The following is a 143,766-nucleotide window of genomic DNA, read 5'->3' on the forward strand; positions in this document are numbered from 1 at the left end:
TTAAGAGTTTGAGAATAACTTAACTTTCTCACTTCTAATAGGATTAACTGTGGTAAACAAGTAGGTGACAATCTCACATTCTCATCATCATCATTAGAGTTGTAATGGGTTTGGAAGATGTTTAAAAATTACAGTGATTTGTATGTGTCTGTGTGTGTTAGACTTAACTAGGAAAAGCATAGTATGCTTCTGGAAGATACTATTACACAATACTTAGTACATAATAATGTAACAACCATGATCCTCTAAGAATGTAAGTGAAGAAAGGCAGTTGACTTGAGACACTTTCTGTAGGTGTATGTGGCCTGTGGCTCCATACCTCAGAGCTCTTCCCTTTAGGCATTGCCTTCCTACATGCTAACCCACTCACATGCGCACCCAATACCATTTCAGTTCCTCTTAGTTGTATTATTGAGACTGTTCTCTTCCTGCACAGTTTTTCCAGTTCCATAGCATGTTATTTCCTGTTCATTTTCACCTCTTAATGGCTGTCTTCTCTGAAAGGTAACCTGCCCTGTATGGCTTTTCTTCATTGATGCCATAATGTCTAACTGAATTACAAAATGGGCAGCAATGTAGTCAGTTTTTCTCTTATCAGCAGAGCTCAGGATGTCTGCTCTGTTTCTATTGCTTTTAGAGTCTGTGCCGTACACTACTGATACATAGACTCAGAACAAGTGTGTTTTCCCTTTTGATGTGGCACTACACTTCAATAACTGTCAGCCTCCACATCTATACATCAGCACCAGGAACATTAAGACATAATTTTGTAAAGTTTGTCTGTTTTTAAACATCACATGCTCTTTATTTTCACCCTCATCAGAAGGCAAATCTCATGTTGAAGTGGAAAAAAAAGTTGCTTCTTAGTGATGCTTGTCTTCTTTACATTACAGCTTACCGCTTCTCAATATCGTAGGATCTAGAATAATTCAGGTAGGAAGGGGACTGTCCTTGGGAGGATATTTAGTGCCAGCACAAGGTTGTCTTCCCCTTTTACAGCTTCATCAGGCTGGTCCCTGGTGGTCCTGTGTAAAATCATCTGAGTAAATAGATTCTGCTCTAGGAGTTGAGAAGTAAAGCCAGAGTCTGACTTGTAGATGCCCTATGACAGTCTCTGACTACTTCCTCTTACACAAGGGAGAGGTTTGGTCTTGTATTCTGTGAGGACTACTACCCCTTCCCAGTGGTTACAGACACATTTAATCTGTGTAGTGCACAGGGGGAACTGTGATTGCTCCCGTATTTTCTTCCATTTGTATTGAATAGCACTGCTCTTCATTAGAGGCTAATCTGGAGCTAATCAGTTTGCTCCAGCTTTTCCTCTTTGCAAGTCTCATATTTCTTGCTCTTCCTTTTAAAATCAGATCCCCCCAACAAAACTGTATTGTCTTTTTCATCCTAACCTCTCACCCTAGTGTATATTCCTACATCAAAAGGAACAAAATACTTTAAATTCAAAAGACAAACAGTTTGACACTGGGAAATTCTGCCTCACCTTGTCTGCCTAAGCTCAGTTAATAAAACTCTTGGACACGATATCTTCTTCCCTACTCCCTGATCAGCTTCCTGTCCCTACTGGGGACCATGTCCTTTTAGGCCTTGCCATATGGTACCCAGAAAACTTTGCAAGCTGTTTTGGGCATGGTGTGTGCCAGCCTCTCAGGTTATGGCCCCTGCTGTTCTCTTTAGGGTCATCTGTGGCTCCACAATCCTTAGCTGCTCAAGCCAGAGCTCTTTGATGGTTGGTTGCCTTTATGATGATTTGTCTTCCTATTCTTGTCCTAATGAGGCCTTGCATGCCTGCAAAGAATCATGGGCTATCTTACTCTCATCTTGGACTTTGAAAAGTCTACTCTGTACATTTTTATTAGGCTTTAATTAATTCCCTCACAGAAGTCTGTACTGAGCAGCCTAAACATAGATAGATGTTTCATTGCCATGGTACATCTACATGCTAATGACTTGAGCATTGAATCAAATACTTCGAAATTGCAACTATGCTCTTCACTCTATTCAGAACACCAGGCCTGGCACACCTTCAGGTTAGTGCTGCATAACACTAAATGCCTGGCAAGGGGGCAGTCAGCAACGGCTAAACAAAATGCTTTGCCTCCTTGCTGCCCTCCAGCTTCCCATCTGCATCTCTTGCAAGCTTCAGCTCTAAGATAGCTGTCTTAGGTACCTAGTTTGGATTGACTTCCTCAGGGATTACTGGAGTACAGCCTCTATTTTTCCAACTGGACTTAGCAATTCTGTTTCTTACAGTGAGATTCTCATCTTTTGCTACAGCTGCTGTTTATTCTCTATCATAAACAGGCATTACATTTGTCTAGCGCTGACCCTGAAAACAGGCAGGAATAAGGAGGGGTGCTCTCATGAGTTTCATTTGGCAAAACTAACAAGCTCTTCATCAACTTGCTTGAGAAAGAAGTGGGCAGCCTAAACCTCTCTGCCATCCCAGAAACTGTCACAAAGATACACAGAAGGAAAAATATTTGAACCAGGAATTTGTGTTGTTTCAAGGCTATTCTGATTTCTTAAGCCTGGGGACCTCAGAAGATTAGTGTCAGAGACCATGTGATTTGAAAAAAAATCCCAATCACAGTACTTGACTCCATATCCTTGTAACACCATAAGCATTGCTCTGCAGTTTCTTGTAGGCTACTTCTAATCCTCTTACCTTACCCCAAACATGCAATGATCAGCAGTACACTGCAGATCTGTTTGCTTATTATCAAAAACCTCCACTGAACAGCAGTTTGAGATTCAGACTTGAAGATATAAGACTCTGAGAGTGTCCATGGCCTTCACTACTGTTCTCTTCAATCTGTCATCTTACTGAACTAGAATTTCAAGAAGCAGCTATTGTTTACCATAAAGGAACAGGAAAATATTCACCCCTTTTGAGGAGGAAAGAGGGGGAAAGAAGAAAGTGTTCTTTGGTTATACTGTGTTTTTAAATTATTGTTTATAAATGCCTCTAATAAGTCCCTTTCTCAGTTACACTTTCTGGCTTTCTATCCCAGGAATTTAGAAACTGGGGTCCTCTCCTACTAATCAGCTAGAGCTATTTTCAATCTGCAACAATCTTTTCTTTTTTTAAGTTGCTCTTAGCTGCTGACCTCTGCATTTCTAAAGAATGTACAGTCTTTGGTGGGTAGTCTCCCATTGGCAAAAGCTAATTTAGTTCATACATAGATGAGTTGTTTCATTCTGCTGAAGGTTTGACCAACTGAAGGAGCTATTTTTAGAGTCTGCTATGAGCAAAGTGGTATATTTGCTTCTTTAAGATTACTCTTCTAAAACATCTTCCTAAGTTAAATGTAGTTTAGTAGTTCTTTTTAAGGACTGAATGTTCTGGTATCAAAGTGCTAAAGAAAATCTCTTACAGACTCAGCAGAGAAGCAAAAGTATACTCTTCTCTAATGAAGCAACCAACTATCAACTCTTTTTAGGGTCAAGCTGAAGATTCTTATCAGAATTGACAGTGTTTGAAGTGACATAGTAACACCAAGGTTCACCAAGGCCAAGAACCAATGCTGGGAAATATACCCTTATTCCCATTCAGTGCTTTGTTCATAGGAGCAGAACATAGGCACATGTAGAGCTCTTCAACCACTGGACCGTTTCTGGACACTAATAAGGTTTAGTGCACATGGACTCCCATCCTACTGCCACAGCAAGGACTTGCTTTACTCTGGCCTGTAGAGCAGCCTACGTTTTTGCCTTCTGGCACAACAGGTCACAAACACAAGCTGTGTAGGATTAGAACACTTCTCCAGCATTTAACTACACACATGTTAGTGTAAACCTGAGAAGCCCATTTTTTTGCTGGTGCCACCCCAAGAACAGGAAAAAAAAGTTACAAAAGAGAAAGAGAGCTCCAGCATTAACTCCAGCTGAAGTCACTATGTCTGATCAACACCACCTCCTGAATGCCAGCAGGTTCCCTCCCCTTCAGTAGAACACTGCTTTTTGATTTCCTATTCACCACCTTTTGCTACTGCAGACTGTGCAATCACATAGTAAAAGATAACCCACTAATATGTAAAGTATTGAGTAAATTAAAATTTTAAGGAGCAGCTTGTGCACATGTGTTTTCTGCTCCAAGTTTCCCACATGACAAAGTCACAGATACTGCAGCACTGCAGCAGAGCAAATTTAGAGGCTGACTGGCAGAAGATTGCAAGCATCTTCAGCTCTAAAATAGGAGCCAAAGTTTGGAAACAGCTGGACAGACCACACCAGGGCTACAAAGAGTTGTGCACCAGAGGGAATGAGTTTGTGTAAGGGTCTTGAAACGTATGAGTCTCACTCGAATGAACAGAGCGTGTCAACACTGTTGGCTTTAGGAAGGTAGTTCAGCAGGGACTGACCCCACAAAATGTGTTTCCTCTCAAACTCTCCAATAACAGTAAGGCTGTTTGGAACAGTGGGGAAGAGCCTACCTAAGGAAGAGCAATGCATGTGGCACTTGGTCATGGTTGTCTGTCAGCCAAGAGGCTGAGAAAAGGACCAAAGAGTTTGAAGATAAAATATTGGGATTAAGGGGTGAAAATCAGCACTGAACATTGATTAAACAGAATTGAACAGAAAATTCTTAAGTTTGGTAGGCAAAAGGTGTAGCCGATATAATGAAACCCATGACTCTGAGGAGGTGAATACAGAAGGAGAAGGAAGTGCTACACAGCTATTTTAAGGAGCAACAGACTAGTAGGGAGAAGCTGAATCAAATAGGCTGGGGTTGCTGTGAGAACAGACATGTCATTCAGGGATCATCACACACAGTGTGAGAGACAGACAGTGGCCTGGAAAACACAATTACAAAGTAGAGAAGGGACCACTGCAGCTCTCATGGAGATCCCTGATTCAGAGGATTGGGATGGAAACACATGAGAAGAGCCAGACCCACACAAGTCTGTAACAGTAATAATAATGGTGCTAGGACGGGCCTGTTCCCCTCTGCCATATGCCCCACTGCAAGAAGAGCTGCATAATATAGGGAGCTGGCCAGAGAAACAAATGACATCTCCAGTTACCAGGACCACTGTAAAAATAGCCAAAGCTAAAGATGGAGCCCAGCAAAGAACAGAGCAAGTCGCTGTCACAGCAGGCTTCATTCCATAACAGATTAAAGCTACAGCAGATGATGGGTGCCCTAAAAATGGATACTCAGATTGAGTAGCTGGTTAAACTGGAGGGATGTCCTTGGCTAACAGAGTGGGATCTAACTCAAGCAGCAGCCTCAGTGTCAGATTGGGAGTAATCTCAGCCACATTAGCTAAAGATTCCCTGGTTAGTTAATGACACAGACTGATGGATGTGATGGATCATTAGGGCATTAAGAGGTCTTACTCTGACAGAGGCCAGATGAAAGTCCTGAAGTTTATCTATCCTAAAAGATTCCTAGGAGTAGCTTCAGGATTGGTCCTGTCTGGGAATGAGCAAGCTGGCTTTAACAAAGAGGTATCAATGACAAATGGAAGGGAGTTTCTTGGTAGTATGGGCCAAATTTAAGTTGTCTTGCAGAAAAGTACTGATAGTAGGGCCAGATTTGAAGCCACAATGTCAGCCTAAGTTCCTCCAGGAGGCCAAAGAAGAACTAAGCCCCATGATGCAGACTATGTCTAAGCAAGGGGTAACAGCCTAGCGTGGGTTATCACCCTACATGGCTGGTGTTAAAGGCAGATGGGAAAAAATACAACAGACCTTACAGGCCCGAACCTTACAGACCAGTAATTGACTTGCAAGCTCGAATTCTTGCAATGCCACTGTTCCTATGGTAGCCACAATGCCCAGAGAGGCAGGAGCTAAATAGTTCAATGCCTTCTGGCCAGAGATAACTGGTACAAATTTAAGCTTAGTTTTAAAAGTCTGTTCCAGCTAATGAGTGTGGCTAAGGAGAAAGAGTGCTTAAATGGTTTCATCTGTCCCAGCCGAAGCTGCAGAAACCCATGTACACAAATCTCACTACTCAGTTATGTCAGTGCAGATGCTGGCAACAGCTGCAATCGGTAGATACACTGGCAAAAAAGGAGTCACCTCCCAAGCAGGATGGTGAGTATAACCAAAATAGAACTGTTAGTAAGACTAGCGCAAAAAGGAGAGAGCAGTGTAAAAAAGTTACCCAGTGGCAAGGAGAGACTAAAATAATAAGGAAAGCCAAATCCAGTAGACTTTAAGAGGATTTCTCCTTCCCAGACTGCTAGATGTGAGGCTACTGCTACAAGTAGCCTGATACAAGATTTGACAAGACACTTCCAAAAAAACCCAAATAAACATGAATATAAGCAATGGGAGACACAATGTGGAGACTGAACTGCATCCTCATGCTCAGCTACAGGTGGACTAAGTAATGCTATAAGCCAACAGGTCACTGTTCAAATAACACGACATGTCACAGAAGCAGGTACCACAGTTGTTAGCAAAATCTACCCAGAGGGCATCATGACAGGCCCGCATATACAATCTTAGCATGCATCCACCTTTGCTACCCTGCAATGGGAAGCACACTGGTCAAAGCACAGGCTGCACACCTTACCATTAAAAAGGTATAAGTAATGGAAAGTTAGGAACTGCAGTAAAAGGGGTCAAATAAGGCATACAGGGGAAAGTGGTGTTCCATGTATAACTTCACAGGCATGACAGGAACAAGGAACTGGACCACTGAACACCCTTTAGGACACCAAATTAGGTGTCAACCTACAACTACTGACAACACCTCTACTGAAATTTTCAGAAGCCACAGAACAATTTATTTTAAAAATAATTAAGCTGGCTGCTGAAATAGCCCAAACCAAACAAGAAGATACTGAAATACCATCTACAGTCACAGAAAACACACCATACAAACACTTGCTAGCTATTGCACACATGCAAATGCACAGGTGGAGAAACAAAAATATAGCAAGACACATGGGACATGTTGCAGAACAAAAGCTCAAAGGACACACAGGGAGGATGCTGGTAAAGCAGCTGGATGACCTCAAAAGTCCAAATAAGCATTAAGAGAAGGCGTTAAGAGTCCAGGAAACAGAAGTCAAAATACATATCATTTTAATCAGGAATTGGGCTTCAACTTACCCAGTTGTACCTTCATGAAAAACAGTGAGAAAGATGACACTGGTACCCTTTATTATGGTAACAAGCATGGAATGTTAACCACTGGGACCTGTCCAGCTAGAACACTGTTAACACAAAAGGAAACCATCACAGATAAAACTTAAACAACACAAACTATTGAGCTATGCATTGATCAATCACTATGCTGTGACTGTCCATACAGTGTATCCTGAGCTGTATAACCATGCTTTTCAGTAGAGCTAGATCACCATTGTTTATGCTTGTGTACACTGTATGATAATGTATTAGTATCAAAACACAGTATGCTCAACGTAGATATACAGTGTCAGCGATATATACATGCATGCAACCAAATATACAGTCACACCTATAATGTAAAGCAAATAGATACTGACAGCTGAAATACACAATGCAGCAAAACTATCAGACTGGTAGACCTTGGGGCAGATCACCTTCAAAAGCTAGCAACACCCACATATCAAACAAACAGCTGTACAGGTGAAAAGACAAGCCAGCAAGATGGTATTAATTCTTAAGAAAAATAAAGCAGACTTAAGCAAGCTAGGCCAACTCCCCCCTCCTCTTCTCCCTAAACCAGCAGTGTGAACACACATGTGGAGGGACAATTACCTCAGACGCTCTTCCACTTCAGCATCCCATTGTTGCTTTTTTCGTAAGACAAATTGTAATACTGTTTTCCCCTGTAGTTGCATTCATGTATGTTAGCACTGTACAAAAAGATCAAATAAATGAAACTTCAGCAACATGACAAGGAGCTCAAGAGGACCCTGCAAGCTTATCCTTGCCCAAATGCCACCATAAGGCAAGTCCACAACCAGAGCGAGCCTTGCTGAAAGGAGGAGAACTAGAACCTCTGTGGTAACAACCAGCCTTGTGCCTGCCCAGAGAGCAAAACCTGTCAGTTAACCAAAAAGAGGTGAGAGGGATAGAAGTCTGTGGATCCCATAGTCACCATCAAGGGGCAACTGTAGTAGGGGTCCACCAGAGCACCTGTATAGGACAGGCAAAGCAGGCCCTCTAAGAGACCACAAACCACAAACGGTCAGTGATGGTCACTACCGGAGAGCCACCCTGAGAGCTGGGCTAAACTGAGTTTAAGCTGATACACAAAGAGAACAAAGAACATGTTTTGAGCACAGGTAAACATTCCACAGAGGGTGAAAAGGCAAAGAGGGTGCAATGCAGAATAAGAAGAAGGTATAAAAGACAGTCACAGAGCCTACAGGAGCAAAGGAAGCACAGAAAGAAAAGAATTACACCAGCACTGCCTCCCTCCAAGCAGCTGAGCAGCTCTACTTCTTAACCATCAGCAAGTACCTCTTCTTCTTCAGGAGGGAAAGAGCAAAGCTTTTTGATTTGTCATTCACCACCTTTTGCTATTCCAGACTTCAGAAATAAAAGAACTCTTACTACATAATTGTGTACTAAATTAGAACTTAAGTGCAGTGTGTGTGCTTTCTGCTCCAGTCTTCCCAATTTTGCTTCTCATACTCAAGCAATACTTTCAACTGACAACAGATACTGTTATCACAGAATTACCATGTTCCAATTCCAGGAAAGTGGGTGATGTGAGATCCCTCAGTGAGCCAGACAATCAGTTAATCACTGCAATCACTGCATAAGCTATTGGAGTCATTGACTTCATTCTTTGAAAAAGAACCAAATGAGAGAAATGCAGTTCACAAATGAACATATGGGACATTAGAGGCCCTAGAACAGATTCCTGTTCTAGGTGCTGGTGACCTCTCTCCAACGTGAAAATTACTGACCTGTCTTTACCGTTTATTTCCTACCTTCCAGCCATTCTTTAACAGCATGAGGACATTCCCTCTCATGTCATGGCTGCTTAACTTTCTGGAGCCTTTGGCAAATAAGATTTCTGAATGTCCTTTGAAATTCCAGCTATATATTATCAACCAGACTGCCTTGTCTACATATTTGTTCTCAAATCTATTAGCAACATTTGATGGAGTGAAGAACACCTTCCCCTTACAAAAATAATCTTGATTCTTCCACTATATGACAGTTATAAATGTTTCCACTAAATCCATTTTTCATTATGGAGTTAGTCAACTCATGCAGCAGAGTCCTCAAGACATCCCCAAGATCTCCTTTAGGATCCTTGGTGTCATGTTACATATTTTCAAGTCCTATGATATTAAAACAGTCTTGCATGGTATAGTTAACTGTTCAGCCACTGAGTTCCTTTAAACTCCCTGGTAAATACCATCTCATCACAGAGACTTACTAATTGTTCATTTTTTTCTTCTCTCTTTATTCAACAACATCATCTGCAGTACTTCAACTTGAGACAGATCATGCTGTGTGCAAAGTTTTGACACAGTACCCTCCTCAAGTTCCTCCTGTAATTTTCTCACCATTGCCACTATTGTCCTAAGTGTTCCTTCTATACTTTTATATAACATCATTTGCATTATAGACTGCCTGGCAGGTTTCCCACTTCTGATGTTTGAAAAAGTATATCTATTATTCTTTTAGCTTCTGAAAGTTGTTCAAACTTTTCTGACTTTATTAGTTTATTTTTTCCTTTTTTTGATTGAACATAACTTCAAGTTTCTGAAGACTCCTTACTAACAGTCTCACTTCGCATGAGAGGTTCCTTTTTGGCCTTTTCAAAAGGAGCTTTAGAAAGAGATACACATTTACAGTACACCTGTAAAGCTGTGTCTTTAAATAGCCATTACTGAAGCTTAACCTAATATAAACCCAACTGTGTTAAATCAACTAAATGGAGGGACAAGTACATCTTATATGCTTCAAGTAAAGTATAACATCTTATTTCCTCTCACTTCACTCTCAGATTGTAAAAATGGCATTTTATTTTTATCACTGCACTATAATCATCTATTCTAAAGGTAACTTCCTTTCACAAAAGCTGGTGATAGAGCAGGATCTGATTAGTTCTCCCTTGAAGGATAAATTTGTTGAGGAGAACTGTGACTTAATTATTCATTCAGGTCTGGGCTCCCCAGTACAAGAATGACACAGACATACTGCAGCAAGTCCAACAAAGAGCCACAAAGATCATTAAGGGATTGGAGTATCTGATACACAAAGAGATGCTGAGGAAGCTGGGATTGTTCAGCCTCGAGAAGGAAATGCTCAGGGAGATCTTATCAAAATGTATAAGTACCTGATGTAAAGAAGAGAGACCCAAATTCTTCTCAGTGGTATCAAGTGACAGAACAAGATGCAGTGGGCACAAATTAAAATACATGAAATTCCAATTAAACTAAGAAAAAAGTTTTCACTGTGACGGCGGTCAAACACTGGAACAAGTCACCCAGAGAGGCTGTGGAGTCTCCATTTTTGGAGATATTCAAAACCCAACTGGACAAGGTCCTGAGCAACTGGCTCTAGTTGACCCTGCTTTGAGCAGGGGGGTTGGATTGGAGACTTCCAGAGATTCTTTCCAGCATCAGCTATTCTATGATTCTGTTATTCTATTCTTTTCCTTATTCAGCCTCCTAAAAATCAACTTATCCCACTTCCCATGACACTTCATTTCCCCTCTCCCTCCCGGATTGTCTCCCCAGCCCAGTGGTAGGAACACTGAAAAACAGTGTGGTGCTTATGAAAAGAAATAGGAATAAAAAGACCCCCTTAACCTGGTCACAGCAGTTCTCTCTCCTCACACCAAAAATGTGGTTGTTGCCACCAAGAAGGCATCAGCAAGAGGCACAGGTAAGGACCTACTTTGGAACTTACCACCAGTTGGCAGAAAGGGTCCCAGAAAACAATGAATAAGAGCCCTCCTCAGAAATTCGGCCTACAGCAGCATCTGCAACCCAACCAACTGCCATGAGCAGCTGATACATCTGCTGATACAGACAACTTCTGTCCCCTTGCCCAAGTCTGCAGTGTCTGTGCAACCTCTCCATTACAGCACTGCTGAGGTCCCTCAAAGCCTTCTTGTGTTATCACTCTCCCTGCTTTGGGGGTGCCCATCTGGTGCCTATCTGTGTCTGTGGCATGAAGGCAGTGCTGAATTAGGAGTGACACAGAAATGCCTCAGTCTGAAAGCTATAAAGGAGCCAAGGAGCAGACACCTCAGGCATAATGATGAACAGGGATGAGCTGTTTTGCTCCCTGTAAGAGATCTGTTGCTTTAAAAGGAAGGTACAGCCAGTCTTCGATGAGCAGGAGGATGCAGACCTCACCCTGAGGCCTTTGTGGGCCTGACTTAAGGAAGGGAAGGTATACACTGCCCTGTCTCAGCATGGCCACAGTTTCTACACCTCTACCCCTGCCATCGGAACTATTTGCTGTGTAGCACCTCCTGTATCAGGGGCAGCACTGTCCCTGGTCACAGGGCCACTAACTTCTCCTTTCACCTATTGAAAAACCTAAAAAACAGCCTTTTCCACACTGGGAGCTGTCAGGTGAGTCCTCATAAGAGCTAGGTACTCTCCAGTCTTTGGGAAAGGGAGAACCCTATCATGTTTCTGCAGGAGATTCACAGCAATCTAGCCAGGAAGCCTAACTAGAAGACAGTCACCTCACCTCACTAACATATCTGGTGGACTGCTGACTCTGTCCTGCCTAGACCTTTGCTCAGAGGTGCTGGGTTTGGATTTGCTGAACTTGTGCCACATGGCCTGCTACCCATCTCTGTCCATGTGGAGGGAGCAGTTGTTGATCTTATTGACACCTACAGCCCACTGGGTCAGAAGTGCAGCTTTAATAGCAGATGTGTTTTGGCAGTCAGAGTCCCAGAGTCTCTTTGCTGTGAGATCTTTGCATGGGAGGGATCAGTATGATAGAGTAGCTGGAGCAGAAGAGTTGGAGGTGGAGAGAATCTTGGTGATCCATCCCTCTGCAGCATGTTTTGAGAGAACTATGATGAACTCCAGCTCCTGGAAGACCGCTGGGCTCAGGGCACCTTTTTGTCACATATCCAGCTGCTTCAGGAGATGGATTGTGGCATGCAGCATTTGCCCTTCCCCACAAAGTTATCCCTTTTCCCCTTTCCAGCCAACCTTGTTATGGTTCATATAGAAGCTGTTCCATACTTTTGGTCTCTGAGCCTTTTCTAACTCTAGTACATCCTTTCTGAGATGCAGAGACCAGAACTGTACAACTGCACTCAAGGTGTGGGCAAACCATGAATTTATGCCATGGCATAATGATCTCCTCTTGCTGTTCTCTATTAAGAACATTATATTGTTCTTCCCTAATCATTCCTAACACTTGACTTGCTTTAATGGCTGCTGCTGAGCAAAAAGCTGATTTTTTCATGGAACTATTATAACCTTATGGTCTCAATTGTGAGTGGTACTAGTCACCTCAGAGCCCATAATTTTATATATGAAGCTAAGAATGTATTTCACCTCTATGCCACATTTGACATTTATCAGCATTCAATTTCAACTGTCACGTAATTGCTCAGTCATTCAGTCTTATAATGTTCTTCTGCAATTTTATACTCTGCTTGTGTCCTTGCTACTTTGGATAACTTCACCCATCAGCAAATTTTGCTACTTACTGATTACTTGCAGTACTGCTGGGTCACTTATGAAAGTTATACAGTGCAAACTAATGTGGAACTCTTGTGGTGGTCGTCCTCATTGAAAGAACTATTTATTCCTACCTCTGTTTCTTATCTTTCAACCAATAATATGTCCATACTATCGCACTCCTTTTTAATTTTTCCATTTATAACATTTCCTTACAAAGGTTTTTGGAAATTCAAGTAGAATATATCAACTATATCATCATAATCTTCATGTCTTCTCAATGATCCATAGAACCCCAGGAGGTTTTTAAGGCAGAACTTCTTTTTGCAGAAGCCACGTTGACAGCTTGTATTTCTCCCAGCATCTACTAATTTTATCTTCTGTTATTATTTCAACTAATTTGCCTGAAATAAACATCAGCTTTAGAGGCCTGTAGTTCCCCAGAACTCCATTCAGCTCTTTTTAAAGTCTGGCATCAAGTTTGCCACCATGCAGCCTTCAGGTGCCAAGGAAATTTTTGAGTAAGAACAACACTACTCACTACTGTGAGTGATTTGGCTGCTTCATTCCCTAATTCGGTGAGAACCAGTCAGTTGGTTACTTGTTAGGTTTTACTCTGCTCATCTGCACCATAACCTCTTCTACACTTACTTAATTTCAGACAGATCCTCTACTGAGTCTCCATCCTAAAAGGGGTTCTGAGATGGGGATCTTCCTGACTTCTTCCATGGGAAACCTACCTTAGTAAATTAGCAAGACTCACTCAAAACTTTCTTCAGCACCTTTCTTGACAGTATTTCAGGCCATCCCAGGCAACCTGGAAATGCACAGCATGAATCACCCACCAAAGAGACACCACAAAGCTGTCTGAAAATATAAGCTTAAATGTCTGGTCAAAAGTCATGCCACAAGTTTGAGGTAATTGGTGCTAGTTCTCCACCTCACAACACCCCTTTAACCACCGGCCCTTGCTTCCCCCTGCTCCCATGCAAAGTCTCACACAGCACAGGGAGAGTGCCTTTCTGCACCCATCTCTGCTTCTTTGGAAACTGCACGAGTCTTTGAGGACAATCACGGCGTGAAAGCATCCCCCCGTCGCGCTGACTTGCCCCTTCTGCGCACTCGCCCCTTCTTGTGGCTCACTCCCAGTCCCCAGAGGTGCCTTGACCCCCTCACCCCAGCCCGGCTCCCTCGGCTCACTAGACGGCGCTGGCGGAGGTGAGGAGCCGTGGGGCTGGACAGCGGCCTCCCGGCCCGGCCCGGCCCGGCCCGGCCCGCCTCGCCTCGCCTCGCCCGCCGCCCACCACCTCTGCGCAGCCTCGGAGGCCGCGCGGCACCTGGCCGCAGCAGCTGTGAGGCGGTTTTTCTTTTTTTTAAGTAATGCTTTTTTAAAAAGAGGCAGCAGCCCCTTACAGCTTCCTGCAGTGCTTCAGCCGTCGGCTGAGGAGCGTAAAGGCGGCGGGGGGGGAGGCGGCGGGGGGGGAGGCGCGGGGCCGCCTCAGGTGGCGGCGTGCTCCGTCTGCACAACATGGCGGGCGTCGGGCCGTTCGCGGCAGCGCTGGCCGCGCTGCGGGGCTGCTACGCCGAGGCCGCTCCGCTGGAGACCTTCATCCAGCGGCTGCGGGAGAGCGGCGCCGGCGAGGCCGAGGTGCTGCGGGCCGACGACGCCCCGTGCTACCGGACCTTCGTGGCGCAGTGCGTGGTGTGCGTCCCCCGCGGAGCCCGCTCCATCCCCCGGCCCTTCACCTTCCAGCAGGTAGGAGGGCGCGGGGGGTGCCCAAGCGTTGCCCGCTTGCTCTGCGGCACCTGCATTGCAGCGCTCCCCGCCGAGGAGCGGCAGCCCGCGCGCGCGCGTGTGGGTGTTAGTGCGGCGCGCGCGAGCAGCCTCGCCGCACTAATAGTCACTGCTGGCACCTGGTGGCGGTTGCCCCCCGCTTGCTCTCTCCCCGCTCCTCCCCTCCGCGCCTCGCTGCCATGCGGCCCCGGAGAGGGCTCCTGGGGCTGCCGCCCTCCGCGGTCGTAATGCTCTTCCTGTCCTCCATGTGTGTGCAGCGGGAGGCTACGCTCGTCTCCTCGTGGCTGTGCCTTCTCGCTTTGTCGTCTCCCTCGGCCCCCTTGCTCTTCTTCGTCCCGGAATTGTTTGATTTATGGAAGTTAAATTTTTCTCTAGCCTGCGTGGGGGTTCTCCCCCTTTCCCCTCCCTTCTAGGGGGTGAACGAACAAATTCTTAGCACCTACTGGCCCGTGGTTGGATAAGCTAAAAGATTTGCATGTCTGGGACTCTCTGACTTTGTGCTTGTTCTGTGGGGTGGAATTTAACCAAAAAAACCCCAAACACCCACCATGGCTGGGGAGCAATTAGAAATGAAAAAATACGACTTTCCTTCTGTGAGAGGATAGAGAAGAGGAGAAAAAGAATTGCTTTCCAGTTAGTGTTTAAGCAGAAAAAATTCTTCAGAGAGGAGTAAAATGGAGCTTCTCTCAGAGCTATTGTGTGCATGAGTGAAGTTGTGCTACTGCACGAAACGAATGTTGCAAGCTTATTGAGTGCTTTTTTAAATTGTGAGCTGAAATATTTATTAGAATTTGTTTACTTTACATTAGCACCTGGAGGTCCCCAGAAAGGCCATGTTAGATCCCTGTTGTGGTAGGGCCCGCACATGTGCATAGCTAGGAGCAGAGTGACCTGAAAACCTTGGAGTCTGCGCTGCTGAGAAAGTTGAGTAGCATAGGGTCTTCCCTTGTCATGAAAACCAGGATCAAAGGGGCAGAAGTTAAAAAGACTTCCCTAAAGTCATAATCTGTGGTCGCTGAATGTAAAAAATAAATAAAAATAAATTTAAAAGTCTTGTGCTGTGTTTGAAAAATCTTTTTTTAATAGGGCATTCATGAATAATATTGCTTTGAAAAGGTTTAATCTAAAACTCAAGGCTAGGATTGTGTATCTTGCGTGTCTGTTTATTTAAAGGATATGGTGTGGCATTTGGAAGAGTCCATAAAAACTAATTTTCCTTTTTTCTTTCTTTCTTCAGTTATCTAGTCAGAGTGAAGTCATCACAAGAGTTATTCAGAAACTATGTGAAAAAAGAAAAAAGAATATCCTTGCGTATGGATATTCCTTACTGGATGAAAACAGTTCTCACTTCCGAATCATGCCATCTTCAAATATATGCAGCTACCTACCCAATACTGCAACAGAAACTCTTCGTATCAGTGGCCTCTGGGAAACATTACTGAGCAGGATAGGGGATGATGTGATGATGTATTTATTGGAACACTGCGCAATCTTTATGTTAGTTCCCCCTAGTAGTTGTTATCAAGTTTGTGGGCAACCCATTTATGAACTTATTTCAAATAATGTAGAATCATCTCCAGTGTTTGTTAAACGAAGATATTCAAAGCACAGACGTAATGCCTTGTTTGATTATATGCAAAAAAGGCTTATGTTTCATAAAAAGCATCTTTCAAAATCTCAATGGTGGAAATGCAAACAAAGACCTGAAGTTCAAGTCTCCAGCAGGGGAAATCAAAAAAATAACAAAATACAGTGCTTAGTGTCCAGTTTGGCATATTCTGCTAAAGATAATTTTAAAGCAAGTGAACAGATCGGAATGGTAACTGAACATCTGGAAAATCAGATTAGCCCAGGTTTATCTTCGTCGACTACAGCCCTGTCTTTGAAAAGGAAGCTTGTTAGGGAACAACTTAAAATCACAGCTAAGAGAGCAAAAGTAGAGGAGAAAGCACTAGAGAAAGAGGCTTGGAATCACAGTCCTGGCATAAACCAAAGTAGTTCAAAGAGATATGGAACTGGGTATGTAGCATCACATTCTGTAAATCTTACTAAAGAAAAGTACATTTCTAAAAGAAGTGACAGTGATATGTCTGGTCCTTCTTTAGCTCACAAATCTTATGATGGGAAGGAGAAATTTGTTGCAGATGAAAAAACATTTCTGCGAGGAGTTCAGAGTAACAAACCTTTTAAGTCCAGCATTGAAATGCAAGCAGAATCTAATAGAAAGGGAGTAGAGATGCATATGTACAAATCTCAGGTGGATTCTGTACAACTTAAACCAATGGAAGGTATTTCTTCAAAATACAGAAGGCCGGAAAGTCGCCTAGTTCATCTGGGAAAGAAATTACCAAATACGATCTTGCATTCTGGAGTGTACATTGAGAGGAAGTCTCTTCTGTATTCTCGCTGGAGTTTCAAAGAATGTTTTCCTAAATGGTTTTTACTGAATCGCTTGAAGGGTTGTCAGACAAGTGGAAGACAGCTTGTAGAAACTATATTCTTAAGCCAAAATCTGTTGGAGCAAAAACGCAATCAAAGTCTGCCACATCACAACTGGAGAAAGAAAAGGTTGCCCAAACGCTACTGGCAGATGAGAAATATATTTCAGAAATTGGTAAAGAACCATGGAAAGTGTCCTTATTCATTTCTCCTGAAAAAAAATTGCCCTGTTGGGATTTCTGAAACCAGTGCGGGAAAAGCTGAGTTGCCTTGTCAGTCAGCATCACCTGGGGGAGCAGAGGTTCGCAAGCAAGTAGAACAGTTTGGGAAAGAGTCTACTAAGCGCATGACAAGCAGCAGCCAGAAGGGTGGTCTCACTGATGTGCCGAATGACTTATGTGTTCCTCTTCCAAAATTTCTGTGTGGGAAGTCAAAGAGCGAGGAGCCAAATCCTGGAGAGGTGTGTGATTCGGCCATCAGGGAGCTTCTCAGGCAGCACAGCAGCCACTGGCAGGTGTATGTCTTTGTGCGGCAGTGCCTGGAGCGAGTGATCCCTGCAGAGCTGTGGGGTTCAAACCTTAACAAATGCCGGTTCTTAAAAAATGTGAAAGCCTTCATTTCCATGGGAAAGTTTGCTAAGCTTTCATTGCGGGAGTTGATGTGGAAGATGAGAGTGAATGACTGCATGTGGCTTCGTCTAGTCAAAGGTACTCCTTACATTAAAATAAGGAACTAAGTAGTGGGATCAGATGACTGGTATTTGGGTTTAAGCTGGGGAGGGGGAGCTGAAGCTGGGATTCAGAGTTTGTAGGGTTCACTGGTGCTAGCTACAGCTTAGAGAGCAAGCGTGGTAGTGTTTGTCATAATTGATATGGAAGAATACCCTTAAGTCCATCTTCCTATGTGCTCGAAACTTAAGTTTTTCATCATTTTCATGAATGCTTTTTTGTTTAATGGGATGAACTTTTCATAAACATGAATTCAGACCTGGGGCTTTAAACAAAACTCCTTCCTCTTTCTTTCCGACCCCTGCCCCCCCTCCCCCCAAATTGCAAGTAACCAAGAAATCTCATTCAAGTAACACTTAAGCATGTAAGGAACAAATGCAGACTGCCTTAAGTGGCAGTGGTTACTTGAAGCCTTCAGAAAGAGTGAAAGGCAAAGTGAGACACTCAGAGACATCAGTCCTTCTGCTATGAGAGTAAACCTTCATCCTGCAGCTTGGGGGGGGGGGGGGGGTTGTGTTTTTTTTTTTTTTTCTTCACCCCCACCTCTACCTTAGCAAAGAGACTTGTGTGCCCTGGGATGTATGAAGTAGAGGGGGTTGCCCACCATCTCCTTCCCTGAGAATGGGAGACCCTTGCTAATGGGAACTACTTCAGGCCAAATAGTTGTTGATGTGGAGTGGTCTGGAGTACTCAGGGGCTGAAAGCTGGCTTTAAGGAAGACAGGAACATCAGCTGGTTGCTCCAAGCTCCATGTAAATCCCTTCTGTTTAAGGATCACTTTAAGAAAACTTAATTTTAGGCTGAAGCTGTTCTGTGCTTGATTGCTGTGGGATCTAATGCAAATAGTAATTTTTGTGTGCTTCCATTTGCCATCTATAAAACTTCTTTCCATGGTATATTTGCAGTATTTATTCGCACCTGGTAATATACTTGGATCCCACAATAATGTGAGCTGAAACTTGCATTCCTTTTTAAAAGGTGTGGTGGGGTTCTAAAATTACTTCATGTTCTGTGTAACATAGGAGGAAAATAAAAAGCCTGAGATCTGAGAACTGATGTCAAAAATAGGGGAGATGCACCTGCATAAGAAACTGTTAATTCTAGCAAAGATAGTGCCTCTTTATTCAGAAACTTTGGCTGAAAAAATATACTTAAATACTCAGTGTTTTGAAAAGCATTTTTAAATATAATTTGGTTCACAGTAATTTGAAATGTAAGTATTATTTTACTCTCTGGACTTATTCCAAGAAAACTGAAACATAGGCTTAATTTTAATTTTCATAAAACCACTCTTTTGTGCTTGAATTCTAAAATGTGTTTAAATGCTTTAATGTATTGTAGGGTGTTGTTTGTTTGTTTGTTTGTTTGTTTTTCTCCAAGAGTAGCAGTTGCTTTGTGTGCATCCCCTGAACTCTAGGCAGGATTCATTCCATTACAATGTTATTTACATCTTTTGTCAAGAAAATAGAAAAATAATGACAGTGTTCAAGGACAGCTGTTTAATATGCTGTTTTGTGTATTTTACTGCCAGTGTATTATGACTGTTCACTTGCAGAATTTTCTAATAGTCACTGGATTTTGCATCGGTGGTTTCCGCTGACATGGTTTCCACTGACATGAAAACTGTTTCTGTATGGTAGTTGCTTTCAAGAACAACCCTGCTCCTCCCCCCCCACCTTTTTTCTTTGGTGCTGTGCATACATGAAAGTGTCTGCCTCGAAGAGCACAAAAACCAAACAGCAGAGACCTGGAAACCAATTTTCATTTTATAAGTTTCAGTCTTTTTCAGCCTCAATTCTCATGTGTCAAAATTGAGCTGTGTTTAACATGTTTGTATAATAATCTTCAATAAGATGTATTACACATCATCATTCTGTAGAATTTCTTAAATTATCCTATTATATTTTCCTGAATTCTACTTTCAGATTTAATTAGGAGAGTACTTTGAAAGGTTACAAAAATTCAGTATTGTAGGCAAAGGGGGAACAAACCCTGTCCTATCTGCCGTTTTAGACATCCCCCAAAAATATATGCAGGCTTAAATTTGACAATAGCTAGAAAAGCTCAGGGTTCATACTTATTGTGCAATCTAAATATTATAAGGGCTGATTGACTTAGAGTGATTTTTGACTGCAGCAATAAGTTTTATATAGGATGTTTGAAATAAGCAGAGTCTAACCTTGAAATTTTTTTTATGTAAATCAGGAAATCTGAATATCATTTTCCTCATCAAGTCAGTTCAGTTCTATTATTATTTTTACAATATACCTAAGAATTTTCATTCTTTGACTTTTAAATAAAGTGTTATGCTCTAATAGACTCTTATCTCCCAATTTTCTATAACCTGTGGAACATTTTACCTTTCCCTTCACAATAATCGTGCCATTGCGTATTAAAGATCTTGCACAGTCAACTTTGGAAGAAGAAAGTAAGTCTTTGGGCCAGCAATTGCATATATTGTTATCCTGTGTACCAGTTTGTCACTACAACTTTGTTTCCATCTATGTACTTTAAGCTTTGGTAAAATTAATTAATGCCAGTGAAAATTTGGAGTTGCATCTGTGCAATTGTTTGTATTTTCTTTCTTTCTATTAACATCAAGCTAAGAGAAGAGTATATGTGTGCTTTCTTGTTTGTTCTGTTTTTTTTTTTTTCCTAACACAAATAGTTGATACTTACTATAACTACATTTGAATTGTTTATTGAAGGTGATCACTTTGTTCCTGCCTATGAACATTGTTTCCGTGAAGACCTTTTGGCTAAATTCCTATACTGGCTGATGGATACCTATGTTGTTGAGTTGCTCAGATCATTTTTCTATATCACCGAGACCATGTTCCAGAAAAACATGCTTTTCTACTACCGAAAGCTTATTTGGGGCAAGTTACAGAACATTGGAATTAGGTAACAATAGAAAGCTAATCAAACATTAATGAAAATATGGAAATCTCATGTCTTGCAGTGTAAACTTATAATTCTGCTTTCATTTGTTGCCCATTCATCCTCTTTTTTCATTCACTTAATTTTCCAAAAGTAAATGTGACTGTACTATGCTAGACTTGTAAATTCAGAAATGTTTTGTGTGAGAAAACTGATTCAAATGTTGATTTCTTTGATAATAATCAACTTTTGAGATAATATTCATTATGAGGAGGATTTTGTTTTGGTGAGTCAAACTTGCACCTTTTAATAATGAATGAAACATGGTGGAAAAATCCCAACGTAACCTTGGGAAAGCTAATTTTAAAAATTACTCAGCTCTCTTTAGCAGTTCTAACTTCAAAAGTTTGAACTTTGAGTTCAGAGAGTAGGTCTGTATGGCTTTTAGTTATTTTGTTGTGTGGGTTTTTTGTGTTTGTGGGTTTTTTTTTCCTTAATAAGATTAAGGGATTTAAAAGCTGCAGCACTTTTTTTTAATGCAGCTGTGAAACTCCATGCTGCTTGTTCGTTCTTAAAAATGCTTGTATGAATTTAAGTTGGGACATTATTTAGGATAAAATTATAAGTGATTAAGTGAGAAAATAAGAAAAATCTGAAGGGAGTTTTAATGAACAATATTGCACCAACGTCTCCTTAGTTCATCCCTTTTGGGTTATCAGTATAAACTGTTGGTGTCCAGGAAACTCTTATAACTGTAAAAAAATGATCATATTTGTTTTGTTTTAATTGCCATTTTTTATATAGTGAAATTCTTGCATTTACAGTGGTCTGTTGGTCTACAATGTTGTATGTGTGAGTTGTTTTTTTCACTGCCCTGAGCTTAACATTGGTAACTTCTTCAAAGCAGCTGTTGTGCCTATGTGTTTATTAATGGGGCCTTAGTCCAGAATACGCAGTAAAAATAGTGGTGGCATATTGTCTGTCTTGTGTTTAAACTAACAGCCTTAGTGTTGTAATTAGCATTTTATGCAATGTTACTGTACTTCAAGAGCTAACATACTCTTCTTTATTTTGCCTGAAGTATCATCAAATACTAAATTTTACATATTAGAGATAATACTGCCTTTAATGGGGTGTATGCTTAAAAGAAAATAAGTATTTTTTTGTTCTCAGCCCTTTTCTCCCCTATTCCCAGTTTGTCCCCCAAAAAACATTTAAGGACAGAGTGGTCTGCACTTAAAAGGCCCTAATCTGGGCTGATCCCATGTCTTCCTGTTTCCTCCTCACTTACTTTCCCACCATACAGGAAGCACCTTCTCACCTTTGGCTCAGGAAGTCCCTGAACTGCAGATGACTGGAAACTGGGGGAGCATCCCAAAGAAGTACTGCTGAGTGCTTTCCCCAGGCATGCTAAAAGGACAGGGTGTTAGCTGTTGGCTATAGGATATGTGGCTATATGGACTTTTAGTCCGACCCCAGTAGGTGCTCTTAAACTTCATTCATGAGGTTAGGGTTTTCAGCACTTTGCTTTTTACTGTGTGCTGTGTAACATGAGGTCTCCTACTAATTCTGCTCACTACATTCATGCAGGTGGCAAGCTGCCTGTTCCACATGGTAGGAGAGAAAGTGGGGCTAGAGGTGATGGGAAACAGCTATTTAGGGCTGCCTGTGCTGCCTTGGCCACATCTAGACTCCCCAGGCACCATCCCCTCTTCATTTTCAGGCATTGGTGAATCAGTGCCCAGGCAGTTGAGCTGTTTCCAATTTCCCTGTAGGAAGAAGTCTCAGGTGTTGCCCTAATGGCTGTTCTGTGACTGCCGTGGTTCTCCTCCCTCCCTCCTCAGCTGGAGGTGTTCATAGTGATTGCTTTGAGCTGGCTCACAGGAAGGCATTTACAGCCAAGCATAGCCACTGATGCCTTTCCAGTTCTTTTGCATCTGCCTTTGGGGGTGGGAGAATGGATGAAAGAACTGGACTGGATGGATCTGGACTTTATTTATGTCTTTACACTACATTGTCCTTAGGAGTAACTGTCTATCCTAACAGGCCAGCCATATGAGCAGATCTTCCTGTGCAAAATCCCACTCATGGACCACAATTCAGAGAGGGGACTCAAATCTGTAATTTGTCATGCTGTATTTGTGAGAGTGCACTAGTCATTTTGCACACAGAAAAAACTTTCTGACTACTAATTTTTGAAGATGTATCAAACTTTATACCCCAAGTTAAAAACAGTACTTATTCTCTATTAAGAAAAATTCAGTATTTCGTGATACAGTTGCTTCAAGTGACCTGGCCCATAGAATGCAAAATTATTTTTTAAAAGCAATGTACCCAACTTCATGGTAACAGCACCTGTGTGTGTTTTTTTGTTTGCTTGCTTGTTTGTTTGTTTGTTTTACAAGGACCAAACCCTCCCTACTCTTGTTACACACAGTGGCTGCCTAGGATTGAAAATACTGCAGGAGTTATGAGTCTCCTACATTATTGATGATATTTTGTCACCCTACAATGTAGGAGATTCAAAGACAGCCCAACTATGCACTTAAATCCTCCACATTCGAGTATGCAACAGGGCTGTGAGTGTACAAATGAAAGTAGGATGGTTCAACAACTACTAGATCAGTGAATGTTCAAAGTCATCAGCCCTGCTGTAAATGACATGAAATATGCAATGATTGTTGCTGCAGGCAAAATGACATCAGATTCCACAACAGGCCTGAGGAAGTAATGATGAAGGTCTGCTGATAGTCAGCCTCTCTATTCACTTTTAGAGGAAGTCAGAGGCCCCCCCCCCGCCCCTTTCTCTCATGTCTTAAATACAAATTCCAAAGGGATGGACATTTGATCATTTAGTTGTTTCTATTGAACTGGAGTGATTTGTTTAATTTTAGGGATCCAGCTAATACTGTAGTGCATGCAGAATTTTTCTAGGTACCAGAAAGAAACCAAGTCAAATAAGTGATCTCTAGCTATGAAAAAGTCATCTTCTGTCCCTTCTGCTGTACTTTGGGCTACGTCTGTCATGGGAATATAGTGCCTAAGTTTAAATGTAAATCCTGAAAATATTTGCTCAGTAGTAGCTCAACTTGGAGAGCCTGGATGCCTAGATGCCTTCCAGTTGGCATGCCCTGTGTCACTCAGGCCTTGACAGTCCCAAGATGCTGAATCATTAGTTCAAACGTGAGTTGTATGACCTAAGATAAGTATTTATGTGCCTATTTTGTCTGTAAGCTTGACCTCTTAGATGTCTCCTAGAACATGCTTATCAGGTTTGTACCATCCATCCTTTTCCTTCTGTGATAGTGGGGCCTCCTTTTGCTAAACCAAGCCATTGGTGTGGGGGGGATCTGAAAAATCTGAATGAAAATTTGCGTTCAGATCCCTTTTTCTAAGGCAATTTGAATCATCTCATTTCTCAGGGGAGTATCCCAACCACTAGGCTGTAGGGCTTTCTGGAACAATAGCTTTTGTCCTTCTAAACAATACCAGCAGTTCAGAAGATGGGTCCAGGTCTGCCGTGTTGCAGATAGGGTGCTCTAACAATAAGGTATTAAGTAAAAGCAAAGCCTTTTTGCACCACCTCCTTCCCCCACTTCATTGAATTAATCTGGACTAGGTCAAACTGAACAGTAATCCCTGAGGGGGTGTCTGTGAGGTGGAAACGTAGCTCCTGGTAAAATAGACATAGGGAACTTGGAATCTGTGCCTTAGAAGCCATCCCTTTTCATTGTTTTCTATTGTTTACTTTAGCTGACTGCTGCTCATCAGGCTGGATCTTTTCAATCCTGTTACTGGATACCTAAATGCCCTCCTCACCTCATATACATACCCTAGTTTCTCAGTTCACTATGATTTCTAATAGGTAGCAGAGCCCCTGAATGTTTGGATGGAGGGGGAACTACCCATTAGTGTATAAATCCTTCCCTGAATCTTTCCTAATGTAGTTTTCAGAAAGTCCTATCCAACTAAGTACATATCTTGTAAGCCTCTGAAACCATGAAAAATATCTAAGTTCCCATTGTTTTGAATTAAAAATATCTACATTAACACAAATGAAAATGTAACTACAGATTAGCTAAGTACATTTGAAAATTGTGAAATACTTTATCTTAATTTGCACAGCATCAAGCAGAAATATATGCTACTTCATTATTTCATTACATTTTCATTAAGATACTGTGGAGTTTTTCTGAAATTCACAGATTTCCATTTGGTACCTTGGATTGAACATTGATATGAAGTCAATTTCTGCAGTAGCATTTGTAATTATCTTAGTAAACTATTTGGCTCCAGTTATCATAAAGAAATGAAATATTTGTAACCTTCTTCATTTTCTATTGTTTCCTCTCTATGTATTTATATTTTAGAAACCATTTCGCCAAAGTACATCTACGTGCTTTATCTTCAGAGGAGATTGAAGCTATCCATCAAAAAAAAAATGTTCCTATGGCATCAAAGCTCCGGTTCATTCCCAAACCAAATGGGTTAAGACCCATAGTAAAAGTGAGCGGTGTTGTTGAAGCAAGAGCATTCAGCAAGGAAAGCAGAGAAAAGAAGGTTTTTATTTTCTTTGTTGTTTTATGGATTTGATCTGGGCAGCTAATATGAGGATGAGTGGGTTTCTTTTTTTATATGTTATGTAGTACTGGTTAAAGTGATGAACTGGAATCTTCAAATCAGAATGAATGGACCATTGTAACTTAGCTTAGTTTCTTCCTTCTCCATGCTTAATTATCGTTAGCCTCCAATTACAGAATTGCAGTTTTGTTTGCAAGCCTGTCTTAAGAAATGAGTTTCACATGATGACACAGTCATGTTTTCTTCCGCTCCCCTTTTCATCCCCTTTCCTTGCCTTACTAACATTGTCGGAGTGTGTTTGACTCTGGCCATCCATGGGGATAGAATTTTGGAAATCTCAAAGGCATTAAGTACTCAGTATTCAGTACTAATGTGCTGTATATGTTTGGCTCACCAGAGAGTGAGGGACAGATGACTCTAGCCCATTGGGATTTACAAGAGTACTTGATCGGCTAGTTGGCTATTATGCCAGGTCAACCCAGGGTGTCCATCCCTGTTAGCAGGTCAAGCAACGGTGAGTTGGGTGTGTTACAGGAGAAGGTCTAGAAAGGACAAGGAAGCTAGGTGAAATAGAGTAGAGAGGTTGGAAGGAAGCTGGTAATTACTGCAGCATGGGAACAGACAGAACCACACAGTTCACAGAATAATCGATTTAAAAGACCAGTTAACCACAAGACATAGTGGGAACCAAATTCCAGTATTTCCCATGACTAAATTAATTTCTTTTCCTTAAGACTGCATCCCGTTCAATAGACAAGATGAAGTGTTCCCCAAATGGGTGAACATTGGTTCAATGGCTTCTTAGTACTCATAGTTCAGTGTGATCTCAGACCCTATTTACCGGACATCATCCAAAAGCTGCTCTGAAGTGTTACTTTCTTCAGTCTTTCTATGGCAATCATACTGTTGGATTTGAAAGTATGCACACAGTCATTTTGGAAATAGCTGCAGTGCTTTAAAGGTGTTTTTGCTCCTGTAATAGATCTGGCATAAAGCATGAATGCACTGAAGAAGATGAAGGTTCAAAGTCAGCAGTGTTAGTGGTTTCTGCTAACCTGCTGCACAGGAGCTGAGAGGGAATATCTGTGCCTGCTTAAAGGTGGGAGCAATGGGCTCCTGTTGGAGAGTGCTGACAAGCAACTGAGCACAGTGAAGTCTTTTATTATAGTTATTATGAAAAGACCTCATCTGTCTAAACTAGGAGAGCATCACAAAACATAGCTAATGATTTTCATAAATTCCATGAAAGACAAGGTAGTAGTGTTACATCTCTTCTCAGACAGTAGACTGAGACAGAGAAAAGTGTGTTGTGCAAAACAATCACTTTATTCATTATGGAAGTGTCGCTACTCAGCTTGTTTCTGCCATTGCCTTTTATCATCCAGCCTGTTCCAGTTTTTCATCCTGAGCCATATCTAGCTTGTCTCTGCTCTCCAGTTTCCTCCTAGCATTTAAATCATAGGAGGAAAGCTATCTTCCTGTTCTGTATGTCTGACAACATTTCAGGTTTTGGAATTTGGAAGTCAATCTGGAATTTTGGGAGTAGTCGTGGCTGGCTTCTGTAGCTCTACAGTGGAATGTATCCAGATGAACAGCCAAAGATAAATCTCCCCAGAATCCAGCTAACTGATTTATGATTCATGGGCAAGTCAAGCTTTGCTCCAAAAAAAGTGGTGGAATGAATCCAGTTCTGTGAGTTTATCTTCAAATCAGCATAGATTTTGTTGTATTTTAAAGATCTGTATATTTGTTTGGCATCCTTCTTATCTTTTCATTTGGACCAGTATTATTTCTTTCCCCCCCTCCCTTTTTTTTTTCTAGTGCAAAGTCCAAAGCACTGTGAGGGAGGTGATTTGTTTGTGCATTTATAGATTTTTACTACATTCTACAAAGATTCCAGCAGATCCTTAAATTTTGCAAAAATGTTCTTAGCCCTGTGGATTAGACCTGTTCTGAGGAACTAGTAAGAGGCTGGAGGGAATTCCTTTCACCATTCAAACAAGGAGCTATTGTGAATACTGCACATCCAGGTCTCTCTTTTTTGGCTTAGTTCAAACCAATCTTTGAGCTCTGAAGCCTCAATTGCTATGCTTTTATTGATTCCGCCTGCTAACATCCTTATGGCTATCAGCTTTTGTGAAAAGAAATAATTTGATATTAAAGGAACCATCCTGGGATATTTAAGAAGGAAAGAAGGAACTTTTCTGCTGACCATTATTTTGATTTTCCTGCTTCTTTTCATGTTCGTGAGCTACATTTTCCTTTTGGATTGTGTTTCTTAAGAACTGGGCCTATACCAGCAAGGACATCACAGGAGTAGTGGTCAGGAAAGTGTCTTAATTTTCATAAATCTTTGTTATATAAACTGGTCAAAAATGCTTTGCAATATCAACCAATCGATTAACAAAACTTCTTACCTTGTGTAAAATAGTGAAGTTGGATCATGTTGTTTTACAGGCAGTGGTACTCTAAAATTTTTGATGTGCTTGAGTTTTGCCAGCTTTTCATTGAAAGCTGTAGTTGATTTTTTAAGTGCAAAAATAAATGTCCTCAGATGAACTAGAATGCTTCCAAAGTTAGCAATTTCAGTTCATCCATATCATGATCACAATACTGCCGTTGAGAGTAAGAAATCTCTTATGTTCCATGTATACGTTTTGGAGGATTTCTTCAAAATTCTAAACTGGTTGACGCATATCTCAAGTTTGCCTTTTCATCTTTCTTTTATAGCCCCATCTGGCAGTTTTTTCCTTAAGGTATTGACAGAGCAACATCTAGCTAATCAAGCTGCAAGACTTCACTTCTGCTGTACTTTACTATCCCCATAGCTGAGAGTTAAATGTTTGCAAAAGTACCTGCATGTGATCCAGAGGCTCAGCTGACAACACGTGGTTTTAGCCTAAGAAAAGTTACCTTGTAATTGGTGATGGTTTTATTTGCTGAAGTCCATCTATTAATGTCCTTAACTATCACTCCTTGATTTCAACGAGTTAAACACAGAACAAATATTTTCTCTGGGATTTAAATATACTAAAAAATCTCTGAGGCTTTTTGTCACTTCCATGTAGTTATTGGAGCTATACTCAGGCTTTCTGAAAGCTGTAGATGACCAAAAAATATAGTAAATATACAAAGTGCATCTCAGATTTCATCCAAACGTAAAATCTCTGTATTGTGCAGAATTTAATATTTTTCAGCATACTTTGGGTGGTTCTCTTCGGTCTCTTTAGGTTCATCACTACAATACTCAACTAAAAAATCTATTTAGTGTGTTAAATTACGAACGGACTATAAACACCAGTTTCCTGGGCTCATCAGTGTTTGGGAAAGATGATATCTTCAAGATATGGAAGAAGTTTGTTACAAAGGTTCTTGAATCAGGTGGTGAAATTCCTCATTTTTATTATGTCAAGGTATGCTTGCTTGCGTGTGGGTTTTTTTGTTTGTTTTTTTGTTTGTTTGTGTTTTCTTCCCTATGTTCACAAGTTCATTTGAAGAATTAGTTTGAGGATATTTTCATAGCTGTGAGCTAAGTGCTTTTTTTTTTTTTTTTCAAAATCAGCTTTTGTGCATACCAAATTAAAAAAAAAAAGTCAGAATTCTATTATTTCTGCAATTGTACTTCCCTTACTTCATTATATTTCTCTCCTTTGTTCTCTCATGCGGTAGCTATTGTTTCTGATCATGCACTGGATTTTTGCAATTACATTTACTTTGGTATAAAGATGGGATAAAAATGTAAATTGAGGTGGGGGGGGACAATTTTCCTGAAGAAAAAACATGAAACACCTGATGTGAATTTGGATAAATACAGCAACTTTTGATAAATAGGTGGCTTCTATCTCCATACCATTCTTTTCTGTTGAAAATAGAACACCTGAGCTCTAATGTATCTTTGTCTGTCCAACAAGTTTCTTCTCCCACTTGAAAAACTTGAGTGCTTGTTACAACCCACAGTTAAAGGAGTTTCTTCTTGAGACTTATTTTTCAGTTATGTCTAGCAGGCAACCTCTAGTGTTTCAGCTCAGTTCATAGGTTTGTGTTGTGGGGCTCCCCTCCTATGCTTTGTATATCAGCTGACATCCTGTCCTGAAGTTGCTTTCAGTGATTGCTTCATTATCTTTCAAGCCAAAGAATCCTGTCACTGACATAGTTCTTGTAAAGCTATTGGTTCTTCAGATGGTTTTGAATTACAATCAGGAAGAGTAAAAGCAAAGTTAAGATTGTAATGTGAGAATTAGGAAAAGTAAAACTTTTTTTTTTTTTCAGCTTTGGAAAAACTCAGATTTCATCTTCATGATCCTATAGAGAGGAAAGTTTCTTTAAAAACAGTCAAACATACAAAAACAATAGCAATATACTTTTAAATGATTGAAATTTAAATGTTAGATTAAAGGTTGCTTGTGCAGCTTTCAGTATACCACTTTCCATGTTCACTAGTATTCATTAGTATTTAATCATGAAAATAGGTGCTATATAGTACAGATGACAGTAGGGATCACTGTACCCTCATTAATAATAAAAATTATGCTAAAACTGATAGTTTGAAGATCTCTGCTTGCAAGCGAAAACTGCTCATTGAGTGAGGAAATAGTTTTTGTGCAGATAAGCAATGAGTCTTTCTATTTTGTTAGCAAATTGGATTAGATGATGAAGTAATTTATCCTTCAGCTTTGTTTTCATACTACAAGAGTATTTACAATAATACTGATGAATACATAATGGTTGTTTCTTCTATTTCAGGCCGATGTGTCCAGGGCTTATGATACCATTCCTCACAATAAACTTGTGGAAGTGATTTCACAGATCTTAAAACCTGAGAAAAGAACAGTCTACTGCATACGACGCTATGCAGTGGTTAAGATTACTGCAAGTGGAAAAGCCAGGAAGCTCTATAAGAGACATGTATGATTGCTGATTTCTTCTACTTGCTGGTGATATTTTTCTGTCCAGGGAATATATTTGTTTATAGCTTTTTGCTTTTTTATCGTCTCAATTTGATTTCGGTAATTACTTTAAGACTTTGGCTGTTTTCTGGAGGGGACAAAGCTTCTTTTTCCTTTGCAGTGTTAGTAAGAATAAAAATTAGTCGTACTGTGGACATAAAAATACGTGAGGGAGAATTTTCATTTTAAATATAGCAAAGTTTTTGGATTAAAATAAAAGAAAACCTGACCCTTTGACCCTCACTGAATAAAAGAGTCTGGTACTGAATTTTCTATTGCTTTTGTCATTTATTTCTTTACACTTACTATACAGGTTTCTACTTTCAAGGACTTTATGCCAGACATGAAACAGTTTGTGTCCCAACTTCAGGAGAGTGACTCGTTGCAAAATGCAATAGTAGTTGAACAGGTAAATATTAGGAGACTTCTTTTCAATTGAAAAAGAAAGCTACACAGGAAGTAGAGAAGGATTGGGGTTTTTTTTGTTTGTTTTTGTTTTTTAATGAATGCACATATTATAAGGTGATGACACTTCTGTCTTAGTTACCCAACACTTTCTGTAATAAGATTTTTATCATCTCTTCTTTGGTGTTTGTAGTAGGCTTTTAATGTTCAATGCAAGGAGTGCCCCAGACAAGACTTCTGACAAAATGTCCTTCTAGATTTTTTCCAGATTTTCTCACTGGTGTCTGACTTTCATTTGAACCAGTGTTTCTTTTTGAATATTTACTAATGAGTTTTATCTGTTGCAGCAGTTCTCAGGTGAGAAGTTAACCACATAGTAAGGAACGGCTTCAATGCTTGTTATCTCCAAAATGTAAAGAAGTAAGAATGTGAAAAATACATTCTAAGCTAAGTAACTAAGGAAATAGATAAGGCATCTTGAATAGAAAACTGCACTGAATAGAAAAACTGCTTTTAAAAATCAGCTTTTTTGAATGATTACCTGCTAGGGTTGATAAGAATGAACTCCTCTAAAGAAGAGTTAAAATGCAATGCAAAACATCATTAACTCTTATGTTGTGTCTAAATTAAAGTATGACTAAAACTGATTTAAAAAAAAAAAAAAAATCCCCAAACAGCACTTTATTTCTTACAAGAAGCAACATCCTTTTGTTGTTCAAATTCTTATGCTTCAGAGAACTATATTAATTCCAAATAATGTTTGTTCTCAAGACTTCCCTCTGTACAAGGAGCATGACAGAGAAAGGTATGGAAGTAGATGATATATCCAGTCAGTTTCTTAATACGTCTTACTGATTGGCATCATGGTGATCCATGCATACCAACCTATAAGCTTCCTGAGCCGCAGATGACCAGAAACTCTCAGGTATTTTCTCACAGTGTACTTCCTCTTTCAATTTTTTTTTCCCTTCCTTCACTTGCAAGTGAAAGATTTTGAAGCAGGATAACTTGTACTTCTAACATACAAGAAAATGATCTTGTACATCTATGGACAAAGGGATAGAATATAAAGGAGGGATGGTGCACAATTCCAGGATTCTGCGAAGTGCAAAGAGCCTAATGAGTATGTGGATGAAAGTTAAAACCAGCTGATAATGTGTATGCAGGTTTTGTTTGTTTTTCTTTTCTAGTGGACATCTGATTTAGATGATTAGGCTAGGTATTATATGAACAGCAGCATTCTGTTTCACAGTATTTTTAACTTTAATTTTTAGGAATGAGTTTGAGTGTCACTTAAATGCCCATACTGACATATTATTATTATTTTTTTTTTTTTATGCTACAGGCACATCACATTAGCACTTCAGTGCACATTTTTAACCATGATCTCATGTGGCTTTATCAAAAACTAGGTGCATTTTTCTGATGTATAATCCATGTGTATAGGAAGTGATTTTGTTTCAGTGCTGGGTGTGAGGTCATTGGTAAGGGATTTAAACTACTGTAAATGAAATTTTATCATTCATTTTTAACACAAGAGCCTTGTTCATAAATATTGAGCAGGCTGTCACACAGACAATCATTGGTAATGTGGGGTAAGGATGTGGAATGTGTTTTGCAGCAGAACTGGCAGGTGAGTATCTCTATACTTGGGAATCATAAAGAACATGACAGATGCAAGAATTGTCCTATAGGGTAGAAGTGACCAAAAGGAGGAGGTATCATATATTGTATTAATCTGTCTCTCCTTTATAATTTATATATGTCATAGTCTGGTCTCTCCAACCTCTCCATCATTCTTTTGTATTTGTTGGGTGTGAGAAACTTTAGTGTGTATATTTGGGTTTTGGTTTTAAGTCCTTGTTTTGTTTCTTCCCCTAGAGATTTGAACTATTACACTTCATTACTTTCCAGAAAGGTTTCTATGTCTCTTTCAGTTTATAGTAAATTTTTGGTTTCAGTACATTTTAAAAGTACAAACCTTGTTTTGTTTTGTCCTGTTTTTAGAGCTTATCTTTTAATGAGACAAGTTCCAGCCTGTTTACTTTTTTTCTGCAAATGTTACATAACAACATCCTGGAGATTGGGCGCAGGTAAAAAAGATATTAGTTTCTATATATAGAACGGGGTTTTTTTGCTGCATTTAAGCAGAATACTTTGTCTCAGGAAACTTTTGTTAGCTGTCTTTCAAAGATTTTACTTCATGATAACTTGAAATCTGTTTATCATTTCATTTAGTTTAAGTTTTATAAAAGCATGAAGCATTTGGAGTCAAATTTATGATGTGAATAAAATTTCTATTTCCCACCTGGATGATATTAATTATATTTAAAACTGAGAATGTAGTTCAAAAGAAAGATACTTAAAAACATGGAGGTCCACTGTGGTGACGACAAGTAAGGTAACAATCGGGCAGTTATGCAAGAGCCTTATTTATCACTTCCGTGTAGTACAAAACTAACCCTTCTTTTCTGCTTGGCCATAAGGAAAAAAAAAACCTACTGAAAATCAATTTAGTAAATAAATACACTGTTAAATTATGGTTTTCAAAAATCATCATATATAGTCAACCCCAACTTGATTTGAGGGAAAAAATGCTGGGGTGTTGTTGTTGTTGTTGTGTTGTTGTTTTTTTGAGCTGGGGGACCCAGAAGGAATCTTTTAATAACAGTTTGATACCTTTATCAAAAGTCTGGAAGAAATAATATTACAGCTAGAAGAATTTGCAGATGACTCAAAACATTGATAAGACCAATTCTAGAATTTAGTCTGTGGTCCTGGTGTCCACGGTTTTCTGTAACTTTGGCTTTTATTTTATATATATATATATATATAAATTTTATTATAAAATTTTTTAATTTAATTTTAATTTTGGTTTTTAATTTCCCTAAGCCAGTAATAGTAAAATGGACTTTGTAATACAATATCTCCTCTTTGAAGGAGTATTGTGAAAATAATTCACTTGCATTTTGTGAAGCATTCTCATTCTGTTGCTACTGGCATAGAAAAATCCATGAGATAACTGGGAACCTTGTCTTCAGTAGCATGCCTAGGTGTGATCTATTAGTATGTGTGGACTCAATGGCTTTATACAACTGACAAGATGAAAGAGATACTGAGGAATGTCACTCGGGCTGTGTCTGTATTAATTCTATGCAGCTATGGGAAACAAATCAAGATTTACACTTTTGCAATGTGATGATTGGTGACTTCAGTGAACTTCTTGGGGGGGTTGAGTGTAAATACTAGTAATAAAGAGCAAGTGCCGACAGTTCAGCATTTCACAGTATGCTAGTGACTTTTCCTAATTGGAAGTAAGATTTTTCATGCCTGAGCAGTTAGATGAGGAAATAAATGTGACTCACAGTAAAGCATACAAAAAATAGCTGAGGTATATAAAATCAGATCACATACTGTATTAGACTAAGCTGTCAGGGATTTCTCGAAGTGAAGAGTAGTATTTATTTGTGAAAAAAATGAAGCAAATGTTTCCATTGGCCGGATAATGCTATACTAGTGGAAATGAAGAATAAATACTTCAAACAGCCCACTTAAATTTCATATAGTTAAACAGCTTTACTCCCACTTGTGGAACTGAAAGAACTTTTTCAGAAAAATAAGCAGGGTATGATAGTGGTGAATATTTATATTTGAATTTAATGTGAAAGTCTGCAGTTTCTGAGAAAAGTTAAAACTATTCCACTTCAAAACCTGCCTGAATTAAATCCCTGATGTAGATGTACAATATGAGCTTCCCCCTATGGATATTTTTACTGAGCACTTTCTTAGAGCATTTTAGATAATAAACAGCACTGTAGTTAGTTTTTTGTTGGTTTTTTTTTTCCTTTGCATAGTGTTTCTTTTACAAGGTGGGTTGTGGTGGTTTTGGGTTTTTTTGTTTGTTTGTTTTTGTTTTTTTTTTTTTTTTTTAACTGTGGAAGGTTGGACACAAGGAATTACGGAGCCACATATCATCTGAGCTTTGTAACTCCTCTGTGAAGGAGGAAAGGAATTGTGCTTGAAATCAGTTATAAAATTCTTTCATCTAATGATAGTTGTCTACTGGAGTTTGCTAATAGGAAAATGTAGGGTTTTATTTCATTGATGAACTTAAAACTTTTGGAAATGTATCTAGATTCTTCGAGGAAAGCAAAAACGTATTTAAGTAAAGGTTAATTAGCAAGTTTCTAAGCATATTTCTTAATGAAACATGTATGTTATGCTTGAAAAAAATTAAGTAAATATTTAATGGCTATTGGAATTTTTTTGTTGCCTGTTTTGATTTGTGGTGGGGGTTTTTTGTTTGTTTTATTCTTTACTAGGTACTACTTACAGTGCTGTGGAATTCCACAAGGCTCCATTTTGTCAACCTTACTTTGCAGCTTATGCTATGGAGACATGGAAAACAAATTGCTCTGTGGCATACAGCAGGAAGGGTAGGGTGATTTGGATGTTTTATTTTTCCTGTGCTCTGTTATATTTTGCATACTGTTTTTCAGATTGCTGCTAGACTTGTTTAGAAACAGCAACATAACAAACACTGTGGAGTGCAATCTATGAACATTCTTTTCATGATGTGGAAGGTTCATCTTTTTCCAGGTTTCTCAAAATACTTTATTCAGAGTCCTCCCTTAATGTTAGCTGCAACTGAAGGTAATAAAGGATTGCTGATTTGGGGCAAAAACTTAAATTTGCAAGGAGAAGTAGAATGTAACAGTCAAAGCATGCTTTTTAATGGACAGTATACAGCATTTCTTTGGCATTTAAATAGTTGACTGCTCAATCCTGTATTTTGGGTTTCAGTCTTGCAATACACCAAGGCCAAAGTTCTACAGAATATTTTCACATTCTTCACTTCCTGTGAAAATAAAAATGTGTGTCTAATTGTTGTACAAGTTGTACAACACTTAAACAAGGTTTCATTTTATTATATACAAACAGAGCTAGATTGTCTTGGCTGTCTTCATCATCCTTGTTTTATGGCAGAATGCAAATAATGTGGGAATCTCAAATTAGTTTCAAAGTCATAATTTTGTTGGTTTTTTTTTTCCTAACCTTAATTTTCCATTTTAAGGATTTACAACTCTCCATTAGGAGTGTGGTACACATTAAGACCTCTGAAGCTTCAGTGTCGCTGTAATCATCAATATGGGGGGAATTTCCTTAGCTGTCATAAGATTGGGATGAAAAGTGCTGAGAGAGAGCTTTCCTAGATATGTGGGTGAGAGGCTTCAATAATATATGCCTCCAGGTTTTAATTGCGCTGTTCTGTTTCCTTAGAAAGTTCACAAGCATGGAAGATTTGCCAGGCTCTTGCCAAGAGCATAATATTTAGTGATGCTGTAACATGTCTGACAGTATCTTCTTGAACACCTAACAGGTTTATGGTTCTCCCGTGTTCATTCCCACAACACTGTGGTCCTTTGTCCTCAGCCAAGACAGGATGTTCATTACAGGCTTCCTAAAACTCCAGTCTCCTGCCTGAGGGCCTTCCACTCCGCCATCTGCAAATCTTAATACTGTTATCAAGGTTGCATATTTGTTGTGTATTTCTTTACAAGACACACTGGTTCTTGTTAGAAACCCTGCATGGTTCTTGGTACAGCTTCAAAATCTTTGGGCCCTGCCTGTGCTTGTTTCTTAGGAGTTCTGCAGAAAGCTAGCCTGGTGGAAGCTCTACTTTTTCATTAGACATAGAAAATTTTGGTCCCCTTTTGCCTCCATAGGAACTGGTCCCCCACTGAATCCCAGATTAGGATCTTTAGGCATGAGCTGGACATCGGTGAGCCTCCTGAAGCTTGTCCCTTTTCATACATCTCCCTTCATTACTGTGAATTCTCTCCTAAGAAAGATAAAAGAAACTATGTGTAGGGGCACTCTAGATAAGTGCATCAGTCCAGAGTCTCATCTTCGGAGGCTCACTGGATAATGAGAATCACAATTTTAGATACCCTCCTTCTACACAAACAGTATAATCCTCATAGATCTTAGGATGCTAGAAAAGGCATCCTTTAATGTTAGGCTATTTTGGAGGGATCTTTCCCTCTTTTCCGCATCTCTTGGGGCTCTTATTAGTCCCTGTGAGTTATCCTACCCAGTGTTGCCAGGGTTGATGGATCATAGTTTGTCTTCTTGCTGCATAAATCAACTTCTGGAAAGAGTGAGCATATCCTATGGAGCATGTTGATGTCTGGACTATTTGTTCCATGATACAGGTTCTGTTAAAGATATTAGTGTCCTACCTGGAATTCGCAAGAAAACTTCCATTTTACAGCTCAGTTGCAGAGACTGTGATGATACAGGTCTAAATAGCCATCCATTTCTTTCAAGGAATGTTTTTTTTATACATACTGAAATTGCAAAACTATGATTCAGAAGAATACATTTTTTGTGTAGCAGCTGTTTTTGAGTTTAGAGCAGACTTTAGGATGTCACTTAGGTGTGTATTCCATGATTTTGGTATTTTCATTTGACCTCTTAATTCAACTATTTGACCTCCTAAGTGGCTATTGATTTGGTTGGACAAAAGTGAAGCTGATTTGGTTGTAGTGAAGGTAATAGTCCTGTTTAGAAGGGGAGGTTGGACTGGATGATCTATTAGGCAGGACTTTTCAGCCAAATATAGGCAAGCTTGGGGCATGCATTCTGTGGAAGAAGGAAATTCCAGCCTTTACAGTGGTGGACTTTAGTCTGATTGTTTTATGTTCAAGTTACAGCTTCACAAACAAGCTACTTCATGGTAATCCAAGATACAGAGTTAGAGTACATCAAGTATCTGGTATCTGCATGTGTACCTGGTGTTATACCACCTTTGCTTGCCTTGTGAACAAAGATGCCACAAATTCTCAAATGTAAAATCCTGCTTCCAAAAAGCTACTATGGAGTAGCTTGTGTGCTGTAAGTTCCTATATTGCTTCATGTAGCCAGCCCCTCTGGTTCCTTTTATTATTATTATTTTATTTATTTTTAAGGAAGAAGCAAACCTAGGAATTTCTTCATGAAACCTAAGTTTGAAGTCATGTTGGCCTCTACCTTCTTGCAAATTAAAACAAGTAGTTATGTTATTGGGCACGTTGTCACTCTTGGGGGAATAATAAAGATTTGAAAGGATTACATATCAAGCAATTTAACTTCAGTTTCTTCTTGATTCCAGAGTCCTGATACGTCTAATTGATGACTTTTTGCTGGTTACACCACACTTAACACAGGCAAGAACTTTTCTGAGGTATGCTATTAAATGCACAATCTTTAAAGTAATAAGCATTAACACCTTTTAGGATGTTCTGTTTGATCTCCTTCACACCTATACATATAGGTTTGTTTGGTTTATGGATTAATAATGGAGAGCTGGTTTTGGAGTCCTCGCTAGAAGCCTGTGACTGAGAAGAATACTAATAACTGTGTTCTTGACGACCAACCAACCATCTGTTGTATCTCAGATGGTGGGGGATTGCTGAGATTTAAAGTAGAGATCTATCTGCTGACCTTGATGGAGCTTCTGGCAGCAATTAGTAATGCAGACTAAGCCAGAGCAGCTGACAGTTGTCTTTTATGACCGTTTTCCCCTCAAAATTTTAAAATGTTTTGGTTACATTCTTAAAATGTTTTTATCAGGCAGACATGCTGCTGCCTTCTGTTCCTGGCAAAATAATGCAATTTTTCTCTGATCCAGTAATGATCAGAAAATTCTTAGCCATAGTATTCTGGGGTGAATATTTGAAGATACTGATAGCATGGCAGCATGTAACTCACAGAACTTTTCAAAGAGTAATTCTTCAGAGTGCTTCAGAATTGCTTTTTTTTTTGGGGGGGGGGGGGGGCAGGCACCGCAAGAGGTTCCTTGTTACTATGGAAATGAGCGTATGTACAGTTGGCAACTAAGAAGAAGGGTTGTGCTGATACCAAAAGCAGTTTTAAGGATCCAATGAGAGAGGTCTTGAAGAAAATCTTAGCATCTGCAATGCAGTCAGTTACATCATGCTTTTCATAGTCAGAAAGATGCAGTTCTGTTGTGACCCTGAAAGGTCATGGGAGTCAATTAAGTACAGTTTGAAGTATAAATTGTACTGAATAGTAGGATAGTGTTTCTTGAAGACCTTATTTGCCCTCAGCTTCTTAACAGAACAGGAGGCAATCTCTAAAGATATTTGGATCTACAGTTCTGAAACTGATGAATCATTTGACTTAAGTCACTGAGGACATCAATAGACTGGGGATACCTCAAAATATTTATCTCTGTAACATCTTTTCAATACAATGTCACTTGCAATTGTGTTGCAGATATTCTCCTACTTGTTGTTATCAGCATCTTCATGTTCTGTATCAACTTTGCACTAACTGTGTTGGTTTTCTGTGGACAAGTGGCCTCTTTTGTGCAGGTTATCCAGATCTGCTTAGAGGTCCTACAGACTGTCTGCTGTGAATGGAATAGTAGCAGTTTTTCTAACGTAGTGTCAGAATTGAGGGACTCACAAGATTTATTTTCAGGAAGCAACATTATGACTGTTACTCCATTACAACAAAAAAAGGCTCCCTCTTCCCCTCCCCCTTTAAAAGCCTGAAACCTGCACATAAATAAATCACCAAATAAGAAAATCTGCTGTTTGTTCAAGAGATGACACTGCTGATTCAGCATGTGGTAGGTGATTGAAAGGCATACCAGCAACAAAGAGATACTTGGGGAAAACCTTGTGGAGAAAATTCAAGGCTTTTCACAAGATAAATGAGGTTCCTGTTATCTGGAATCTCCCTGCTTTACCTCAAAACAAAAACTTTCTTCTGGTTTTGACCTCAATGGTTTCTGTGAGCATGGTTTATGCAACTTGAGTCTCAAATGTTTCATGGTTTAACCTCTCCTTTTGCCTTAATGTGTAAAAGTTTTTCTTCTTCTCACTTATGATATCCTTAAGCTTTTATTTATTTATTTATTTATTACCTCCAATATCTTCAGCTTTTGGTATTTCTAGCTGTGTACATTTACCTAAAGGGCTGGCCATGGTTTCCTTTATTCTTGGGTTTCTGTCCTTTATTTATGCAAGATCATATGTGTCTTGGGTGGGAGGGGGAGGTTTGGTTTTGAGGGGGGGGTTAGGCTAACTGTTTATATTTGTTTTAGGACTCTAGCAACAGGTATTCCTGAATATGGCTTTTTAATAAATCCTAATAAGACAGTCGTGAATTTTCCTGTTGATGATATCCCAGGATGTTCCACATTTAAACAGCTGCCAGATTGTCGTTTGATCCCGTGGTGTGGTTTATTATTAGATATACAGACACTTGAGGTTTACTGCGATTACTCCAGGTAAATAGAGTGGTATACTTCAGCATAAACTTTACAGTATGTGATGCACTATGTGAGGAGTACAAGACTGTTCTGTGAATGGTGTAGTTGAATTCACTGCAAAACAAATTTTACAGTTCTGCCTCTTATGCAGTAATTTAAACATTTTCTTCTGCTATCCAACCTGCCATTAACTTCATTCCATCCCAGTGGAACGCACATGCCATTAACCTCATGAAATGTGACATGAGTCACTAGTGACTAGAAGCCATGTACCATATGGTGACTACCTGGTTTCTGAGAAACTCGTATGATCACCTCAGTCCAATTTCCTTCACTGCTATGCACTGTATCACTGAATCTGGTACCATAATCTCAGAATGATTAATGTAGTTATACTTTATATACCTTAACAGAGGCAGCAATGATTAAATGAACTGCAGATTGGGATTAATTTTGTATAGACTAGGGGAGCTAGTAATCATGTCAATCTGAGGTGGTCCCTCTGGTACGTTTCAGATCTGAAATGTAGGGGGGAAGTAATTAGTGTTGCTAATTTAAAGAGATGTTAAGTACACAGAGCAGTCTAATTGGAGTGGTATGGATCTCAGGACAGGACAACATACCCTGCTGAGAAGTTCCATAGATCACTTGCATGGAATCCTAGCCATGGCCTTAGACATTTCTGAAAGATTAACAAAGAAGTGTTTAAACTGAATATTGCTATGATATTCAACATGCTTAGTATAAACAGCCCATGAATATGCTTAAGTAGGAAATTAGAAAGAGGTTTTCTCTCACTGAAGGGGCAAAGTTCTTCAGTAGTTTTCTAAAAGATAAAAGTTTGGTCAATTTATGAAAAACATTTTCATAACATGATTTTTCTATACTAAAATCAACAGCTAAAGAGATCTTTTCACTTGCTGTGTTTATAAAACAAACAATTTACATGTATGAGCGGATTGCTGCTACTGGTCTAGGAGACACTTACCCCCAAGGGTGTTTGTTAAAAGAGCCTCCTTGCTTTGGATAAGCTAGACTTAAGTAATTGCAATGCAAAGCTTGTTGGGCCAAGGTGAACTGAGGTGACTTCCAGTCTAAGCTCCTGTGTTGCATGGATCACTGAGTATAAGCTGGTCATTGCTGGAGTCAGTAATAGTGGTCTGGCTAGACCACGTGTTTTAAAAATGCATACAGTTTGTTTAAAGTTTTTGACAGGGTGAATTATTCAGCCCTGAGGTACTGAAGTCATTCCTGTAACTAATAGCTTCAATGCTACAATGTCCAGTTGGTTTCTAATTTGTTTTTGGTGATAGTCATCTTTTAGCTATTGACTCATAGATTTAGCAAGTAATCTCTGTAACATCAGAAGTTAAATCAGGATTAATTTACAGAATTTAATTTAGTCTATTAGCCTATGGAGTTTAACTACTTTTCTTTTCTTTCTAGTTATACTGGTACTTCTATCAGATCAAGTCTTTCCTTCAATTCAAGCAGAACAGCTGGGAAAAACATGAAATGCAAACTGATCACGGTCCTCAAACTGAAATGCCATTGTTTGTTTCTTGATTTACAGGTGGGAATATAGAAAAGGATGTTTGGGAATATCACAATTAGTGATAAAGGGCATTAAACTTTTACATTAGAGCTCAAAGCAAGTTTAATTTTGAAAGATCAAACATATCTTGGAAATACTGGCATCAACTAAAATATGGGGTATCAGCACCTTCCAGGACTGAGCTTTCAAAGTATTGTTACTTATGTGCATAATAGAAATCTTTGAAGTATAGCATAAAATAAAATTTCTCTCTTGATCATCTTATGCTTTTGGACTTGAACAAAGCACAGTTGGTGCTGGTGACAGTAAAATATTTTTATAGCTTCATTTCTGTTCTATTCTAGATCAACAGCCTTAGAACAGTTTTAATTAACATCTATAAGATATTTTTACTTCAGGCTTACAGGTAGGTCACTGTCTTTTGCAGTAACTCTGAATGTTTCAATACTGTTTCTTGACACATGCTATGGATTAGCAAACAGTATGCCATAAATATGTGCAGTGGTAAATTGTAGTCACATTACTCTTGTTTCAAGACTATTCTTACATAATATTGTACAATTCAAGATACAGCATCGTATTGCTGTTTGTATTTAAGTGACACTTCACTTAATGGACTTTTAATGTCTTTAGGTATTCACAGCTGACCTCAAGAAAAGCAGCATGTTTTGTTCCGGAAGAATGACTAGAAAGCTAATCACTTATTAACCAATGTACATTTAGAACTTTGTATCTATTAAAATCATGTAGAACTTTGACCTGGATTATTTTGCTTTAAGTGAGGTATCATTCTTCCAAGTTAGTTTCTTAACTGCTGATAATTTCTTACTTGCTTCATAGCTGGTAAAGTCTAGATTTTTTTCTGAGCTTTTTTTTGAAATGAACATTTTGAACAAGGATAAATGGAAAGGAATCAAAACTGATAAGCAAGTTGGGAAGATACTTTAATCTCTGTGCATCAAAAACTTTGTATGATTGGCAGTACCAAGTAGTATAGAAAAACCCCATGAATAAAGATTAGTATAAAGACCAGGTCTCACAGATCTAAAATTACTCTTTCAAACTTCTTCTGGTGGATGCTTGATGTTGTTACCTGACAATTGTTGTGCTCTAATAAGCCCTTTTTAGTTCCATCCAGTCTGAGTGATGACAACAGGAGATAATAGGCATGCAGTCATATTGTATTCCTAACATTTCCTATTCAGGAATCTTGTTATCAATTATTTCCAAATTCCAGAAAATAAAAAGATCACTTTCTTATTTTCTCTGATTTGTGGCTCAAATCAGAATCCATTAAGAGGGCTTTTTTTTTTTTCTTTTTTTTAACAGCAAAAAGTTTGAGGTGTTTCCCTCTTTACAAAAATCAGGTGTTGCTCTTTTGTAGTCAGATAATGCTGTTGCTGGAGGCCTGGTATAGTTTTATGTTGCAATTTACTGGCTATGTTGAACCTTTGTGTTGGCATTCAAGCTTACTTTCAAGATTTATAGAGGCCATGGAGTCTAGTATATCCTTTCTAATGTGTGATTCCATAAAAACTGCGGAGTTGCAGAAAATTCATAAAGGCAGTCAGCTTGTTCAGATGTGCGTGTAGGGTTTGGGGTTTTTTGTTGCTGTTGTTTTTTCCTCCCCCTCTCCTGTCTATAACACAGTAAGTAATTGTGGAAAATTTCATCTTTCTATATGGTTTACCGGTTGTGTTTCAGCCATAATTACTGTGTTGGTCTTTCTTGGTTTCTCTTGTCAAGGCTGGTAGGTGATTTAAGATGATGCCTACTTACATTCTGTGATATACTTTTTAGGAAGTGGAATTTTAGTTCTGTTCTTAAATTCAGCTTGGTCTGCATTCACCCCATTTGTGTATCTCATGGCTAGTACCTGATGCCTTCAAAACTCTTTTAAACCTTGTGCTGTGGGTGACTTCTGATTCTCCCTCCCTCCTCACTGCGATATGCGTGATTATTTTAAATAATTTCTGTTTGCTTTTATGATAACACTTTTCTTACTCTTCCAAAGGTCTTTATTATGTCAGAATACATATACAAAACTGTTCACTGTGCTAACAGCAGACAAACCACTAATTCAGTCAGTGTTTTATGATCCAGTGCAGTAATTATGTTTATACTTTTAATATTTTAAAGTAATCACTTCAAATTCAATTTTTGCTCTATTAATTTAGCAAGCTGTGTAAGTACATACATAGAGTAATTACAATAAAAATCATTTTTTGTAATTATTATGTTCAGCATAAGCAGGGTTGTAATGCCAGAGTCTGAAGCAAACAAAATAGCCAACAGTTTAAAAATATGTCAATAAAGAGGTGTAAGGGAGCATACGATATAAATCATTTGCATAGAATTGGCCTCCAGTTAGACAAAAGAGTGGGGATCCTGTCCTGTGGAACACTAGATGATTTGGAGGTCTGCCCACCTGAAGAACAGTGTTTGTTTCTTTCTTTCCATTGCGCTCGCTCTCATGTGTGTATTCTCTGGCTTTGTAGTCTGTGATATGGAATCAGTGAGGGACTGTAACTTTCCCAGAGCATAAAACAATTATTATCTTCAGAAGAGATTTAAAAAGAAAGTTCTTATGCATCTGAGACTCGTTGGGTTTGTATTTAGGAGAGGTGTCATATGCTAACAGTGTTGGTATAGCTAAAGGCTGTTTGGTGCTTTTAAATTTTGTGTCGTGCCTAAGGTATGAAATTGTACTTTCACTTTAAATTGCAAATGACTTATGATTAAATAAGTTCTTTTTACGAACAGGTTCCATGCATGTGTTCTCCAACTTCCATTTAACCAGCAAGTTAGAAACAATCCTTATTTCTTCCTGAGGATTATCTCTGAAACTGCATCATGTTGCTATTCTATCCTGAAAGCCAAAAATGCAGGTATAGTATATTAATGGCAATGAAATAACATAATTTATTTATCTTTTGGGGGTGTGTTTGGGTTTTTTTTGGTTTTTGTTTTTTTAAGAAAAAAACTTAAATGTCTAGTCAGATCTGTTATTCTGAGATAAAGATCCGGAATAAAAAATGTGAAGTGGATAGTAGGGATCACACTTAGTGTGCCCCCCCCCCAACTCCATTCCCTGAAAATACTAAAATGAAAATACTTCATTGACTGTGTATGTTTTAAGTTTAAAAAAAAAAAAAAAAAAAAAAAAACTTGGAGTGATTTTACAAAAAGTGGGGAGGGTACATGCATACTTCTGAATACGCATCATTTCAATAACAGCATCTTTTTGCTCTGTCTGTAGGGATTCCTCTAGGTAACAAAGGTGCAACTGGTGTATTTCCATCTGAGGCAGCAGAATGGCTTTGCTATCATGCCTTCACTGTCAAACTAGCAAACCACAAGGTTGTTTACAAATGCCTACTTAAGCCCCTAAAAGTGTGTAAGTATTCAATTACTTTTACAGTTTAAAATATGATAGGTTCTAATCAAACTTAGAATTCAAAGAATTCTTAAGTTTTCTTTTCATAAAGCATTTTTTCTTAAATGTACAGTAATACATTAATCAAATACTACTATTAGTCAAATCCACATGTGCTTAAGTAGGCAAACTAAAATGATATGTTGTTTCAGCATTACGTGTTCTATAGCCTTGTTCTACATAAGGGACAGTTATTGTTATCTGGCACTCAATAAGCTTGTACAGTTCAAAAAGCTTGATATGCTTGGGTTAATCATGTAAACATTCTCAGCAGCTTGAATTAAATGAAAAATGAATGTTCAGATTTCTGTTTAAAAAAATGGAGAGTAACTGGCAATTAAATAATTTCTTCCCACAACATAAACTCTTACAAAACAACAAAAAAAGTGACAATGAGGACGACTGTCTTTGAGACAGAAGCATTCAGTGTGCTCTGTGTGTTGTATCACAATCAAGTTAAGTATGTTGGCAAATTTATTTGGCTCTCCACTCAGTGAAAAAAGCTGTCAGTGTACCAGGCTGGCCTCTGGGGTACTCCCTGTCCTGGTCAAGATGTGTAGTATGATCCCAAACCAGCCATAGAAATTATAGAAATTTGGATTCTGAGATATCGAAAGTAGCTTTTTCATCATCAGTAGCTTTTTCTTAAGAGGTCAGTACTGTTGTTGAATTTAGTCCCAGTGAAGACCACATGCAGGAACTGCTCCAAAGTTCCTCAGCACTGACTGTATAATTAAGCACTCTGGATAAGATATTACTTGGGCTTATTCTGTAACACTGAAAAATTCTTCAGTCTGGTTCCAGAGTAACCCCTATTGGATCTGTAAAAGTATCACCAGCTTGGTACCAGTGCTAAAACACAGTGCACCAAAAAGAGAGCAGTTCTGTTTCTGAAAATAAGCATTTCCTTCCCTTATGAAAGGCCCACAGACAAAGCCAGAGTGCACACAGTCATCTTTTGGTGGTGCAGTGTGAGTGTGAACACTGGAATATTTCTTAGGGAACAAACTGATGGTTGGGATTGTAGCAAGCTCATTCCTGACAGACATGAACATGTCCTCTGAACTTTCTATACTGAGCAAAACTTCAGTGGCCTCTCCCAGAGAATTATTCAGTGATGCCAAAAACAGAGGCATATTTTCTGCTTACTGCTGCTGAGAAGCCAGTTCTGTTCAGCCTTTCTAGAAGCACAGGGAGAGAAGCAGGTCAGCCTCCTGGTGGGAAGGAAATGGCTACTTGCTAAATGCAGAGAGTTGAAACCAGAGAACTGAGAAGAGACTGCGCTAGTTAAACTCTGTAGGATAACTGCTTCGGAGAGCTGTGTCGATTCTCCAAGATCCGTATGGAATCTGCATCTGAGTTTCCATCTTTAGTGCTGAGGGTCTTGCTCTGAGGAACTTTGAGGGAGCATGATCCAAATTGAAGCTCCCCCATTCTCTGTGTGTGTCCTTTGCTGTTGTGACTGACAGTATATTCAGGGCACAAGTGTAGCCCCAGAAAGCTCTGTTGTTCAGGAGAATTTCTTTCATGTGTATGCGTATATACCTTAAAAGCAGAATCTGTGCTGTCCACACCACCATGGCTACTAGGGGGAATGGACTGGGAAGGGAGGTTGAAATCTTTCCTATTTTAAGTAATGAAATGTTTTCCCTATGTTTGAGGTTCCACTAGATTCATTCTATTGTACCAGCCCAGCCATTTGCCTAACTGCAATACTGACCACAAAACTTGCATGGTCCAGGCCTGACTCTGTATGTGCAGTTCCCTACCCAGGAGGGAAAGTTGGCCCTCTGTCAGCTGGATCCTCTAGCAAGAATGCCCCTTGCAGAAATTGAATAACCTGATTTACGAAATTTTGGGGGAGAACTGTTAGCATCCTACTTGTGTGTCATGGAGGTGGATTAGGAAAGGTCCAAAGACAAATCAAAAATGATGACCTCTTTTTATTGAAAGAATTTCTCTTTGATCTTCTGGATTTCAAAAGAGATGTCTATGCAGCTAAGAAGAGCTGGACACTGTTCTCTGGCACTACGGCCAAGTGGCACATTATGTGCATCAACTGTGTAGTGCTTGGTCTGGGTTTTCCCTTGGAGTACTTGTGATACCCAGTGGCCCTGAGACTTAACAACATTTTAGATGTGAGCCTTTTCACAGCCCTCGCATTTCACACATGCTATGCTGAGTTGCAGCCCATCCGAGTGGTCTTTTCATAGTATGAAGTTAAGTGTATGGGTTGTATGCCAAGGGTGCAGCATGGAAGGCCTGTGGGGATGTTTGATTGCTATGAAGCCTTCAGGAGTAATGCTGAAGGACTATAATATAGAGGAAGCCAAATCTTATGCAGGTTTTTCTTTATGCTTCCTGTTAAGAGTGGCCTCTGGCACATTTTAGCTCCTTAACCATACCTGCGGATGGTTTCGGAGAGTACTGGCTAGCATGATTCAGAGCTCTTCTCATTGTGTGCCCACTGTTAAGCAGTATGGATGGAAAGTGCTTGCACTTGCTCCCTTACTGTTCTAAGGAGCAGTATAGATGTAAAGGAAGGGCACTTTGGGAACCCTAACATCATCCCAGGCCACAGAGTTCTTTCGAGCAGTTCTCAGTCCTAGTGGGATTTCAGTCCAGCGCTGTGTTCTTGTGAGCCTCCCCTTTGAAATAATAGGTGCCTCTTAATTTTTTTCATCTTTCTGTGAAAGATGCTGTTTCTCTTAGTTGATGTTTTCTCTGTTAAGAGGGAGGGAAAAATCAAGCCTTTATCTTGTTAAAGACTATTTTTCAGGCCCCTGACTGTACATATTGTTTATATTTGTGTTCTCTTCCAAATGAACTTACTAAGATACTGAATAACATAGGGTGGAATCCTGCAGGAACCCACCAAAAATCCATTTAAAAATGTAATTATAGATATTTTTCTATTCAGTCTGGTTAGTTTTTTGGCCTGCATCACCTTCATTTCTGTGTAATGTTAATGTTGTAATCAGAACATCATGCTGTAGAGAAGATAACCACAGAGCTAAGCATAATGTAGAGCTACCAGACCTAATTTTAAACACTATTTTAGGCACTATTTTACTTCTGGAACTCAGGTTAGTGTATATGGATGTCAGAGTGGCCGTGACAGCAGCGTCATTGGTTCTCATGTGTGTTCCTGTAAAGTAAAGCTAGTTCAGTATCTCTATTGCATAGCAATCTGCAGCACAGAGATAACCAAGTCCGGTAAGTCAACACAGGTGCTATTAAGAACTACACTTTTTGTTGTTGTTTTGGAGATTGTATCAGCTATCATAAAACCTATTCTTCCCATATGATCATGACGTCTGACAGCAATTGATATAAACTTAATTCTTTATTTGTGTCTCTGTACATGCCTTTTCCATTACTCTCCCTTGGAATCAATATCAAGCTCACAGGTTTGGGGGAGGAGGTTCTTTCCAATATTCCAAAACTTGTTTAATATCAACATCAGTGGCTCTTCAGTACAAGTTGTCGTCATTCTTCAGAGTGGAGTATTTTCAACATAGTTACTGTTTAACATCCTTCCTATTGTGACCAGTGGGGAAGGGATCAAGAGTCTTTTCTTATCATGATAAGATATAAATACATCATCTATCTCCTTCTCAAATACAGAACAAATGTTTATTGAGCACTTCTGTCTTTCTGCATCATTGACAATTTCACCAACTCTGTTTAGGTAACCGACTTAAACTGTTGCTAGGATTTAAAATGTTCTTCCTAATCTTTAAAAAGTCCTTTTTATTGTCTTTAATTCTGTTGACCGTAGACTTCTCTGACCTCCTATATTTCAAAACTGTTACATCATGTTATAAAATTTTCACGCCTGATTTAAGAGCCTCATTTAGTCTTCAGCATTTTCTACCTTAAGGGTGGCTTTCCAATTAACTTACAGTGAGGAGAATTGCTCTTGCCCATATTTCAGCAAAACATGCATTCTTCATGTGGGCTTTTTTTTTTTTATATGCCAGTTCCAAAAATAACCTACTTTGATGCCATACTGAAAGTGGGGGGGGGGGGGGGGGGAGAAGGGCAAAAAAACAATTTGGGAATAATTTCCTGCTGTAAATAAGCATTAGCAAATAAGGACCTGTCCCTTTTCCTAAGCCTTGTTTAAAATAGGGTCTTTTAAAATAGCTATCCCTTGACAGATGGCCTTTTGGGGGTGCATATAGTTATTGAGAAAAGTATTTTAGCTTTTCCAAAAATCTTTAAAATTCTTATATACAAACAGAGAAGTGTTATAAGAATATAGTAGGAGGAATTTACTTAGTTTGTTAATGTTTTAGAATATGCTTTTAAGTCTTTTATTTACTAGCAGTTGTCTGCTTTATTTAAGGGCAGAATGAGAACAACAAATTTTGCTATAGTTTTTTGTTTTGTTTGTTTTGTTTTTAATCCTCATATTCCAGGTGTTGTTAATAACTCTTTTATTGCATTGAACTAGTATGCATTTCGTGAAAATGTGTTAAACTTTGTTAGCATTTTCCCTAATATGGAGTTGTTACTTACTTACAATTTATTGTTTGTGATATTTTTGTAGGTAAAATGCAGCTATTCAGGAAGATCCCAAAGGATACTATGGCACTACTGAAGACAGTGATAGAACCATCTCTTTGTCAAGATTTCAAAGCTATCTTGGACTAACTGATTAAGGTTTATTTTGTAATCTTTCCAGATTTAAAAACAAATGCTAGGTATTTAGATGACTATTCTCTGTAGTTTATTTTGGTAGGATGGGCTTAAAGCAACTTTATTCAGAAATTTCCCAGATTTGTTTCTCAGATATCACACAAGTAATTAAGGACAGTAGATGTTTTTGTTAATATCTTGTCTGTGTTTTCCTGCAATGTCATTGCCTGTTTGTTTGAAGTAATTGCCTCTGTTGCCTTCAGCAATTCCTATATTCTTGATGAAGACATCTTTAAATTATATCCTGTGCAACCAGATCAACTTTCACGTTTCAGTGTATTGTTTCTGCAGAACTGTTCTCTGCTGCTCTGCATTGCATGCTACTTTATAATAAATTGTCTGGATAATTGCAGTAATGCATGCTTGACTCAATACCTTTATTTTATAATAATCTTCAACATCCCTTCCAGCTGGACTTTGTCCTGAAAGACACTTACCTGCACAGAGCAAATGCACTTCATGGCTCTACCTAGCAAGATGTTCAGGTTAAAGATTATATACCTTGGATAACACAACAAATATAAGTCAAATTTTCAGCACAAAATCCGGGTATGTTTAAAGCATGTTTAACATATTTTGAGCACTTGCTGATATTCTTAATAAAAAGTGATATACAGAATGATGGTGCTCCATTTATACCTACAAAACCAAGAGGAATCAGAGTCCTTCATTAGATAAGATCCTGAGTAGATTACTCTTCTATTTGCATTTCCTGTTCTTTATTTAGGCTTATCTTTGGCCTCGTAATGTTACTGAAGTGCTGTCTTAGCCCTGGTTGGCACTGATGTAGAGGGCTGAGTTTTTGTCATATGACTGCTCTGATCAGCCTGCCCATATGTTCTCCTTCTCCAGACTTGCATGCTGAATTTGCATAGTTCTAATTATGAATTTTCTGTCTCTGTTAGAGGCTAAATAGCAGCTGCTGGGAGGTTTTCTCAAAGCAGATGGAAGACACCTTACTAGAGTGAAACACAACATAGGCAGCATTACCCAGCAGATTTTTTCGAAGAGTGACAGAACACCACCACACAGGCAGTTGTCCTGGATACCTGGGATCAGTAATACAGCTCTTAGAAGGCAATCTGCAGTATTGTAGTCTGTACATTAACATCATAGCTCAATTTAAATTGTCAAATACATACTGAGTCATTCATACAGCTTTCTTTGCTGTATAGTGACTCTGTAAAAATAAATTTAAAAAAAAAATTAAAAAAGAATAGCCACAGAACTATCATCACCCCTACTAAAGTAGAAAGCAAATGAAAAACAGTCCAATTACACCCCAGCCAGCGGCTCAGACATTTGGCAACTCCCCTCCAGAATATTTTGCAGTGACACTGGTGTGAGAAAGCACCATAACGGACAATGGGGCATGAGAGAGGCCTCGCAGGAGAGGAAGGATTCAGGCTTAGTTTACTGGAGCATGTTGTGGCAGGAAAAGGCAGCCAGATGTTCCAACAAGGCCATAGCAGGGATGAGTTTTGAGCATCTGGAAAACTTGTTACATTTCCAAGGGAACCATTCCTGCCTCTGGCTTTTCATTCTTTCCTCAGGCTTTCTTCAGCTGTTCATTCCTTCCAACCTGCTTTTTCCCTCTCCTGCTGTACTGCATAAGACTTTATGTAGACACAGGTAAAAATTTTGACTGCCACTTACAGCACAGGCCCTGTGCATATTGTAGGTCATGTTAAAGGTGGCTGTGTTGGTGGGCAGCAGTAAGGAGGAATGCATGTTTATTTTGTTGTGGTCACTGGATAAGCCTTCTGAAAAGGGGAAGGCTGAGGAGACTAACACTTTCCTGAGAGCAAACAAGCATGCCAGTTTTGAAGAACTGTCTGGAATAGAGGCTGGGGCAGCCTGAGAGATACCTCACAAGCCCATGGGCATGTGGAAAGGGTAGAGAGCTTGTCTGCAGTGAAGAGCAGTCTTGAGGCAAGCTTCCAGTATAATCAAAAGTGTCCTGAATATCTGGACTGGAAAACTGGAGCAAGAACCGTGCTGAACTTGTCGCTGTTTCAGAAGCCATTGCAAGTAGCTGGACTTGGGAGAGTTAGAAGAAAACCTCTACCCTCATCCAAGAACATGATAGTTATGGATAATTTATTTCTAAGCCTTTAATTAAGTTTGATGCAAGTTCAGACTTCTCTGTGTGTATGCTGAGACATACCTTGTTCTATTTAACATGTTTTAATAAAACATTAGTGTTACAGACTGGAAGTTTTTAATGTGTTTCAGCATGCTCCTTTCTAGAAAAGGGTGGAGCTGTTTCTACCTTAAGGAAGAACAAGGTCCCATTTCTAGCACTTCTCCTTCATCCTGCTTCCACTTTCCTATATAGCTTGCAAATCACTTTCTAAATGAAACTAGTGCTTTCCTCCACAGCTTTGAAACTAGTATGGTACATAGTTGTAGTACACTGCTGCTCTTGTGTTCTTATTGCCTATCTCTGTGATAAAGAGTCGTGTTCTAGGCAGCGGTGTATCTAATGAGGTGTCAGAATGCTGTCCTTGCTACAGATGATTTAGTTTTTATTGTTTTGGGGATTTCTTGGAGGAGAGAGATAAGTATCTTGCAGGGAGTTTCAGTTGCAGTCTTTTCCCCAAGCAAAATAGCTGATGATTTAAATAATCAGTGTTCTGAATTTTGTGTGTGGAAGGGAATTCCCTTTAAAGGAGTAGTGTGCTGGAACACAAGTTTGGAATAGAACTGGTGGTGCAAATTTGGAGTTATTTGATCAACTGTTTCCTTCTAATTTTCAAAATACTTAAATATTTGCATGCCCTGTGAGATGATGTTGAAGCAATTATGCTGCTAGAAGCAAGGAGTTGCTAGTAGTTTTGGAGTTGAACTCTGAGGTCAGTGGGCACTTTCACACTTCTTACAGCTATTGCCTCCACCGTGTCCTGGTCTAGTTTCTCTATTCCTCTGTAAAATTGCAGAGAGTAGTCTTAGGGCATCTTCTGCTTAAATTAGACCCACTGATTCTTCCTTATATGGCATTCAGGGATTCTTCATTGCAGCTCCAATTGGTAAGTATGTTCCCGATGGTCTACCAGTTTCCTCTTCAGTTCCTCCTCGTTCTTGGCAGATTCTGCTTCTCTGTCAGCACCTTCCTGACTGACAACACTTAGAAACACGGAAATGTCATTACTGAGAAGCTTTAATGTAGAACTTCAGCTCTGTGTCCTTTAACTTTCTCCTTCCATTTTTCTAGGCTTTAATGTTGGAGATTTTCCCATTTTTTCAATGTTTACTTTTTCTCCCTAATATTCCATCCTATTCCAACTAACATTGGACTCATCTGTCTTTCCAGATACTGCATGTAGATTATTATTGCATTAAGGAATGCAGGGAATGTAAATTTGTTTGGTGAGTAGGATAAAGCCCATTTTTACTTTGTACTACAATGGTCTAGTGGTATAGACTATAAATGTTGTGTCTCAGTTGTAGGTGTAATTTTGTAAAAATGCATTAAGTGTAACCCTTGCAATTGTCTGAGCACATCTTTTTGCCTTTTTCCCCACAACTACTTGCAAATGCGTCAGTTTTAAATAATAACTGGTGTTTTTGAAGGCAACAACTTCAGGAGGTAAACAAGTCTAAATACAATTCTGAAATCAAAAGATGACTATTTCAGTTTAAAATATCTTCCATTTAAGAAGGCAAGTGAAAATAACACCAAAACTGCTATGTGTTTAGCAACTGGAAAATTTTGAAATTTTAAGAAAAGCTGACAGTCTCTACAGGCAAATGTATAATCTTTCTTGCTGGTATAGCTCAGGACAGTTGGAAAAATATGTTGTAACCATATGTGTAAGGAATAGATTACAACACAGCAATAACAAAGATGTAATGCTCAAAAATGAATAGTCTATACTGTAAGGAAGGTAGAAATACTCAATAATTGCTACTTCTGGAGAAAGCTGTTCTTAAATAGCAATACATCATGGTAGTAAAATATTTTCTAGTGCACTGTAACAATGTGGTATGTTAAACAGCAACTGCTGACATGAAGCACTTGGCTGGATTCTATAACTTGAATCTGGAAATACTAAAAGAATTTGCTGAGGAGCACTCTGAACCTTTTCTAGGGGTTTTCAACAATCATTGGAAAGCTAGGAAAGTTGCAAAAGTCTTGGGGTGCTAAGATTGCCTCAATATTTGGGAAAAGGTAAGTAGAGAGATTGATCAGAGCTAAGCCACTCAGTGTAACTGTACTGTTTAACCTGTGTTCTGGGTCAGCCTGCTGTAGACTTCATTTGGGCCAGTTTGGGGAGGAAAAGTTATAGGGCTGATTTTTCATTTTTATTTATTTATTTATTTGAATCTCTTTGCAGGGCAGGAAGGGAGAAATTTGGCACTAGGCCCTCTAGAGGAAATCGTAGCATCCACAAGCTTCCAACAAGTCCAACCTCTTCCCCTTTGCTCCCTTTTGGGAGAGGATTATGGACTGTGAATCTCAATTTGAGGAAGGTGTCAAATTCTGCCATGTAGGGAACTACATATATTCCACAAAGCATATGCTCTTCTCTCAGTAGCTTTTCTATGTTTTTTGGTTTTGGATAATTTGGATGCTTCCTTATTTAGAGGGTTGTTGCAATGCACTTTCTGAGGCTTTTTCCTTTTATCTGAGGGCTATGGATTCTCTTTGAGGCTGAACATAATGTCTATATGTGTCCCTTATAGATTTACACCCAAAGAATCCACTGTGTACTTACAGCCTGGAGAATTCTAACACCATGGGGAAAAAAACAATTTTGAAAAACTGGCCAGGACTGTATGAGTTCGTGGTAGAGTATTATGGCAAAGAAGATCTCATGTGATCTGCAGATGTAAGACTGGGAGGATAGTGAGCAGAAATAGTGCTTAAAATGTAAGACTGAGACACAGATTCAGATTCATGCTTGTAGGCACACACTTACTGAAGTAGCAAAGTCTGTCCTGCTGTTCAAGAGAGAAACACCTGTAAGATGCTGTGCTTCATATAAATAGGAAGTAAATAGGAAGTTTTTGTAGCCTTAATTTTACTGAAATAAGGCTACAGTTTGGCACAGGAATTTTAGTGGAGGTCACATCAGAAGTGCACTGAGAACAGGAAAGCAATGTTCCTGGAAGAGTGAGTTACCACATTTTCTGCATGCCTACTTTCGCTAAACAATAACTTTACTTACTGCATTTCCCTACTGTCAGTTGAAGTTAGTGAAGCTGAAGAATGTCTTCCTCCCTCTGACTCCGTCCCAGACTGAACTGTGTCCAGTGATCCACAAAGTCTTCCATCTGGTGAATGGAAAGGAGCAGCTCAAAAGTCGAGAAGTTCAAAATTCCCAGCGCCTGTGAGTGTTACGACAGTGACTCAAGATAGATTTATGGACTCTGAAAGTCTTGTACATGTAGTGTAGTTTCTTTCTCAACATACCTATGTTAGTTGGGTATGTTTTTCTTTAGAGACAGATCTCTAACGAAATATTTAAACCTGCTACGTGCACATAAGACTTTAATGGACATCTATGTTCATAGAGACAAGTATATAGTATGTCTCTACATACCTCTGTACTTTAAGTTGATTAAAAACTCTTATTTTTGTAGTTATAGCTATATATGAATATATGCTCAAAATTGCAATTGTATTGATTCAGTTGTAATTATTTATTCTTTATGGAAGCCTTTTTAACTCATCACCATCACCTTTCAGATTTAATTTATGACAGGTAGCTGTCCACTGTATGCCTAATTTTCCCATTTGTTACTTGCTTATGCTCCTAAGCTCACTTGTAGGAATTAACCCTTCTAAAACAATCAGCAGTTTTCAGAAGTATTTTAAAAATAGGTCCTCTTGCATTTATGCTTGTATTTTAATATTATAACAAGAGCTAGGACTTCAACAGCCAAAGGCAGTAAAACTGTTGTTGATGCAACCAGGAGAAAGAATAATAGGGAGATTAATTTCTCTTATTAGAGTGGCCAGCACAGTTCAGCGGGCAGGAAAGAGTCAATGCCATGCATACAAAGATTGTCTGTTCTTTTCTACTATTTTATTAGAGCAAGTCATTATTTCCTGTTTCTGCACAGCTTTCTCACTAAAGAGAGGCTGTGCAGCACTTTGTTCTTTTAGCAGTAACTGATATGAGTGAGTGGGCTGAAGCAGTTGTCATCAAGCTCCTGGCATGTTCAGTGAACGTTGGTGTGGTCAAGTGAAGGTGTTTTGATTTAAAATGTTGTCTTGCCCAGAGGCTCTGCCTCCGCTCACAGTGGTTTAGTATTATGATGTCAGAGAAAAGGCTGTCTCACAAGCCTTCGGTTCTCAGCATGGCCTTCTCTATTAGGCTCTGCAGTTTGCTGTTGTCTCCCCTCACCAATGATACAAGTAGTCAATACCCCTGCCAGCAAACACTGGTGAAGAGTATTTGCAAAAGCTCTCCTTCATTGTTGTTTTCATTTCAGAAATGGCCTTGTCTCCTGTCTTACTTCCTCCTGTTCTTCTATTTGTCTAGGTCCCCCACATGGCCCTCTACCTTGTATCCTCCATTGGTGTAACCCCTCAGGCTGTGGCAAAGGAGGTAGAGCTAAGCCTATTTCCACGCTACTTGAGGATCAGTAATGAGTTGCTGTTTCTTGTGGAGAGAAGAAACACAGCAGACAGCAAGAGGAATTCTTTACAGAACAGGCCCCTGCTGTGGGCTGTGGTGAAGAGCAGGCTCCTCACAGCTGATGAAACTTTCAGAGAGATGAGAGCAGAGCATTAGCACTGCAATATCTGACATACCAGGATAATTAGCAACATACATCAAACTTTCAGATGTAGAGGCTGTGTTTGAAGGTCTGTGACAGTAGCTTGTACCATCCCTGCAGGATAATCATACCACATCTGGAGACCACTCCTCCAGATGAAGAGGGTGGCTGTCACCACCCCAATTCCTATCAATTAATGGCCAGCCATTTGAGGATGCATCCTGAGCAAAGTGACAGGGGAAGTCTTCAGTGCCATCATCAACAGCTTTTACAGTGTAAATCTGTAGAATGTCAGTGAGTTTTCTTGAACTTTTGTAACATCCTAACTTGTGAGGTCCCAGGACATTGATTCCTGCAGTTTTTTCCACAACAATAAATTTTGGTAAGGCAAAAATGAAGTAGCTGACCTCTAATTTCACTACATGTGGTTCTGTAATGATGACTGAATGCCATGCTTTAAAATCTGTAATAGCTTGTGGATGGGTTGTTTGTGCTAAGATAATATATTTTTGCAAATCTGATTATTCAGGTTTTAATGTACATTATTTTAATTGCTAATGCTTTATTTTGCTCTTTGCAATATGCAAGAATATAGAATAATCATAAAATAACTACTGTTTAACTGCATAAAGTGATTTACAAGAAGCAGAGTATAGTAAACAAGAGGAGTCCTTACTCTTTGAGAGCTTCCATTCTAAATCTGTGAGATGGTCATTGAATGAAATGGGATGCTTGTGCTTTAATCTTTAGTTGATGATCCTTAGGAACAAGTTTTTTATTTAGAAGAGAGGTGAAGGGAGAGAGAGGGCACTAGTAGGCATTCCAGTTTTAAAGTGTGGCTGGAGAGAGATGCAAATTTGGTAATGTGTGAAAAGGGTTATGGAAACAGGGCTGATACTTGGTTGGTGTGTAAGATTCTGTACAGGTTGTAGGAGGGACAAGATTAACTCAGCTGTGTGAAATTGGTTGAAAATGAAGAAAGGAAACAAAGCAGTGCTGTGTATAGAGTGCTGGTGACTGAATCTAAGCATAGGAACTGCATAAACCATGTTAGCTGGATGATACCATACTACAGCTAATCATGTCTAACATAAAGACTGTCTTATTTTTACTTACAGATAGATATAACATGAATTTATATTTTTGGATGAGGAAAGTTGCTATTAGCCCCCTGACATGAAAACACTTCTGGTGGCACAGAACTTGGGTCCTTGCTTCCAAGCATTCGTTTGATCAGATGAAAGAGTGCTACCAGAGGTACAAATATACAAGGGAAGACAGCTAACAGCACACAGATGGCCAGTACCCAAGGTGGATAGACTTTCTCTTCTTTCATAGGGAAATCTTCCTATGGAGATAAAAAATAAGTAAAAGAAATACTTGAGATGAACTTACTTTTTTTTGCTACAATTTTCCATTTTCTTATGTTGCTGTATTAAAGATAACAGAAGTTTTAATCTCGCTGCATGATAGCGTTGAGTGTCGGTGTCCTCTGGATAACCTTATCATGAGTCTAAACGTGGCTGTAAATGTTTTATAGTCTCAAAGATTTATAGTTCAAAGTGTGAGATACTCCTAGGGACGTTGGGACTGTGCAAAGAGTTACCAAACTTTCACCCTCCCCTGGTTAAACTGATTGTTTTTGTAAGTACTCAAAGCTTACCTGGTTTCAGCCATTAGTAAGCATGCTCTTTGCCAAGTAAGGAAAGATCTATATGGGTGATTTCAAGGAAACAATAGTAATACCAGAAATTTCAGTTTCTGCAAGTCCATGGCTATGAGTTTTTTGGGGGGATGACAGATAGATACATAATGAAATTCAGGGCATAAACTGCTACTGTAATTTGTTGGGAGCAGAGAGTTTTCTCTTGAAGTACTAGTCCTTGCATGTATTTGTACTGTGAAGGTTCACCCTCTTCTTTGAGGGTGACCCCTCTGAAGGTTACTTTTTGCCCATGTGCAGTCTAACACCAGAATCAGTCTTCATACCCGTATCCAGGATGTATTTTAACTGTCTTGAGAGGGATCCAAGAAACTGCTACCGACATGAATCAATACTATCCAGATCAAATGTTTTCAGCTTTAACATGTTTTCACCACTGAATTAACCAACACTCTGTGAGGACTGCTCCCCCTCCCGCTGTCTGCCTGTCAAAGTCACAAGTTCATACATTCATCTGGGCTCCAGTGATATTGATAGTTTTCACTGAGAAACGTCTTCATCCCCAGCATTTGTTGTGCAGCTCTAAAGCTGCACCCGTACATTTGTGCTGCCCCTGAACCTTATGCAAGTGTGGTGTCCCCATGAGACATTTCACTTTAACAGTTCTCTGCATTACACATCATCTTAATTTGTAAGAAAAGCTGAGTGTGGTATATATAAGATTTTTCAAGAAGAGGCCCTGTTAACAGGAAAGCCATTTTAGCATTTGAAATCCAGTGACCTCTATGCATGTTGGAACCTCCTCATCCTAAGCATTTCATCACTTCAGGGTGCATTATGTAGCTAAGCAGTAGATAGCAATGATCTTAAAGGATCAGGTAGGAGAGAAAAATATATAACTCTGGCTTTTACTATACAAGTTGAAAATATTAGGGAACATACGTATTTAGGGTTCCAGGCTCCATAGCTTGGCGACTTCTGTATCTGAAGTGTTACAAAGGCCACAAAGACAATTAGCAAGAGCAGAGGGCTAATATACCTCCATGTGATCTGCCAGTAGAGATTTGGGTTTCGTCCAGTCATCCATTTCACATCTTTACTGAACCTTTTAAGAGGAGGCAAGTTTATGATGATGTCAGATCTAAGTGGTAACAATTTCACTTTTCTGATATTTTGTTAAACACGTGGTACAGTTCCCTAAATCTTTTCTATTCCATTCCCTTCTTTAATAACTTACCTCAGACTTAATTAAATAATAACATCAATAAAGTGGGACTAAGAGACCAAATCCTTACCATTGATGAATATAACTGTCTGGTTTTATCACCTGAGTACCTGGTTTGAGGTTTCTAAGCACAAATAAGTGAACAAAATAGCTTAGCAGCTCTGTAAAACAATTCAAACATTTAAAATCCGTGAAATTGCCAAGGGGGCAAACATAGCTTATTAGGAAGAAGTCTGAATTAACTAGCACCAAATGAAAACAAATCAGCTCAGGTTCTGCAACCTTAGCCAGCTTCCTCTGCAGTCAGTGACAATTATTTGGAATTTGACATGATCTTTTATTTATACCTCTTACAGTTTTGCATATATGAATATACAGTAAATATATCATTCTAGACTTGGTAGTTTGTTACAACATGTGTGTATCTTTCAAGTTGGAAAGAGTTTTGTCGTCTGGAATAGGAATTATGATTTTTCTGTGTTCAAATGTCAGATTTGTCTTTAATTCTATTAATCTAACTGGAGATATTAGAAATTCTCTTGAGAACTAGGGAAAAAAGTGATTTGACTATGCTTATATTCCCTAGTAGTCAAGAGGAAAAATAGATGATAGTTATACTAGCACAACAAAGAAAATAGAGGTACTGTGGAATCCGGAGTGTGTTGTAGCACGCGAAGCCAGACTTTATTCCTACTTCTGCATCATGTAAGATTGAGGATGGCTGTATGTGCAGCAAGAGAGATGTGTGAAATCATAAATGATGATTTAGCCTGGGAGTTATTACCATCTGAAATGTTCCAAAGATTCTAACAGTATGTTATCTGGAGGATAATGCAGGAACTTCAGCTGTAATTGAGGAATTTTGTTTGTTTGTTTGTTTTTGCTTGTTTGTTTTTTTGGTTTATTATTCTTAAAATCACTTAAGTTGGAGGGATCCTGAAACACCTTAATATGCAACAGCACTGACCAAACTTGTGTTCATTCTCTATACAGTATACAAACTGATCTGCAAAACATCAGGACCTCCAAGATCCTGGTGCCAAAGTAAGAATTGGAAAGGTAAAGGTAAAGTCTCAATATGTTACTGAGAAAATTATGGAGGAAAAAAGATTCATATTTACTGAGAACTGGGGGAACTTCAGGACTGGAAGAATCCTGAGTAGAGGGGACAGGTTTAATCTAAATCAAAATGAGATAAGGTTTCTGGAATTTACAATTGAAAAGGATGTAGGAAAGCTTTTAAACTAAAGACTGAATCAAATTAGTCTCTGTGCCTGAGGCAATTTTCAGCATGCAGCTTGAGCATTTTAATGTTATGGTGAAGCTACTCCATGTTGCTTGCTTTAAAGTTTGAAGGGAAACAAATAATGGTAAACAAAAAAAAAAATACAAGAACATACCACACAAAAGGGCAGTAACAGGAGGATGTTTGAAAGACTAACTTCTCTTGGACAGGGAACTACAATGGCTGTTGGGTTTTTGCTTTAAACTTAGGCTCCACTTCCATAAGCGCTAAGCAGAAAGTGTCCTTCCTGTCTTACAAATATGAGAGACTTGAAACAAAGAATGGTACCCACATTCACAGAACCGGTAAGTGCTGCAGAAATAAGTTAATATTATATATCTGTATGTAACATGCATGGGTTGAGAGGAAAAGGTATTTACCTCTTATGAGGAAAAAAAAACCATCTGTTTCCAACTTACCTTTTAATTTTATAGACATACGCAACCCCAATCACTTCAAAGAAAGCAATGACTAGCAGAGGCAAGGAGCCTGCATAGCTGTCAAAAATGTCAATCCAGTAACTCCCTGAACCCAGTGTAAAACAGAGAGCAATAAGGAAGGAAATTAGGCATATTATACCTGAAGAAAAAAGATATCTTCATTACTAGAGTACCAAACTGAACTTGCTAAGAATATTTTTGTTCTAAACTATTTTTGCTCTTGTTCCAGTGATTTTTATTCTCTCTCTCCATATATGGAGCTACAACAAGCTATGTTTCTTTGGGGAGCTAATATCACTTCCCAAACGCAGTTCTCCCCCGCATGTTAGCCAAGCGACACCATTTGTTTTAAGAGGCATGCACTTGTGTGACTCAAAGCTTCCTTCATACTTAACAGTTTCAGCAAATAGTTTGAATGGTGCTGTCCTGCCATAGGCTAATTTTTTTTGTCTGTTGCACATTGACCATGTAGCAAACCTCAAGTGCTCTGATTTCCACTTAGTCCCTGGCCCTAAGCATAGACAGCCAGAACCAGAGAAGTGCAAGGGATGTCTGGATTTCTGCTCCCTGTTTCCTCAAATGGCCCAGAGCTAAGAATGTGAACCCCATTGTGTCCCTATGTGTAATTGTATGGTTTAGGTTTCACTGTGCTTCCGTACGATCAGTTCTGTCTTAGCCAAGATATGAGTCTAGAGTAATTCAGATGAAGAGTGCAAAGGAGGGAAAGTATCACTGAATTCAGACATGGGCTGCAAATCCAATTTGTATGTTCTTGTGCTGCGTTAGCAAGAGCTTTTGACTCTGAAACAGCTTTGGTTCAATGCTGCATAAAACTGACTCCAGACATGTTTGCATTTTGCTAATAAGCCCTTTGGAGCTGGAAATACTGGGGAATTTGGTGCAGAGCCCTTGGTTTGCCCCTACAGAAAACCAGCTCAGAAAGTTTAGTGCTGAGCTAAAGTCATGTCACACCTTGAGCTAACTAGGTCAAGCCAGCCAGAAGCCATGGCAATATAGGTCCTCTGCCTAGGAACATGAAAGCCATTTTCAAGTATTGACTACAGATGCGTTTGACACAAAGGTGTTATCTCATTTGTGTTCAAAATTCATACCTGATTCTTTTTGTATGGAACTCCCTGTGTTTGTGAGATATATTTAAATAATTGTCTGGTTCTGTACTACTTCAGTGGGGGGTGGGGGGGAGGTTTGTGAGTGGAAATGCACTAATTGTTGGCCTAAGTTTCAATACTTGTTTTTGAAAAAGCTCATATTCTGTCAAAGATTAATTTCAGAATGGCATGCTTACCTCATCAAGTTGTAAATATATTAGTTGCTGTGTAAAAAGTTGCAGAATGAAAAGGACATAATTTCGATGCCATAGGAGAAATGCAAAAGAGGCGTGACAGCAATATATCCCATAATTATTTAAAAGGGATTGTTGCAGAAGTGTTAATCCATTGGTTCAAACTGCCAAAAATTTTTCTAGATGGATTGCACAGTAGGATTTCTTCTGTTCTTCTCTTCTATATCCAGTTGCTAACATATGCTTTTACATTTGAACAAAGAAAGCCAAAACGAGCATGTTCAGCACCGAGTCTGGTTCCTGAGAAGCAGGCTGGATTCAATAATTGTTTCTGGTTGAAAAGATTCTAGCTTTGATGCATGAACAGGGTAGCAAATACACATTTCTCAGTTTTTACATGATAATTTTCTACCCATATATATTCCCAATAAACGTGAAGTAATCTGTAGGTGCATAACCCTGAATGAAATAGGGGTGAATGGCCTGTGTCACAATTATGACAATGTGGTATATGGTAAGCTCACACCTGGATAGTTATGGTAGACCAGCTGAGGTAACTTGTTGCCTTAAAGTGATTTGTTTAGGTACAAAAGACTCCGAGTCCAAGACAAGGCTCTTTGTGATGTTTGCGACAGTTCAGAGTGATCTTCACTCCAAAACTAAAATCTAACAAGCTCTCCCAGACTGACACAGCTCCCGCAAGCTAAGAAAAATAATTGCAAGGACAATATAAAACTGTCATCTGGCAACTTCTGCTGTAACTCTGCTACCTCATCTGTATGTTTATCTTCTGCCAATACAATTCACTGCCCTTACTGATACTCTGAGATAGCTAATATAATATTACAGATTCCTAATTCCTTTCTGATATTTATTAAGCAGTTATTAAGTTTGTGCATTTATGCATAAGCCACCATCTTTGAACAAAGCAAAGAAAATATCTTACCAGATATAAGCTCTTTGGGTGTTGATTTAGATATAATTTGAAGCTCCAAAAGAGGAGTGAAGACTCCCTCGATATTTCCAAACATAGAGGAAAGGCCCAAACTGAATAACATTATAAAGAACAGGATGGCCCAGGCCTGTGAGCCTGGCATTAGAATAACTGCTTGAGTGAAAATAATGAAAGCCAAGCCAGTTCCTGATACACTCTGCAAAATTCACAGATTAAAAAGTCACATTATAATGGCTTAAGTGATAGTTTTTCAGGCATGTAAAATTGTAACACACTTCTTTTATGTTCCTATTCTCAACCTCAAGTCCAAAATTTTGGTTGACAGACCAGTTCAAGCCGATTGCTGGTGCTGATTGCACCTTTCCCTGGAGCCAAATATGCTGGTCAGTCTGTTGGGCCACATGGAAGCCAACAGTTGGGCAGATGGGTAGAAGGGGGAGTGTTTGTTGAGGTGGAAATGAAGATCTCCATTTTAACTTTAATTGTTCTGTCAAAGATGTCTATAGGGTCATAGGCCAGAATTTTAGCTTGCACAGAAGGAGCTGGGTCTAGAGTAGAGAAGCAGATCGGTGAACTGTTATTGAAATGGCAAGTGTCTTGCTAATGCCATCTCAAACATGTTTTATAATATTTATGATGTAATAGCTGTTGGAAAGAGGAAGATGTGAATAAGGGTATGATTGCCACCGTAGCAGCAAAAGCTGCTGAACTGTTGATCACCAAAAAAAAAAAAAAAAAGCTGATAGGGAAAAGCTCTATTTCAGCTGAATTTCTTTGAATTCAGCCTCCCAGGGACAACACAGATATTTAAATCTAAGCAATTAAAGAATGCTAATGTTACAATAATTTAGAAGTGAAATATATCAATTAAAGTGTAAATCAAAAAGGGTGTAACTAGAGGGGGCAGGGTGAAATAGGACCTGAGTCGGGTCAAGGCTGGAATGTCTTCATCAGACTTCCCAGTCCAATAAGTAAAATAGTCTGTTTCACTTTTCACTATAGGCTATTGCATACTACCACACTGTATATCTCTAGCGAATGTGCCCACCCTGTTGTCCTAAGAACTTGTTTCTCTCAAGGTCCCTTCAGTTTTCCTCTTCCCCCAGCTCTAACCATAGTCTTTTCTCCTTAGGTGGTGACAACTTTTAACAAGGGAATGCGACTAGATGAAAAACAAGTGAGTGTTACAGGACTAGACAGGATCACTGGAGCAAGTGGAATGAGGTTAAAGGATAAAACAGAGAAGAAACATTTGTGTTGGTGATAAGGAAAAAGGTTCCTGAAGATTGAGGAGAAGGAAAGGGAGAGGATCATGATATATTTTTATATTTTGGGGGAAAAAAATATGGTGAGACCCTGTGCAGAGAGGAAGAGAAATAAAGGGAAGAAGGCAGGAGGAAATATGAAGATGGGGAAAGGCAGGCAGAAAAAAGACAGTGATAAGACACTTCCCTGGAGGTCGTGTATGTTATCAAAGGCAACTAGTGCACATGCATTGTAACAGCTCTTTGATAACTTAACTGCCAAGTATGGATTTAGAAAATTCCTATTAAGCATCATTTTTCTATAATCTTTCAGCTAAATCTTTTCCCTGTTTTGCTTATTCCTCTAAACCAAAGTAGGACTGAATCCAGTGTCCATGGTAGGCTCCAAGTAGGAGTAGCTTTGAAAACTAGTTTTATGATTTAAAATTTATAATTTGCATGCTGAACCAGATAACTTTGAGTTCAGACTGCTTTATAGCAGTATTGATTCTTGAAATTTAGAAAGAATTGTTTTATTTCATGGTTAGGTAGTATATATTCATTACAAGTACAGTAAAACTTGTATGAAAAAGGAAGATATTGGTCCTTAATTTTCTGTTTAAGGGTTATTTTGTAGGAAACAATTATGGTACCTGATCAAGAAATTCTTGAAGGTCACAGCTCTTCAGTTTGAGTCCAGCAATTTTTTCTGGATATGATGAATTCAGGAGCCTAATCCAGGTTGTGTAGTTCTGTCGCATGATGCTTTGTTCCGGAAGATCAAATTTATTGATGATACTGATAATGTTCCTGCCAGAGAAGCCAATATATCATTTGTTTAACTGTTTGCAGTTTGTATAGCTGGAGATGCTATGCCATGTATTCAAATGTTAATAGACTGTTATGTTTACTTTCTATGCTGTTATTTATATTACCAAATATAATGTTAAATGAGGATATAAAATCTAGGAGAAAATATCCAGAGACTACTTAATATGTCATCTTTTTCAAATACAGATGCTGATTACTCTATGCAGATACAGTTAATAAAATATGCTCCTATTCTTATTGTGTCCTCTGTCCAGGCCATTTCCTCCATTTGTATTTAGTAAGAAACTTAGTGAATCCTGTGGGATAGGAAAAGTTTTTTGACTGCTTCTTATGCTAGTCTGATTGAGACCTGATCCTTGATTTGTGTGTTATTGTATACACTAATTGTGATGGATTGTTATATAATTTGTTTTAATTCTTACTAACACTACTCCCGATCATTGTTGCCTTACTGCCATATTTGATATTTTTATATTAGACTTCCTCCCTATATAGATGCTATCCTCTTCAGTGAAAACAAATGCTCTAAATAACTGCTTTTCAAGTAACACATTATCTATCTAGGCATTAAAACCACAGTATAGCATTTGAAAGACAAGTGTCTCACCTGTCCAAGCAGTCCCAATAGCCAGTGGTTGCTTTAAATCCCAAAACAGAAAAGACTGGGATGGAAGCATAGAGCGATGTCATGCAGTTCACAATTGCTACCGTCACAGCATCCTTTTCACAGTCATTTCTACAAATAGAATGTAAACAAGCAAAGTGACTAAAAAAAAAACAAAAAAAACCCCCAGTATTTACTCATCCTTTAACATAGAAAATAGTTTCCCTTTTGTCATTAGCATACAACACCAGTTGTTAGTCTATGCTGAACATACCTGCTGAGAATGAAAAGCAAATTTCATAATCTTATAATTGGTAAAATAAAAGATCTTTAAACTTTATATAACTGTCATTCTCTGCTGGTTGATGGAACAAGTATGTTCTAGTGGTATTAAGATTCTGATATAATCCTCCTTTGTTCTTGTATTGGGGAAGTCCCTGGTTTTGGAAATGTGGGAATGAATTTGTGCAGATTTTCCCCTCTGACTTTAGACTGACCTTTTGCCTGAAATTTCTGCTCTCTTAGTGAGGAGGCATATTTAAGCAGTGATAGGAAGTTGACTGATGCATGATATACAAGTATGTGGCCAGTACAATAATTATATCTGCAAGATAGTTCCACCATGCCAGTAAACACCTAAAAATATTAAGAGGAAAAAAAATGCCTTTCATTTGGTCATGGTCATTAGGGTATGGTGAAGTCTCTGGAGTTCTTCGTTTGTATTGATGTAGCTCTTCACATGGGACATATATATAGCTAGTGTATTCCCTGGTGTGATTTAATATCGTACTATGGTGTGGTGCAGGTTAATTGCAACAATTTTGCAAAGACTAAAATAAAACTGAAATGTTAGTTGTTTTCTGTAAGAAATAGTCTTAATTGCATTTCTGAAAAAAACATTTTCTTTTTAAAAATTGACCCCTTTAGATTTTTTTTTTCCTCTCAGCATATCTATTTGTCCTTCAGAAAGATAGCAGCTCTTAAGATTCTTTAGAAATATTCCAAGGAAGAAGAGTTTTGAGAATTTTAGAAAATTACATAAAAAGCAATAGGAATTTAACTGACTCGTAAAGGTTGTATTTCTACTTACTTTGGTGGATTGTAGCTTGAGAAGGCAATAAGCCCTCCAAAAGCCAAAGAGAGAGAGAAGAAAATCTGGGTAGCTGCATCAAGCCATACATGGGGATTTTTCAAAATGTTCAGCTGAAATAATTGGAATAAATTAATATGTTAAATTATACTTCAAATTCTTCCTCTCTCATTGTTCTCATAGCTTATCTTCTACGTCAAATGTAAAATTGTGAATTGTGTTTCCATTTAAATACACTGAAAATGGAAATTATACAAAATATGAGTAAAGCATATGTTTCTGAAGACAAAATTTTGTCTATTTAAATGTATGTAGTAATTTTAGAATCTGTTCCATTTTTAAAACCCTCACTAAAACAATTACACATGTCTTTTGTTTGATAAAAATATGTTTATAAATGATAGGCCATAGGCACACAATAGGAACAGTACCTTGCATTTTCCCTCAGTTTACTTCTTTTCATTAGCTCACATACTGGCTAACTTGGAGTTTAAGAATATTGTCTTCCTAAAACTGTGCAGACAAATACTTAACATTCCTAGCTTTAAGATGTCAAGTGCTTTTATAGCTTTTCAAATTTGTAGAATTCACATATTTAGAAAAGCTAGAGGCCCAAGCAGAGAGGAAGGGAACTTCCATTAAAAAGAGCACCTTAGGGCAATAAAAAGCAAAAGGTCGATGTAGAAAAATAAGGAAAAAAAAAAAGAGAAGTTGATAGAATGAAATTTAGATTTTAACTTAAGAAAGGGAGACATGAAAGAGGAAACTAACTGAAAAATTCTATGGCTGCTGGGTTACCGAAAGTAATATACAATTTTAAGTAAGTGCCTGGACTGAAAAGAAATCTTACTATTAGAATCAGTCTAAATGAAAAAGACAAAATTATTAGTACTGCACAAAATATAGATGTGCTCAATAAATACTTCTTTCCTGCAGCTGGCTAAGCAGTAGCATGTTATATTCATATCCTACAAGCTGAATCACTTTCCAATCCATTAGCAAGTAGGGGGGATAGAAAATAGCATTGGCTAAGCACAAATATTTTAAAATTCAGCTGGCCTGTAAAGACTATCTGGCCTACAGAATAGGTTTTCATCGTTTTACGTTAATCTGAGTGTAAATCACTCAAATCTACATCCTAGTCATTCAGGCTGAGTTGTTGAATGTTTTGTGTGTCCAGTCTACATGTCTGTACTATTGATCCTGGTATATGACCATTAGCATTTGCAGGGATGAGAGGTAAATAATCCAAAAGATGCTTAATAGTATTTTGGGTTTCTCTAAAGCTGGCCTGAACTTGAAGGGCGAGAATAATGCCGTCACCTCAGTTTGGATAGATTCAGTGAATGCCATAACTGCAGACACATTCTCCACAAGCATGCCAGCGCTTAAACCACAGGAGAACTAACACAGTATAGTGTTAGTTAACACAGTGTAACATGCAGGTATGTGTGACTCCTACTGGCTGAAATGCTTCAGCATGGCAAACAGACCCTGCTGAAGGTTTCTTTTGGAAGATCTTAACCAAACCCTCCAATGCCACAGTGCTCACTGGTAGGACCTCATGCAGGTGCAGAAGTAGATTGTTACTGCAGTACAGAAACTACCACATTTCTACATGGCCTTGACAGTTTGATTAAGTGCTGCCAAGTCAATTGTCGGTGACTATGTAATTGTTACAAATCTGGCTTTCTGATTAGGGACTTTTTGGTGTAATTACTTTTCTTGACAGCCAGTGGCTAATAGGTAATGCTGCACATAAAGACAGCAGTTCATTAAGCTAATAATTTGGTTCCCCCGGATACAAGGAACAATGTGGACAGACCTAGTACCTTTTAGGAGTTTTAAGTGTCCCTGTAAAAAAAAAAATTCAAAATAATGTCAGGTGTAAAACTAAAGTGCAAAATACAGAAAAAAATTACAAATAGCCTCCATGATATAGTATCCGGTGCCTGTGTTGCGCCTCTCCTTCTCTTGGCTACTCTCACTGCTCATTAAATAGCTACACGGGCTCAGGTATCAGTTGCCCATCCATGTTCCTGGAATTGTTCATTCCAAAGAACCCCCAAATATTTACAGTCCCTGAAGCTCTTTTAGATGCAAAAGAGGCTGGAGAAGTAGGCACTTGTTTTTGCTTATGCTCCTGAGCCGAAACAGATATCTGTAGAAGCTGAACCCTGTTCAGACTGTTGTTAATGCTTGAAGGTGTCCCTTTTCTGCTGCCTCTGATTTTTCTGTTTTCCAAGAACCTTTCCCAAAGTCTCTGTTCCAACTCCAGTGTTTGTTTCATCCTTGTACAACTTCTGCTTTTCCTTTGAATGACTGTGAACATGAGATCAACAACTCTTGTTTTCCTGTCATCTTCACTTTCCATGTAGCCAAGGATTGGGAGAAGGTGAGTAAATCTTCAGAATTCTCTGTGCCTGAAAGTCAATGAAAAAAAAATTCATTATTTCTTCTAGAACTTGAAGAGTGAAAGTGTATTAGATGGCAAAAAGCCTACTACATATTTTTTCACGAAAGTAAAACCTCTAGCTGCCATATTTATTATTTGTATACAGTATACACTTCTTATTTGTGAGATTTGCTAATCAGAATAAAAAGTACAAACTTGGAAAGGGAATGAACCATGCAATGCCCATTAAAAAATAAAATATTACAGAAAAACTACGATTTCTGCTGCACTGCAAAGTTGTAAAAAATCACCTCCAATGAGTGGAGAAAGTCAAGAAGATTGATAGAATGCTGAAACAGGCAGTAGATGAGCTAATTCATATTTTATTTTGCTAAAGCATCACAAGCTTTCTGCAAAAGGACAGGAAAAGAAAAACAAAACAGCAAATACTTTGAAATATGCAACAGGATTTTATGAGCTAATATGGTCCAGGATAGGCCAGGAAGAAATGACTAGATCTTTGAAGGAGAAAACAAAAAACAAAAAAAAACAAACAAACAAAAACCCCACCACCACTTTGGGGCATCCCCTGTAGAGAAAGAGAACAAGAAAGAGTGGTATTTGCTGATGGCACTGGTGGGAATGGTTCCTCATTAAACAAGCTAACAAAAAGGCAATACTGGTACTAGAATTGTTGTGGGCAAGGGGAAGAAAAGAGAAAGGAAATACAGTAGTTCTGTTCTTACTGTCCTTTTGAAATCTTTGGAGTGACAAAATCCTCTGTAACAGTGGGTATGTTAGTATAACAAAGAAATCTCTCTGTTTTTACATTATAACCTTCAATGCGATAACAACATCCATAGTAGATAACACTTACCAGGGTCTTGCATCAGTTCTGCTATTTCCATGTTTGTTGATAAGAACATAGGTTCATCACTAAAAATATCTTCAGTTGACTCTTCAAGGATATCCCCAGGAACTGCTTCCTTAGATGAGCTAATCATTAACTGCAGGTTGATTGCAGTCAGATTTTGATTACGACTTCTGGCGCCAGTCTACAAAACCATCCCATTCTTCTTTTATGATGATCCATTCCCCCTCATTACTGTAATATCTCCAAGCTTTGTGTCATACATAAATTGAATATACATAAATCTTTCTTACATTAAATTCACTGTATAATGATCATAAGCCCAGGAGACATAAGCCCATATGTCTAAGCCTGACAACCAGGCTGAGACCAGCAGGCCAAGCCCTGTTCTAGTTGTGCAGGCTAGACGTACTTTCTTAATTAAGACATTGTATGAAAGAAAATAGGCCTTTATTTGAGAGCCTGCATATATGATGTGTGTGACCGTAGACTGGTGGTGTCAACTTGTCAAGTCTACTCTGCTGTGAGGAAGAATTTATTGTCCTGTCCAGGCCCTACTAAAATGCAAGTGAATGTCCTGATCTTGTAAAGACTAAGGTATCCTTTATGAGCTCTGACAGTTTTGAAATGGATGCCTTTGTCTCTGGGCTTGCTGGGGCAGGGGTGAAGTTGTCTTGTCTAAGCCCTCTTGCTGTCATCCCTTACCAGGCTGATATGCAATGCATCTTTGGGCTTGCATTTTCCCTTAATCCTGTGTTCCTGTTGGGGGCTAAGTTGATCTGTGTTTTGCAATCTCTAGAGAGATTGTAGATATATAATAATAATAATAATAATACCTGTAGACTGTTAATATTGTATGCCATCTCTTGCTTTTCCATGCATTTCTGAAGCTCTTGATGTTTCATTCCCTCCCACCAAACACTTCTGATAGTCCTTTATAAAAGGTCCCCTAGATCAAATACACAACATAATGTGCACCCCAGAAAGAGGTAGGGGAGAAAAGAGGTTCTAACAAACAGGAGAGCTGAGGAGGAGGAACCACTATCATATAGAGGCTGATACCCTGAAAGAGAGACTTTGGAAAGAAGTCTAAAGAGGTTCTTTGCTAGATACCTCAAACCAATAACCTGTAAGAATGCATCCAACAGCTTGTTTTACCTGATAGGTTGGGGGGATTGGGGGTAAAGGGGAATGAGGAAAGGAGAAAAAGTCCCATGGTTGAGGAAGAGCCAGTGCATTGATTCCCTGAGGGAAGGGAAAGGGCAATACCCAGTGCTACTGAGGCAGGAAGCATTGCTGTGGTTGTACAGGCTGGATTACAGATAAGACATCCTTTGCCCTCATGCTGTGCCCTCATGGATTGTCACCTTGATTATTTCTGTGGCATGGGAACCCAACAGCTCCCTACTTCAGGTTCAGAGCCCATAATGACCTGGATGGCACTCAGGATGCTGATGTTGAGTGATTGTCTTACAGCAAAGGTATCAAATGCCCACTCCACTGCCACTTCATGAGAATTCAGCAATTGGTTAGAGAAGTTGTGTGGTTTACTATCATCCAGATGGGAATGTGTGACCAAAGCTATTTGAGAACATGGAGTACTGCAGGTCAGGACCTCCTACCCCACCCTGTGTTCCTGTCATGAGTGGGGAAAAGGCACTGCACTGGTTCCACTCAGACTGTCCATAACTGTGTAATATGTGGGCTTGTATACAGAACTTGTGGTGTATCCATGAACTACCCTCAAGAGTCAGCAAATGCCTGCAGAACTGGGGACTGACGTTCCTTTCAATGAAATCAGTATTATCTATAGACCATAATAGGTGGGAAAGCTTGGTGACACTAATCCGCTAGCGACTAGGAATATCTCAGATGCTAGTGATCCAGGGGAGGTGTAGACAAGCAAGCCTGATGGCCTCATGCCTCTCTGTCACAACTAACCCATCAATGAATTTCTCCACTGAAAGCCTGAACCTTCATTTCCCAGGAAAGTAGAGGATGGCCAAATTCTGTAAGGCAGCAGCTGCCCTCAGGCACTGAGACCACGGAGGAGGCATGCAGTTGCTGCAGCAGAGGGTGTGGGGTCCTTGGGAGGCCAGCCCTGCAGCTCTGCCCCACCAGTCATCCCAACTGCAGAGGATGCTCTGAGTCTATCTGCTAGTGAGAGCTGCTTTTCCTCCTCCAAACCCACAGCTTTACAGAGCTTTTTAACGCTAAGGCCACGCCATGAGGGTGCCTACAGCTGATAGCAACTACTTGGCAGGACAATCTGGCTGTACATTTGGGCAGACCATGAAGGACAATGTAAAGAGGTCCTTCTGAAATGGCCAGCATACAGGGAAGATGAGAAGATGAGAAGAAACAAGAGATGGGTATTCTTCAGTAAGCTCTTCCATCTTTCAGGGAAAGCTACAGGAAAAAAAAAAGTCAGCTAAGGAGAAACTAGGGGAGGAGAGAATGACTCTTAACTTTTAAAAATTTACTTTGCAGGTTAATTCCTCAGTTGATTTCCTTGTAAATTCTTAAATGATTCTTAACATGCTTAAATGTTAATCTTTCTTTTCTGTAGCCTTGCAGGGAAATCCCATCTCTATCATGTATAAAAGAGATGAATCTGTGCTTCAAGTGAAAAACTTACATTAGTTTTACTTACACATTCAAGACTGAGGTATCCATAACGTGCTTGTATTCAATTTTCCAATATTTTGTGATGTGCTTATTAATAAACTTAAATATTCTGCTGTTTATTTTCACTTGCTAAAGTATATTAAAATATTAAATTGCTTCATCTGGGGGGAAAAGAGCTGAGCTGAGCCTTTGAATAGGGAACTAGATAGGGAGTTGCTGGAAAATGAATATACAATATGAGATCTGAGGGGGAAAGAAAGGAAAAATAGTAGTTCTGAATATAGCAGTAATACTTACATTAGGGGTGAAGAGATAAGCTAGACCTTCAGTTGCTCCTGGTAGAGTGAGTCCATGAATAAGGAATATAGTTAGGACCAGGTATGGGAATATTGCTGTTACATAAATCGCCTAACCAGAAAGTGAGAATATAAGACAAACAGTTACTGACAATAACATCAATAGATCCTGTCTAAGTTACTGCAACATTGTCATCTTCAAAGGAAGTAAAATATACTTTTGCAGAATGTATTTGTAATAAGAATAACTTCAAAACTCTGAGAGGGGCGACTATGGCAGAAGCAGTTGCAACGGGAGAGAAAGAGGGAAGGGCATTCGGGGCATCTGTACTGCTGATACTGCTTCATGGCAGTGAAATGCAGTAACTTGAGAACAAAATCAAAAGTGCAAGATAACATTTTGAGTTGCCTGTTTCTTTATGTGGTTTCTGTACCTTTCCTGTGGTTTCAATTCCTCGGATGGTGCAGAGATACACAATTCCCCAGCAAGCTGCTAAGCACAACACAAGCCACCACTGTAGTGTACCATTCTCAGTAACATCAGGTGTTATATTCAAAGTTTTCCTGTACCAAAAATAATTTACTGCAGTACTTTCATAACATTCTTCATTGAGTCCTGGAAAAAATGTGGCAAGTATAAGAATAAGTTTTAAAATGTGACAATATTTTTTCCCACTCACTGTATAGATATGAAGCAAGACTTTATACTAATGGAAAAGGTGGGGGGGGAGGGCTATTTCCGACTGCCAAGTCAAAGAAGGAAATGAGCTGAATTTCTCTTGCTGCATTGTCTGCAATGTACAGCAAGACAAACTTTGTCATAGAAGACAGATTGGGAGACTCACAAGTGATAACTTTATATATACAAGTATCAAATGGGAACCTGGTTTATGTCACAACCCATGCTCACCCCTCTGCCTATGTGCAATTTAAATGCTTAAGAAAAGGGTGTTGAAGGATCTTCAGCAAACCCACTGAGTTGCTGTCTTTAGCTGGAAACCAGAGTTGTCTTGATGCTGCAGCTTCTGCTTTAAAAAAGATAATCTTGAAGCTACAAGAATCAACATGCATACATATTTTGCAAATTTTCATTTTATATGAAATGCCAGCATTTTTAACCAAGCTCTGGTCCTTTCATTTACTATCTTTCACTCACTTCTGAAACAACCACCATCCACAATAAAAATTTGAAAGGAAGCAAACAAATGAACGACACGGCAATCTTAAAATCACACTCATTAAGCAGTGCTCCTGGATCCCCTAAATCCCTTTCAGCATGGCTACAACAGGAAAGCACACTGCAGTGATCCTGGGTGGCCAGTTCTGTCTTCTTGATGGTGAATCAAATTTGTTTCACTTTTCACTGTAGTAAATTACCTTTTGACAAACTAAAATGTGTAAGAAGCTAGATATCTGTCCCCTGAATACTTTGTTGTGCTTTAGTCAGGAAAAAAATCAGTTTCTCATTCATTTGCATACCTTTCTCCTATTAATTTTTGTTTTTATTTTAGGTAGTTGCTTGATATACAGGATATGTCAGTTCAAGTATCTTCGAGTAAAGGAAGGAAACAAAATCTGTCCACCTTCTAGCTTTTCTCCCCACAGCCCTCCAGTCTCTGAGGGAAAAGGCAGATGCTGTTCGTTCTTCAGTGCTTTGGGAGAAAGGACTGACTGCAGAGCCCAGCTCCAGGAGAGGACCATTGTGTAGTGCCCAGCTGGAAGGAGAGGACCACCTAGCCTTGAGGTGCACAGCAGTCACCACCAGCCAGCTTAAGGAGAACAGGTAGAACTTTTAAAGGAGCAAAAGAAATCCTGGCCACAGACATGGTAAAATTGTTATTCATATGTAAAAAAGGTGACCTTAGTCAGGCAGAGAAGAGTTGAACGTGGTATGTGGGCATCACCCCAGGGATCCACGGTGAACAACAGGTGCCAGGGACTGCAGGAGCTCTCCCCAGGCAGCCAGCAGCCTGGACAAGACCAATTTGCTCCAGAGAGCTGAGCAGGGTGGTCACAGGCTGCTCTGCAATACCTGACCTGGGACCCCAAGATCATGCTCTGGCATAGACAAGGTTGGTACTGGTACTGTCAGTGTTACCATCCAAAACCTCCCCACCTTTCTAAATTTGATTTTTCCTTCTCCAGGGCCTTACTCCTTTTCAGGCTCCCAGCCTGACTTCCTTCCTGGCTGCAATATCTTAAGCCTTCCCTTCTCCTGCATGGTCTTGGGCTCTGTAGACAGATGAAAGTTAGTGTACTCTTGCTACCAGTGACATTGCTGAGAGTATGTAACATCTGAGATCTACAGATCTCTCCCAGAATACTGCAGACAGACAGAATTTCTCATTTACCTTTGAAATTGCAGTCACCACTGAAATTTTATTAGCAAATACCACTGACATTTTATTAACAAATATTACAGCTGGGAACAGGGAGGTCAGGTTGCATGCCTGAGGCTTGGTGACCTTGGTATATGAGGGCACTCCTTTTACCTTTTATCTGCAGTAGTAGGACCTGCAAAAACCCTTAAAGGAGACTTATCGGTGTCCTTTTCTCAACCCTGAACTAAAAGAAACAGCCACAAGCCTGAACATCCTCTGACCAGCAAAATCCTAGTCTTTCTGTGGTTTTACTCAAGTTTTTGTAATGAGTAGTGTGCATTTGCTCTCAGCCTCAAAGATGCTGCCTTTAAATAGTTTCTCTGCCACCTCAAAAGTTTTCATTTATTTAGCTACTCCTTTCTTTTTGTTTTGTTTTAACACACTGTTATTTAGTTTCCCATTTTGAAATCAAGCAAAGAGATAGTGGACTTTCTGGCTTTTGTTGATCCTGCAACAATATTGAATTTGAGTAGACACTGGTCACTCTCACAGCAATTTGACAAAAAAATGAACCAGGCCTTGTGCACAACATGGGGCCAAATCAAGTGTCACTTCTCCTTTTAGGGGTTCATTGGTTAGCTGCTCTAGTAAGCTGATGTGCAGGGTATGTAAAAATAAAGGGTCAACATTTAAGCAGTCCACAGGCAGAAGCTGAAGTTTTCCAATACTGTTGTGTTTCCTGCTCTGACAACTTGCTTGATCTTTCTCAGCACGTTAAATGAGGTGAAAGGTTTTTATAAGAGCTGGTTAAGAGTCGTATCACCACCTAATGAAAACTCAAAAGTCTCATTTAAAGCAGTTACTGAAAGATGTAGTCATAACCTTGGTTTTTAATTTATGTTCAGAATCTCATGTCTTAATATGTATCTTGTGATAACAGTCTCACGTGTCTTGATAAAGGACTATTCTTCTCCGAGTGAAAAAGCTGAAGATGCTCTTTCAAACTGGTACTGCAGAATTTGTACTGCTTTGAGAATACTGCAAGAATGAAAAATGAACAGACCTTCCTTTTCCCACCACTAGCTCCCAAAGCCTAAAGCAGTAACATCTGTGATCCACCTTTTGCTAACAGAGACATTTGAAATGGTCGGTAGTTACCTGTTCTGTTCTCATTTAGAGGACAAACACTCCAAGGAAGGGGCTCTTGGAAAGAGTTTATGAAATACCACATCACCCAGGTTAAAACGGTGTTGTAGTACAAGCTCACCAGAACTGACACCATCCATGAACCAACTCCTGCAGAAGGCACAAGATCTCAGGTTAGAAAAGCATTGGAAAAAATTGTCAGTGACAGCACTTGCTCTAAGAAGTTCACTTTTCCTAATTTTTCATGTCATTTCTTGTGGAGATTTTCACAGGAAGGACATGCATCTGTGTCCACATGCTGGTGCGCAGTCTGTCCAGGTTGCCAGCCTTGCTCCAGGAAGGCTGGTGCTCTCTGGCTTTGCCTTTGCCTGCCCTGTGCTCGGGCTTTTACCCTTTTGGGGAACTCCATGCCAGCAAGCCCTATGACAATGTGGCCGAGGCTGTGTAGCCAGCTGAGCAAGCTGGTGAGAAATGCTGATGTCAGGAGTTTGGGAGCACCAAAAGCAGGAGAGCTTTTAAGTCCCAGATGTCTGGGCTTTTCACACTTGTCTTAAAATTACCAGCTGAGCACCTCAGGAATGTCCTCTTCCCAGGCTGCTCAGGCTGGGGTCACCTTCAGGTACGAGGGAGGAAATGAGTTTTCTGTGACCTCATTAACATTGTATAATATGAAAAATGCAAGAGACAGCTGCCTTCTTCAAGAGCATTGTCCAGCTGGGATCAGACATTCAAGGTATAGCCGTCTATAGAGTCATCTCAGAGCAGAGAACCGGGAGGAAAACTCACTCCTGGGTCCCTGGTGTCAGCCCACTTGTAAAGGCAGCTCCAGTTTGAGGAAATCAAAGGAAAATTCAGGTTGGAAGGAACCTCCTGCTCAAAGCAGCTCTAGGGTCAAGCCAGATTACTGAGGACTTTATCCAGCCTGGCCTTGAAAACTTCCTGATGGAGACTGCGCTTTGCCGAAAAGAAGACAGGGACTGCGCTGCAGAGCACCCTATTACCAGGAGCCCATTGTCTAGTGTAGGAAGCAGGGCAGATAAGTGAGACTTAATCACAGAATGTTGCTAATGTCTCTCATAAAAGCAAGCTGAATCAGAAATGAGAGCTTCCTGGAAGGGTTTCTCTTGCTAAAGCTCTGTTTTTTAAGTTGCTCCCGTTCCTGCAAAATACCTAGAGTATTATTTGGCCCAAGGAAGGCCCAAAAATTAGACAGCTTATGTGGAAGGCTAGGGTTGCAGTCTTTGCTACGTTAAATAATTCAGTATTTTCTACAACATGGCACAACTTTGATAGCAGAGACCAAAAGTGACTGAGGTTTTACAGCATCCTATAGCTGCATGAAGGCACTCTTTTGTCCCTAGTTACGCACATATACCTTGAACTGAGAACTGCTTTTCTCCTAGAATAAGGAAGGAAGAACAGCAACCAGTGATTGTGCCTGTTTGCATTTTTGCAAAGGGAGAATGGACACACCTAATCCTAGGCGATGGGTTTGACTGGAGGCACCACCCTGCTGCCAGGTATTTTTTCCTGGCTGCCCTCTTGCCCTCAGATAGCTCCTCACCCACTACCTCTCCTCCCATGCACATCCACAGGCCTGCCTCGAAAGGGGTAGAGCTGGTCATTCAGCCCTCCAGAAGCCAGTTGCTCCCATTGACTCTGCAGCCTAGCAATGTCTGCAGGACACAAGGCTTTGCCTGAAGGGGTGTGTGCTTTCAGTATTAAAAAAAAGTGTCAGTACAGCACTGCACACCAGTCCGATGCACACTATCATGTTAATAGTCTCCCTTCACTAGCCCCAGTGCACTTCTTGCTCCTGGAGAGGAGTTTGTCCAGGTGCTGTAGCTCTTCGAGTTTAGGAAGCCCAAGTGCTGGGCTCCTGCTCCTGATTGTCTGTACTTCTGTCCCCCTTCCAGTCCCAGCTGCTCCTGGAGGGACAAGACTGGCTTCTGAATGGGCTCTGAAGATGTTGCACAAGCTCCAAGATATGGTGGGAATGGGGTAGTGTGGGCTCAACACAGCTTGTGGTGGGTCAGCCCCACATGCCCATGCTGATTCACCGCACAGACAGCGAAAGCACCTAACTTGCCACTTCAGACACCACTGGGGCATGGTGGGCTCCTCAGCATTGCAGAAGCCAGCCTAATTCACTTAACTTGCTGGTTCATTTAACAATCATCTAGTGAGTTTTTACTGCATTACAGGAGTGATAATTTTAATTATTAGGCACAGCTCTGTAGGAAGTGAGGGCTAAGTGAGAGCTCAGCCGTACTTCTTTCAGTCAGGACCCTGGGAGACCCACCGACTCCTCCAAGGTAAGGCGAGATGGTATTCCAGGCACCAATGCTGCCTTTCCTCAGGTGCTGTCCTAGGGCAAGTTCGAGATGTAACAGTGGGATTCCTTCGAAGATAAGAGCAATGAAGTACGGGATCAGGAATGCTCCTGAAAACATAATTAAGTGCAATTGAGCCACATGATTATCTACATCTTGCTTAAATTACTGTTATCTCCTCTACGTTATGACTGTAACAAAGTCCTCATAAGATGTATTGAGAGGGGGAGGTCCAGGGCTATTCTGATACCATCTGTTACAGGTAGTTTTGTTAGTGAAGATGCATGAGGAAGGACTCAGATCCTTCTTCTCAGGCATTGTTACAGTTCATTAACACAAAAACTCTGAATAGCCTTACAATTTACTCCATTTTCCCTTTCTGGAAACTCTCAAATTTAAAAAGTGTAATAGTCCTTGTGAATTATTATAATTCTAAAAGTGCAGATGTCATGCTGTTGTAACCTTTTTTTACAATGTCTTTTCTATCATGTGTGGGTCAGACCAAAGTGTCAGGGTTGCCATTTCTCACTGGAAAGGCAGGTTTTTGCATTGGAGACCCCCCAAGAGACCAGACTACTTTGTTACATGAAGCTTTGCTCAGAGCGCAGAACCTGAAAAACTGAAAGTAAGACTAAAGTTGTTCTGTGGGTTGTAGAAGTGATGAAACCTGATTTCCCCTAGATTTGTATCCTTTACTCTTCACATCTTCCCTCTGTCTCTCATGGCTGCCCTGCTGGACCAGAGACAGCCTGTGCTGTTGGGTGCCTGGATATAATATATATATATATATGTGCCTCCTAATAACTAATGATACAACATCCAGCTCTGTGACCCTTCATGTGGTCTCTGTGATATAGTCAATTAATCTGGCACCTCATTTCACCTTTGCTTCCCAGTCTCATGTCTGACCCTGCCCAGCTCTGCTCTTCTTAAAGCTCTGGAAACTTCTTCCTGTCTGCCCTCCCTCCAGGCTAGGAGGAAGAGCAGTTTCACCATCACAGCAACCCGATTTCTGAGAGAGCAGAGAGCAATTTAGCTTCACATTCACGCTTAGGCCTGGAGAAGAAGGTGGGGGAATTAGCCAGCAATCCTGGCCTCCTTTCCTGGAATTGTTCAGGTGTTTTGCAACCACTGACTTCTAAAGCTAGGCATATAACTTGAATTACTTTGGGCAGAGACCTGTTGCTAAGCATTGTGATAATTATATAGGACACCCAGACCAGGTGTGTGGTTGTTTTCTCTTTTAATAATTTAGCCCTTAATAAAGAAGTGGGGAAAAACAACAACAGTAAAGCTCTTTTCAATGAAAGACTGTTGTTCTTCATTTGCTAAAGGCTGAAATAAATGTCTTTCCTTATGATCTGGTTTCTTAAGATGTTTTTTAACCCCTAAGAAACAGATTTAAAAATGGAGTCTCACACTTAATTTCCAATATATTAAATCCATAATTTTGATTCTTGGACCCTCTCCTCAGTAGTCCCGTTACTTGGAGGAAGTTCCTAAGTAGCAGCTATAAAAGCTCCCTAAAGAAATAGATTTACAGAGGAAGTTAAGGACCACAGTAGTTTTTAAAGCATTTTACCACCTGACGAAATCCAGTCTGGAGCTAGGTACCAAAGGCCCTGTGTAAATATTGAGGGGAGGGTGGAGGACACATGCCTGCCCCTTGCACCAAAGCTCCGTGACCGCTCAACATGCTCCATCTTGCACCCCATCCTTCAGACCTGGTGAGCTATGAATAACTGTGATATCCTCTGCCATGGCACAACTGTGGGAGCCCACCCATGCTCCTGACAGTCCAAGAGCTGGGACTGTCTCCTGGGAAGCGCAAAATATTCATGCATGTAACTGGAGCACCATTATGCAGAGTACAATACAGTATCCTGCAGTCAGATGCAAACTTATTCTGCCTGCCTGGACACAAACCAGCTCTGAATTGGTAGCTGTTTAATTGCAATCCATGCAATGGATTAATCCATGTAAACCATTCCACAAGGGACATGTACTGGCTTATGGCTTTAATGTGTATAAATAGCTTCCAGATTGGCTGGTGTCCAGTTAGTTTGCCATGGGCAGAAAAACACCGTATCTCACTGGAAATAACTGTGTAGTAATTACTGCAAACTGCTCTTCGTTATCTCTCTCTCCTTTTCTGTTTGCTAGCTGAACTGTTTGACAGCGGAGCATGTTTGCATATGCTGTCGATAAAAGCCTGTTTACTTTGTGCTGGTGTGTATGCATCCCAGGTCATATTTGCAACACAACAACACATAATGTCACATTTGAAAAAAATCCTAGTTTTCATGAGAACGTTGTGAAAAATAAATGACCTACAAATTTGAAAGGATGGCAGAAGATATGGCTAAGAAGAAAGAGCTAATAGAGCTAATCTTTCTAGAATCTAGGTCAAATAAGTGGCTGGTAGTGTGAAAAGATGCTTTTAGTTATTAATTCGTTTGTTTGTTTTATGGCATTTTCAGGCAAATGAAAGAGGAAAAGCAAAGACAGTCTGCTCAAACACTTGAAACTTATTCTTTTCCAGAACAAAACCCCTTCCCCATAGAAAGAGAAAGGATACTGGAAAGATATCAGATACCTAATGGTGAGTAGGAACTCATCAGCACAATAAAATCAAGGGCTCTGTTTGATAGATAGGAAGGATGTTCCAAAAGATAGAATTTAAATAAAGTTTTTGAAATTTAAGTTTAGAAAAGCAAGAAAAAATACAAGAAGCAGAAGGAAGAAGCTTGCTGGTACCTAAAGTAGAGTATTTATCATAAAACAGAGCTCAGACATAGGTACAATGAAATATATCAGTAAATGTAAGTAGTGTAGCAGAGGTACAGCAGAAACTCAGTGTATTTGACTTCCATGAGGCACAGGAAAAGAGCAGTCTAGCAGAAACAATCATGAAATTGCAGGAAGCAAATTATTTTATATCTACATGCTCCCCAATGAAAGGGGAAAAAAATGACATAAGAAGCAAGACCCAGCAGAGCCTCCAAAGCAGCAGTTTAGCTGCAGTACAGTACCTTATGTTTTCCTCTCAGAAACTGAACAAGGAAAATGATAATGATCAAGCATGTGCTACTGCCTTAAAAAGCCTAAAGAAATGCCTATTAAAACCAAAAGTATCACCAGGGCACAATTTAATTGCATTCTTGAGACAAAATAGAAAAAGTTTGGTCTACAGCATTCCTTCTGTCAGAAACAGTCCCAAATGCATAAAGCATCCATTCTGCAAAGCAGAGGCATGCTTTGTTAAAGGAAGGTCAGGAAAAAATGTCAAAAATCTAACAGCTAAAAGTTCTCTTGGCAGGAGGTTCTGCACAAGGATATCACAAAGCAGAGGAACAATTCCAGTCATGCAAAGGCACAGCAAGCATACAAGAGCACTGCAAAACCAACTACCAGTATTGGGCATATTGCTATACTTGTTCCATTAACAGTAAAGTGTGAAGTGATAAAGAACACCAGCACATATCACAATCAGTGTTATTGCTAACTTGGAAGAACTGTTAGTGTGGGATAGCTCTACAGTCATTGCAATAGAAAAAAAAAAAAACGTGAACTGTCGATATACCTAAGTTTTTTTAAACATGACCCCAACAATGCCTTGGGGACATCAGCCTTTTCACTTCAGATTAAACCACTCAGGTGCTTTCTGCAACAAGTATTGCCAGCATACTCAATATTGCTGTGTACAGGCAAATCAGGCAGGTCAAAAAAGCAGCCACTTCACCATATTCAGCCCTCTGGTAAACAATACTTGAAGAGCATGATCTTTGTTATATCCTCTACACATGACAATAAAGAAGAAAAGTGCATGAACTGCTAGGCAAGCTGTTGAGAGTTGCTGATGATTATATGGCAGCACCAGAAAGCAGAATGACAAAAAGGCTAAGGAAGAAGTGCAATCTAACGCTGAATCAGAGCAACCAGCAAAGCAGAACGAAACAGCCAAATTGGTTTTGTCACATCTCAGAAAGTGAAGGCAGTAGACCTGAGTAGTGGAAATGATAAAGCAGTTTAAAGTGCCAGACAAGTGCGCTGCTAATCAGGATGAACCAAGACCAGCAGAAATTGTTGAGCCTCAGTGAGAAACAAAGAAAAAACCCAACCGCTTTGCTTGATGTCTGGGTACCAATGAAGACTTCCAAAATAGCAAAGAAAAACTTAGAGGAATTGATCCACGTGCCCAGCGTTGGAATTCTTACCAGTGCCTGCAGGTCAGCTAATAGAAGAACAGTAACTTAAAATCTGAGGACTGCAGCTGCCCTGATGTTGAAAGCAGAGTATCGTATTGAAAAGGAGAGCGAAGGGTAAACCAAATGCCACCACAAAAAGTCCTTGCAGCCACTGAGCAGAGAGAAGAGACGAAGCACTTAGAGGCAACATAGGTGCTATCAGGAGATGGCTGTACCTACAAGTGTGAGAATTCACACTCACTCCAGATGCCAGAGGAAGATTTAAGAGTGAGAAATTCAAACAGTGCAAAAAACTGAGTGCAAGGATGGCTAAATTCCTAAGCTATAGCTAAGGACTAGGAAGAGAGGGAAATTATAGACAAGAAGAGTCTCGAAAGAACTAGGTACAGATTGGGAGAAGAAGAAATGAGAGCCAATCATTTCTCCTAAAGCCTGATCAAAGGGAAGTGGAAGCCTTTTGTAAGGGAGACCTCCCTTGTGCTCCCTAGCAAAAATTTCTTCCCCCTGATGAGGGTTGTTCATCATTGACAGTCAGAAAGTCTGACAGGGTTGCCTTCTTAAGCATGAGCTACATCTCTGTTTGCTAAGTGGGAGGAAAGAAACATGACAACATGAATATTAGAAATGTAAGAAGTAGAAGCAAGTGAGTGTGTCTATGTTAGTGTTTGTGCTCAGATCAGGACTGGTCTTTTGAAGCGAGTCTCAGTTGTCACCAATTACTGCACTTTAGTTCTCATCATAGCGTGCAATGGGACCTCAAGCACCAAACTCCCTTCAGGTGACATTAAACTGAAAGTGTGCATAATCACTCCAGCCACAAAAAGGACATTCAGTCAGACCAGGGGCCAGACTAGAGTTAGTCTGAAATTAAAAGAAAAAAATCCTAAACTGTGTACAGCATGGATGTCAGGTCCTAAGCACCAACTATTTCACTCTGCAGATCTGTTCTTCTTGACTCAGACTGCTTGCTAACAGAGATGCAGCCCAAGAGACTCCTTTAACTTCTGGTGATTTCACAATTCTTCACAATAATGATTTGTTCCATTTATTGAACCCAGTAACCCTTTTTTTTTGCATCCTGGTCAATACCTTACTGAACAGCTAATGCATTTGGTTTTGATTCTCTCATAATTTTCCTTGTTGTAACATAATTCTTTGTTCTGTCAAAGAATGAACTGTTCTGCTCTTCCCAATATACCTTTTTTTTACAATATTTTCTAGGTATACATGTCATTTCTCTCAGATTTTATTTTCCTTCTGAGAAGACAATTAGCTAGGCAACTGCTAAGTTGTAGTTCAAATTCTAGCATGAGGTTAGGTATGCCTACATTACAAACATTCGTAAACCATTGCCTGGGAAGTTAATAGGAGCTCTCCCTGTTTAGCAGGATTCTAATGCTTATATGTCTTTTCGTAGAATAAAATTCTATTTTCTATTAAAGGTATTTTTCATTCATCCTGTAGGATCAGGTGCTATATGCATAATTTTTATGACCCATGTGTTAGGCAAGCATATCTATACTAACGATAATCAGAGGTACAACATTGCAGTAAGTTCCAGCTAGAATAATTAGTTTTTTTGAAGTATACTCGTATGTACGTGTATATATACATACGTATGTATATATACGTATATACATATATACGTATGTATATATGTATATAATTTATTTGAATCTCAGTTTTAAGTATAATGTATACTAAGCCCTTTAGAAACTTCTTTTACAGTTCCAGTTGCCTGGGAACTTTGCTGTTTGTCTCCACTTACTGTGACAAACAACCTTCATATCCATTAGTCATGCAAAGTAAATAACTAACTTCACTCAGGCAATAAATCCAAATAATCAGTAACAACAGCAGGTGATAAATGTCAGCAAAACTGATATTATATTAGACCCAAGTTACTGAGTAACACTAATGTGCGATGAATAAGGTTCAGAGGTCTGATGAGAAGCAGCTGACATGAAACAAATACACAAGCACTTAGTTTTGTCTCTTGTTGTTTAAAAGATTTAGAAATGAGGAAAAATACATTGCCTAACTCTGAAACTGTTGTAAAATTGTGGTCCACACTTCAGAAGCTATTCTGCCTTAGAGTACGTCTATGTCATTTTCACACAAGGTTTTGTTGCACTCCTGGCTATGGCTCAGGCACTGAGTCACACTGCTTCCCAGGGCTCCTGGTTAACCACAATGCATGTGGTCTATCCCTTGTTCATGTCCTCAGGTGCACACAGGCAGGATTTATGCTCCAGTACCCCTGCACCTCTATTGGGATTTTGCATCTGAGTTGTTTGTTTTCAGAAATGCAACCCCAAATCACATCACTGCCTGAAATTAGCAGAGAAAGAATACAACCACATTATATACCTGGGTAAACCGAATAGCTTTGTCTTCTTAGTAGTATTCATGACTCACTCAAATTCTTCTAACACCTGCTTTCCAGGATAAATATTCACAAAACCCAAAGAATTTTGTCAGTACTTTGTTATACAGTCCATCATGCTGTTGAGTTCTCTGAACCCTTTGTTAAAATGTGGTGACCATTGGCCATAGATCAGTATGTTGACCTTTATTCACTACTCTCTTGTGCAACTCTTTGCAGCACTGCAAGTAGCTATAAAGCACTACTGAGTCTACTGACTGTTTTATACCATTTTTCACTGGTAAAATTACTACTCAAGGTGCAAAACAATGACTCAACCTTTGTCCTCATAGCATTTCCCAATGTTTAATATCTTTAAAACAACTCTAAAACCTATCTGCTTTGTCCCTGGCAGTTGCTGTGGGATGTCTCAGTGATTCAGCTCCAGGCTGGATCAGTGTACTCCATCTAGGCAGAAGATTTCCACCTGCCAAGGCAAGCCTGCCTGGCTGGCTGTGAACATCTCACACGTTATGCACGATACACGAGCAAACAGACTATCTGAGCACTGTGCTGTCCATAAGGAAGGTCAGCTCTGGTCTCTTTGCACTCAGACTCACACTCTTGTGGTGGTGGTAGAGGTTTTTTGGGCAAGGATGCAGGGGATCCCTGGAGGGAGGGATAGAGGGGTCAGATCAAACCCCAGCAGGAGGAGAATATTGCTGTCCTTGTCAGTGAAGCTGGGATCTGAAAAGGTTGGAAAACAGCTGGCCAAGACTAGTCCCCTGCCTCCAGCACTGAGAAGTGACCCATGGTGCTTCATGGGAAGGTATAAGAACCTTTTAACAGGCCATAGACCAATGTTTCATTTTAATCCTTAATAGAGATTTGTGCAAATCCTAAAGCACAACGTTCTGGGAATCTTCCACAGCTTGTGACTCCAGAAGTACCTCTGTGCAATGAGACTGACAGAGGACCTGCTCACAGAGGACCTTGTGTTAGTTATTAATTATGTTACATTATGTTAATTATATTATGCTGCTTGTTAATTATACTGAATGTTCCCATGCTCCAAGATAGGAAGAAGAGTATGGTTTCTGTTTTATTTCTATCCTTCTTTTTTTTTCATAACTTTTGTACCCCTTCTTATTCTTCTCATTCATTTCATTCTCTTTCCTTATGAATTTCTGTGTGTCCCTAAATAATTGATGGGGACATATGAATGTGCCAGACTGAATACACTGTAGCTTGGACAAGTAGAAAATGTTGGACCACAGGAGCAAGTTGAGTAGAAAAGCTGTGATCATTCCAACTGAGCTGAGTGTCTGAAATCAAACACAAAAAGAAATCTGTGACTTCACTCAGTTTGACAATAGCTATTTGTGAGGGCTGGCCAGTAACAGGCACAGCATGCCACTGTTTTGTGTGGTGTCGTTATAGTATTTTCCATAGTTCTCACCAACTTATGCATTCTTTAGCTCAGTTTAAGTTTTGAACTTCCTGTAGAGCTGCCGAGATTTCTTTCCTGGCTTGATGTAGTTAAGATAGATACCTAGACAGTGTAGAATATATGTTTTTGTCTCCAATATATGTAGCTTTGCCTGATCTGATTGAACCATACACATATAATTGTATTGTCCACTGACTGAGCTGAATATGTTCCCCCAGAAGTTCCTTATAGACCCCTTGGTATTCCCCTTTGTATCACTCCCTGTTGCTTTGCTCCCTTCAGTTCATTCAAAAATGTGCTAGCACAGGATTTAGCATGGCACCACGCAGCTTTCCTTTGGCTTGCATTCAACAAAGGTAATTTCATCAGTCTTCCTTGCCTAGAGCTGAGTGAGCAATAGGTCTGTACTTTGTTTTACCATCAGTAATTGTTTAGAGCAGGATCAAAAAGCACTTAGGCACCTAAAGTGGAATAAAACTGGAATTCAGTTCTCCAAAAACGAAATCCTGAAAACTCTGTATAAGTGCTGGCTGTTCCTGAGAGATGCTATGGTTTACGGCTTTGGCTTTGACATTAAATTTCTCCAGGCACCCAAGGTTGCACCTCTGGGCATGCTGGGCTCCATTCAGTTGCCTAAATTTAGGCGTTGAAGGCCATTTGAGATGCTCTAGGTTATTTGTCTGACCTTCAGCTCCTGCTCCAGGACACCTTTCTTGCAGGCCCCATGCCATTTATGCTATGTGGACATCTCTCTAAAGGCATTTATCCTATCTCATGGATGCATATATCATTAAATAAAGTGACAGGCTTTTTCCAGCCATTCCAATGGGCAAATGCAAAGAAAAAGAGTGTATGCAGCTATGAGTTTCTAACTACCTGGTTATGGCACTCATCTGAGAGAGTTTCACAAGGTTTCACATCTTGCTGCAAAAAAAGGTGTAAAACATGAAGTCTTCTTGGAGCAATCTGACCTGTTGCTTCTTCTCCTTTCTTATTTGAATTTGTCTACTTGTAGCTTCCAGCTGTAATATGTTTACTGTTAAAGTGCTCCTTACAATCAAAATCATTTCCATTTTCTCGTTTACAGTCTATGATAAATGTATGCTTTAATTTTCAATTTCCTGAGCTAAATGGATTGAATTCTCAGGTCTTTCCTTGTACCATAAGTTTTCCATACCTTGAGTAATTCTTGTGCTCTTCTGTTTTTTTTTCTAATTTTTCAACTTGATTTTGAAAGGTGGGCACAGAAGTGGTCTTACTAATGGTGCAATGCCTCCATCTATTTCCTATTCCTCTGCTTATATACGCCAGGATTCTTTTTGTCATGCAACCTGTTGCATTTAATTCGGTCAGTCGCTCGCTAGACTCCGTGCGTGGCTACTTCTTTCTAAAATGCCCCCACCTGTTAAAGACAATCTATTCTTGGTTCCTTGGTTGTAGTTCATCCAGTAACACAGACAGCTTGGTAGAACAGTCTTGGATTTAACCAAGTTTCCTGTCATTTGTGTTTTATTTGAATTTTATACTTCTCCAGTTAATTGAAAAATAATGAATCATATGGAGCCAAAACAGTTTGCTGCATCATCCTGCTTTAGACAGTTTATCATGGCAGATCTCAAAAGCTACTGTAAATGGTGACCTATCAGTTAATCTTTTCTGATCCATTTACATTTGCCAAGTTGCTTCTAAAGCAATTTTTTGCCAGAATATTTTATGGTACTAAGTGAATGGCTTAGGCAGTTGTCAGCATCACCTTGCATTTTCCTGTTTATGTTATATCAGCTAGGCTGATATCTTCACAGTCATAGTAAGGTATGGTTTAGTTTTGTTCAGTGACAGTTCTAGATTATGGGGTAACTTCTAAAAGCATCAGAGAAAGGAGAGAAATGACCTTTCCACTTTCCTAAAAGGAGATTCAGCTTTCTTTTATTTGGGAAACTGCTTCACTGAGTCCTTGCCAAGACTTCTCCCTTTTCCTTAAGCTAATAAGCTGTAAGTTCAGTTCCCTTCTCCCATCAGAACTGCAATAGTGCTGTAAGAACTTTAACACTGGTTTTGCTGCAACTTATCATCCATTTGGTCTTATTTCCTAAGCAAAAGTATCATTTTAAAATAAAATATATTCATAAAGGAAAAGCTGATCTATCTATCTGGTGAAAAAGTTTTTGCAAAACATTTATAAGAATTTGAAAGTCAAAAAATAATGTGATCTAAATGTGCAACTTCCATACCCACCATAAATTAGTATAGTTATAATTGTCTTTTAATATTTTGGCAAAGTCCCATTTCAATCTTACCGCCTCCATGTATCTGACACAAGTATGGAAATCGCCACACGTTCCCCAAACCGACAGCAAATCCGATGCAGCTTAAAATGTACTGGAACTTATTGTCCCACTTTGGTCTGCCATCTTCTTTAAGACTTTCAGGTGGCACATCAACTGATAAATCTTTTGACATGCTTATGAAATATCCTTGGCTCTCTAGCCCCTTTCTTTGTAAATGGGGAGATATGTATGATTCACAACCTGTGTCTCCTACAGGTTTTATTCAAGGTGACTAAAGGATTCAGGAGAAAGAGGTGGAGCTTTCTTTTGATGTTATGCAAAGGAATGTGTCATTGTAAAAGCTGTAGTTTGAAGACAAAACCAGGAATTATTATTATATGGACAAAGTTACCACTCTTGACTTTTTGCAATTCTTTCTATAGTTAGAGAACTTGGGAATATGTTGTTAATCGGTAACTCAGGATCAAACAGATTTTTATTTTCTGTTTTCTTTATGTTCTCAGATACTTTCAAAGATGTGTGCTATGGGTAGTAATAATAATAATAATAATAATAATAATAATAATAATAAAAACCCTTTACAGCAATCAGACTTGATAAAAATGTAAAATGTTTTTTTTTAAAAAAGAAAAATCTGTGAATAAAGGAAGTGTTCCCATTTCCTTTGTTACTTAGTTAATAGAGTTAAATGATTGAAGACATCTTCTGTACATTCATAAAGTAAAAAAATGCAATAAAAATTAATATTAATCAGATATATCTGTTACTGCTTTAACCATCTTCCATGCCTTGTATTGCTGCATAATGGTCATTGGTTATATTAAAGCCTCAATAACAGCCTGATAAAGGTATATTTTTATAGATGTACTTGCAGTTGCTTTTTGTCAGTCCTGAGGTCTGCCATTTGGACACGTGGGCCACAGGCAGCCGTGGCATGGATGACTTGAGCCTGAGCAACCACATGGCTTCTCCTGCATCAAGCTCTCCAGAGCATGTTCAGCACACTAAACACAAAGGAACTCTCTTTCATCATACTTTTCTATTTCTGAAAATTCACACCCTTAGGTATGACTAATTCAAAATATTTGAAAGGTGCAGCACAGATTGACTAGGACAGTTTGAGAATTGTTTTTATCTATATAGCATTTGATATTTTGAGAAGCACTTTTTCAGTATTTCATTTTTATAAATTTGTGAGGGCAATTCTGGTTTGGTCAATTATCAAAGTATCAAAGAAGCTATTCAGTTATCTAATTTTTATTTGAGAAAATAGATAAAAACTTTTAACTTTTAGTATGAAAATTCAAACTGATCTCAGTCATGTTCCCAAGCAGACACCAAGTTGAGACTCTGATCTTGACAAGACCGTATAAATTCAGACATCAGAATCTAGTCCACTTTTACCATACCTGTTAGAGGTTAATCACTTCCTGCCTGTCAGTGAATCCCAAGTAACTATTTTTGTTGCTCATTAAATAGTTACTGAGGAATGTAACAGCTGAGTGCTTTCCTTCAAATGAAAGTGTGTGAGAACCAATTTTTGTTGTCTTTCAGTTATACCAGTGTTTGGCTATTTTGCACTCCAAAATATCTTAGTCCACAATAAATAGATTAGCCAGTCAGCTTGCTTGCTTCATTAAATCAACACTTTTGCCTGGATTCTTCTTCTTGAAATGGGAGTAATATCTAACTGAAGATGGACTTTTTTTGCAAAATACTTAGAGAGAAATAAAAGCCTTGCTCTGTAGCTAAGCATGTAAAGATGCTCAGGTTGCAGGTCGTCCAACCAGAAGTCAGCTTCACATTTAGGCCACACAAATCTCCCCAGTAAGGTCAGTTCATCTGCTTGGAGCTCTGCAAACATGCAAGTCCTAGGTGCAACTTGGCTTCCTGGCGCCTTATCAGGATATCTCACAGGGCACGCACAAGTCGGCACACACAAAGTGGCTAACAGCACTTACACACCATCACTGCTGCCAGGGTACTCACCATCACTGCTCTCACTACCATTGCTGAACTGCTGCTGCCCCCCTAACTCCTACGTCATCAGCAAGAGCAGAGCTATCTGCTGGCAATTTGGAAAAAAAGGCAAATAATGAAATATCCAGAATTATAAATGAATCAAAGTGTTATTTTCATACTTAGAAATGTTTTTATTAAATATTTTAAACTTCTGTATGAGACAATGTTTGTGGCTTTGTGCAACAAAATGGCACATAAAGTTAAAAACAATTTAATGTGCAAGAGAAGAGAGTATAAAACTGTCCTTCGTATTAGTCACCCAACCAGAATGACTGACATGGAAGAGTCTCATACGTAAGTCAAGTGCAGTGCATCCCACAATAGAGAGCTCCCAGCCAGTTTTAAACAGGCTGGCTTCAAAACCAGAAGTAGGATAAATGATTTGGTGTAGTGCTCCATTCACTTGCGAATGTGGCTGTTTTGCTTCCAGGATCCAAGCTATTATCTCTTCACAGCGCAGCAATTGTTAGTTAAACATGCATTTTCCACAAATGTTTACCTGGAAACAACACATTATTATCCTTTTATGACAATAAAATTAACGCTTGATTCTTTATAAAAAAAAAAGTTTTTCCTTTCCTCACCAACAAGGGGTTCTTTCACATTTTTTAAATGGTTTTATGCTGAATTCTTTAAGTTCCCATTTACAGAAGTCTCAGATGTGGAGATCACAAGGCCCACATGATCTTTTTTTTTCTGACAGCAATTTCTAATGGCTTTGTAGATGGCAAAGACAGGGATGACCAAACTAGGCACTCCAGCCAGGATTACAATAATAACATACACCCAACTGGGATATCCAACCTTCTGTGATCTGGGGAAGTCTTCCTGCAAGAATAAACAACCAAGTTGTAGAAGTCATGATGAGCAAATACTTGGGAACATTCACACATTCAGTACTTCAACAGAATAAAAACCAGAATCATAGCAGCAGCTAGCCACAACTGCACAGTAACTTGCCAATTCTACAGCAGTTCTAGCTAAAGTCATTGCTTCTCAGGGGTGTGCAGTCTCAACCCTTTTGTATTTATTTATTCTTAAAAGTAACAGAGAGAGGAAAGATGGTGTGAAGGAAGCAGAAGTGGGAAACAGAGACTGGGGGACTGTTCCTGGCACACTTCTTAGGCAAAAGGAGTGTAGGAGGGACAGGGCACAGGCCATCGGTGCTTGGTGGCAGAATGGCCTTTGGGCAGGAGGGCTGAAACTGAGGGGTGCGGGAACGCTGAAACAGGGTACTAAGACCAATAGGAAGAAGAAGGTGAGGATGCTGAGGGAGCAGAAAAGGAGAAGAAAATGGTCTCATTTGCCCATCTTCTTTCCTCTCCCTTTGCATCTCCCTCTCTCTCTCTAACTGTCTTATGAAAATAAAAACCAATGGTTACAAATTAAGTGTGCTGTATGACTGCTTTTTGCTTTAAGGACTTCAGCAGGTCAGAGGATAAAAAAGCAGAGCTAGACTGGCAGAGGAGAGGTGGGGTCATGGAGAAAATAACGGGACCCACATTTTTCTTCTCTGTACCACATATGGCTTATTATTCTGGAAGGGGGAGAAAGCAAAAGTAGTTAGCTTATTGCTGTCATTATAACTTAAATAATACAAATACATTTGGAAGAGGAAACAAGAAATCTGGATAGGGTAATATTAACTTCTTCTGTCAGTCTGATGAGTAACCAACACTACTGCAGTTCTGTGAGTCTAAATGCATACAGAAATAAGTACAATATCAAAATGGTCTGGCCCATTTGGTCCTTTATCATCACAGAAAAGTAGTGACATTTTGAGCTCTTCTATAACCGCTACTATGGACTGACATCTGTATAATTGGTCTTCTTTCAGTCCTGCCCGACAACTGGAATAATTCTGATGTTTCAGTTTTGTCCTCTTCAGAAAAAGAGGATTCTCAATTCTAGGCATTACAGTTGAATTTAGCACTTGGTTTTCTAAGCAGTATTTTTTTATTACAATTTTAGGTATTGTAATAAGTTTTTCATCTGAAAACTGTTGCAGAGGGGAGATGAATGTAATTTAGACTATTACATTAAAGAATACATAAAATAATTCTAAGTAAGTACTTTGGCTTTATATACTTACATAATTAGGATCCCAAATGCTGTAGAGCAGTTTTTGGTTGACTTTCACCACAAAATAAAAAAAGAAGATAACCAGCATAATGAGAGGACTGATAATTCTCCAGGTAATCTGCCAGAAAATATTGGGCTTGTGTCCAATCATGAACTCAATATCTTTGTTAAACCTAGAAATAAAAGCAGAAAGTTCAGGACAATAAAAGCTGGACAGGATCAAAGAGCATCTACCTGTGGGTAGGAAAATCCAAACTAAACCTAACTGTACTTCTCAGAACTTTGCTAATGTCATTGTGAACTGAGGACTGATAATAACATCATGAGTTAGACCTAATTACTTTGAATTAAAACAGATATCACTATAACTATCTTAGCAATTTCCAATTCATAGTTCCCAAAAGAATGTCAAAAAAAGTTTTTAGAAATGTGCTTTCTGTCAAGAATTATGCAAAGCATATATAAAATAATTTTGGCAAGAAGCAGTCAATGCATAAGGAGTTTGTCTATAACATGTTGTAGTATTGCTTCAGGATTTTTTTTTTTTTTGTAAGCATCTCAGAACTGCATCAGTTAAAAGGAATGAAACATTATTAAAAAGGAGTAAAATTGGAATAATTTTAAAAATTAGATTCTGAGCATAATGTTTGCTTAATTTAGATTTCTACCAGTTTTCTCAGGTTGAGTACCAAAGAAATATTTAACTCATGCATGCTCATTAATGACACTTAAGAATGCATTACTCTGGTTATGTTTAGAGCACACAGTGGAAAATCATTGCATTGAAAGTAATATTGCCTGCATCAGTGCTGACCTAGCATGGCTCTACTCCCTTCAGATCCATTTTATGTCCTCTAGATATGATACAGCACTATGTGCACCCACTACTTAATTAAGAACTAGTTTGGGGTTTCTTTTGTCCACCCTCTCTTCTGGCTTTCCAGCATGGGGACTGAGTCTGAGGGGATTATTCAGTTGGTTCTACAGCTATAAACAACACGCAGAATTCAGTTGAGTCTCAACTACCATATAAATTTGTTTTATCTTTTTGTCCCTAATTCCTAAGATCTAGGTATTATTTTAAAGCCAGACTAAAGATAAAAAAACCACATAATTTCAAGAATGGACTATGCATGAAGCAAAATAGTTTACTATATAATGTGTAGTTTACTATGTTTCTTTTTGCAGTTTCTTTCAGGTGTTGGGAGATGATCTGAACAGAAAATACACATAAAATGTTGGAGTCAGTTAGAGGTAACTGTGGCCTGAGTTTTAGCATTCTGAATTTGTGTTTCAACAGAAGCTGGGGATGTTTTTTTCTGAAAATCCATCCAAATGTGTCACAGTTTAGGTTCCAAATTTTGAAGCAGCAAAATTGTGACCATTCCAGACTGAATCCAAGATTGACTTGGATGCATAAAGTTGGATTTTGAGAGGATTAGTCTAAATCCAAAAGCTAAGCACCTGAAAATCCTTGCCTGCTTTACCTATAGATGTGGTGCTCTCCTTTTTAAACTTACAGTTCCCTAAGTTCTCCTATGGGCACGCACAAAAACACATCAGTCTTGACACAACTAACTAACTAAATCAACTTCAATTTGGATCTAATTAGCAATCCAGAATTAGATGTTTTAGGTTAGATCTTTCTAAATTGCCAGCCAGAAGCATGCTCTAAGAAGGCATACAGCACTGCATTTCCGCGTAAAATCCTCCCGACAATCAAGGGGGGTGGTAAGGCTGTGGTGGTGGGAACCCTGGCCACACAACATAGTGCCAGAGGACATTCAGAATCATTTTCTTCCTTTCCCTGAGTAAATTCACTCTGTCCCTCCTTGGAGCGTGCTCTGCTCTATTTATTGGTACTGGAAGAGGCAGACAGAGCATCCTCCACATCCTAAGAAAAACTCAGGACTTTGGAGGTGGGAGAGAGCCTGGGAGAGTGAGCAGGTCCCTGTGGCCTGGGAACTGAGGCACAAGGAAAGAGGAGTCACATGTCCCAGTCCCTACTGCAGAGCATGTCCAGCAGTAATTCATGGAAAAGTACTATGGATAAAATGCAGATTTTCGAGCAGGAAGAGACATCTTTTTATTGGTGACCCTTTCTCAGTTTTTGAGAAAAATGTCACAGAATCTCATCTGGCGCAGATATCACCACCTTTAGGCAGCTGTGAATAAGCCCTGTACTGAAAGAAGGCTGAAAGCATCTCCAGTCCTCACTCTTTCCTCCTGGCTGGTGTTCAGCAGCTTTTCACCAAGCCTGCTGGCTTGTGATGGCTCCCATCTTGCACTGCGTTCCCAAGGGCCCTGCTGTCTCCAAGCTCTCTGCAAGAAACCTAGGTGCCAGCTACAGCAACCTGTACCCAAGTACTGGCCAAGAATGTTAATGTTAGGTCTTGAAGTTCTTTTCTGAATCAATCTCTACCCCTCTACAGCCTCGACTTGTATTTGTATTCTGGGAATAGTTTTAGTTTGACTTTGTAAAGTGGTCTGACATTTTAAAAGTCAGGAAAAGCAATCACCATGGACTTTTCTGTTCTCAACGCCGAAAAACAAGCCTTCTTTCACTAGGGTTCTTTCTATGTTGTGCTAATCTAATTTACCTAAGTTGATTCATACCTCCTCACAGAATATAAAACCGTACGTATGACAATATCTGCCACAGGGGCATTCACCCTATCGCCAGGAGCAGCACAGCTGGAGGGCTAACACAGAATCAAGCAAAACTTAAGGGTGACTAAAGTTCCTAGAGTTCCCTCATATTTCTTAAAAATTAATTATGAACAGAAAGATGGACGGAATTGATTTATTACATGTCTCTAGGAAGTTAATAGGATAATTACTCACTGCTAGAATTGATAAAGTCCTGAATCTATCAAGTAAGACAGAATGTATCTCAGTAGCTTTGGATTTGCATCCTGCTGTAAAACAATGTCTGCAATCTGCATGGAGCTGCTCACTGCTTCGGACAATATCATTTAGCACTCATTTTAAGTATTCATGGAATATACCTGTGTTTTAAACTTTCAGCTCAGTGCTGATGTGCTTGTACTTTGCTTCTGCTAATTAACTAGTTTATGCAGCTGTTCTGAAGAGGTTTTATTGTAAATTCCACCGTGTTTAAAATGTAAATGAGCTATAGTGGCATTTATCTAACTATTGCAAATGTGTATGTTTTGACATATACTTTAAAAATAAAATATTTACATTCATATTATTCTACTCTAGGGCACTTTAGTGTTGTCTTGCAATCCCTTGGGGATGTGTTTATTTTAGCTGATTGTTATAGAGCATTATCTATGATAATGTTTTAGTAGAAAGGTGGACAGCTTTCATGTACAAAATAACCCCCCCCACACCAAACTCTTAACAAAGCATCTTTTCTTTTTGTTAAGAACTATTTTAGAAGTCTAAATCATGTAAGCAATGCTAAATTACATAAATTGCATAAATCCAGTGATTCATATGACAGAAATGATGTTCAAGGAGATGTAACAAGATTCCAGCTACAGGACTAATCAACTTATGCATTAGTTTCTAAGTGATGCTTAACTTGTATTTCATACCTGTCTATTCCATAAATGTAGACGACTGAAAACATCTCACAAAATGCAATTATCAGCAAGGGAATAGAGCCAGCAAAGCTGTCAAATAGAGCCAGCCAGTAATTACCAGACTCCAGCACAAAAGTAAAAGCTAACAGGTAAGACCCCACACAAATCAGACCTGTAAAAAAAAAAAAAAAAGTAACAAATGCACAGCAAAGATGAATATGTTATTTCAGGCACAGAAAGCACAAAACTAGTATGAAAGTTCCTCTCAATGAATCTTTTCAGTATTTTACCTTTTTTTTTTCTTTAGCCAAAATTATTTATCAATTTTAGGACAAATTCACCCATAGTTGTGTGTTATTAATAGTGCATTTTTAGCATATAAGCTATTCTTTGGCGGGGAGAATCATTTGCTTCAAATGCAGCACCTACCTGTAACAAGTTCCTTAGGCCATTTTGGGGGTATAAGATTAAGATCTTGCAAAGGTACAAGCACACCTTCCATATTTCCAAACATAGATGACAAACCCAAGCAGAAGAGCATGATGAAGAAGAGGATGGACCACAAAGGTGAGACAGGCATTTTGGTGATAGCTTCAGTGAAGACAATAAAGGCTAAGCCAGTTCCTTCAACTCCCTATGGAAGATTTAAGAAATTCCAAAAATTAGGCTCACTAACATACAGCATTCAAATTTACATATACATACATTACCTTGCTGTACACTACACTCTGCAACAGTAATCATGCTCTTTGTTTCCACAAAGACCTCTTAATACAGCAATATATTCACTGTAAATATAATATAAATTCAATTTAATGGAACAGAAAAAAAAGCTATACGGAAACATTTTATACTTGATTATCTTTTTATCCTAATACTATAGTTCTGCCATCCATAAACTAAGTAAGACTGTGGTGGAAAATGGTCCTGATGCTAAGCTGTTTGTCAGAGAACAATATAAACCCAAAAAAGGTTTTACTACTGCTGGGGGAGCACTTAAGCATCACACATAAAAAAGACAGAGTTATGATTTCAGTAAAGCAGTTGCATATACATGCACATTGTGTTCAAGAGAAATGATGTGAAAATACTATTTAGCATGTAAAATCAAAGTTTCAAGATTTCTGATTGAGGAATGCCAACACAGTGGTAAGTCTACCAGTTTGTGTATCTGTTCTCCCAACAGATGCACTAAAAATAACAGAAGTTGTTGTAAAACATTTTGTGTGGTTACACAGAACAGACTCTGTGCATCTATCTAAAGTGCCTGAGCTAAGGTTGCACATTCTCTAAATTTTATAAACACATCTTTTCATATGTAATTTCCCATCTTTTTAACCAAAAAAAGAAAACAATTACACATTTTTATCACAAATTCTTCATTGTCAAGGTTCATTCTTTTGGTGACACCCAGATACTGACTGGGAAAGGGCTTGCTCCAATTGCTTCCTCACTCTGGGAGTTTCTTCCCTAATTTTTGTGTCTTTCTCTCTCTCCCACCACAGCTGCAACCAGCTGTTTCCTGAGGAATACCTGCTGCTGTTTTGCCAGCTACATGAGGCCAGCCTAGAACACGTGAGTGCTTAGTTAATATTCTGACAGGTTGCCAATACTTTTCAGAGAAATTTAACTGTTTATCTCTTCAAAAACTAAATGGTTTCCCAAGGGAAAAACAAAAGTAGTCCTTTAATCCAAGGGCATTCCAAACAAACAGCAAATAATCAATGGAAATATCACAAAAACCCTTCTTAAGGAAGAATATTAAGCAACTTAAAATGTAAATATTGCTATGAGTTCCTACCACAATAATTGTATGAACATGTGTTAAACTTACATCATTCAAGAAACTTTCAAGATTACAGGTTTCAAACTTAAGACTTGCAAAAGTCATCGGATCAGTCATGTTACACAGCTTCTGCATTTGTTCAAAGTTCTCTTGGGTTACATTCCCTTCAGGCAAATCAAATGCATTCATCAATGTAAGAATATTTCTGTAAAAATGAAATACAAATAATTTGAAATTATTTATTTATAAGCAACTGCAGTATTCATTTTCATCATCAATCAAGTCATTAAGAGCACAATGTCTTTTATAAAGAAGATACAAAGGAAACAATGTTTCTGCTGCTTCAGCTCAGACTTGGAAGTGAGGAAGTCCAGTAGTTTTGTGCATGTACAGCTCTTTTTTTCTTCAGCCATACTGAGTGCGAAGCTGTCTCTCAGTGTGCAGACCACAGCTAATGGATCAGATGCTGCAGAGACCAGGGCAGAAGTTGGATGCCCATCTTTGCACTGCAAAGTTAGGCACTTCGCAGGTCAGACTGGGACACTTCTGGGAATGTGCAAGGTGTCTGCAGTGATGTGTTATGGACTTCTACAGCTGAATACGAAAGAACTAGACAGGCATCTGCAGGGTCTGGCAGCCCAGGTTACATGAGAGTCTGAATTACTCTATTAAGGTAGACACCTAAGCAGTGAAGCTCTGCAGGAGGCAGTCTTAACACAGGGCTGATGCAGGGTGCAGGGTGTGCCACATTCAAGCCATAGCTCACTTCAGCAGGCAGTGATTTTTGGGAATTCTGCAATTTGTTGCAATATTTCTAGAGCATGTTCCAGTGGTTGGTAGAGCATCAACAAGGACATTAGCATCTACACTGTAATCCAGATGTGGCCAACACTGCAGGATTTTCAGAACTGCCTGGTTTTGTCAAGCACTGCTTCTGTTTCATAGGGAACTGTTAAAATGGGCAGCACTCTGTTGTGAGAGAACTCCAAGGCAGGACTACATAGTCTGGCCAAGAATGGCAAGAAGCCTTTGAGGGTTTCACATCAGCCCTAGTAGGAGTAGCAGCAGCAGTAGCAGCCTACTATCTTTTTTTTTTTTTTTTTTTAATGTGTGACATAAAATCTAATTTGCCACAGAATTGAAACTTTTGCCCTACCCAAGTAAGTACACACACTTCTACAGAACATGGTACCTTTATAAATATTATAGCATGTTTTATTGAGTTAATATATCAAGAACTGAATCTACCTTTATGTAAACAGACATTATTAATTAACTGCAGTTGTATTTAAAAGAACAGTTTCAAAAAAAGCATTCAGAAGTGGAATGCCCTCCTTCCCCCTTGTTACTATTTGGAAGCATCAGGAAATAATGTAAAATATGGGTGCTTATGCATCATCTATGTAGAAAATAAGGTGGTTCAAATAATAATTGTTCCCTATGGGGTTGATACTGCCAAATCAGTCCATCCCTTGTACATCTAGAACAATATAGTTACACCTCAGAAATTCACATGATCAAAGCCATTCATCTTGAATGTGATTCAGATTTTTTGAAGTAATGGGTGGTCTGGCACCATAGGGATCAGGACCTGTAATTGTTCATGAATGATTGAGCCATTATCATCAAGCTAACAGAACTGCCCTGGCCAAAAAAACATCTCTATATTCTGTTTTTTCAATAGCTTACTTGTCGAAACAGTCATCGTATCTTTCTGTGGCTCTGAATCCAATGATGGAGTATATGACGGTTGCTGCATAAATGGATGTGAAACCATTGATCACTGAGATAATCAGAGCATCTTTCTCACAGTTATTGCTGCAATTCAAAGAGAAGAAACAATGAATTTCAAACACATTCTCAGAATAAATGTTAAAAATTGGCCATCAAGATTAACAAAAGGGTAGTCTACAGATGCATAGGTACATTTCTATGTTCTCTATGAGTGTACAAGTACAGCTGATAGAGTTAGTGAATTAATACTCATGCCTTAAGAAATTTAATAGATATCCTTTTTTTCTCCTTAAATGATCCTATTCATAAGGAATAATTTCCTCTGTTCTTTCTTAGTCTGGCTCATGGAAGGTAAAACAGGCAGGGCAAAAACAATCTTTCCATACTCTAGATGAGTATGATAATTGCTATACCGTTGTCATCAGTTTCTATTGACTAGTAAACATTTCCCACTCTGTGTGTTGAATTTAATTAATTCCATGCTCATCTTGCTACTTTTGGATCAGGATAGGCTGTATGATAGAACTATATATATATGGCTAGAGGAGGCCTTCCTCGAGTTTCAGTCTTTTTTTCCTGTAAGAACTTCCCTTGTCTTTGTAATATTACTGAACAGGAAGAAGGCTGTCTTCCTGGAAAGAAAGGAGAGTGAGCATATAGAAGATTGCATCAGTTTGGGAGAAATGTGATTGAAACAGCATTGACTGGAAGGCAATCTCTTAAAAAAGGTTTCAAAGCTATACTTGCACATGAAGCTGTAGTAGCCAAAAGTGCTTTGGAATAGTTTTGTTTGATTGTTGGATAAAAATTATTTCAAAATATCCTGAAGTTTGGAAAATACTATGGGAATCTTTGCTGATAAGGTTGAATATGTAATCTATTCTATTGTGAAATCTAAACTCTTTTGGGGAGACTTTTCTGCTGCAGAGACTTCTTGACAAAGTATCTGTGCTAAGATGGAAAATTTGCAGATCCAGAAAGAGACCTTCATCTGACAGAGAAGATTAAGAATCAATATTAAATTAGTACATTGTTTTATGAGAAGGCTGTGAAGCTCTAGATATCATATTTCTCTTGGGCAAGACTGGACTACTGAGATGAATTTGACGTCGTATCTAATTTTATGGTCAGCTTTAAGAGGAGAGGAAAGGAAAGCATGTTCAGCAAAGACCTCTGACACTGTGACTTTTCCTGATTTATGGTGTCCATACTGGGGGGGAGGGCAATAAATAACTGAATACGAAAGAACTGAAATAAACTGAAATTCTGCAGTCACCTCTGTTGTCAGTTTTTTCACTGTAACATGAGTCTCACAGACAGTCTTTATAAAAATATTACTTCCTTTCACAGAAAGTAAAAGGCTCAAGTTTCTCTTTGTTATGAATGGGTGGATCTCTGATGGCTTTGAAACCTCACAGTATTTAATGAGATGGTTACATGCCCAAATCATCTGAAAGCAGAGTCACTCACACCTCTTAGCTAGTACTGACTGCCAGCAATCATTCGAAGCTGATGGTCTCAGTATTGGCATAACTCAAGTAAATTTTTTTAGCACTGCAAGTGGTCCAACACCACAGTGTAACATTATGGAATTTGCATGTTTTTTCTTATATCTCCTTCATGGGAATTTCATGAGGTTCTGTCAGCTTCCTCATTAAATCATTAACTTCTGGGAATTGAAGGAGGGTGGCCTAGTGTCACAGTCCTAGTGTGTTGGAAAGGCAGGAATACACTGATCCTTTTCGTGTCTCTATCGGAGAGACTTGCACTGAGACTTGCAGGCACCAAAAGTTCCAGATGAACTTTTGAAAAACACCTGAAAACAAGAGTGGTGGCAGAGAATTACATCAGTGACTGAAATGCCAATAAACTGTGGTCGGACCTGAGCTGAAACTGAAACATATTCATATAAAAATTTGGTTTTTGCCTGGCTACTTACTGTACAGAGTTGTAACTGGAGAAAGAGATGAGGCCTCCAAAGGCCAGGGAGAAAGAGTAAAACACCTGAGCACCCGCATCCAGCCACGTCACTGGATTAGCCAGCTCAGCAACCTGAGGCATCAGACATATGGCTTTAAGCATATATAACATCATTATTTAGACTGAATATGAGAAATTTAAAACAGTAATAAAACAAGATCATTAACCTTGCAGAACTCACCACTTTTCAAGACTGTTAACAAATAGGTCAGTACTCGTCAGACTTAATTTCTTTCAAAAAGAAAATGTACCAATATGCTAATATCATGCAGTGTAGAAAAGTAATACTTTGAAAATTCATTAAAACATGACTTTCCATAGCTGATGCTTACAATGCCTGTTTCCAGAAAATGTGTTTATTATTTAATTTTAATAGGAAGCATTCATAGGTTTTCTCATGGAAAAGGAAACCCCTTTTAATTTTGCTAAGAAATTGTTCTATAATTAAACCATTTTAGTAGGCTCTGTGTAGCTATACAGATTAAATGGGGGTTATTCCCAACTATACCATTTCTGCTTGAAAGTTAGGCTAGTCCTTTACTAGAATATGGGACATTCTAGAAAAAGAATGCAAGCTCTTTTATAACAACTCCATAGCATTGCAAAGGTCCATTTTTTGTAACAAATTTTGATGGTAGAGATAGAGATAGAGAGAATGGATGTGTGTGTGTGTGTGTGTGTGTGTGTGTGTGTGTGTGTATGCGTGTGTTTTTCGCATATGATGCAAAAAAGGACTCACCCATCAGAATCAAGGTTTTACAGACCTGAAGGATAGTTAGAAAAGTATTGATGGAAGGGATTCATTTCCACTGAACTGTCAATTGCAGAAAGAACTATATAGTAGTTTCATTAAGGGATAAAGTATCCAGTGACTTACATTAGGAGTGAAGAGATACACAATTCCATTGACAGATCCTTTCAGTGTCAAGCCACGGATTAGAAAAATGGTAAGCACAAGGTAAGGAAGAGTTGATGTTACATACACAGCCTGCACAAGGAACAGGCAAATAAAACACTTAAATAAAATGGAACACTTCAAGAAAAAGGAAGGAAACAGAAGGAAATGAGGGGAGGAAACAATGAATTAACATATAAACAATAATGGCAAGTTTCAAATAAGTCACAATTAACATACTAGAGAAAATTATGTTCAAAAGAAACAGTAGGTGCAGTACATTTCGATAAAATACAGTTTTACAGTTAATGCTCTATTTAAGACAAATTGTCACTCCTGAAATTCAACTCATCATTCAATCACTATCACTAGGAACATAAGAAATAATATACATCCTGAGATCACACTGATGCTGCTGATGCAAGTACTGGATCTAACTGGCATCTCTGGACAGCAGAATGTGGGTTTCACAGTTAGAGAGATAATATTAGGGATTAGCACAAATCCAAATAAATCTGTGCATGTATGTTCTGAAGAGAATGGCCATAGCAAAAAGACTGAGCACCTTGATCTTTCATTGAAGACTACTACTAGTGGTAAGGTGGTAATACCTAAAGAAGGTTCTGCCAGGATCTATAAGGATGAGGAATCTGAATTGCTCACACAAATTTGCACATAAATCAAATCAGATCAAATTAAATTCCTGTGCGTTCAGCTAGCCATGCTTTCACTGGAGAAACAAGCAGTTTCTATAGTATGATTAGGTCTGTATAATAAGGAATCACAACAGCATAATGACTATTCTTTCTCTCTTGTATAAAACACATTACCTTTCCCGTTGTTTCAATGCCTCTGATTGTGCACACGTACAGTACACCCCATGCACATGTTAAACATAGCAAAAGCCACCACTGTACAGTGCCTGAATCATCAATAGATGTGGAGGTATTTAACGTTTCTCGGTACCAGAAATAATCTACAGGAGAGCTCCTGGCACACTCTTCTACGTAATCTGTAACACAAAATTATTGTCATGTTGTATGTCTTTTATTTACTGGAAAAAAAACATGTTAAATAATTAACACTAGTGTTCCAAATTATGCTATGTAACCTCAATGAATTTGCTGTTGGCAAATTTCAGATTCCTAGAGGCTAGTTTCATGAAAAAATGCAAGATTCTAAAGAGATTTGTTTAACAGGGATTTCCCTGCAGATTTTATTTTTATTTCTATCAATTCAACCATCTTTGAAGCTCACCCCAAACTCTTTTCCATCTGTTTCATTTTTCTTTTCCTACAAAAATGTGAAGACGGTAGCATCTTGTGCAAAGGGAAGGGTGGAGACGATTTCTGAGCATGGATGAAATTAAATGGATCTTTTTTTTTAAGGATCTCTCATTGATATAGACAAAAATTTTACATTTCCTTTCATATTTATATAAATATTTTCCATTATTTCCCACTCAGATGGACTGGAGTGCTCAAAGCACAATATTGAGATACCCTGTCAAGTCCCAGATAGCTTTAAAACTCCCAGGACCATTTTAAACTGATCTAAATAAAATTGTTGATGGATTTATTCTGCCATTTCATACTAGGTATGTGAGGAAACATGACTCTTTACCACTGACACTGATAACTCTCACAGGAAACATGGAAATTCTTTTCAACAATGCCTCACTCAGCCTGACATGTTAGTTATGAAGAAACATGTTGTCTAAATCTGGCAAGTGTTAATGTGTGCACTTTGAGAATATTCTATAGGTGAAGAAACACATCTGTCAAAATTGTTCTTATGGCTTCAATTCTGAAGTTTTATTAAAATGTCCAAATTTGTCTCAAAGATTAAGTATTGAGCATGCTTCATATAGTGCACATTTTTATAAAACTCAAGTAGTACAATAGCACAATGGTCCTGGCATGCTTTGCTGCTGTTTTACAGAAAGAGTCCCAATTAGGCTAATTGCTAGCAATAAAAAATGTGCTTTGCAACAAAATGCAATGGTTTTTAAAATATACCTGTTCTGTTGGCATTGAGAGGACAGCTACTCCAAGGCAGAGGCTCTTGGAAGGAGTTGAAGAAATACCACATCACCCAGGCAATAATAGTGTTATAATATAAACCCACAAGGAAGGATACAAACATTGCCGCTACTCCTAAAAAGAAATGAAATTCAGAATGTGATGTAAGTTTCCATTCACTTCAAGACATATTAAAATATATGAAGAAAAAAAACAGAGGAAATTATAAAAAACTAAAATCAGCCCAACTAAGTCCAACCAGATATATGAATACTAAAGCAGCCATGGGAAATTTGATTTTAAGGATCTGAAAATACATGCTGTCCTTGTACTGTTAAAACAAAGTAACATGCTTTTACGCCTCTCCCTCTCCAAAACATGTTAAAAAAAAAAATGCTAAAGCTTCAAAGGAAGGAACTGCAAGGCCAGAATTAGCACTCTTTCAGTGCCTGCAGTGGGGCACAGTCACTATGCAGGGAACCTATGTTAAAGTCCCAGTTCTGGATAGGAGTGTGCATTGTGGTACGAGCTCCATTCTGTCGGTCCCCAATCTTTCACGACCAACCTCACCATCCTACTTCCATGGTTTTTGCCTTTCTCCCTCTTCTCTTCCCTGCCCTGTATTTGTTTCAGGCTGTGTCCTGTTCCACGTTGCCTGGGCTGATGTTCCTGGAAGCCAATGTGACTGGAAAAACATCTCATCAACACTTTCTTGAATGTTTTCAGCCTAACTGGGGAGCAGCTCTGTCATTAGGCATTAAGGTTTGGAACAGAGGGCTGAGCTGCAGTTCCCATCTATTTCATGTGATCATAATACAGAAGTGGCCCACTCAGCTTCTTTACCATTTGCAAGCCAGCTGGAAAATCACGGAGTTTCTTTTCAGTGTAGGCTTTATCCCTATAAATTCATTATCTAAAGATTACATTACTGAGTTCTACACAGGCATACAGCCTAAAACTACTCTGAGACTGAAGCTGACAGCGGGTGTAGGAGCCAAAATTATGGATGTAATACCTCCCCATGGACACTACACATCCTGTTCAGTCTTGCTCACTGGTTATAGGGAATTTGGGTACATGTAGCACTCACCTGACTTGGGATTTTGCCTAAATGAGACCAAGCCTGTCTTCCCTTTCCGTAAGGTCACTGCAGAGGTTAGCAGAGGTGCTTGCCTATTCTTTGCGATATGGGAGGGGCAGCTGCCAGGAGGCAGGGTCTAAGAAGAGCTATAGGATGCAGGCTGATACTTCTCCTTCTCCACTTGTTCCAAAGTAGTCAACCTCTCGTGACTTTTGTGGCGGACAGTAGATGCTAATGATTAGCTCCTGAGGGCTCTTAGGTTCAGAAGTTTGAAAAAATCCAGAAGCAATGGAAGAATATCTTTAGTATGTGATTTATAGATGCAGTTGATGCCATCAGCAAGCAGTCCTAACTGACTGCATTTCTTCTTTCAAATGTGTGGCAGTGAGACTTCTGTGGCGTTTTTAATGATACATGCATAATGCTGCTTTTACTATGTCATCAGATTGAATAACTGAGAACCCCTAAGTCTTACACAGATGTTAACAAGCATTTTGCGGAAAATATTCTGTCTCTATGACTTTTAACCTGGTACCTCTCTCAGAGGTAAGAAAGTAATATTACATGGAACTGAAGCCTGGTAGACCAACATACAGAAAGATTCAACTCTTATATTTATCCACAGAACAGCTACAGAACAAATTATGGGTACACTTAAATCTTCATCCTGATGGTAAAGACAGCAATGTTGATAATACAGACGATATCTCTGAAGCCTGAAAGTGCTCTCAAATTAGAAAGACATTTTAAGAGTACCAACAGTACATGAGGACCCAGATACAACATTGTCATAGTTTGTTATCAAGATAAGTCTGAGCTATAAATCGACAGTTAGTGAGAAGGTAAAAGTGATAATCCTGGAATTTTTTATGGTGCACCAGAATAAAATATTGAAGCTTTGCTCTTAAGGTTATCAATTCAGAGACTCGCGCTTTATGGTTTGGGTTTTTATATCCTCTTCTGACTTACCAACACCTTTCAGAGTAGGATGGATTGAACTCCAGACTCCCACACTGCCTTTCCTCAGCCTTTGACCAATGGCAAACTCAAGATGAAGCAGCGGGATACCCTCCAGAACTAGCAAAATCAGGAAAGGGATCATGAAGGCTCCTGAAATGGATAAGAAAAAAATATTTCCTGTCAGTGAAATACTGCAATAAAGCACAAACTTCAGTTATGTGGGCTTTTCAAATCGCAATTAAGTTGTGAGCATACTTGTGGAAACTGTTCTATTTTCTGAACAATGCTTTTGACTGATCTTGTAATTATACAGATTGCCCAGGGGGCAGACTATATTGCATCTCTGATTCCAGGTAAGAATTCTAACTCTTCTTAAGTAGGAAAATAAATCTAAATTATATATTCCCAAGGTTAAACTTTGAAGGGGCCACCTTTGGATTCCAAATGGAGGACAGATAGCTACTTCGTTGGAATTACTTCCTTTTTTTGTGTGTGTGTGTGTGTGAAAGATTATGGTTTTATAATCGTGAATCATGCAAATTATATGAAATAATTAAGTGAACTAAGCAAGATGCTTAGAAAGATCAGGCAGGAGCAGGGTGGGGGTGACTGCCAGCCCCAATAAGGTTGTCTACATAAAATAACCAATAACTACCTGCTCAGTTAAACAGCTTTTTTGTTTGAGTAGGTGAGGTCTGAAGTTCAGAGTTCAAACCCTGCTAGTTATGACAAGGCTGGTTAGTATAGGCCTTTTTTTAAATTCATTTCTTCCTTAATAAAATATACCTCAGACTTGAGACATAACATATAACACCACACTGGAATAGCAAGGTGCAGAGTCAAATGCTTTAAAGTTGAGACATATTAGAATTATGGTTATCTGTAATTACAAAAAGTCTTTAACTGCCTGTTCACATACAGTAAATAATGAAAGTACATAAAAAATGCAGAACACTACAGGAACTGTTCAGCTTTGGATATGTGCTGCCTTCTTCCCCATGTATGCAATGAAAATAAAATAGAGCAACAGAGGAAGTTTGAAGAATGGAAACTGTAGTTTTGAATTCAAGGCAACTCAATGTTGTTTGGAAGAACTGAACTGCATGTTTGTCGGCTCTATGGGGTATCTTCATGATGTCATATACACCACAGTTTTAGAAAGAATCATTATTGTAAACTCTTCATTTTCTGTGTGCTTCTTTGAAGTCTGATAAAACAATATCATTGTTTTAAGTGGTCACTATTATGATGAAATCAGCCAGCCATGCTGTTTTACTTTCCACTGTAATGGAATTCAAATACTGCTAGTTCCTCATTTGTCTCTCATTGACATTTTGAAGATATGCTAATCAAGATCTGTACTTACTTTTGAACACATAAAATATGATGCAAAATGCTGAGCACTTCGAAAATGCACGTGCCACTCATCTGATTGAATGAATAATCTCTGATGTACCAGAAAAATTATTTTTTTGTTGAGTCCAGTTGCCAAAGGTAGTTGTGTTGACATGATAGCCTCAGACTTCTCTCGACCATCTCCTTTAGCTCCACAAAAATTTCTTACTAAAAATTTAACACTTTTCAAAATCAGTGTAGCTCATCTTGCATGGATTAAAAATTGGCTATCACTCTAAAAAAGGAGACTGACAGACTGAAGAGGTTTCAAAAGAGAGCCAGAAGAAAAATTCTGACTCAGGACATGCTTTTTATTAGTGAAAAACTGAATGACTCAGCATTAATTGTTATTTGTAGAGAAGACTGCCACTCTTCATCTGATTTTACATGCAGTACATGTAGATTTGGCTTCAGCAGTTTTGTGCTCTACTGATACTCCACCCTATTTCTGTGCAAACAACATTTCTCCCAACCTTTTTATTCTTGCTTTCATAGATAACAGGATTTCTGCAGTGTATGTGGAGATGAGTGCCCTCTCACTATTGACATCTGTTCCCCTACAGCCTGATGGCTTCCATCCTACTTGGGAGTGTCAATGGGACAATTTCCTCACAGTCAGCCTCTGGCCTTTCACAGAGATTAAGTTACTTATCAAAATATGGAGCTGCAAGCAGTCAGAAATGTGCCATGCTCTTATCTCACATGAGGCTGGCATACACTTTCCCTCTTGTTGCCCTCCTTCCAGGAGTTCTCATGAGGGTAAGATGAGATATGGACAAAGTAAATGTGATTATACTGGCATGACTAAGGCAATTTTAGTTCCAGAGCATTTTCTCTGTTTTGAGCTAGAAGCCCAGGACACCTCCTTAGAGTCTGAAACCTGACCCCCGCAGAATCTGTACGCCCCTTCCATCCACATCTTTTCTTTTCATCTCCTATTTTGAATTCTGGATAGGTCTCTGTTGTACAGCAGTCTCACTTCTCTCTGATAGTAATAAGTATGGTAGTAATAAGTCCAAAAGATGAATCTGTACAGCTACCTGATCCAATTATTACTCATTTGCACTCAGGGTAAGTCCTTGTCACTCTTTGAAACTCAACTTTCAGTGGTTTTAATGTGTGCCTTGAAACTTAAGAATGGACGGACTGGCAGCTGGTTCTGCTAATGTGCATTTATTAACCATCTTTGCTGCTAATGGAGAGATATCAGCTTTTTTTCTCATCGGGCAACAGTGAGATTTCTTAATGACTTGATTAGAAATTCTTCCCCAGACAAGGATCTTGTTGCTTATGGAAATATATGAACTTTATAAACCTTTCAAACTATGGCCACTTATTCCTTATCATACTTGTCATGGAAAATAATCTTTTCTGGTAGCTATCATTTCTGCTAGCAGACGATAGGAAGATAAGGTAATTTCCTATGAAGCATTAGAAGCATTTATTTTAGAAAGTATTCAAAGGTAGTACCAACTTTTCACTTTAAGTAGAAAACATGTTGACTGATGTTTTGTTTTGGGCTCCATTTTTTCACGGTTGAGGCATTCTTGCACATCTAAATGCAAAAAGTGCACCTCTACTCACTGTGGTCTAGCAGCCTGGGTAGACATCATGCCTCAGTCTCCAGGATGGAGAGGTTCAGGAATAGCGATGTCTGTGCATAATCTACCTCTCCCTGTGGACAGCACAGTGTATCAAATATTGCTGCAAGACTCTAAAAATGGAACTGTCTTCTGTGGTGACAGGATGCACCATGAGAGTTCTGTCAACCTCCATGGCTTTCCTGAGCGCTCCAGACATTTACAGAGGTGTCATAAAAGAAGACTTTAAACATGACACAACTTTTGATAGAGCAATCAGGTGAAGGGACTCCATGACATTCCTCGTGCAGCCATAAAAAGGGGAAAGGATGCCTTGCAAGGAGTCATCTATCATGTGAAAAAGATGCGCAATCCAGCTGCATACTCAAAGCCTGTCCAGCTTCCCTCCTACCTTGGAATCTCCAGGAAATAAATTTGGGGTTCTGGGGTTGACACAAATGGAGAAAGTGACGCTCTGCCCACCCCTTTCATTATCACAGACATATATACTTGCAGTGCACAATCTATATCCCTATGGGAACTAATACAACTAAAACACTTCTAGTTTGAAGGACTAGCCATGTATATCATGGTAGCAACAGTGATTAAAAAAGGTAAGGTGTGCTGTGTCAGAAATGGAAAAATAAGTAACATTACTTATATTTAACTACAGGAATATTGGTATAAGCATATTTTCAAGAGCAACAAAATGCCAATTCTCAGTTACACACATCACTTTTTTCTCTTTTTGTTGAACTGGGATTCAATAGTAACAGTCAACTCAGAAATACAACTCTGTCATACTTTCCATTTCTCTCAGTTTTTCCTCAACCTTTCTGAAATAACCTGTACTGAGAAAAAAGGGACAATGACTTTGCAAAGCAGATACATGGGAGATACAAAAAAAATCAATGTTTTTTGAGCTGTCATATTTTTATGAACTTGACAAACAACCCAGCAATCTGATAATAAATCTTGTATAAATGTATATAAACTATAAGTAATCTTTCCAGTTTGAAACTGTTACAGCTGAGATATTGGATTCTAATCCTGGTTTAGTATTGTTCTTCAGAACACCTAATATTTGAGTTGAACATCTGTATTGCTATTACTCATTTTTTGCTTAAATAAGAAGTGTAATCTAAGATTTTCTAGTGTAAAATAGAAAACATTATTATTGCTTTCACATATTTTCTCATAAGGGAGCACAGCTAAACTTCAGGCTAAGTTGTTTTCTATACTGCCATCTTCTTCGAGCTCAGCTGCAGCGGGAATACCAGTTCCAGGGAGGAAACTCCGCTGTTCGGCCTGCTGAGGTCATTATTGACTCTTTGTTCAGTGTCTCGTGCATGGAGGTGAAAAAGTTCTCCCTGACACAGTAGAAATGTTTATGGCAGACATATGCTAACTGTATACTTAAAGACTTTTTTTGTATTGATGGTTTAAACATTAAAGTTACATCCTCTTTTTTATAATACTCACCAGGGATGAAACAAAAATGTTTGACAGTTGATTAAATGACATGTTGCTCAATAAAGATTAAACAAAAGCCATGTGTAATGTCAGAGATAGACAGCTACCAAACGAAAGGAAATTTCAATCTCATTATGCTGGTGAAAGCACTGAGGCAAACACACTTGCCTGTATGTTGTGTGTATATTGAAATCAAGTTTGCCTGTGGTAATGATATATTTTACAATTTTTAAGCCATGAATTATTTTTAAAAGGAGAAAATATGCTTCACTCTACTATTTTTTACCATGCTAAATAGTCCGTTTTTTAAAAATACAAATTTATAGTCTACGACAAAAAAAAGCAAATAAACTATTTAACCACCAATTTCTTTTTGTATATTTGGGTATCACAGTGTTAAAACACTCTACTGTAATGTTGTGTGTAGGAAAATGAAGCCCTCAAATATTTATAGATTTACGTCCAAACATCTGAAAATAAAAGCTGTCTCTACAACTCAAACAGTGTCCTTAACTACCTTCAACATAGTCAGTTTGGAGAAAAAATAATCTTCATCAAAGTCAAACTACTGCATGGGTAAATTCTCTACTTCACTATACTCCATTTATGTTTCCTGAGGGTTATAAAATGCACAAACACTGATTCACATACTAGGTGGACATACAACCTAATTTGGGGGAAGTCCTTGCTGAAATAGATGCTATCTACACCCTTGCTACTAGACGCTATAGGTGCTAAATAGCTCCAAACTTTAATTACTGTAACTCGTATATTAAAAAGAAAAAAGTTAAGATTGCAAAGCCAACCACTCAGAAAATATTTTCATTATGGTTGTCTATGCAACCTTGATTCTGCACATACTTTGAGATGGCCTTTAATTATGTGATCATGTATGAATTTTTTTCATCCTCTGCAGACTGTGGATACTATTTACTCAATATATTTTTAATTTATTTATCTTTCTCTTAATGCATGGCCAGAAGTCTTCCACAATCATATCCAAGGTGCACTTTAGGGCTCTGATGAAGTAACTGGCATGCATGCTTCACATCAGCTAACACAGAAGAAGGTGCATAACGTTGCTGTTTTCCCCTACCCTGCTATAGAGACTCATCTGTGGCGTACCTAAGGGTTATGTAAATATAGAGATAAATGAATCTTCTTAACCTCACCCCTTTGGGGCAGAAAGTGATATCCACATTCTAAAGCCAATGTTGAGTGACAAAGATTAGGGGAAAGTTTGTCTAAAATGCCTAGGAAATGTTGATTTCCAACTGGAAGCAGCTGAAGCCAGACTTTATGAGTGTGAGTGCATTCAAAGATGATGCAGAGAGCTGCATCTATTGGGTGTTTTCTATGCCGTGAACACGGCTGAATGGCAGGTGGAGACATAGAAACCAGAATATCTTGCTAGGCAAAAAATTTCTCAACACCAGCGTATCTTCAAAAATGAGAACTTCAAGATCTGCTTTTACAATACAGATAGTTTAACATGTTCTAATCCAAGGCCATGCCTCCAAAAGACAACAAAGAGCCATTTTTCTCTGACTGCAGGGAGAAGGTGGGAAAGAGGACACCACTGGGCACCTGGACTGTGAGGAGCAGTAGTGAGAGGGTGGCAGCTGTGGCTGGAGGTAGATTTAGAGCTCCTGGAAGAGCCTGAGGAGCACTATACAGCACAGAGAGAGGAGGGATTGCACAATAGGCCTCCACCCTCACGTGTGATGAGGATAAGGAATCCTTTCTAAGCAGCCATGGGAAAGGCATTGCTGCTCACTATTATCTATTGATATGAATTACAGCATATTTCCGATGTTCTGCAGAAGAATCAATAGAGAAAGCTCTTCTAGCCTTTGATTTTCAAGTCTGGCCATATGGACAGATGTCTGTACAGTAACTCTGATCTCAGAGTCAGCTTCCTTGCTGCATGCTGCCTTATGACTTCTGTCTAAAATTTGAGTAAGAGAGTCCCAGGGAAGGAAGGAGCAGGGAGATTTGATGACTGCTGTTAATGTTCCTGACCAAGGACAAGCCACAGAACAATGGAAGGCAAAAATCATCATTGTCAAAGCGTAATTTAAAATACAGTACTAACACACACAGAACAATTCATAAATCTTCATTGACACCAACCGGAAAACTATGATCCATACAAAGTTCTTTGCTTGTGTTGGATGTTTATTTTTCAGCTGCGCTTTATAGTGCTAGAATGAGAAGCAGAGGAAAGATAGATGGAAAGATAGAAAGCATCTATAAATCAATATTGTGAAATAAGGCATTTCCACTTTATAAGAATAAACAGAAGGTGAGTGAAAGTCCCACCTGAGAAGCCAGTGAGTGCCATGAATTTTGGACATATCCATTCACTTGTTCAAATCAGAATTGTCACACATGGAAAGGGAGTTACGATTTTTTTGGCTGACTTGTGACTTTTTGTCACAAGAGTTTTCAGTGCTGCAAATGACCTTCAGTTTACGCTGCCAATCCTAAACACCAGCCCATGTTATAAAAATCTTAACATTAAAAGCATCCCTTTTTGCAGATGAGCTATCTGAGTAATCTGCAGTTAAATGCCCCTAAATTTGTACCAATAACTCTCCACCCAGCCCTCCTTACTCCCCATTTTAACTAGGAATAGCAATTTTTAAAAATCTCATTATGTATATTTAACACAAAAGTGCTTTAAAATACTGATCCTTAAGCCCAAAACCCTTTTAAGATCAAACCATTTTCAAGATCAAGCATCCCAAAGGAACAAACACCATTTATACATATCCTGGAGTGAAATGCAGATGAAAAGTAGATAGTGAGCAGAACAGATTGCCAGAAAACTGCCTGGGGCATGACAAAGTCTCAGTAAATAAGCTTGGGTTGCATGGAACAGCCCTGGCTTGTCAACAGGACTCAGCATGCAACCCACTCCTGGACTGCCTGAAAACACTTGTTATCATTGCAGCTGTGAGGAACGTACACAGATTAATTTCTCTGTCAGTCCATCCAGTTTCAGTCTATATTCAGCTTTTACCCTGCAATATTTTAGATAGTTCTTCCTTAAAGAAGTATCAGGTACGAGAGAAACCTAAGCAAGTAATACTGCTTTGAGGAGGATAACAGACATAGTGTGATATTTATGATGTCATATAATTTTTAAGCAGTGGTTTAGCTCAAAATCTTGCTTTAAAAACAAACAGTAAACCAAAGAAAGAAAACATTTAATATGGCCTTTCAGTCCTAAACTGAACCCTAAGGAGTCACAGTGAATTTTACAGTAAATAGTGTACACATGGATCTTAAAGGACTTAATACCAGCAACTGCTAAAAAAAAATAGGTACTCTTAATAATAACCATTTTTGTGCTGTTACTTCTGCTATCATAAATTACATGCACACTGACACTACAGCTGACACACAGATCAGTCCAAAACCAATAAAAACCCAAAGAAAAGATCATTTGAGATCATGATCAGAATCATACTTCCGAGTAGTTTATTGATATATGAAAATATACATATATAGAGATGTATCTGTAAATTAACATCGGGTTTAAATTGATAAAATATACTATTTAGATAACAGTGCGAGACAGATTAGATCAACCGTGTATCCCGAAATAAACAGTCCCTTTTCTTACATCACTAATAAACCTCAACGGATGTACATAACCTGTGAAATAACCTTCTCCATCAGACAGTCTTCTAAACATCATTATTTTTATAGAAAGTGACCAGCTGTAAACAAAGTATTCATTCCTTGTATCCCCAAAGGGAGATTAAAGATAGATTATAGCCAAGTTAATCAAGATATATTAAAGACATACCTCCTCCATGGCTCTGACAGAGATATGGAAATCGCCATACATTTCCTAAGCCCACACAAAACCCTACACAGGTCAGCATATACTGAGCCTTGTTATCCCATTTTGGTCTTGAATCTGCCTCTTCTTTTTCAAGGACCTCCAGTTCTGCATGGGAAGGTATTCTGTCCTCCAGGCCAGGATTGGGTAACTGTAACTTCACCATATTTTAAATTTCCTGTCTGGAAAAGCTGCCCTAGCGAGATGTTTATGAACCAGGCAGCTAGTTAGAAATCTGCACAAAAAGGGACCATCTAATTGCTGTCTTCAGCTATATATAGCGAACCTTTGGCACTAAACTTGAAAGTGCAGACTTGTGGTAAAAAGAAGCGTCAGCAAATCATTCAATTAACCAAGTCAGCTCTGACACTTATTAATGCTTTATCTGTCAAGGTTTTATGGAACATTCTGTTCATCTAGTACAAGACATTGATTTCAGTTAATGTAATTCAGGAGATAATTTGGCTATAAACTGTAGTCACCTATAAGGTTATGAAATACCCCTTGCCACTCCCTTGTTTAAGCTCACTTAAAATGCATATATATCCCTAACAGATATGGAGTAAAGAGATTTCACTGGCCCCAGACCTAACATAAAGGTTTCAGACTACTTTTTGTAAGGAAGGTAAGCTGTGTGTGAATCCCTATCACATTCAGTTTCCCATGGTGTATGCTTACAAAATTGTATTTTTTGTCATAATTACTGAAACATGTTTCTCCTTCTCTGTCAGATATCTTATTCTATTAAATGCTCTAACTGAAAAGGAGGGAGAATAAAAGGGATTATAAAACCTGACCTTTATATTCATGAATGTAATCTATTTACACTAATAACTCTAACAATTACAGGACATGGCCTGAAGAAGGCAGATATCTTCCTTATACATAGGTTTGAAATGAAAGATCCCTTCACCTTCCTAATGACTTTATGATACACTGGTCAAAAATGAAAAAGAAGCACCTGCTAACAAGTATCCCAGGTACTACCTGTGTTCTTTATTCTTTCAGTACAATCATAACAACCCAGTTCTGTCTGTACCTCACTGTTACCAAAAGGTAAGCACTTGCCACTGAAAACCATATATAAAATCTAACACAGTATGTAGGAAGTAGGAATTTTATTTCAGCTAAGCCCTAGAAGTTCATTAGATAGGATGATACAGGGTGATCAAAATGAAGAACCAAAAGGGACCTTGTAAGTCACTGAGTCTTGCCCCTGCCAAAGAAGGCGACACGTCATGGCATCCCTTTGCAACCTCATCATGCTGATTCAAAATAGACTTTTTTGCACTCCTTATTACTTAAAGGCTGGTCTAGAAGCTCACTCCTCTCATTCCTGCTTTCTGTTTTTAAGAAATTAGCTTTGTTTCTACTTCTTATATCTATGAATTTTTTTTTAACCATAATACATGCATGGCCAGTTCATAGTCAGGTGTACTTACGACAGCCACAGGTTAGTGCAAATGTGACCCCTAAGTTTAAACAGTTTTGCAGCTGTATTTCATCTCAGCCTTAGTTTTGATAGGTTAAACAAAGCAAGGTATTTTAGTTTCTTCCCTAAAAAAGGCTCTCCATTCTCTCTTGAATAGGTAAGCTACAAAAAAAGTCTTCATCCTTGACATGGGCAAATAAAACCATACGCAGTAAAGCAGATGGATTTTCCCTGTGCCTTGTAATCAGGTGTTAACATTTCCCTAACTTTACTTTAAATGCCTCTATTAACCCACCTAGTAATAGCACTTACCTTTTTCATGACCCATGAGTTCTGTGAATTAATTGTCTCCTGATTAACCACCAGATCAAAGCCTTTCTTCTCCTCAGGCAGCTCCAAACAAAGATTTCCTAACGTGCAGCAGAATATCTTTTTCTAAGTTACCAAGAGTGTATTAATTTCCAATTTCTATCTCATCCAATTTCTATCTCAGTGTACTCCAGTACACTGATCTACTCAGTTCTTCCTGAATGATACTCTACTTCTCAGCATTTACAATGCTGCTGAGGTTGTGTCATGAGTATTTCATTAGCATGCTATTGCTATTTGTCCTTAGTTACTAGTGGAAGAATGACAAAAGATCTGTTCTTAAACTGACCCTTGAGGAACTGCATTAGTAATGTTCCTCAGGATCATCATTTCTACTTTCAGTACATCTTATCATTACCAGATCTTTACCTTGTTCCTTATCCATTTTGTAACTCTTATGTAGCTCAACTAACATATTCCATTGTGGTAAAATGACACCTGCTTTACTGGTCCAAAAAGACTACATATATTGTACTTTCCTTGTCTAGAAAAAGCAATTTTCACCTATAAGTGGTGACAGAGAACTTTCAAATTGCAGCTCTTCAACTTTCATTTCTGAGAAAGACATTGACCTATTGGTTGTTAGCAAGAAACTGTATGTTCCAGGAACTCAAAACTCACCTGGGTTATTATTCTGCCACCTGAGTCAGAGGAAGGTAATCCTAGCAGTCATGTTGTAGAGAACATGAGATAGTAATAAATAGTGAAAGCAGACAGAAAACAAACAGGAAAAACAAACCCCTTCCCCTAATTTATTTCATAATATCTCTACATTCCCTGACTTGTGGGCAAGCTTTAGTTCTATAGCTTTGCAAAGCCATATATAAACCTCTTTCAACAACTGAACTGGATCATGATTTCATGGTGTCCAAACAGCTTATAGCTGTGAACTAATGAATCTATGTAATCCTAAATCTTTGTCAATAAAGACTCCATATAGAATTTATTAATGCTAAAATAGCATGTTTCTCTTTAAGCACAATACAAGTTGACACAGAAGGAATGAATGTAACTTCCTTTGGGAATCAAAATATATGAGGACACTTCAACAGAGTATGAAAGAAAATTGCACTTGTGTTGGGATGATACGAAAATTTATCTGTACTAAGAGTTTCATATGCAAGCAATTTATATCAGGATCCAAAACACATTTCAGATTGTGTTCTACTGAGTTAATTCAAAGTGTAAATCTGAAGAAGCTTTTCTTACTTTGGGTAATGCCAGGTTCCAGTGGTTGTTAGTCATCTAGCAGTTGTTAAATATTTGCACAAGCAAATATGCTGGTATAGCATCTAGCTCCAATTTCTTTATCAGTGTAATTGCATGGCTAATGATATTGAAAGGCACAGCACCTTTTTGGACTTGAAGTAACAAAGACATCAGCTCTAACGTGATCTGTAATTGCACGGAGGGGTTGTCTATATTGCCACCCTGTGGACTGGACCTCTCAAGTTACCACACACCGACTGTTCTGCAGGACTTGCTTATGCGTGCTTTTTCCCTCTAACATACCATGACAAATTTGAGATTTTAACTTTCATTTCTGGAGAAAGACATTGACCTATTGGCCATTAGCAAGAAATTGTATGCTCCAGGAACTCAAAACTCACCTAGGTTATTATTCTGCCTCCTGTATCAGAGGAAGGTAATCTTAGTAGTTATGTTGTAGGGAACATGAGACAGTAATCTCAGATTTTACATAGATTTTCTCAGATAATCTCAGATTTACTCAGTAACATCTCAGATTGTACTCAGGGAAAGTATCATCAGATTAATTCACACTTATTGTAGTGCAAGACTGTGCCATCAAACACAGAACCATTGCTACAAAGTCACTTGTGTATTCACCAGAGCCCTTCGCTTTGCTCTAAAACATACATCTCCTTCAAGTTATGCAAGGCTTAAGTTTGTCATGTTTCACAGAGTTTGTTATGGCTAATGAACTTCTATGAAATGAACCCTTTCACAATATAAGCTGCTAAACAAGGCATATTTTTCAAATTGCAAATTGTAAATTCGGGAGAAAATGGATCTTACATTTAGATTGGATTATTATCGATAAAACATTTCTAATGACATCTTTGTGTTCTTGCCTACTACTCCCATATTTTTAGCAAACTAATTTTTCACAAGTTAAAAGAGGGTATACAAAAAAAGTAAGCCAACTTGTTCATAAGTAACTCATAATTTTACAGAAACATGATTAAAAAGGAAGCTTCCCTCACATATACTTTATTGGAATATGCATATATAGATATGTATAGATATTTGGAAGAATATGGGTATATTCCTTTGTTAGATGAAAATGATTCAAGATATTATCTCCACATTAGCAATTGTAGTATCCCACAAAAGGAGGCTGCTTTCAAGAGTTAGAAGAAGAGGTCTTTCTTTTGATCGTGTGTCTCAAACCCTAACTATTTCATGATGCTATTTAAATTAATTTGATACCACTACTTTGCAATGATCGAGATATATAAAAATTAAAGTCTCATGAAAGGATTGAAATTCCAAATGGGCCAGGGAACATTGAACCTGTGTGTTTTCAGAACCTGCCTGAACAAATAGTCAAAGTCTTGATTAGATAATAGCATTGATAAAGCACTATCAGTCTGTCATCTCACAAGGTGATGAAGATAGAAGTAAAGAGTACGAAAGGGAGGTAGAAGCAAAGAAAAAAGTTGCAGTAGAAGGATACCAGAGACATTAATCAAAACAAAAAGAAGGGAAAAGAAAACAGGTTACATATCAGCACTAAGCTTCTTAAAGACTTATTTTTCCCTCTGTGTTTAAATAGCTGGGCTCCCAACTGGAGCATGGCTTCCCTTTGAGAAAAGATAGGCATGTCCAGGCCATGCTTTTATCTGCCCTTCAGAGGTGGAGGCAGCAGCTGTTACTTCACGACCTGCTCCCATTTTGGCATTTGGGAGACCTCCAAGCCTGCCTTTGGTGGTGGCCTGAGCTTCAGGGAAACCTGACCCCGGTTTAGCAGCAGCGCTTGGCAGTGCTGTCATCTTTCCTGTTAGCCTGGTGCCAAGACAGGCCCCTGGAAACCCCTGTTCCCACCAGTCTGTCCCCGGAGCGACCGGATGCCCCTCAGCTGTGTCCAACTGGGAGCTGGAAAACTCCTTCATTTTTAGGACCAAGAGCTGATACTTTTGAGGGCGACCCCTTTCCGGGGGCCTTGAGGCAGCATCACAGAGCTGGGAGGGAAAACTCTGGCCCAGCTGCCTGAAGTCTAGCAAACTTATTGCCATCAACACATTCAGTAACCTCAATCACAGGAGCGCTGCTAATGCCTCCTTAAAGCCCTTCACAGAAGCCATGGCCAGCACTCCAGCACAGCGAAGGAGGGTGACAGGGAGCTGGTTATGCTTCAGGAGGGGGACAAGCAGGGCAGAAAAGCAGCTGGAGGAGAGGTGACAACGAGGAGCCCAGCCAGGCATCGGGCCCTGGCAGGGGAGGCTGGGGGGTGCGGCAACCCCCAGGACAGGCCCAGGACGAGGCGGGTGCCTGCCTCGGTCCATGGGGACCAGGCCTGGGGCAAGTGCCAGGCCTGGCAGGCGGCGAGGGGGAGAGGTCTGGCAATGGAGGGGAACGGCAATGGGCAGGAGAGGGCTGGGGGTGGCGTCAGCCAGGGCATGAGGAGAGTGGCAGAGGGAAGCGAATCAGAGAGCTGACACACGGTGGAAAGGCACGTAGTCAAGGCTTTTTTCCACAGGCCTGACCTGACTGGCACAAACAGCCACCCCAGGAGAAGGCTGGGGCAGGGGCAGGGACCAGACCTGCCTCACGCTCCAGGGGGTCTTCACAGCCAGCAGGGCTGCTTGGGCAGCTGGCTACAGCAGGTCTCCAGTGGTTTTGGCTCTCAGAAAAGGGGCGCGATGGGCCCCCTCCCTTCCTCCCCCAGAGGCGCAGGTGGGGCCTGCCACCCAGACGGAGACCCACCACCCAACAGCCTCACCCTGCTCCTGACCTCGCTTTGGGCCTCTTTGGGCTGGCCCTGGCACCTGCAAGCCGGCACAGCTCATTAGCCTTGCAGAAAACTACCCCCTCATGGAGAAGGCCACATTTCTCTCTGAGGTGGAGGAACTGAATCAACCAACTGAAGCACCTGACTGGGCCATCTGTCTTCTTCTGGCCTCCCTCAAGGGCCAAAGGGCACTGCAGTAGGTAACCTCTTCCGGTGGATGCTGTGAAGGAGAGGACAAGGAGAAGGTATGAAGGAAGGCAGGGAAGGTGTCTTCTTTAGAAAAAAAAAAATTCTTTAGTTTAAAGTCAAAGAGAGAAGCAGCGAGCAGCAGCAATGTGTGGTTTGCATCCAGTCCTAGTTTCAGGAATGAAATACAATATGGTCCTTTCTTCTTGATCCCATTGTCTCTGGTACAACATAGGACAAGTCTGTAATTCTTCAAATATTTTGGGAGTGACATTCATGGAGCATTAAAGCTAAAGGCAATATAATCATAAACTCCAAGTTTGTTCTGTGATCTTGCTCAGCAGTGTCCCAAGCTGTTACAACATTATTTTTTTGACTTTTTTAGTTTTGTAGCAGATACTTGTATGAAATCTCTTATTCTAGTGATTCTATAGCATTATCTCACCAGAGTTAATTATACTTTTTACAGTCAGCTTGTACTGCTCAAAACAACCTATACAGTAAGCAGAATTAGTCTTTGTCTAGTTTTAGTCATTTAACCTTTTTTGCACCTATACTTCACATGGAAAGAACATGGAGGTCTGCATGTGTCTGTGAAGAGGTGAAAAGAGTCCATGGACAGCTAGCCTAGAAGCATGTACCCTTGCTTTTGTGACAGAAACCGCAGAATAAACAGGTTCCTACTTCCACATTTCCAGGTTGGCTGGTGTGTCTGTGTACCTGGGTGAAATGATTTCCAGACATTGGTTTAGGTGAGAGCACTACATTCTTTCCTTAATTTTCCTCTACCCTGTTTAGCTGATACTCACTTTATCATCCCCATGCAACAAAATATACAGCATTAATGGGATGGGAGCCATGTTGTTCCTGGTTACTACTAGGAACATGTGAATTTCCTCCAGAAAAAAAAATTGTATGTAATATACTTACCTTAGACTGTGACAGAACTGGTCATGGTTAAGAGTTTTAATAATCATAGTATTATTATAACCATGGAACAATTCATGTTGGAAGGGGCTTCAGGAGGTCTCTAGTCCAACCTCCTGCTTAAAGCAGGGTCAGTTATGAGAACTGACCAGAATGCTGAGGGCTTTATCTGGTCAGGTCCTGAAACCTCTAGGAATGGGGACTGCACAACCTCTCTGGGCTACATGTTATAGAATCACAGACTCACAGAATAGCTGATGTTGGAAAGGACTTCTGGAGATCATCTAGTGCAACCTCCCTGCTCAAAGCAGGGTCAGCTAGAGCAATTTGCTCAAGGCTGTGTCATGTTAGGTTTTGAGTATCTCCAAGAATTCACAGCCTCTCTAGACAACCTGTTTCAGCGATCAATCACCCTTACAGTAAATAATTTTTCTTATGTTTAAACAGAATTTCTTATATTTCAATTTGTACCCATTGCCTCTTGTCTTGTCACTGGGCACCACTGAGAAGAGTCTGGCTCTGTCATCTTTACTCTCTCCCATCAGATATTTGTACACATTGATAAGATCCTGTGAGCCTTCTCTTCTCCAGGCTAAATAATCCCACTTCCCTCAGCCTCTCCTTGTATGACAAATGCTGCAATCCCTTAATCATCTTTGCAGCCCTTTGGTGGACTCACTCCAGTATGTCCATGTCTTTCCTGTGCTGGAGAGCTAAAAACTGGACACAGTACTCCAGATGTGCTCTCGCAAGTGCTGAGTAGAGGGGAATAATCACCTCTCTCAAACTGCTGGTGATGCTCTTCCTAACGCAGCCCAGGATGATGTTGGTCTCCTTTGCTGCAAGGGTGCATTGCTGGCTCGTGTTCAACTTGATGTCCACCAGGACTCCCAGGTCCTTCTCTGTAAAGCTGCTTTCCAGCAGGTCAGCCTCCAGCCTGTATTCGTGCGTGGGATTATTCAGCGCCAGGTGCTGGACTTTTCATTTCCATTTGATGATCTTCATGAGATTCCTGTTTGCCCATTTTTCCAGCCTCTGGAGGTTCTACTGAATGGCAACACAACCATCTCCTGTATCAATCACTCCTCCCAAGTTTGTATCGTCAGCAACCTTGCTGAGGGTTACTCTGTGCCATCACCCAGGTCTTTAATGAAGATGTTAAACAGTACTGGTCTCAGTATCAACCCTGTTCTCCACATGGACGTCATTTTGCTGAGCCCAGCAGTTCAGCCAGTTTTCAGTTCATCTCATGGTCCATTTAACTAGTCCATATTTCATCAGTTTTTCTCTGAGGATATTATGGGAGACAGTGTTGAAAGCATTATTAAAGTCAAGATAAACAACATTCACTGCTGTCCCTCATCTGCCGAGCCAGTCATATCATCATAGAAGGCTATCAAGCTGGTCCCTTCATAAATCCATGCTGACTTCTCCCAGTCACCTTCTTGTCCTTAGTATGTTTGGAAACAGTTTCCAGGATTATTTGCTCCATCACCTTCCCAAAGGTCAAGATGAGGCTGACTAGCTTGTGGTTGCTTGGATCCTTCTTCTTGCCTTTCTTAAAGATAGGAGTGACATTTGCTTTCTTCCAGTCCTCAGAAACCTCCCTCAGTCACCATGATCTTTCAAAGACTGTCATAGGGACATCAGGCAGCTCCCTCAGCACTCATGGGTGCATACCATCGGGTCCCATGGACTTGTGTATGTCCAGTTTGTTTAAATGTTCCCTAACCTGATCCTCCTCCACCAAGGTTTGCTGCCAGCACCCCAGGCCAAAAAAAGGAAACAACCGGGCTCAGATGCAGAGAGGGTATTGAAGAGGGGGGTTGTGGGAAGCAAAGATTGTGTGATGAGCCTTGTGTGATGGGTAAGGGTGGGGAAGATATAATAGAAGTGAGGAGGAAGAACATTTAGAGGTGCTTTCCCTGACAGTTTGTCCCTGGCAGAATCTGCTTGGACATAGCCCACAAAAGCAAATCCTTTTGTGGGCTACCAATGGGCAAAATCCTTGACAAGCTCCACCAAGAAGGAGCTCTGAACCCAAGGTTCAGGAGAAGACTCAGAATCCACAGCTCAGAGGGCTCTAATAGTCATATCTGAATAAGAGATAAGCTGGCAAAATGATCCAGAGTCACCTAGGTTTAGGGCTAATATTCAACAGCAGGTAGTTACAGAGTTTACCCTGCCAAAAAACATTCTGTAGATCTTTAACTGGGTCTGAAGTTTTATGCTCTGTTGTTCTCAAACTCTGCCTGATAAATAACCAAAAGATGCAGCTCCTCAGCTGGCATGATTTAGTTTCCTCTGTGTGCTTCAAGGCTGCAGTCATCAGCACCACAGCAGTTCAAGTAGGGTTACCTGGAAGGCTTTGGGGAAGTCCAATAAACTTTTGAGGTTAAATCTCTTCCCATACGATTGTAAACTTCTCCAGATAGGACAGAGGTCCTCTTGTGTCAGCAAGTATCACTGCAAAGTAGAAACAGAACAGCACTGAGCTGTCACTGAAACTCTGTTTTAGGCCACTGAGAAAGCAATAGAGATAGGATGTCATATACAGTGACTTCCACATGCATCTCATTCTGAAATTGTTTTATGGTGTCAGGAAATTTTTTTGAGCAATCTGACATACCTAGAAATAGCCAGAGTCCATGTTTATTGTGGAAGTAACAGTGTCCTTTTAGTGGCAAAAGAATTAAAGGGAACAAGCTATGAACATCATGTCTGTTATAGTGCATCCGGACCAGAACTGACATTGACTCTCATGCAGCACTTTTCTCCTTTTTCTCTTCTAGAAATAGGCATGATCTTTATTTTTGTATATATTAATAGTTTGTGTAATAGTTTGTGTGCTTCAGCTTTGTATATAAATATTTCAGTGGAACAATACCAGCTCCAGCAGCATCATCCTTCTTTGTTTTGTTCTTGTTGATGTGCTGTCCTTACTGTTGCACTGCATACATTCAGGAGATCCCAGAAATATTGCTGTCATCTTTGAAGAATATTTTTCATCTTTGCACTTTGGTGGAAATTGCAAGTAGGGTGCATATGTCTAGAAATGTTTCTGTGAACATCATGAAATTATTTGATCTCATGATGGCCAACATAGATCTGTATTTCTTAGCCAGTAAGGTGCTATTACTTGGATCTTTCTCACCACATGCATCTCTTCTCCAGAAGGCAACAGACCATGTTGACAGTTGTAGATTGTTGCTTGTGATGTTCATTAAGCAATGAACAGTGTTCTTTAATCAAGGTTTCTACTGTTTTCTTTTCCAATACTGTTGTATACAAGGAAATGCTACTAGGTTCCTGAGCTACATCCAATTCCTGCATACCATCTTTGCATAGAGGTCTACCACAACATCCAGTCTGGTGCAGATAAATTCATTCTGTCTTGGTCACTAAAAAAGATGTTATTTCTTGTGTTTCTTATTATTACAGTCCAGTCATGTTTGGACCAGAAAGCCCTGACTGCGTGGCATAATAATTGTGTGCCAAAGAAAGTTATAACAACCTTAGGTTGCCACTTTAGCTGCTGGCTAGCCAAGCGACCAGCCACAAGGGGGAGGTAGTATTTTGTAATACGAAGCACCAGCCAGTTTGGCTGAGGGTTTTATTCTGTGTAAATCAATCTTAGAAGCGAGGTGTCTAAGAAATACAAGCCTGCAGGAACAGTTATGAAGAAAAGGGTGGAGAGGTGCTTTTCCAAAAGTTGGACAGTTCTCCTGGCTGAAATGAGGCTGGAACACAGGGTTGTCCTAGAGCGCATGACAGCGAATGACAGTCACAGCATGGCTCACAGTCCCTCTGCACTCTTGAAACTTTTCCCCAGCCACTTTGTTTTTGGAGGTGGCATTTCCTTTCAGTTGTTTGTTCCCATTAATATATCCAGTAGCTAGCAGTTTTAGAGCTATTTTACCAATAATGTTTGGTCTTTTTACTTTCTGCTGTGGCTATCCTGTGGCCACTTTCTCCAGTGGCTAATCTGTAATTAGTTTTTCTGCACACCTTCTACAGCAATTTCTCTGATGGTGATACCTTGCAAGTGGGATTATATGTAATCACTGCACTTGTCCTTTTGGAATAAAGTTGTAGGCCACCACCCTTAGTGCTGTTGTACAACAGGCTATCACATGTACAGGCTGGGAGGTGTCACCATTTTTTAACAGCCCTTCTGTATGCATCCTTTGCATTTGCATAGTCTGCCAAGTATAGGAGTCTCAGCACTGTGTAGGTGTTCAGAGTTGCAAGCTTTTTGTAAAGGTTTTGACAGAGCTTTCTGTCAAATAGGCCAAGCTTTTGTTACCCTGTGTGACAGTGTGCTCCTTCCCCCCCACTGATGTGCTCTCTCCCCCTCAACCTGACCTCCCTGTAAACAGCACGTATGTAGGGGCTGGCTGAGCATGTGCCAACTAAGGCCCGTCTAGTATGCAAATATGACCATGAGTCAATCATCTCCCCCCCATAAATAGGGGGCAGCCCAGAGCCCCTTGAGCTCTCCTGCATGGCAGCAGGCTGCACTGCAGAACCTCCCCTTGAACAGGGACACCTCTCAAGGTTACTCCTTGAGGTTGAGAGATTCCTTACCCGTGACAGATCCTCGGTAAGTGATTAATAGCATGCTGAACTTTTGCGAACTTCACGAAACTTTGCTGAGTTATATCTCTGACTAATTGCGCACATAATCCCTTAGACATAAACCGTTGGCCAAGTCTGGGACTAGGACTGGATCCAGCCGCACGTAGGCTCCTCTCCGAAGGAGTTTAGAAAGCAAGGGGGTCCAGTCTGAACCTTGTGACTCAATGGGAGGGTTTCCTTCGCACACACTCCTTTAGATATGAACCGTTGACCAAGTCTGGGACTAGGACTGGATCCAGCTGCACCTAGGCTTCTCTCTGAAGGAGTTTAGAAAGCAAGGGGGTCCAGTCTGAACCTCGTGACTCAACGGGAGGGTCTCCGTTGCATCTGACCCTGTCCTTCATGCAGTAAATAACTGAGTGAACCTTGCCAATCGAACCTCATTAAATTGTTCTTATTTATGACTGAACTTTGTTAAGTCGCTGTCTTACTGCAGTAAATGTAGTGCTGCTTCCCTCTTATGAGTGAAGTGCATCACTCCTTTCGCGACACCCTGGCAGTCAATATCTGTGAAAAGAGTACTAAGGTGATTGATCAGATTTTGATGGATCTTTCAGTTTCTCCAGATGAGTTGATTTCAGTATTAAAATAGTTCTGTGTTCTTTGATACCATTCAGTACCCCTTTTGGCAGCCATAATTTATAGAGTTCTGCTAATACCAAACCTCTGGGGGTCTTTTAAACTTGTTTGATCTAAGCCAGGTGCTGAGTTTTTACTTGTTTCCTTCATCTTCTTCAAAATGCATTTACGTGTTATCAGAGTTTCAAAGGCCAAGCTGTCCACTTTTCCAGAACTTAGAAACTCCCTCATGCTGACAAATGGTTTCTCATTCTTCCACTTAGACTTTATTGCTTGAATATACTGTTGCACAGACTCATGCATAGAGTGTTTGTTATTTTATTGGGATCTTTTGCATATGGTAATGTTCATGTGGGGAATCGCATCAATGTTGCAAACATCCCTGTAGCGGTGCCTTCAGCAAGATGTAATGAGACTCCCCATTGTCCTTGTGAATTCCTGCAATCCAGTTGAGCTGTGCACCTATGTGACCACTACAGTTTATACATGATCAGATTTTATTGATTATCTATATATGTGTGGGATAATGGTCTGTGATTATCTGTGATCCTCCCTGCCATGGGGTAAACAGTGAATACAAAGGGTGATTTGCGGTCTGATGCCCATGCGGGTGAGGGGTGAGACAACGCCCAGGGCGAGGTGGAGGTCCTGCCACTGGCCACTGCTCTACCCAAAATGACACCTGGGGCGAGGCAGGAGTCTTGCAGCCTGGTGTTGTTGATAAGGGCAAAAGAAAATAAAGGCCAGCAGCCACTGACACCCTCTACTGAGCTCGACAAGGACCAAACATCCCACAGTGTTTGACTCAGCCCCACCTTGCCAAGAGTATAAATTCAGTGCATAAACGCTCCTCCATTTGGAGGACGAGAACACCAACCTACGGACGGGTCGACGGGCCTGGACCTCTCTTCTCCCCAAAACAGGGACGCCTTTTTGGTAAGGTTTGCGCCTCTGACAACGTCGGACGTTATCCCGGGAAAAATACCATTGTTGAAAGCGCTTAATTATCAGTTTGAGCTCAGAAAAAGTAGAATTTGTTGCAGTAAGTGCATTTATCACCGGCAATCCTGAACCTGTTGATCTGTCGCTTTAATAAATTGTCTATTTTGATCAACTTTGCGAACCTGACTCAGTGAAAGTCCTTTCGAGGAGGGCTCTGGCAGGCAAACGTTGATTACCAAAGGGGAGGGCCTTTCTTATTTTGTTCAACTTTGTGAACCTGACTCAGTGAAAGCCCTTTTGAGGAGGGCTCTGGCAGGCAAACGTTGATTACCAAAGTATTGTTCAACTTTGTGAACCTGACTCAGTGAAAGCCCTTTTAGGAGGGCTCTGGTAGGCAAAGTTGATTACCCCTTTCTCTCCCTTCACGTGACAGTAACAATATGAAATGTATCTTCACTATGAGCAAAAGACTGTCCTACATTCCCATTCTTGCATAGGAGGCAGGAATAGTTTCCACTGACTATTTAATGTTATCTATGTATGGTTTAGTCAGATCCTTCAGCCTGGGGGAATTCCTGGGCCTGCTCTGGATTTCTCTATCCTAAAGGCTTGATCAGTACATCTAAACATACAGATAGTGTCTATCAATTGGTCTGTGAAAAGCAGGAGCTCCCTGGCAGGATCTCTGGGACTGCCCCAGTCTGCTGGGAGAACTCCTGTACCAATTAGTCAGTTGTTTTGTTGTGAAGTGGCTAGCAGATCAGCCGATCATTTTGCTGTCAAGCTGCCCAGTTCAGTGAGTTACTTCATCGCAGATCAGTCTGTTGTCTCATCTACGCAGCAATTAGCTAGTGGGCTTCTGGACCACTCCATGAATTAATGACTAAATGTGCTGGGTAGCAGCAGCAGCTTGCGCAGCAGTGTCTGGGCTCTGCTTAGAACTTCTGAGAACCTTGTTGGAGGTTGGGGGGAGCTTTCTGGGAACCCTCTGAGGGACTAGAGGGTGCTTGCTGCTCACAGGTTGGGAGAGCTAGGAGAGCTAGGTAAGGACAGCTACAGGAGGCCTTAACTTCTCCCAGGAAGATCTAGCAAGGAGTGGCTGCTGCTAACGAGCTCTGTTGGGTGCCCCCGGTCGAAGGAAGGTGGGGCCTTTACTCTGAGCCAAGAGTCAGCTGACTCTTGATTAGGGTGGGTCAAACACCCTGTTGGTTGGTGCTAGGGAGAGGCCTGTATAAGTGCCAGGCCTAGAACACAGCTCTTAAACATAGTCAACAGATGCAGCAGTTTGGGCAGCAGGTGCCCTCCTCTCCAGCTACAGTAGTTTATGCTTCCTCAGGTATGGTTATAGCATGCTGCTGAATGCAGTCCCCAGTAGCCACTGGAGTTGCTGCATCTGCCATGTCAGAGGCTTCCACTCAGGTTGACCTTCTGAATGGCATATGCAGCTCTATGAGTCTTGGGTTGCAGGGAGTGCCTGGGGCCTCCCTATGAGCTTGGGATGGCTGAAAGTCAGCTTTTTCTGCAGAAGCTGTGTTGTTGATGGTGAGTTGTGTTGCCAGGTAAAGGAGTTACAAGAGGAAGCAAGCAGGCTGTGTAGCATCTGAGAAAAGGAGTGAGAGAGAGATTCTCAGAGACCATACGGCTTCAAGAGTCTCAACTTCCCACAGCAGTGGAGATGCAGATGGGCTCTGTGCCATGTGGAACAGTAAAAGTTATAAATCTGTAGATGATGAAGGCTGGAACCTGTTCACTCCTCTCATGAAGAGAAAGACTCTTGCCCCTCCTGAAGATCTGCAGCTGATGAAGAGGTTCAGTGCCCTCTAAGCAGAAGAGGAGCTAGGCATGGCTTCAAGTGAAGCAACTGGACTGATGGACCCTGTGCCACACAGGAACACCTGGAAGAAGCAATGAGTAATTGTTGTGGGTGACTCCCTGCTGTGGGGGAGAGCAGCACCCATCTGCCAGCCTGACCTCTTGTCTAGAGAGGCTTGCTGCCTGCTGGAGGCTTGGATCCAAGACATCATGGAAAGACTTCCAAGGCTTGTCTGCCCCTCTGACTATTACCCCCTGCTGCTCTTCCATGGGACACCGATGATACTGCTAAGAGCAACTTGGAAAGTGTCAAATGAGATTGCAGAGCTCTGGGAACAGTGGTCAGGGGTGTGGGGGCCCACATCATTTTCTTCTCAATCTTGCCAGTGAGGGGCAAGAATGGGAGGAGTAGAAGACAGATACTGCAAGTAAACAACTGGCTGTGCAGCTGGTGTTGGCAGCAGGGTTTTGGTTTCTATGACCATGGGATCCTGTTTGAAGATTGAACAAAGGCAAGTGCAGGGTCCTGCACCTAGGGAGGAATAACTCCATGCACTAGTACAGGTTGGGGGTTGACCTGCTGGAAAGCAGCTCTGTGGAGAATCTTATCAGTGGTGCCCAGCAACAGGACGTGAGGCAGTGGGCACAAACTGAAACACAGGAAGTTCCATCTGAACATGAGAAAAAACTCTCTACTGTGAGGGTGACAGAGCACTGGAACAGGTTGCCCAGGGAGGTTGTGGAGTCTCCTCTGGAGACATTCAAAACCCGCCTGGATGCAATCCTGTACAACGTGTTCTAGGTGACCCTGCTTGAGCAGGGGGGTTGGACTAGATGATCTCCAGAGGTCCCTTCCAACCTCAACCATTCTGCGATTCCCAACTGATTGGGAGAGGTGGGATCCACCTCACTAAATGGGGCACATGCATCTTTGCTAACAGGCTGGCCGACCTGGTAAGGAGGGCTTTAAACTAGGAAATGGGGGAAGGGGAGAGTTATGGGGACCATGCAGTCAGCAAAACAGGATTTGAGTCCAGCAACTGCATGCAGCTAAGGAGGTACCTATAAGACAAGACTATGGGGAAACTTCTTGCACCTCTTCAGGGAAATCAGCATGCTCGAATACCTCCCTGAAGTGCCTGTACGCAGATGCATGCAGCATGGAGAATAAACAGGAAGAGTTAGAGATCTGTGTGCAGTCACAGGGCTATGATCTCATTGCAATTACAGACACATGCTGGGAGAGCTCACATGACTGGAGTGCTGCCATGGATGGCTATAGGCCCTTTAGGAAGGGCAGGTCAGGAAGGTGAGGAGGGGGAATCGCCCTTTATGTGAGAGAAACTGAAATGTATTGAGCTCTGCCTAGGGGTGACCCATGAGCAGATCGAGAGCTTATGGGTAAGGACTGAAGGGCAAACTAACATGGGTGACACTGATGTAGGTGTTTGCTATAGGCCACCTGATCAGGAAGAAGAAGATGAGGCCTTTACAGACAGCTGGAAGTAGCATCTCAGTCACAGGCCCTGGTTCTTATGGGGGACTTTAACCACACCGATATCTGCTGGAGGGACAACACAGCAAGGCACAAGCAATCCAGGAGGTTCCTGGAGAGCACTGATGATAACTACCTGAGAGAGGTGATGGAGAAGCCAATGAGGAGAGGTGCTCTGCTGGACCTTGTACCAACAACCAAGGAGGGGCTGGTTGGAGATATGAAGGTTGGGGGCAGCCTTGGCTGCGGTGACCATGAGATGGTGGGGCTGAGGATCCTGAGAGGAGGATGCAGGGCAAAGAGCAGGATCACAACCCTGGACTTGAGGAGAGCAAACTTTGGCCTCTTCAGGCCTGCTTGGAAGAATCCCATGGGATAGGGTCCTAGAAGGAAGAGGGGTTCAAGAAGGTTGGTTGATATTCAAGGATCTCCTCCTCCAAGCTCAAGAATGGTACATCCCAATGAGCAGGAAGTAGAGAAAAAGGGGGCAGGAGACCTGCATGGATGAACAAGGAGCTCCTGGCAAAACTCAGACAGAAGAAGGAAGTGTACAGAGGGTGGAAGTAGGAACTTGCAACTTGGGAGGAATATAGGGGCATCATCTGAGTATGCATGGATGGGACTGGGAAGGTCAAGGTCCATTTGGAATATAATCTGGCAAGAGATGTCAAGGACAACAAGCAGGGCTTTCTTAAATACATCAGTAACAAAAGGAAGACTGAAAAATGTGGGTCTGCTGCTGAATGGGGCAGGGGCCTTGATGACAAAGCATACAGAGAAAGCAGAGATACCGAATGCCTTCTTTGCTTCAGTCTTTACTGCTAAGACTGGCATCCTAGACCCTGGAGGCAAGAGAGAAAGTCTGGAGAAAGGAAGACTTCCCTTGGTTGAGGAGGATCGGGTTAGAGATCACTTAGGCAAACCTGACACCCACAAATCCATTGGTCCCGATGGGATGCCCCCCCGAGTGCTGAGGGAGCTGGTGGATGTTATTGCTAGGCCACTCTCCATCTTTGAAAGGTCACGGAGAACAGAACAGGTGCCTGAAGACTGGAAGGAAGGAAGCCAATGTCACCCCAGTCTTCAAAAAGGGCAAGAAGAAGGACCCAGGAAACTACAGGCCAGTCAGCCTCACCTCCATCCCTGGAAAGGTGATGGAGCAGCTCATCCTGGAGGCCATCTCCAAGCATGTGGAGGACAAGAAAGTGATCAGGAGTAGTCAGCATGGCTTCACCAAGGGGAAATCATGCCTAACCAATCTGATAGCCTTCTATGATGGAATGACTGGCTGGGGAGATGAGGGGAGAGCAGTGGATGTTGTCTACCTAGACTTCAGCAAGGCTTTTGACACTGTCTCCCATAACATCTTCATAGACAAGCTCAGGAAGCGTGGGCTAGATGAGTGGACAGTGAGGTGGATTGAGAACTGGCTGAATGGCAGAGCTCAGAGGGTTGTGCTCAGTGGCACAGAGTCTAGTTGGAGGCCTGTAGTAGCAGTGTCCCCCAGGGGTCAGTCCTGGGTCCAGTCTTGTTCAACTTCTTCATCAATGGCCTGGATGAAGGGACAGAGTGCACCCTCAGCAAGTTTGCTGATGATCCCAAACTGGGAGGAGTGGCTGATACGCCAGAGGGCTGTGCTGCCATTCAGAGGGACCAGGACAGGCTGGAGAGGTGGGCGGAGAGGAACCTCCTGAAGTTCAACAAAGGCAAGTGCAGAGTCCTGCACCTAGGGAGGAATAACCTCATGCACCAGTACAGGCTGGGGGCTGACCTGCTGGAAAGTAGCTCTGCGGAGAAGGACCTGGGAGTGCTGGTGGACACCAAGTTAAGCATGAGCCAGCAATGTGCCTTTGTGGCCAAGAAGGCCAATGGCATCCTGGGCTGCATGAGGAAGAGTGTTGCCAGCAGGTTGAGGGAGGTGATCCTCCCCCTCTACTCAGCCCTGCTGAGGCCCCATCTGGAGTACTGCATCCAGTTCTGGGCTCCCCAGTACAAGAGGGATGTGGCACTACTGGAGCAAGTTGAGCGAAGGGCTACAAAGATGATTAGGGGACTGGAGCATCTCTCCTATGAGGAAAAGCTGAGAGAGCTGGGCCTGTTTAGCTTGGAGAAGAGGAGGCTGAGAGGAGATCTTATTAATGTATACAAGTATCTGAAGGGAGGGTGTCGAGAGGATGGAGCCAGACTCTTTTCAGTGGTGCCCAGTGACAGGACGTGAGGCAACGGGCACAAACTGAAACACAGGAAGTTCCATCTGAACATGAGGAAGAACTTTTTCACTGTGAGGGTGACAGCGCACTGGAACAGGTTGCCCGGAGAGATTGTGGAGTCTCCATCCTTGGAGATATTCAAAAGCTGCCTGGACAAGGTCCTGGGTAATGTGGTCTAGGTGACCCTGCTTGAGCAGGGGGGTTAAACTATATTTCCAGAGGTCTCTTCCAACCTCAACCATTCTGTGATTCTGTGTATGTGCACAGGTGTAGCCTTTATACCCACTGCACCACAACTCTAACTATAGAGCAAATCTGAATTTCATCCTTTTATCACAGTTATAAATTAAATTTCCTTGATTTTGCCACAATACCCGGGCTGTTGGCTGCTGTTTCTGCCTTGAATCCTCCACAGAGTGGCTCTTGCTATTTGCTCATCCTATCAGGACAGGAGCACTCAAAGGTATGCTTAAAAAGGCAAAGAGGTAAAAGGTGGCTTTCTAAGAGCCCTTCTTTGGAAGCGAAGACTCTGCTCAAGCTGCCCTGAGTACAACTCCCTTTGAGCTTGTGGCTACATGCTTGTCCTGCCACTGGTCTTCTGGCAGCCCATATTTAAGCAAAGGGAGTGAGAGAGGGTCAGACCCTCTGGGCTGCTCCCTCTTTACCTGCCCACCCTGCCGGGAGGGAGTGCTTTCTAAGGAAGATTTCCCTTTTCTAATGCTCAGTCCAAGTTCCATTAAATCCAGGAAATGTTTTGTATTTTTCTTTGCATGCGCCCAGCACATAAGCTGCATGGTACAACATAGGCCAGGCAGGATATGTTTGCTTCTATAAAAAGCACAAGATGTTTCAGGGAGTTTCCTTGCCTGTGTCTGAAGGTGAAAAGTTTATAGGGCTGGCCATCTTAATATTGAAACTGCCTTCCTGAATATGGACTCGGGACTAATTAACAATGAAATGGTGAAAATAGTGTGCAGTTGCTCTCAGGGTGCACTCCACTTGGATTCAAGGGAGGCTGAAGACTTCCCTGAGGGATGTTCCCTTCTCTGACACCTGTGGGCTCCTGGATCCTCATCCACCAAACAGCAGGCCAACCTCAGGGCCTCCAGACATGACCTTTCCTTTGGAAAGGAACACACAGCCTCCTTAGGAGTCTTAAGACACTTATTCCAGCTCTTTGACACATGCCAAGTAATACTGCTTGCAGTCACCTGAAGCATTGGTGCACACACAAACAATATCCCAAGGAGAAAGGTCATTTTTGTGTGACTGTGTCTTTTGGTGAGGTGATCTGTAGGAACCTTCACCACCTATGTGTTAGTGGGCCTAAAGCCTTTTAAAGGATTTTGCAGCTGGAAAGGACTTCAAAGGAAGGGAGACACCTATTTTTATACTTAAACACATGGCATGCAGAAGGGATGGCTTGTGCATGGCCCTGAAGATATTTCTGACAGTATTCTGAGTGTAAGAATGATTCAGTGTCAAGTACTAGATGGTAGCTACCCTGGAGAGTGAAAGCACACATAGACAGTGTATTGCAAAGGATATTAGTCACAAGGAAAAAACTTTCTCATAATGGCAACACAGTCTTTGGTTACTGTAATGAGCAAAGATCCTGTTAGTTGTTTGGTTACTTCTTATTTAATTATCTTGTATTAATAAATAAACGCAGGCCCATGAGTGTGTTATGCAAATATTGCATAGGAAGATGGTATTTTCAGAAACTCAGTGCTTCATGCAAAAGACTTTAGAAAACACTTCAAGAATTATGTGAGTATACATACTTCTCACCTCATTTTGCTCATCCAAATCATCTTATGGAGTACCTGCCATATGTAGTGTTACAGGTAGGTGCAACAGGAATGTTGTATACCATCCTGTAAAATGTTAGCCAACCACAAATACACAGAAATGTGTACCAACTTGATTACATTCTTTTGAAAGCTAAATTTTTATATGGCTATAGATAGAATAGGTTTACAATGATAGTAAATGATTAGGCTAATAATGATAGCAAAAATTACTTGGAAATATTCCAAACCTAAGTAATTGCTAACTTTCAGGAAAGGCTGGACTTGTAATATGTGAACCACCTCAACAATATGTGCATTAAAAAGAAACCCAAAACTCAAACACTTCAACGGTGTGGGAATTATAACCCGATATTACATATTAACAAACCTAATCTTTATTTTCAATTTGATAACAAGTGTTTTTCCTTTAATTTCATGAAGAAGGCCTCTTCCTGTGAGGATGAGGGATGGGTGCAATATGAAGCAGTGTGTCAAATACAAGGAGATTAATGATCTATTACTAACAGGAAGAGGAATCCCCAAGGTCTCTGAACACTGTCTTAAAATAGTCTGATTGAAATGCTTTAAAGGGAGCAGGATGATGCAAAAATCCACAGAAGGAAACAAAAAGTAGCTGAAGTACAGTATAAGACATTTGAGGGGTTCTGGAGGAAGGCAGGATACCCTATCTAACAAATAGACAGAAGTAACAACCTGTGTTTCAGTGAGATGGTCATCTTTAATCATTCATCTTTAGTTAATGCTGGTGCATTTATCTCACTTTAGTGACCCTGTTCTTTTCTTAAAAAAAACCCAAAAAACCAAAAAAACCAAAACAACTTTCCAAAATACTTGCTGCTCAGCACTCAAACCAAAGCTTTTTAAGTGCCAATTTAGACTTTAAAACTATGTAATTTGCTTAGAAAGCTGGCATAAGATAGACAAATTCCCCTCTTCTCATCTACTTCCCCCAATTTACAATACAGTGCAGAAAGATTTACAATTTTTAATTATTATTATTTAATAGGTGAGTGACATTTTGTAACCAAAAGACCTTCATTAAATATTCCAAAGACAAATTATTCTTACATTCTACATATATATGGGCATTTTCAAACAAATCACTAACCTAGATCAATAGCTAGTGAGCAAGATAAAGCTCACAATAAACTTTCAATATAACTTAAGCATTTTTGAAATATTCCCCCTCTATAGGTTAACACTAAGAAATATGAATTTCAGTAGAAACTAATAGGATTGGTGCTTTTCAACCTGCTTTCAAAAATCCTCTTCAAATTGCTCTTCTGTCTTAATATCCTGATTTGCGAAGTGTTCATGGACAATCTTAGCTGTACAAATAGTTGACACTTCAAAAGAAGTGAAAGTGAATTTCAAACATTTATTACATTGCATCCAATCACATACAATCAAGCACATGAGGCTTCAATTTACATACTTATATTGAAGAAAGTATTTTACCCTCTTGATTACGTTTTCTTTAAATATTTTAAGTTGATGTCAGTGACAAACTATGAAAAAAACTCAGAAAGCATAAAATGTTTGACCCTTTAATATCAAGAACTAATGAATATGTACAATGTCAAGGCATGAGTCTTGAGTATATTGGCATAGATACACTGGCTACTGTATGTCAGCTGAGTTGCTGTAACTGCCTGTATGTACACATCAAACCTCCATAGTTGTGTGGCCAGTTTCCACACACTGAAGGAATTACACACAAGCAAAGTTGTTTAATTTGTTCTACTAAGCAATTAGGGCATGTTCATATGGTCAGCTACAGCAGCTTGGCTCAAGCAGTCACACAAGAGTAATATTTCAATTGCTTGTTGTCATTTCCCAACCTGCATATGTTTGGCATCCAGAAAGTCTTTGGCCTTTTTGGTGCTTGTGATAGGTGTTTTGGTTTTTTTTTGTAATGTCTGTCTGTTTACTATAACTTTATTTTTAAGAAATATCAGTCCATAAAAGGCTGACAGATCAGTACAACAGTATAGTTATTACCACTAAAGTGAGCAAAATCAGAACTGAAGAAACGATTATTTGAGAAACATGTACAGTTTAAGAATTTTGTTTCATGTGGGACACTTTTGCTGAGTAACTACATTAGGTTGCGTACACAATTTATATGGTTGATTTATCTGCTGTCTCCTGTGCCCAGGCTGAAATGAAACTAAGAGGAGATAACAAGGGAAAACTCCACATCTACCAGAGTTCTCTGTTAAACTTGGATGGGCATCCACTTTGCTCAATTGCTTCTGGGCTGAGCAACAGCTGATAGCCTAGGGCAAACTTGTTTCAAGGCTGGTCCTGAATAACTAAAGAACTGCTAAAGAACTGACAACTTATCAACACCGATCAATGTCAAGTAACAGAGAAGGTTATAAACAAAAGGGTACACACTGCTGCTTTGGGAGTAAGGCTGGATTAGAAAGGAGGAAGAAATACACTCCAAAATACATGTCACATTTGAAACTGAAGGTGGTTCCTACTCTCTACAACGAGCCAAAGTTTTAGGGGATTTCAAGCACAGAAATGCACTGTAGTATTTTTAATGTTCTGTCTAGATCTGTTCATTTTATTGCGCTCAATAAAGTTAAAAGTCCTCTTACTTAAGCCTTTGCAAAGCTTGTAGCTCACAATATGTAGGCTTTCACAGTCATATGTACCTGAAGGGGTGAACTGTAAGCTCAAAATTTCAGAGTTGTGGAAGAGTGCACTTCAGTTCTGGGAGAACTGAGACAGCTGGGGGGGAGAGGGAGGGGAAGTGGCTATGCATGGCCAGGCTGCATTTATGTTTCTATATGCAAGTAACGAATAGGGCCTATACCAGGTATGGGGCCAGATGCACTGACTGGAATCTTCAGAGGCTCCTGGCAGCTAAACATGTATCACCCAGTGCATCGGGACACAGAGACAGCAGCGTGGTGAGGTCTATGCTGGAGGCACACATTTTGGTAATAACTAAAACCTTGACTGAGAAGAAAACATATGTATTCTTAACATTTATACAGTACGATAGGAACACAACCTAGAGTTCATATACTTTCCATTTAGAACTCAGACATGCCTTCCTAGCTCCAGCGAGACTTTGATCAAACTGTTTCTTTATGCATTATTTTGATTAGCATCTTTTGGATATTTCCTAGAGAAAGTCCTATTTGTATATTAAAGCTGGAAGACAATGCAAGAACTAATTAATCTGAAACATGATCATAGTCTTTCCCCCTTGGAATATTAATACATAGAAATGTATGTATTATACAAGTATATATATACATGCACACAAACATACATACATATGTGTGTGTATATATATCTACACGCACATGTACGATTTATGTGACAAGGAACCTTACTTGATCATGTTCTCTTCCAAGCATCTGCCTCAAAATCAGTCTTGCTTTAAAAAAATAAAATAAAATAAAATTGTGATGAAACACCATGCAAGAAATCAGGGATAAGGAGCACTACATACTACCTGACTTGAGGGAGACAACTCACTTCTCCATTGGAGGAGGATAACCAGCAAGTAGGTAAATTAGTCTAATCCAGATTCCATTTTGCCGCTTCTGGTACCTACAGAAGCTTGCATATCTGTACACTACACTGCAGTCTGCAATACAAACACACTCAAAGAGTTTTAGAGCAAAGTGCACAGCTCACTGGAGCATTTGTTGTTAGACAGTGAAAGGAAAGGCACCTACACTGCACATGCAAATTCAAATGCAATGAGAAGGGGAAACCAAAATACATAGGAGAATTTAACAGCTTCAGACTACAATTGTGATAGTCCATATTATTCATGGTAGATCACATGAAAGATCATTACTTCCCCTATCTATCATTTTCCTAACATGGCCTTTTCTACTCTCTGGAACTTCTGTACTTCAATAGCTAGTTCCCAATATCTGAGATACAGCCACATAAGTCTTCCATTTTGACTTTTGTTTCTGTTCAGCAGATTGCCACAGTAGTTGTCATGTTTGAAAATATCTTTCAAGCCACTCTCAATTTGCAGAGTCACAGCAACAGGATCAGTTGCTGCTTTAACTAGCAGATTTTTCTCTACTTCTAGTCTCTGGTTTCTTGGCACCACAAGACTGCAGTAGATTTCCTGTCTTTCTTTAAGTCCATCTTCCAATTCTTCTAGTAGAATATTGGCTCTTTTTTGCCACTCTTCTTCCTTTGCCAGATAACTTTGGTACAAGTTACCTGCGGCTCCTGAGTGCAAGAGAACTTGTTTTTCTCGCTCTAACTTCTCCTGTTCCTGTTCTAGGATTCTTCTTTCTTCCACTAGTTTGCGACTCTGGGACACCAGTGCTTCACGGTAACTCAGGGTTCTGTTGCGTTCCTTTTCAAGCTCCAGCTCCAAGTGAGCAACTGTGCGACGATTTTCTGTGATTATATCCCGGTATTTGGCTTCCAGGTCTCTTTGTAAAGATGACTGTTTTTTATAATATTCTTTTTTTTCTCTTTCTATTTCTTTCTGACATTCTCTGGTCCAGATCCAACCTATCATATACAAATGAGACTCCACATATCAGTAAAACACAGATATCATTGATGGGCATGATTAATTAATTATGCCTCAAAAGAAAAGTTATTCTGCAGTAAAAACTTTCTTTCCTGGTCCTTGCCCACCAAAAAGTGGCATTCACTTCTGTTTACATGGCCCACAGAGTGAACTTCTGTGGGTCCATGTTCCACAGGAAGGCAAACTTGATGATCATAATGTTTCCTTTGAAGTGAAATGTCCACTAGTCTTGTATTGCTAACACACATACTTCTTGGATTAAAGAAGGAAGATAAGAATTATTGGGGAGATAAACTCCAGGTTCCTAATGCGAAAAGTATGCTAAGAACTTTCCAGGTCCAGTAAATAGATATATATCAGCAGCTCTTCGGATTGTTACTTTTTGGCTCTCTAGCATATCACTTGTCTCCTTTTCTGACAGAGGGCTGTGTAAAGTGGAGCTTATTAAAATACGGATTCAATTCCATGTGTGAAAAACTCATTGCCTTAGGGTTATAAATTTAACAGCATTTACTGGAACATTCCAAAACATATGACGCATCCTGGAGACCATGGGCAGACCAGAGGAAATCCCTAGATAGAGTATAACTTAATCATTGTATTGTTTCAGAAATTTCACTTCAGTCCGCAGGTTATATGCCTGCGCACAGCAACACACTCCAGCTCCAGCAGAGAGTATTAGGTACTACTTACGAAAGGCTGCCAATCCCAGCATGGGGACCAGCAAAGCGTAATTCCATCTGCTGCCTTCATCACCGGGCTCTCTTTGATTCGGCTGGATGTTCCAGTTGGGAGGATCATTTAAATTATTCATGAAGACACCTTAGATTCACAAGAAAGAAGGGAGGGAAACACCATATTAGTGCTGTACACAGGAACGAAGGCCGCTCCCATAACTAATATTTTATCTGAACCAGTGCTAACCTTTGGACAATCACTTCTGCCTTAGACTCTGCATCAAACCAGATAAAACGAGAACAAGGGAGATGGTAACAAAACCCTGACAAAACCTGTCCCAAAAACAGGAAATACAAAGCGTTACTCGGAAACTTTAATGTAATGCGCTTTTATCCGGCAGGAGCCTCCCAGGTAGGGTACCTAACCACCAGCCACACCGTGGCTCGCAGGTCGGCTCCCGGCGCTCGGACCCCGCAGGCCTCAGCGCTCGCTGGCGTTATTTTCTGCTCGTCCTCCGAGCCGGGTGCGAGGCTACGCGGTCCTGCCACCCGCGGCGCCGCCGGCCGCCGCCTCGAAACCCTTCAGGCCCCTCGGCGCAGCGCAGCGCAGCCCGGCCCCCGCGGCGGGGAGTGTGGAGGGGCGTCAAAGCCCCCCGCGCCGCGCGTGGGATGGTGGCCGGAGCGGGGGCAGTTACATACTAGCCCAGGTGCGGAGAGCCGCGGCGGAGCGCTGTCGGGGCCACTTACCTGTCGGCCCCGCCTCTTCTCGGGCTGACCCATTAACCGCAGGAAAGAGGGGAGAAGCGGAGGAGGAAAGGACAAAGCGACGCGCTCGAGCCCTAAGTGGTCCCGTTCGGCTGGCCACCCTGCAGCTCCTCTCAGGGGAGGAGGACCAGGGGAACGTTCGGGGGGAATTCCGCACGCATGCAGCCTTTGACTCGCCCCCCCCACCATACACCATTGGTCTCTCCTGCCGAGCCCTGTGGGTAACGGTACCGCTAGCGGGCGCCTCGCGCATGCTCCTTGCCAGCTCCTCTGGGTCCGTGCGAAATGGCGGCGAGGGTAGCGGCTTCGCGGATCTTTGCGAAGCGTTGGCTGCGGCCGGCGGCGCGGGCGGTGAGTGCCGGGTGCCTGACCCGCCCTGCCCTCCCCTCCTGCGGGCGTCACGGGGAGGGGGAAGGCGAAGGCGAAGGCCGCGGGCTGGAGCGGAGAGCTGCTTTCGGGGGGGTAGGGGGGAGATGGCGCAGGCCGGGCCCGGGGGCTCCGAGAATTTCCTGCCCCTCCCCTTGCGCCGCTGCGGGGGGTGGGGGGCCTGATCCGCCGTCCTGCCCCCGCCCCCCTTTGCGCGCCCCCGGGCGTGTCACTGGCGCGTCCCCCCCCCGTGACCTTGGGGCAGCCCCGGGCCCTGCGCCGCGGTTGCGGGAGCCCGTGGGTGAGCTCGGGTGCCTGGCGGGGGGCAGCGCGGTCTGTGAAGGCGATTGTTTAGGGAAAAAAAAGTGAAACACTATGAACTCATTCGCTATATTCTAAATACAAGTATTAGAACAAATAGTAATATACACGGGGAAGGATCTTTAATTTGCCAAGGTACATGGTGTTCTTAGTAACAAATTGGGATTAGTGTGACCAGTATTTTCAAATTTAGTACATCTTTTTCTGCTTTATGGACTTCTGTTCATAATCCTTCTGAACAAAATTCAGTGACAACAGCAATTCTTAAATATTTAACACCAATAAAATGTGAATGGGAATAACAGTTCTGAAAGATCTGTTTTGCAGAAGCTGAAAGGAAAAGCATCTGCTAAACTTTTTTCTTTTTTTTTTTGCTAATACATTTCTGGAGTTCTCTGATGCAAAGGTATATTTCACAACTGTTTGCAAATAGTCCCACAGAAGAGTGATGTAGCAGCTTCAGGAAAATAACACATTTTTTAAAAGGTAGTTATTTATAAGGCACTCGTAGCAGAATTCTGGCTGGAGATCATAGCTGGACATTAACTTTGTGAGGGGGAAAAATGGGTTGATTTCTTTTTGTACTTTAGGATTTAACACAGGTTATACCTCTTCCCCCCCCCCCCCCAAGTCATTTGCACTTGCTTTAAGGAGTACTAACCATGTATAAAATTTTGTCATGTACTGTCAGTAAAGACTTTCTTTAAATTGCTTTATGCAATAACCAAATAAGTTGTTCACCAATGGCAATAAACTAATACAGTAAAAAGCTATGCAGTGGTATGAGAGCTGCAAAGTGGTTATTGCAACAACCTTCTGGAAACAAGCAGGAGTAGTATATGCTAGTGAATATGCAGTAGGTAAACTTAAAGTGGGTAGTGCAGCTGGCCAGGTAAACTACAGTTCTGCTAGTCTAACTCCAACCGTAACTCAAGGCTTCGAAAGCATTTCTGCTATAGAGAGAGCACCCCGTTCTAGCTTGGTATCTGTTACTGCTGGGAGAGGTGTTTTGTAGGTAAATTACATCTGGTACTTCATTTTGCTTGGTGCTTCTATTTTGTCTGACTTTCAGTGAACCACTTGATCTGATTCTGGATGTGAAATATTAATGACGATAAGTATAAATGTGGGGATTAAGATGGGCATGGAGTTGTCCAAAAGTGTGATAACCCATCAGTGTTTGTGTGTGTGTGTGGGGGGGAAATAAACAGTTGGAAGAGGTTACTAGGAGAATTTCTCAGTAATAGCTGTAAAGACTGATCTTATTAAATCATCTCATCTAGTTACCTTGTCTCTAAAAAGCAGGAGTG

General features: G+C 40.0%; 5 protein-coding genes across 12 annotated transcripts in view; 2 read left to right on the forward strand and 3 right to left on the reverse strand.

Annotated features, from left to right (window-relative positions):
* The first annotated feature begins 14,073 nt into the window (after positions 1 to 14,073).
* Positions 14,074 to 57,231, forward strand: TERT (telomerase reverse transcriptase). 5 transcript variants are annotated; one of them, XR_010883411.1, is made up of 20 exons: positions 14,110 to 14,337; positions 15,614 to 17,522; positions 20,252 to 20,447; positions 24,794 to 24,983; positions 28,235 to 28,417; positions 29,748 to 29,909; positions 30,264 to 30,359; positions 32,363 to 32,448; positions 34,678 to 34,791; positions 37,509 to 37,580; positions 39,471 to 39,656; positions 41,085 to 41,211; positions 41,538 to 41,599; positions 43,957 to 44,081; positions 44,453 to 44,590; positions 49,185 to 49,297; positions 49,744 to 49,882; positions 52,647 to 52,702; positions 54,524 to 54,666; positions 55,825 to 56,559. XR_010883411.1 is itself a non-coding variant. In XM_067291152.1 (16 exons), exons 1-16 carry the CDS (start codon positions 14,110 to 14,112, stop codon positions 49,286 to 49,288), a joined length of 3,978 nt encoding a protein of 1,325 aa, XP_067147253.1. In that variant the 3' UTR covers positions 49,289 to 49,737. The 5 variants fall into 5 exon arrangements, 1 of the variants encoding a protein (XP_067147253.1); XR_010883413.1 differs by lacking the exons at positions 49,744 to 49,882; positions 52,647 to 52,702 and adding an exon at positions 57,181 to 57,231 and having other exon boundaries at positions 55,825 to 56,444; XR_010883412.1 differs by lacking the exon at positions 49,744 to 49,882.
* LOC106492872 (sodium-dependent neutral amino acid transporter B(0)AT3-like) lies at positions 57,192 to 89,175 on the reverse strand. The gene is made up of 12 exons (XM_013952791.1): positions 89,013 to 89,175; positions 78,662 to 78,802; positions 76,372 to 76,509; positions 73,327 to 73,508; positions 72,894 to 73,004; positions 66,703 to 66,815; positions 65,616 to 65,744; positions 64,831 to 64,987; positions 62,925 to 63,129; positions 60,655 to 60,814; positions 58,668 to 58,830; positions 57,192 to 57,410 (listed from the first exon to the last, which is right to left on the reverse strand). The coding sequence occupies exons 1-12, from the start codon at positions 89,173 to 89,175 to the stop codon at positions 57,198 to 57,200; spliced, it is 1,875 nt and encodes a 624-aa protein (XP_013808245.1). The 3' UTR covers positions 57,192 to 57,197.
* A 2,004-nt stretch (positions 89,176 to 91,179) lies between these two features.
* LOC106492854 (sodium-dependent neutral amino acid transporter B(0)AT1) lies at positions 91,180 to 115,644 on the reverse strand. Its single transcript, XM_067292427.1, has 13 exons — positions 115,381 to 115,644; positions 107,125 to 107,265; positions 105,072 to 105,209; positions 103,884 to 104,065; positions 103,036 to 103,146; positions 102,118 to 102,230; positions 100,134 to 100,262; positions 98,493 to 98,649; positions 97,088 to 97,292; positions 96,671 to 96,830; positions 93,118 to 93,280; positions 91,610 to 91,853; positions 91,180 to 91,524 (listed from the first exon to the last, which is right to left on the reverse strand). Exons 1-12 carry the CDS (start codon positions 115,580 to 115,582, stop codon positions 91,644 to 91,646), a joined length of 1,911 nt encoding a protein of 636 aa, XP_067148528.1. The 5' UTR covers positions 115,583 to 115,644; the 3' UTR covers positions 91,180 to 91,524; positions 91,610 to 91,643.
* Positions 115,645 to 137,157: 21,513 nt separating this feature from the next.
* Positions 137,158 to 142,043, reverse strand: CCDC127 (coiled-coil domain containing 127). 4 transcript variants are annotated; one of them, XM_013952815.2, is made up of 4 exons: positions 141,443 to 141,745; positions 141,252 to 141,337; positions 141,021 to 141,149; positions 137,158 to 140,305 (listed from the first exon to the last, which is right to left on the reverse strand). In XM_013952815.2, the coding sequence occupies exons 3-4, from the start codon at positions 141,139 to 141,141 to the stop codon at positions 139,635 to 139,637; spliced, it is 792 nt and encodes a 263-aa protein (XP_013808269.1). In that variant the 5' UTR covers positions 141,142 to 141,149; positions 141,252 to 141,337; positions 141,443 to 141,745; the 3' UTR covers positions 137,158 to 139,634. The 4 variants fall into 4 exon arrangements, with proteins under 4 accessions (XP_013808269.1, XP_013808268.1, XP_067147255.1 ...); XM_013952814.1 differs by lacking the exons at positions 141,252 to 141,337; positions 141,443 to 141,745 and adding an exon at positions 142,001 to 142,043; XM_067291154.1 differs by lacking the exons at positions 141,252 to 141,337; positions 141,443 to 141,745 and adding an exon at positions 141,752 to 141,915.
* SDHA (succinate dehydrogenase complex flavoprotein subunit A) overlaps positions 142,041 to 143,766 on the forward strand; it is a 16,168-nt gene continuing 14,442 nt past the window's right edge. The window contains exon 1 of the mRNA XM_067291153.1: positions 142,041 to 142,120. Coding sequence (XP_067147254.1) covers positions 142,055 to 142,120 — 66 coding nt within the window. The 5' untranslated portion in view covers positions 142,041 to 142,054. The remainder of the gene's footprint in view (positions 142,121 to 143,766) is intronic.

The sequence above is a fragment of the Apteryx mantelli genome, chromosome 2, assembly GCF_036417845.1.
Source record: "Apteryx mantelli isolate bAptMan1 chromosome 2, bAptMan1.hap1, whole genome shotgun sequence".
Classification (NCBI taxonomy): domain Eukaryota; kingdom Metazoa; phylum Chordata; class Aves; order Apterygiformes; family Apterygidae; genus Apteryx; species Apteryx mantelli.

What these genes read in the sequence shown, in the direction of transcription:
- LOC106492854 (XM_067292427.1), bottom strand. Translation starts at nt 115,582, where the DNA reads ATGGTGAAGTTACAGTTACCCAATCCTGGCCTGGAGGACAGAATACCT. An exon ending in GCATTGAAACAACGGGAAAG is followed by an intron (nt 103,147 to 103,883) that starts GTAATGTGTTTT and finishes TTCCTTGTGCAG; the next exon opens with GCTGTGTATGTAACATCAAC. An exon ending in TCCAGTTACAACTCTGTACA is followed by an intron (nt 100,263 to 102,117) that starts GTAAGTAGCCAG and finishes TTTGAATTGCAG; the next exon opens with CAATAACTGTGAGAAAGATG.
- LOC106492872 (XM_013952791.1), bottom strand. Translation starts at nt 89,175, where the DNA reads ATGTCAAAAGATTTATCAGTTGATGTGCCACCTGAAAGTCTTAAAGAA. An exon ending in ACCCAAAGAGCTTATATCTG is followed by an intron (nt 60,815 to 62,924) that starts GTAAGATATTTT and finishes TTTTTTCTTCAG; the next exon opens with GTATAATATGCCTAATTTCC. An exon ending in TATGTCTATAAAATTAAAAG is followed by an intron (nt 58,831 to 60,654) that starts GTAAGTTGGAAA and finishes TCCTCTTAAAAG; the next exon opens with GTTCAGTAAAGATGTGAAAT.
- TERT (XM_067291152.1), top strand. Translation starts at nt 14,110, where the DNA reads ATGGCGGGCGTCGGGCCGTTCGCGGCAGCGCTGGCCGCGCTGCGGGGC. An exon ending in GGAAGCTCTATAAGAGACAT is followed by an intron (nt 29,910 to 30,263) that starts GTATGATTGCTG and finishes CTTACTATACAG; the next exon opens with GTTTCTACTTTCAAGGACTT. An exon ending in GTTTACTGCGATTACTCCAG is followed by an intron (nt 39,657 to 41,084) that starts GTAAATAGAGTG and finishes TTTTCTTTCTAG; the next exon opens with TTATACTGGTACTTCTATCA.
- CCDC127 (XM_013952814.1), bottom strand. Translation starts at nt 142,022, where the DNA reads ATGCGCGAGGCGCCCGCTAGCG. An exon ending in GCGCGAGGCGCCCGCTAGCG is followed by an intron (nt 141,150 to 142,000) that starts GTACCGTTACCC and finishes TGTGAATCTAAG; the next exon opens with GTGTCTTCATGAATAATTTA. An exon ending in GCTGGGATTGGCAGCCTTTC is followed by an intron (nt 140,306 to 141,020) that starts GTAAGTAGTACC and finishes TGTATATGATAG; the next exon opens with GTTGGATCTGGACCAGAGAA.